Source organism: Anguilla anguilla, chromosome 9, assembly GCF_013347855.1.
Source record: "Anguilla anguilla isolate fAngAng1 chromosome 9, fAngAng1.pri, whole genome shotgun sequence".
Classification (NCBI taxonomy): Eukaryota; Metazoa; Chordata; class Actinopteri; order Anguilliformes; family Anguillidae; genus Anguilla; species Anguilla anguilla.
This window is the reverse complement of record NC_049209.1, coordinates 2,516,874-2,660,762: the sequence shown is the minus strand read 5'-3', so window position 1 is coordinate 2,660,762 and position 143,889 is coordinate 2,516,874. Positions and strand designations below refer to the sequence as shown.

The following is a 143,889-nucleotide window of genomic DNA, read 5'->3' as shown; positions in this document are numbered from 1 at the left end:
ACATCCGGATGCCGCAGGAGACGTGCTCGGCCCGTGTGATTTTCCGTTAGACGCTCGACAGGCCCCACACCCTGCCCCGTGTCTCAGCCTCCGTTAGCGCCAACGCGCCAAGGCCCCCGTCCCAGGAGACGGGTAAACAGGCTGATTGGGGTGATGACATCACAGCGCACAGCCCACGGGAGAGATGTAAAGGGAAACCCTCGCACCTCCTTCAAACACCTGCGCGTGAACTACTGTCGGAAGATAGCTAACGATCGCATTGTGTCTTCGGCGTTGGCGCTTACTGTCGGCGTCCATCTGTTTAATGCGGCAGACACAGCACAGGGACATGATTAAAAACCAGAGCTGTGTCATACAGCGCTTCCACAACCAACTTCCAGACCTACTACCGCCCATAAACTGGACCAGCATGACAAAGTGCTGTGACTCACCGCCTCGACTCTACCCCAGTCACGTAACCACACGCATCTCCCAGTGTGTTCAAATTCTCACATTATGCAGACATCCCCTTCATATCCACGGAGACGGGGAAAAAGCATAAAAATGAATGTTAGAATTTGGTCAGCAATCCTTCACATCATTATTAAATCATCAAAATTTCATCTGGGAATTTTTTTTTCCAGAAATGATGTGTGAATATTCAGCCCTTGTAGATCGTGAGTAGGCATGGGCATCAAAATTACTTTTCAAAAAGTTAAATCATCGCCACTTTGATTTTATGGTCTGCCATACAAAGCTGTTTTGTCAGGACGACTCTGACAGTGCACTTCTTATAATTCAGAGGCTATATTTCTATATTTTAGATCTTTCACAGGATTTATGAATAAAGAAGCAAGCTAGCTGTGCACCTTCTTCTGAACAGGAAAGTGCCAAAGCTGTCATACATACAACAGTGCTGTGTGATTTTTAAGCCTTTGAAGAGCAGCATTTGGAATGTATTTTGCTTTTTTCAAAGTTCTAAGTGTTCTGGAACTTCATTGCATTTCAGTTACCAGCAGTGACTGTTACATCAGCATTGGAATGTTGAGTTACAGAAGAAACATTCAAATTACATATTTGTGACCTTACACCTTAACAGGTTAATGCCAGGCTTTCTTCCTGTGTTCATTGGTTAAACATCATTAAACCATGTAGGCTGTTAAAACAAATATATCATCACTCTCACCAATGAGAAGGAGGCATTGCACTGATATCTGGAGTTACATCATCACGTCTCTTTCTCTCTTTCACCACTACAGGGAACACCCATGGCTCATATTTACATTTAGTGATTTAAGCTATTACAGAGGTCATGTGGAAGAGAGAGATTAACTCCCAGCAATTAAAAAAGTTCAAAATACCCAGCGCTGTTTATAATTTGCCTACCATCTTGTCTCCGGGCCTTGTAAAATATGCATGTGCATTTAACATTTAATGCAAGAGAAGACTCTCACCTTTGTCTTGGGTGGGAAAGATGAGGAAAAAAATGCTCACCTTTCTAGTCCTGAGACTCAAAGTTCTTCATCATGAATCAAAGCACTGTAAACTCCCACTGTCACTTACCTTCTTTAATGGCTCAGATATCGTTGTAGCTCCAGAATTTGAGAGGGAATGCCCTGTGGCAGGTTGGCAGGTGGCAGTCTTTGGAGATAGTGATGGCCACCATAGAAGGACAGAAGAGGGGGGGGGGATACACCAACGGGTTTCCAGATTCATGGTTTTTAACCGTAATGTCTTAGTTTTCACAGGTGCAGTTTGTGGTCCTGGCCTTGGTCCTGTGTAGGTGAGGCACCAATTGGACACACTGAATGCAGGTCATCGCAACCATCCACCCATCCATTATCTACACACGTTTATCCTTGGACAGGGTTGCGGGGGGTGCTGGACCCTATCCCAGCATGCATTGGGTGAGAGGCAGGAATATACCCTGGACAGGTCATCAATTTATCACAGGGCATACACACCATTCACTCACCCTTCACTCACACATTCATAACTATGGACAATTTAGAGTCTCCAATCTGCCTACCTGCATGTCTTTGGACTGTGGGAGGACACCGGAGTACCTGGAGGAAACCCACGCGGACACGAGGAGAACATGCAAACTCCACACAGAAATGCCCAGGACCTTCTTGCAATGAGGCGACAGTGCTACCCACTGCACCACTGTGCCACTCCCTCAACGCAACCGATGACCTGTGATACAACACATTCTAAAAACTTGGCAAAACAATTATCCAGCGGGAAACTAATCTCATAAAGTACAACTTCCTTTTTAGACTAGTTAAGGGAAGACACAACATGCGTCCTTCTCCAGAAAAACCTTCTTTTACTGTTTTATGCAGTAAAATCATGTTTAATCATTTAACAAATGATGAGCATTAAGAGGAAGCTGCAGCACACTTTTATTCCAATAATACCTTAATTGATTAGGTTCGTTTATTAGGCACCTGCTATTGTCGTATAAACAAAACCAGCAAGTCATGGCAACAGTTTTCATATTCAGCCATACAGAACACATTTATATTCAGGCCGTGGAGAGGAAGGAAGCAGACAGTGCAAAAGGACTTTTCACAGACCTGGAGGTGCCAGGTAAGAATACAGAGAAGTGAGATATTTTTTTAAAAATTGCATCCACAACCTTGTCTCTGCTTGTTTGTTCTGTGCATTTCGATAATAAAAAGGAATCTTCAGGGAGCCACGTCACTGTGGTAGCAGGCAAATATTCTGACAAGCTCTTCAGGCCCCGGACAACACTGGAGAGATGCCAGACCTGGAACCAGAGAAGCAGGCCAAGAGAATTCCCACACACACTATACTCCTCGCCAAATTCATTCTTCTCAGTGTTTTTTTTTTTTTTAATGTTCTGATCACATATACTACTTGTAAACAGCTTCATCTGATCCTTCTGGGGATGTCCAGACAGCGCTACTCGAATTCAGGCTTGTGGAAACACGAGCAAACAATATATGGTTCCTTCCATTCATCTCAATGCTAAAGTTTTTTGCATTACTGTAGGCATGCTTTTTGTGCACGAGATTGCATGTGTCTGAGATAAATTTAAGAACAGGTTCAGCACCAGGTAACCCTCGGGGTACGCCCCAATGACACAGTCATGTAGCTGAAAAACTAGATTGTACAATTTTAATACTGTTTACTCAAAAACAATTTCCACACTGGTCTTAACCACACTGAGGATTAAACTAATCCTCAGTCACCATTTCTGTGGATATCTTTTCTACAGCTTATTCATACATTTTCTTTCTTGTTTTTTATATAAATATATATAACTTTGAACTTGGATTTGAACTTTGAAGAAAACAGGTCTCCAGCTCCTGTAAATATGTTGAGGGATACTGTATGGACGATGCTTATTTTGGCACCACCTCTTTGTCATCAGTGTCAACCTTTTATTGCGTTTCAACTTTCCAATCTCTTCATTTGCATTTCAATTCAAACATGCCTCTGGCTCCAACATGTATCGGTTTAGACCAGCGCTATAAGACAACCTGTTCACAAATATAATCTGTGCGCCTATATTGAGATTAATAGATTAATGGATAAAGGAGCTTCACAAGACTGAGAAATCCTTTCCCCTCCTGCCAAGTAAATGAATCCCTAGGATGCTAACAGGACACAAGAAATAGTCAGGGTTTTTTTTATTTTTTTTTATTCACCTCTATTTCTAAGTCATTCCACGGGAGTAAAATATGCAGCAGCAGAAACTCAGAACGTGAACACTAGACCGAATGATTAATGAGAGAGATAATCATCAACCAAAAAATATATTCTGTAGTAATTAACCGAACAATTAAACGTGACTTTAAAACTTGCATAATGGCACGATTTGTGAGTTGACATAACTGAGAGTTCTCTTCTCGGTGCTGATTGCGATTCAGCCCGTTTTGATGGCACGTGGTTTTCATTCTCGCTCAAATGTCACCATGACGCCAGAGTAAAAATCTGTTCGCTTCATCAGATTTAGACATCAGTGTTTGTGCAGTTAAACGCCACATGTAAAATCATCCACAGCAATACTCCACGCCGATGCCAGAATTTATGTAAATCGCTGTTTGAGAACAGCTGCAGTGCAGGAACGGGCCGATAAAGTGTGCCGCTGCATTCATAAGGTATTCATAAGTATTCATAAGGATGAGCTCCTCCTGCCTGGATCAAGTGTACTTTTCGGCAGCCTGTCCACTTTCTTGTGGTGTTTCTTTATTTCCCGTTTTCCTAGATAAAAAAACAACAACTGGCCCGCTTTCCGAAGACACCCATTTTTCAGATGGAGGACTGATTACACTTGCCTTAACTCCAAGGAAGTCTGAAATTGTCTGCAGATACAAAGAAGAGATGAAAATAAATTTAAAAAAATAAAATAAAAACCTGTGTCAGAGAGCGCGAACGGAAACGGCGCCGGCTCGTATCTCAGCGCGTCTGCCGATGACAAGCAGCAGCTGTTCCTCCGCGTTGTGAAGGCCTTTTTTTCCCCGGCGTCTTGTTAAGAGAGCATCATCACTCCGACGGAGCGGCTCGTCAGGCGGGGCTTCTCATTCCGGGGGCCCCGGGTTCCGGAACACGGGCCACGCGCCGTCGCCGACGGCGACGTCGCGGGATGACGTCACGCGATGACACAGCAGGCGGATATGGAAGGCCATTAGAGCGTCAAATGGCCTTCCGCAAGTGGAGTCATGGGGAGAGGCTGTCGCCGCTCCAACGCAAAGCAGACGCCTGCTGTCGATTAGCCGTCATAAGTCTCACCCTGTCTTTTTCCCGTAGTTTTTTTTTTTCTCCCCCTAGATCCCATCTCACCTCAAATAGACAGCTGCCCTGTGACAGCAGCCCTGTGACAGCAGCCTGCCCTCTTGTGGTGGTACGCGAGCACTACAGGCGCTCTGAGACAAAAGCGCGTTGGCCCTTTAAAGGTGCGGGGTCACAAATATGTGATTAGAATGTTCTTAACTGAACATTCTAGTGCTGATGTCACAATCACTGCTGGTAATTGAAAGCAACGGAGTTCAAGAACGCTGACTTGACTGGAAAAAATAATTCTTTCCAAAAAAACCTCCTCTTCAGTGAGCTGATGAGTCTGAAGGGGAGCAGTCCAGACAAATATGTGGGTGATATTATCCATATTAAGGCAGTCTGGTGCTCAGATACATAACAGTGCCAATATCGGCCAAATGGAAGGCTTGAGATGAAGCTTTGCGGAGAGCGTGAATTAAAAACCCTGACTTTTTCATTTGTTTGTTTTTTTTTAATGGTTCATTCGGTTAAAGCGCCACTTTGGAAAGCGTGAATAAAGCACTGCGGTCTCGGATCGAATCCGACCGGCGCCAGAGCCGACCGTGGCCCGTGATCGTCTACGCGTCAACTGAGGGATACACGGGAGGGACCGCACACGCATATGATTAGGTCTCCTCCGCCCCTGCTCTACACGCACAAGGCTTGTGGCTGCGGTGTGAAAAGGAACAGCTGGGGGGCGCTGTGTTCTTCACTTTCCTGAGCCAGCAGCCGGGGGCGTATACAAGCAGGCTTGACCACAATTCTCTAATTGGACACTCCAAATCCGGGTGGGTTTGGAGATGCCAAATTACACAAAATAAGTGAATAAAAATGAGATTGAACATGACATGTTTCTGTTCTACGTTGTAAGATACAGGTGTGACTGAGTAACTTTAAATAAAATGTATACCTTAGTCTTTGTTTAAGGTTTCGTAAAACAAGCTGCATTGTATTCCGTATCACTGTGCAAGTGCAGAATAATGATTCGTTGCCTGTCCATTTTCATTTAGACTTCAGGCTTCTGCGTGTGCGTATGTGCGTGCGTGAGCACGCTCTCGCCCATGTAAGCATGAATTTGGAGCGACATCAAACAAATAAACGGGCTTGCCTCACTGTTTACGCAGAGCACAGCTTTCCCATATCTGCGAGTGTAACATGATATACGAAGGCAGGTTGTAACTAATAATAAAAAGTATTGATTAGAGATTAAGCAGGTCTCTGACCGCGTTTTCCCCCCACAGGGTTAGAAAAAGGTCCAGGGCTCGTTTTTTATTTACATTTATTCTCTCACACATCTCATATCGCGCGTTTCTCTCCGCGCGTATCTCTGCAGGATCGTGGTGTTTTATTCGTTTGTTCCGCCGCTGCTGCCGTGGTTTCTCCTCCGCGGCACCGGCGCGCACGCGGACGCAGGTCTCCACGGGCAACACCTGTTCCCGCCGCCCCGCCTGAGCATCTGCTACAAAGCCGCCGGAGGAAAAGGAGCACTTTCTGTCTAAGGGGGGGGGGGGGCAGGACAACAAAAGGAGACATTCAGGTAGGTGGCAGAGGGGGGGCGGTGAGGGGTGGGGGGGTCTCTCCTCCTGCACGGATTCCATTAGCACTTCCCCTAATAACATATTTCATCAGCTGGCCTGCAGACCCAAGTGCCGTGAAGAGGAACTCGAAAGGCACCGGTCTCCACTGCCGTTGGTGTTTGATAACGTGAAAATGAACATGAGAGAGTGTGTGTGTGTGTGTGTGAGTGTGCATGGAGTGTGTGTGTGTGAGTGTGAGTGTGCGTGTGTGTGTGAGTGTGCATGGAGTGTGTGTGTGTGTGTGCGAGTGTGCATGGAGTGTGTGTGTGTGTGTGTGTGAGTGTGCATGGAGTGTGTGTGTGTGTGTGTGTGTTTGTTCGCGCGTACGTGTGTGCGCATGTGTGTTGTGCTGTGTGGGAGCGGGGGTGTGGGGGGGAGGAAAGGTCACCAAAGGTCACAGCTATGCAGAGGCATGCCTGTCCGATTTTATGATGCTCTATGCCAAAAGGGCGACAATTACTGCAAATAAGACAAGGGGCCCATAAAAGCAGAGAACGGCTGAGGGAGGACTCACATCGCCCCGCGAGGGCACGCATTCCATTTCCCTTTTCTGCGCTGTGAAACACAGCCTCCCGCTAGCAAAACGGCAGAGCCAGGCGCAAGACACAGGGAACCACAAAGGAAACAGCCATTTTAACGCAGTGCGAAGGTATTAGAAGAATTACCGGTATTGCTTTTCCAACGAGATGTTGAACCGAAGCCTTTTTTCGGGTGATTAAAGATTTTCATTTTAACCGTTCCATTTGAGTGCGCGCGGAAGGCTGCAGTTAGATGCACGCGCGCGTTCCACTCCGGCTTTTTTAACGGCGAACGCATTAAACCAGAAAGCGTCGCGCGCATTATCATCGATGGTCAAGGCCGGTAGCAAAAGCGAGGTCTCTAATAAAGGGCAGAAGTGTTAAAGGACGGAAGCTGCGTTTGCTTTTACCCTCCGCCTTTACATCCTGTTCCTGTCACGTTATTGATTTGACTGACAGAGGCAACGAGTCAGAGTGCCTGGCTGCCACTCAACATGCTGTAATTTAAAACAGCTGGAGTCCCGCTTCAACCAATCAGATTGAGCGACATGAGAACTGCCGGTCTTCGCTAATAAAAACAATATTTAAGAAAATAATTATGTGTTCGTGCCCAAATCATTGCTATGATGTTAGAACTGAGTCTTTATCAGCGGGTGGGAATGTAAAGTGCTTGGAAATGGAGGTGGTTGCTTTGCAGGTGTCATTATATTATGTTTTCATTTGATCAATATTTGACAGATATTTTTGATCTTTGTTTCTGCCAATTGTTTTATTAACTTGTGTTTTATGTCTGGTGAACCCTAGAAAAAGAGATCGGGATTTCAACAGGGTCTTCCTGGTAAAATGAAGATTAAATTAAAATGCAAAAAATACAAATAATTAACATTTTAATTTTGAGTAGACTGGTACAACAAATTCACTTTAGTAAAAAAAATAAATAAAACCATTATGAATACTACTGTGATGTGTTCATAACATAAGAACATACAAACCATAGTTTTGTTGACAAAATGACAACTATAGATCATACAAAGCCAGAAACTGTGTATCGTGTGTACCGTGACAGAAATCGCTGTTGTTTAGGATAAATGTTTAATCCTCTCCTCTCTCAGTGTTAATTTTGCAAAGTAATTTTCATCTGCAAAGCAGAGCTAGAGGGTGAAAGGGCTTTACAAGGCTGCTCCGAAATAAGTGTTTATATGAGCAAACATTCTGAAGTAAATGTTTATTCATGTATTCATTAAAGGCCATTTCAGAGGTAGCAAAAAAAAAAATTAATTGCAGTTCTTGAACACAGTAATTTGGCATATTAGTATTGCACAAATAAACGTCGTGAGTTGAAACAAAAGTTGGCTTAAATACAATTTGTGTTGTTTAGTTTTTGCGTGCGTTTTTTTTATCATTACTTTTCTTTTCAATGCTGCTTTCTTGGTGGAGTGTAATCAACAGACCCATCAGCTACCGGACCTCTTTCAGAAACCAATTTCCTCGATCCCCAGAGTTAGAGTACACCATGAATAGACTCATTATTTTAAGCAATGCAAAAGGACCATGAAAGGCTTGCCGTTCTTCTTTACGCAGATGAAAGGCAGGGGTGTGGGGTTGGGGGGGGGGGGGGTTGATTCCGTTCTCCTGGGGTCTCTCTCCGTGAACCTTTATCAGCGATGGAACACAATCAAATCGATGGCCTTTAATGTTCAGTCTGGGTCCGGACTCCGTCTCCTGCGGGCTCCTGATGCTCCAGCCTTGTACCCAAAAGCACTTTTCCGGGGGAACAGGAACAGCCCCTTCCCTGTGCCATCAGAGACCAATAAACCGTGAAGGCTACCGAAGGAGGAAGAGCAGAGTCTTGAGTACGAGCACTCAAGGTCTTTGCTTTAATCTGGCTGGTGCAATTTGTCTCTGTGATAACATTTGCTATCGCACCATTGCTACATGGCTATCACCACCCCCCCCCCCCCCCCCCACCCCCCCACCCCCCTCCCAATTCTGTTTAATGCATGCTTTATCACAATTATGTTTTCTATTTTTCATGCATTTAAAGGGTGCCCTCTCTCAAAAATATTTGTCGGCTTTCATTTTGGTTATCACAAAAATGTCTACTTATGGGTTGATAGCAATATTAATTATTGATTAATATTAAAAAGTAATTGCTCATGTTATGTGATAAACTCATTACCTCATTAAAGTCCTACCTATTCAAATGCACAAATACATTTCTTTCCCAAGTAACATCTCACTTGATTTAATCCTAGCTGGACCTCTAATTATACGATCGGTCAGTTCACAGAATGGGATTTTTGAAAAAAGGAAATTACTCTCAATTGCTTTCATTAAATAATTATGGCAACGGCAAATCTGTGACAGAACATTATGAAAAATGCAATAATTTCACAGGGGGAGAGTGCGACTGCGAGCCACCTGGGCGTGCCTCATGCAAGGCAAACCGATTTTCTGCTGAGAAAGAGGGCGCCAGGCACAAATCCACCTGAAATTTTTTGAAAAAATCTTACACAAAAAAAACGAACAAAAAAGAGCTCAGCATACCTCAGGGTTTGGAAGTCGCCCTGTGCTGAACACTACGGCTCTTTGTGTTCGCCCTGGCATGGGTGAACGTTCGCTCGCTCAGAGAGAGCCACTGAAAGCAGGCTCTTGAAAGGTCACCAACCTGGCAGCACAATTCAGAAATACCGATTCATAAAAATAAATACATAATGAGGCAGGGGCTTACTACATACGCTTTTGTGTGTGTTGAAAAGGCACACGATCAGTCAAGGAGCGGCAGAAACTCTCGATTTGCATTTTATTACTTTTTTTCCATTAAAGCGTTTCGGGGTACAGCGGGTGACCCTTCATTCACAGTCCCGCACCGTTCTCCATTATTCCAATTCTGCAGCATTAACTGGACCGAACAGTACTTTAATCCGAAAAAACACTGGAGCACAAAAAATAAAGGAAAATAAGGAAAACGTGTTCACAGACTGAAACCAGGCATAATGGAGAATGACTCTGGCAGAGAAGACAAGTGTCATCAACGGCGTATAAACAATCAGCAACACTCTGCTTGTACTTAATGAACAATGTTAGGAATATACTGTGTGTACAAGCAATGTGCATAAACTATCAACAACACTCTGCTTGTAGTTAATGAACAACATTCGGAATATACTCTGTGTACAAGCTGCTGGAGCACACGGTCAGGACCCCTGTGATGGCTAATGCATGAAATTAAATGCAATTTAAACTGTATCTCTGGATGATCTGCTGTGCCGTGCTGTGGTGCTGTGGTGTCCTAGCAGTGCTTTGGTGTGCTAGACTGTGCTAGCTATGCTATTCTGTGCTGCGCTAGCTATGCTATGCTATTCTGTACAGTTTGTCTTTCAGGTTTATGATGACTGCCCAACTGCCAAACAGCACAGCATAGCTATGCTATGCTAGCTATGCTATTCTGTGGTGCGCTAGCTATGCTATGCTAGCTATGCTATTCTGTGCTGCGCTAGCTATGCTATGCTATTCTGTACAGTTTGTCTTTCAGGTTTATGATGACTGCCCAACTGCCAAACAGCACAGCATAGCTATGCTATGCTAGCTATGCTATTCTGTGGTGCGCTAGCTATGCTATGCTAGCTATGCTATTCTGTGCTGGTTATGCTGTGCTAGCAACACTATTCTGTGCTGTGCTAGCTACGCTATTCTGTGCTGGCTATGCTGTGCTGGGCTAGCTATTCAATGCTGTACTGCACTGTGCTATGCTGTGCTGTTTGGCAGTTGGGCAGTCATCATAAACCTGACAAAGACAAACTGTTTGCACATTCAACTCTGCTAACCCTGCTTTCTGCTAACTCCAGCAAAAAAAACTCTCTTTGTACAAACTACAGTCTATGACTGGAAGAAAAAACTGATTCACGAGAAGGAAACTCCGAAGGAAGCAGTGATGTGGGGTCTTTAGGAACAGGGATGAAGATGGTGAGGTGAATAGAGGAGAAAGCAGGTGTTGCCCGATTTCAGGTAACTGTCTGCATATTCATTCTCTAGAATCTCCACTTTGAGAACTTCAGTTGCAAAGACAGAGAGAGAACTCAAACACAGGGGCTGTAGTACTTGAGAATATAGGCAGGACCTTTCGATCTCGAGCAGAGAAATTACATCTGTTGCAGTTTTGGCGCATTGATCCAGAACACGCAAATAAATAATAGAACAAATGTTTTTAGGCACCACGTCATACACCAGTAGTCAGGGAACAGAACAGTGGCAAGAAACACATTGACATTACAGCAATAACAAGACACTCAAGACCTCAATAAAGCACAACAAGAAATAGCTTGGAACAGATTAATATTGATCACGTACCAGTGTTTTCAACCATAAGTTAGACTGATGAAAGTTGAGTCAGAATGAAACAAAGTTGAGCGAAGATTCGATCAACCTGACACAAAAACAAAGGGATAAAAAGAAGACAGAGAGAGAAACAGAGAGAGAGAGGGAAGGAAATGGATTCAGCATGCTTTAAGATGGTGGCACCGATATCATTGGCAAAGAAAAAAGATTTAAGCAGGCGAGAGAGAAGCAACTGACAACCACATTAAAAGGAGGAAAGTAGGGAGTGAAATTCTGGTGACAGCCCAGAATCGAGCCCTAATGGGGTAAGTAATGAGATCACAGCCACGATGCCGAATCTAAACTGACAAATAAAATACAGCGTGGAGCAGCAAAGTGAGTATGGCTAAACAGCCAATCGGAAGAGAGGAAGGATGTGGGAAGCAGATGATGTATGATATCAGCAAAGGGGTTGACAGCAAAAGGAGAAAAAAGCACTATAGAGATGTTGTTTTACAACAAAGGAAGGAAAAAGGTACTGGAAATGGTGAGAGAGAGAGAGCGAGAGAGCAAGAGAGTGTGTGTGAGTGTTTGTTTGTTTGTGTGTGTGTGAGTGTGTGTATGTGTATGTATGCGTTTGTGTGTGTGTGTGTCCCCGAGCATGTGTGTGTGTGAGTGTGTGTGTGTGTGTGTGTATGTGTGTGTGTGTGGGATTGATTGGAGGGTAACCCTAAGTGGTACAGCTATTACATTAAAATAGATATAAAAACAAGCAGAGTTCCATTTAACTCAAAGCCCAAACCCATTTGACTCAACGGATTAATGTAACTGGGTAGGTGGGATCAAGCAGATGGGAAAACCCTTGATTTTCCTCTCTTGTTTACAACAATCCTTCTCCCGCTCGGCAAGGCTTGCCTGGGGAGCCCTCCCATTGGCCCGTTTTCAGCCTCAGGTCAGCTGACCCAGCGTAAGTGCAGACGCATGTTTGTTTGTTTGTTTGTTTTGGGTTTTTTTTTTTGGGGGGGGGGGGGGGGGGGTTGTTTTCCTAAGCATCCATGCCAAGGCGCAGCATGACTCAGTTCAGTGAGAAGGGAGGCGCTTTAGTCCGTAAGAATGAATGAATGTTTAAAAAAAAATGACAAGGACGCCAAGAGACCGTTTTCACTGAAGTGCCAGTTTTGTGTGAAGAGGAGCGGAGCCTCATGAATATGCAGATGTGGCGTTTATGGCGAAGGAGGAGGCCATTTGCACGCCCGGAGCCTCCCAATCGTCTCATTAGGGCTCGGGTTTAAACACCGGGGGCCAATTCCAGTTTGCAGCTAAATAGCCCAATCCTCCACCCTACATTAAGGATGACTGAGCTGTACAGTCCCCCCACCCCCACCCCCACCCCCCGACTCCCCCACTCTTCCAAAAAAAGAATAAATAATGCTCTCACAATATTTCTTTTTTTTTGTCCGAAGGTAGGTTTCCCACATTAACAGAAAAAACAGCCACAGACTCTCTCTCCTCACAAACATACAGCTCCCACACCTGAACACACCTAAAACCCTCTGAACACATGCAAACTCTCTGAACACATGTAAACTTTCTGAACACATGTAAACCTGCTGAACACATGTAAACTTTCTGAACACATGCAAACTCTCTGAACACATGTAAACTTTCTGAACACAGGTAAACCTGCTGAACACATGTAAACTTTCTGAACACATGTAAACTCTCTGAACACATGCAAACTCTCTGAACACATGTAAACCCTCTGAACACATGTAAACTTTCTGAACACATGCAAACTCTGAACACATGTAAACCTCCTGAACACACGTAAACTCTGAACACATGTAAACCTGCTGAACACACGTAAACTCTGAACACATGTAAACCTGCTGAACACATGTAAACCTACTGAACACACGTAAACCTGCTGAACACATGTAAACCTACTGAACACACTTAAACTCTGAACACATGTAAACCTGCTGAACATGTGAACACACAGTATTTTGAACACACAGAATATACAACTTTACACAGGACCAAGTCATTGAATGAATCAAGAAACCATGAATAACACTGTTTGGCAAAAGTGTTTGTTTTTCATCTGAGAAAAAAAAATTGGCAAATGTGTACTTGGCATTGCTTGCCTTATTTTGATATCGCTAATTGCTACACAGATTTTAAGAAATGTGTTTTTTCCCCCTCCGATTTAAAGAAGCATATGCTTTGTGAATGTGCGTAGCTTTTGCATGGTGAAAACATTTTTGTTGAGATTAGAGTAATTATTCACCTCCTGATGGCTGGTATTTGTTTCAAAGTCTCATATTAACATGCGCAGCAAGACACAAAATTGATCTGGTTTCCAGAAGCAAACAATCATGCTATTCCGTTTCGTGCTTTCGCCGAATTGCCCTGTGGGTAATTTCAGTATTCCACTGGGATCCTACCGATAGCCATAAATCATCTCTTATCAAATGGCCTTATTGACGTTCAGTCATTTCGCTGCTTGACGGAGTGGCAGAACGCGACGTTATTTCACGGGAGCGCTACCTCTGCGATAAGGGCGCGACCTCTACGAAACTGCGGGCAATTTGCGATAATTGCATGTGCTCGACCATGATATTACACACTTAATGCAAGCGGAATATGCACACTAAAACCGGTAAGTAAAGTCAGAGGGATTAAAAACCAAATAGGCCCACTGTGTGGCATGCTTCACGTACAGTGACTGTATTGTAATGCCGGAAGCTCAGAAATGTGAACCACGGAGTGTAGAGTCTAACTGGTTTGCCAAATGAGCATGAAAGTTAAAGTAGGCCTGCTAATGGTAAATGTTTTATTTATTATTATCAAGCCCTTCACTATCACTTATGACAAAAAGATGAGCTTTCAACCAAAAGAAGTCACACGTTCCAGTGGTCAAAAAACCCAATCACGGACGGACGGACAACTTCGTGAGGGTACAAAATGCGAAGTAAATGTGACATCAAAACGAGGAAGCACAAGCCCCAGCAGCAGTAGAACCGTTGGCATACGCAGAGATGTTGTCGGACACCGCGATTTTGTTTGTAGCGTCACATTTATCGGCCTCGCTGAATTTGTCAGGTTTGGGGAAACAGTAGCTACGTCTTCCCGGAAACGCGTTTAAAATTCCCAGCGCGTTGCATCTTAAAGGGCGGTTTATGAGTTTACCCAACGCATCCTTGTTATCAAGCCCAATTTTGTGTCGCCTCTGAACACAAAAGAGGTGCTTCGCTTTTACACATTCTACGAGATAAAGCGGAAGAAGCCCCCTGAGGCCTCCCCCGTTTGCTTTGTAGCAGATATCACTCGTTTATGCCACATTTCCATTAGCCTAGCATAGCCACATCCCAGTCATACCAGACAGGCCACGCACTGACAAACACTGTTTTAGGGTTAATGTTATTATAGCTACCGTTGTATACGGCCGTTCATACATTCGCAATTCAAAGTCATTTACAGAGATGAGAAGAACTGGACTCGTAACAGAAACAAATGTATTATAAAACTATAGCATAGTATGGTATGGCGTATGGTCCTATGGCTTAACAATTACAGGAATGGACCACACATAAAACAAATGAGAAAAATGAAGGCATGATAATTGTTTATAAACTTCTACTAGATTTTCATTTTTGCCTTATTAATGTATTGAACGATTTGTAAGTATGGTCTTTCAGTCGTCCTCATTAATATGGATGTAAAGTACGCCAATACAATTACTAGTCCTACTGCTAATACTTATGGCACTAAGCAAGAGAATAATAATGCGGTAACGAACTAAAATAAAGGAAACACCTGACCAGCCACAGTTTCCACTACAGTTTTTGAATAGGACTGTTCATGATGAAACTACCTGCTCAGGTCCCCATATACGTACTTCCAGTCCACTGAGTTGCACATTTGTTTCGCCTTGCATCTTGGACCAATGCACGGACGTCACGGTCGAGGAGAATGCGCTTTCGCTTCACTGCTGTTCGATTTTATGTGCATAGCATTTTTTAAAAGAGAAACACTGCCACAAAGATACTTCACAGTGGGAATACAAAAGAAAAAAAACTGGGCAAAAAAGTAAATAACCCGGGCCTGGACCTCCAAACAGCGAGTAATTGGGGTAATAAATAGATAAATAAATAAATAAAACTCCCAAGTTGCTGATGCCGTTCTCGCAGACTTAGCTGCGGTTCCTAGTGGAACATTGGCAGGTTCAGCAGAAGCCTTACTTAGTCACTGCGACTCCTGCCAAATGTGGAAACACAACATCCCAGCACGAGCCGCTGAGGAGTTACTTCACGTGTACTTCGTTTTAGACCACAAACCCCCGAGTGGCCTGCACCAGCCAGTGTAACGCCAGCAGGTCATTAGACGCTTCTGTAAAGTCGTAAAAGTCGCCCATCGTCTCACCCAAAAACGGTGCCAAGTTAAAAATACGCATTAGAACAGAAATAACGCATTTCTAAGAACCTCAGAAAGTGAACTATCCCTTCAACGGAAAGGAAAGGATGAGAGAAGAGGAGGGATAGAGGAACTGCAACAGCTCCGTGGATATGCCATCACAAAGTTTCAGATGAAAGGTTCATTTTAATATATATACATATCAGATGTCCTCCAACTTGAACGCACATTGTTGATGTGTTTGTCTGATTTCAAGCCCCAGAACACATTTATTGTGTGTTACTTCCTGTAACAGCAACGCTACAACAACAAAGTCCAACAAAAGTCACTCTTAAAGCTATCAGAGCCTCTCTCTATTTCTCAGGTGTCTTGTATTGTCACAGTGAGATTGGGTTTTAGACTTTACTGATGTCATACAACCAAATAAATAAAAAAACACCAGCTTACCAGAGACAGCTGCACAGAGATACAACAGTGTTTGTTAAATTGAAAAGGGGACTTTAGTTTCTTTAGCTGGTGCTTGGGGAAAAAAATATCACCCCATCAGGAGCCGGACGACTCTTGCAGTCGGGGAATTCGGCTTCTTTTCAAGTTTATGCATCTTTGCTTCCCTCCAGTGGTTACCTGACACATTGCACCTGTACTGAAAAAAAGAAGAGTTTCAATTCCCGGAATCAAAATAATACCTATCTTCGCTAAAAAGAAACTAATATCACACACGCGCGCAAACACACATTACATTCATACATACACGGACATTAATAAGTAACAACGCATCGTAAAGACAATGAGGATAGGTAAAGATACTACCGTCCATCTCCCGCAGTGAGAGTTCTGAAACTGAATGAATGCATGAATTACATTACATTACAGGCATTTAGCAGACGCTCTTATCCAGAGCGAGTTACACAACTTTTACATAGCATTTTACATTGTATCCATTTATACTGGATATATGGATATATACTGAAACAATTCCGGTTAAGTACCTTGCTCAAGGGTACAACGACAGTGTCCTTACCCGGGAATCGAACCTGCGACCTTTCGGTTACAAGCCCAGTTCCTTACCCACTGTGCTACACTCACATTACCTTCGGAAGTGTTCAGTAGATTCAGTGGAGTTTTGACTCTCCCACAGCCGGTCCAGAGGCTGTAGTACTGTTAAATCACATGGTTTTGCACTGCTTGGCCATTCCCTTTCTGTAGATTACAGTCATTAGTCATTTATTAAGCAGCCAGATACCCTTACACACATGATCCTATATGGTCTTATGTTTTTAGCGTCTACTCATACAGCTGTATATATAGTGGGCTGTGCCTGTCTCAATGATGTGAAACAGCAGCGACTCACATGGGATTCAAACCTGCAGAACTGTGCTGGCAGGCCAACCTTCCCCACAATGCTGTGCCACAACACAACCGCCATCACGCCACAAAAAACCCCACCGGAGGGCCGGCGGACCTTCGGGGAGTCACCGGCTTTGTTTCCGTTCCAGACGTCCTTGGTTATGAAAATTGTGACTCTCATTTTCACCCACAGGAGGTTCTTTATCGATTCATAAACTGGGAACTTTAACTGCTGTGCAACGGGGCTGAAATAAATTAGCCAGGCTGCCAATCTCAAGGGGCCGAACCATGGTGGTGAGGCCCTGTCCGTTCTGTGGGAAAAAATCTTCCCCTGGATCCTGTTTGCTTGAGTGTTGAATATGAAACAGAGTTTGTTGTTTTGCTCGGCTCCTCCCCTTGTGCTGGCAGGGGGCCACATAGGGGCACAGTGCTTACAGGAACAGGACTGGCATCAATGTCCGCAGGGGAACTTAAAGAGTTTACGTTTGAAATTTGACGCCCTGAATCCTGCTTAAATTGTAAATGAAACCGCAAGTCCTAGACAGCCTGGGTTTCTTGGGGGAGGGGAGTTACTGTACTGTACAATGTACCGTATCGGACGCAGGAACCTTTGATAAAAGGTACATAACCTGAAAAACATACCTAGCCTTATAAACGTGTGAAAGGTAGGCCATGTTAGTTACGCGGAGTACGAAGATCATCCACACAAAGCAATTATTGCAATTCCCCAAATAGTCTATCAGAAAAAAACTGTGATGTCACAGCTAATTTTGAAGCCAGCAAGGAGACAGCAGGTGCTTTCTCAAGTGCTACTGAACGGACCTTTGTCTGATGATTGGCTCTCTGTCCAGTAATAGTTCCAATATACACCCATCAAGACACTTCAGCAACCTCATATGGTTTTAACAGCTTTTTACCAGCGGTGAGGTTTGTTACACATATCGCCATTTCAGATACACGTGCAGTTCTCTCGCCTGTGACACGTTCTCCTCGGACGAGAGCTGGGAAAGAGAAAAAGCATCACGACACGGACGCAAGGACACATCACACAGAACATATTTAACATACATTTATTAAAAATAAAGAGTATTTGTGAGTGACAGACATGTAAGGGCCCAATGTACAGTTGTGCTTTATCTTCGAAAGAGTGAACACTTCTCTACTGGCGAACGTCCAAAGGCTAATGGATTTTTAGAAAGCTACACTATATTACATATTCATGCATGACAAGACCTTCTTCCCATGCGAACACACTGTATGACCATTCACTTAAACTGAGAAAACTCATCATATTCATGGTATTTTTACACTGCAAATCTGTATTTACAATTGCTCTGCCAGATTATTTTTTTTTTTAAAAAGAAACAAAAAAACCTACTTTTTTTTCTTTTTTTGTTAAAAGGTCCAGAAAGTGTCAATTTTGAACTGAGGAATGTTGCCATGGAGATGACATTACAACGCTTCGGGGGCCAACTGAAACGGGGCGGAATAAAACGACTGTTTAGTCGCTTCTTCCAGCTAGGAGACTCACTGCTGAAGAGCGTTTGTCTGCGTACGCTACAGCTAACCGTTCACCTGGGAACAAGTCTGGCCACCCACCTCGATACGGAGTGGCAGGCAAACTTTACTGGATGACTGGGAGTACAAGTACAAGTCTCTCCAAAACTGTTAAGAGGGTCTCCATCTCCAAAAAAAAAATGTCACAGTGGCAATGCTCTGACTTCATCGAAGCCATAAAACCAAATTTAAAAAGGGCCAGCCTTCAAATCGCCGTTACTGCACAGTATCCGTGAGCAAGGTATCGTGGACCGGAAATCAGCCGACGCTGGCACGATCCACCTAGTGTACTGCAAACTGCCGTGAAACAAGGAGAAACTGACGAGCACGTAAGTCTGTTCACATCCAACAGCAACAATGTATATGTGAGCCCTACAGCCGGAATTTATCCCGCCCCCATGATTAAATAGGAAATAAATCGACTCCTCCGCGACCTTTAATGCCAACTATACACCGGTAATGCTTCAGAGATGCAAGGGTGTCAGTGAATTTCAAAGGCTTTGATTCAGGATCTGAGTAAGTGTACTGCAGAACATACTTCTCTATCAGTGAGTGGATCGATAAGGCCAGTGTCTGTGCCTCTTGGCCAATTCAAGCGTCACTGATTTCAACTACATATTTACAAAGATATGGCAAAGAAACGTCTATAAACATTTCCCCATTACACATACACAAAATAAAAGAATATCTGCAATAAAGTGACCTACATCTGAACAGAATTGTAAGGCTGTAAGGAGTAATTTTTCCCACAGAAGGCCAAACGACTATCCATTATTAATATGCGCTTGTTAGGAAATTCAGAAAACGAACATGACACCAGAGGGAAACAGAACAGTACAACCCAGGCTGTGATTGGACACCACAGAGACCCCACAGATCGCACAGGGCAGGGCCACAGCACCACCCGCGCACCTCCAACCAGACCGTTTGTCCGGGGTGGGGGGGGGGGGTGGGTGGGGGGAGTTTCACAAAGCAGGATTACAGAGTTAGCTGGATACCTACGGCAAGTAAAAAACCCAGAACAGCTCTTTTTACTTCAGTCCATGTTCCAGGTAGGGATTGCAGAGGGTTCTGGGTTTTACTCGGTGCAGTATATCGGCAAGCTCAGTGAATCCTGCTCTGTAAAACAGGGCCTTGGACTACACGTGTGGGGTTAAGATCGCAGAGATTGAACCGCACATTTTTTTTTTTGATAGGCTTTTTTTTTTTATACAGAGAATTTGAAAAGTTTCTTTTTTTTGCTGCGGCCCAGGCTCAGAAGATGTAGTCGTTGGTCATCTTGAGGGAGGGCATGGCGTCGCTGACGTTCTGGTCCAGCCGGTGGTACTCCACGCTCCGGGAGCAAAGCCCCTCCTTCCAGCGCCGGCTCTGTGCCAGGAGGAAGATCTGGGGGGGCGGGGGGGGAGAGACACAGGTCACTCAAAAACCTTCCCCTACACACCTCTCACCCACCTAACAGGCTTTCACAAAAAATGTGACGCTCCGTTAGAAAAAAAAAGATTAAATATTAATTTTGCACAACTCCTCCCTGTCCCTCAAACCCCCCCTGGGTGTGATTACCTAACGGAGTGAGATTACCACCACACAGGCAGAGGATTTCCACTATTTCAGTGTCAGTCATCACATCAGCAGCCAGGCACTTTCATCCAGAGCCACTTAAACAGCTCTGGATAAGAGTGAAAGGCGCTATATTAATAATCACTCATAATAAAAAAAGGAAAAGGGTGTAATTCAAAATAAATATTAGTAATAACAATTATTATTATTGCTGTTATTCTTATGATAATTACTGTTATTAAGAATTATTTATTCTGAATTAATCCCTTTTTTTCTCGAACAGATCATTAATATAGCGCCTCTCCTCACCGGCAGGCTAACGGGGCTACCCTACCTTTCTCTTGTTGTGGTAGGTGATGTACACGATGGCCACCAGGAAGGCGATGATGACCAGGTGGAAGAAGAAATGCGAGTCCTCGTCCTGAACCGTGTAGAGGGTGTCGACCTTCATGCGCCCGCCCACCTTCCCAGCATCCTCTGCCGGGCGAGGCACCATTAGGCCTTTGTCAGCCTGGATGAAGTCATCTTCGTCGCCATCGTCGTTCCCCACCCGGTCCAGGGCCCAGTCCTGCTCCGGCGACTTGCTCCGGGGGTCCGCCAGGGCGTTCGGGTAGTCCAGGTCTTCGTCGTCATCTTCCTCTTCATCCTCGTACAGGTCCTGGCCGATCCCCGGAGAGGTGGGGGACGTGTCCTCGTAGGACTGGGGGAGCGGGGGCGGCCCCCCTCCCGGGGAGCTGGCTCCGGCGGTGGGCTTGGCTGGGGGGGAGGCCGCTTTCGCGGGGGAAGCGGGTGCGTCAGCGGGGGAGGCGGCAGCTTCAGCGGGGGAGGTGGCGGTTTTGGCGGGAGAGACGGGTGTGTCAGCAGGGGAGGCAGCAGTTTTGGCTGGAGAGGCGGGTGTGTCAGCAGGGGAGGCGGCAGTTTTGGCGGGAGAGACGGGTGTGTCAGCAGGGGAGTCGGCGGCTTTCACGGGGGTGGGGTCGGGGTTAGGGGCAGGGGTGGCGTCCGCTTTGGTGGGTGGAGCTTCGGTGGCGGAAGCTTTAGAGGAGGTGGCGGCGGCGGCGGCGGCGGCGTTGGTTGCAGCGGCGGTGCCGTTTGTGGGGCGATCGTTTTGGGCAGTCACTCCCCCGGGCCCGTCCTCAGTCCTTCCCGCCGTGGGGCCGTTCGGCTGTGCCGGCGTCCCGGTGTCCTGGGGCGTGGTCCTGGTGTCGTGGGGCGTGGTCCCGGTGTCGTTGGGCGTGGTCCCGGTGTCGTGGGGCGTGGTCTGCAGCGAGCTGTTCACGGGAGGGCCGGGGATTTCAGGAGAGGACTGTTCCGGTGAGACCCCTGAACGTAAAGCAAAACGATTATAAAGGAGAAAAATACATCCTCTCCCCATTCTGCCGAGAAGTTACCTTTCCTTTTCTGTATTTATTCATAGATAATAAATATATCAGCAATTATAGAGGGGAAATTAATGCTAAAAGCATTTTTAAGAGCTGTGAGATGCACAAATACCTTTTAAAGCAGATCAAAATAGTCCACATTTTAACAACTCTTTAACAGCAGCCGTTTAGAGGAAACAATTTCACCTCTCTCACCGTTTAAAACGATACACATCTGTATTAATAACTGTCATTGTGAAGGGAACCAGTGTGTGTATCATCTGCTGTTCAGTTCAGTGGCCAGAATTTCAATACGTCTGCTGAGTGTTCCTTCTAATAATGACATTAAAAAGGTGACAATAAGAGGAATAACTAGAATTAAAGGACATTTTCCATTGTAGGTCTATATCCATTTGACCACCAAATAAATTGCTACTTTCAAAATCATTGCTACTTTCAAAATCGCTTGCTGAATTTATCCTATATTAAATGCTAGAATGGGACACATATTCTGCGTACCCAGTCGGGAAAAGTGACTTGGAGGAACAGATGCCTTATTATGGTGCACTCCACGTCATGGATAAAGAACAACAGGCTATTGAACCGCAGGCTTAAAAAGACAAGTCATCTTGTGTTAATATAAAATTTTTCAGCAAAATGCATGCTAATTCCCCAATAACACAGCTACCCTGTTAGACCAAATAAAAACATTTAGCATTTCTTCCTCTGCAGCCATGGCAACACAGGAACCTTGTTTTACTACATAAGAGTCTAATCTTTATTTCCCCCCCAAAGCGTCCACACAGCACAGGAGCCCACTGAGGAACGTAATAAAGAGGGCATTGCCTTTCATTTACAGCCCTGCTTCGGCCCGTCCGCTAAGCCAATGACGCGATTCCGCTCGAGCGGCTCGCGGGCCCGCTCCCCAACGGCTTCGCTCAACACAACAGCGGCCGTCGCTCGTGCCGGTGAAGAAAACCGCGAATTATTATACGCCAGAGCGAGAGGCCCGACCAGTCAAACGCAGCGATTCGTTCTTTAAGATTTATGCCAACAAAAACACTGAATGGTCTTTTCAGGTTGGTTTTCACCAACAAAAACCTTCACTGTTTCATCAAGAAAAACTGGAATGTTCATTTTGTTAATTTTCACTTGGTTTTTCTTCATCAGTGTTAAAGGTTGCGTGTTTTTTCTTTTTGGTCGGAAATGCTTAGCCCGTCTCACCGCTGTCCATCGCACTTCCTCTTTCTAGAACCAGTGAAGGACCCACTACCCGTAGACATGTACATATGTCTATGCCACTACCAGCAGAACAGAGGTCGTCAGCAGCAGCAGATCTCTACAGGATATCATCCGGCAAAATGCAACCGCACGCCCAGCAAATGTCAAGCATGTGATCCACCCAGCAGCCGGGAAGAAGTCAACAGACATTAACGCTGAGCTGCGCAAATATTGGGCAGGGAGACATTAAACAAGGACACGTCTCACCAAGGCTCGATTTCCATTCTCCCTCCTCACCAAAACACCGAACGGCTCATCTTCTCACCAGTTATCCAAGGATACTGGCTGTGGCAAATAGTCTCACCAACAATCTACCTATTCATACAGCCGGATATTGTTACTTACTGAAGCTACTCGGGTTTGAGGCTTTGTTCGAAAGTACAATGCAATGAGCACCACCCAGGATTCTAACCTGAATACCTTTCACGTGTCTCTAAAGGCTGTTCAGTGCGCATTGGGACTTCAACTGAACCGTTTAAACAGGACGGATGGGTGTAATGTGAACAATCCCACAGGGCCCCTGGCACGCTAAATGGGTTAGTGAAAGGGCAACGTATCTCACAAACTCTTTAATATGGAAAATGGCAACTGCAGTAAATATAACAAATTACACCACAAAGTCAGCCTTTTCTATAAAAAAATGTTCCCCCCAGCCTTACGTTCTCCTAAACTACCGATTACTGAATATGGTCCTTGTAACATGCACTAGTGCTGATCATAACTGCTTGCCTGTTCAAACACTGAAGCCATTGTACCTGAATGTGCCCTGAATGTCCCCCTCCCCTCCCCCCCCCCCCCCCCCACCCCCCCTCCTCCCCTCCTCCCCTCCCCTCCCCTCCCAAATGCTAATCCTAGCAGGCTAGTGGCACCGTGGGATGCATACATTTTAATTTAGTACGGGAATGTTAAAACAAGCAAGCAAATAATAATAAATATGGTGGTTGTTAAAAAAATGTACTTGAATATACTGGTCATATTGTTGTCATTTCTTCATATATACAATTATAGCCTTGGAAGAACTATCAAGGACTGATAATACTGCCAGGAATACTTTTACTCCAGTATATTATGTTTATGATTTAGGAGAGAATTCCCTCTGAGTACTTTACACTGTAAACGCTGATAGATATGGTGATTTTAATTTCACAGAATCAAAGAAATGCTGTTAAGACAATGCTATTGAGCCTGGTTGGAATAAAAAACTCACTGAGACGTTCAGTTTTTTAAAAAAAACAGCCCATATTAGTTTACATCACTATGACAGTTACAAAAGAAGCCATATTCCTAAAATGTTTATAATCAGTAGAAAAGCTGCTTATTTATTGGATTGTTCTTTATTTCGTTATGCCGATCAGTAAGGTCACTTTTAAACTGTGGAAGAGGCCAGTTGATATTAGAAATGGTCGCTCCCCGTCCGGTTTGACAGATAGGTCACTACGTGTCAGACGGGTCCGGTGGCCAGTAATCTAACAATTTGAAGCTAGCTGTAGCAACTCTTCTCTTTTAGCTATTATTGGACATTAATTACATAATAACCAAGCGTTAAGTCACACCCATGGTAAATTCAGTCGGGTTTTCTAATTAGCACACCAACGCAATAAAGTTTCGCTATCTTATATCAACAACGAAGCAAACAACAAGGAAGTTTGACTTTACGTCAGCGTCACAGCTAACTTAGCTAGTTGTCGCAGTTGGGTGTCGCGATAAATAAAAGCTACGTTTTAAGTCGAACTACGTTTTAAGTCATGTTAAACATGGTACAGTTTCGGCAATAAGGCAGACACCTGGCTTCACGTCCGTAAACTGGCTGTGATTTAGGTTAGCTAAAAGGCGATAACACTGATCACCAGCAACCCAGTTAATATTTGCTATTACTAGCTAGAATGGCTAGCAGAACCTCGTCCTAAATATCCTAACTAGCTAGTATTCCGAGCGATAAATGTTTTACATACCAGCGTTTACTGCCGGTGCCGACTGGCAGCGTGGAGAAAAGAGTAATGCCAAGGTAAATATAGAGAATATACAGTAGTTATTCAAGCTCTGTCCCATCTTCCTGCATGGCGCCATCTTGAAAGAATCACTGCGTGTCAGAGACCCTCCCCCTACGAACGCAGTTCAAGCAAATCGAAAAACCAGGAAGTCCTTGAATTTGTACATTCTGCGCAAGCGCGGAGAGCCTGCCTCTAGGGGCCGCTGCAGAAAGATTTTCCGACTAATTCAAACTCATTAGAAAATATACACGTTTAATAAACAATTAAAAAAAAAAAAACCATATCACATTTTGCGTGTGTTATGGCTTAAGTGTTATTTCAAATATATGAATGTAGTCCAATAGTTCATTAGATTTTTTAAAGCCATCAGAGAAACAAGTTTGGCCTCTCCATATTCAAATACCTAGCTGAGCTACATTTTTCTTTTTTCTTATGTGCAGAGAAGCAGGACCTTGGCAACAGATCGTCCAAGAAGAGAATCAGGGCAGAGTGAGACTCAAACTCACGAAGAGATGCTGAATTTGGTTCAGCGGTTCACTGATTACTAACCTACCTTTGCCAGTTACGAGCAAAACAACTCAAATCTCTGCAATCGGTGGTGTACTGATAATTGAATCATGCCGTGTTACTTGAATAATCTAAATTAGGTGATGAGCAGGTTGAAAAGCTAGTCTTTAGCTTTCTGGACATACAGGAAGAATATATTTCGGGTGACGAGCATCTAAATGAACTAGAAACCGTAAGTGGCGTTCATAAGTGCATGTTAGAAACACGTTTATCCGGTTGTGGATTTTGGTCGTGAGCAGCTGATCTGTCACAAAAGTATGTTGTGAAGCACGTTTTTGCCGATTTCCCTTGATCAATTGGGCGTCGCCCGGTATCCAGTTACATTATTATGGTTACGCATAACAGAAATCAGGCTTTAGCCATCTGGTAACCAGGTTCTTTACCCCTGATAAACAACATCTATGCAATCCAAGCCAGTGCGGTTCAACTCCAGGTCCTGCGGGCCATAGTGAATGCAGGCATTTGCAACAACCATGCACTACACCACCAGATTTCACTAATTATTTTTACCTCCTTGGTTCAGGAAGTGAGCTCATAAGTGAAATATGGTGGTGCAGTGCATGGTTGGTGCAAATAACTGCAAACACTTCAGCCTGCGGTTGAGTAGCCTTGACTGACATGTTTGAATCCTGTAAAGCAGGGGTGTTAAACTGAATCTGCAGCATCTGCAAGTTTTTGCGTTTTCCTTTCAATCAGCTCCAAATCAAGGCCTTGAGAACGAGGCGTGTGGATTCCTAAGCCAATCAAAGACGTAACCTGAAACACTTGTGCCAAGACGAAACCCAAAAACCAGCAGACGCCGCAGCCCTCCAGGACTGGAGTTTGACACCTGTGGTGTTAAAGAGCACAGAGGCAGTTTGCGCATAAATGACTCACAAATCCACACACTGAGCCTGAGGGCTCTAGAGAAAAAAGATAATAGGGACCAGAAGTTAAGATAAAGTTATTTATTTTCAGGGAAAACAAAACTGTCAAGCACACCCTGTTCTGTTCCTATTTTAACATCAAAGACGGAAGACAACATGTCGGATACAAGTTCACGCATTTCTTTTAAGAGGTGCCGTGTGAGGGTAACAAAGAAGTCTTCCCTTCCAAATGTCTGGTCCTGGTGTACTTGACAGAACTTAACTGCCACTTGTCAGGCAGTGGGAAAGAAGACAAAGACACTGCGCTAAAATAATGTTTTACATTTGTAATGAAAGACGAGATCCACATAAACTGCACGCACGCACGCCCGAGCACACACACAAATACAAATACAAGTGAAACAAATGCATTATACCTGTACACCAATGCTGGTGCCGTGGACAGCAGCTGTTGTTTACGTGAAAGACAACTACTCTGCCCAAAAACGCTATTACTGTAACAGACATCTCCATGCCTGCTGGGAGGTTCTGGCTTGGAATGTCACAACAGTGTGGGAATAGTTCACAGTTGCCAGGGAACACAATTAGGTAGAACCAAGGTACAACACTGGTGACACGTGTGAGACACATGCAGCATCCCCTAGTGGACACTGAGCAGAATGCATTCCCAAATGAATGGACTGCTTTCCAAGTGCTTTTTGACCAAGTGTATGCTCATCAGACAGACATCTCCATCCAGGCATTTTCCCTTAATCGTACCAAAAAAATATATAAAATAAAAAATGACATTACAAATAAATAAAAGGTGGAATGAGAGTGTATCTTCATAACATTTCAGAACACTATCTAAGAACTACATTTCTCTTACATATGCTTATTAGATTATATACCAGCAAGCTACCAGCTAGTTCTCGCCCATTCCTTAACTCCAAACTGGGGTACGGCGTTCCAATATATTTTACCTTTCAGCTGTCCCTTAAAAAATAACGGATCATGTGTCATTTAGTGTAATGCACCCCACCCCAACACTGCTCAGGGAAAGACAAGTTGTGAAGGAACCTAATTCAGTAAAATATCTGGAAGTTGAGGATTTGACAGCTAGATCTCCCTAGGCTTCAAATTCCAGTCCTAAACCCAGCTTGTGTCCGCCGGCATTGATGTTCTTCCCGTCCAGGAGAGCAGAGAGGGTCAGCTTAATGCCTGGAAGAAGAGAAGAAGAAATCGGGGAATATAATTAAACAGAGGCCCAATAATTAGATAATGAAAATACTGTTCGGAGAAGCTTTGGAGAATGAACACTTGTAGCTCTTTGTACTTGTATGCTGTGGCCACTCACCTGGCTTGAGTGTTTGGGTGTAGCCCAGGCCCACAAGGCTGGAGTTGTTCACTTTGGCCTGAAAAGGACAGAAGGAAATATAACGTGTCAGACCTCCAGGATCCAAATTCATGGATTCTAAGACCATGGCTTAAAAATATCGACAGCCCCTGTTTCTGGCCATAACATCATCATGCAGACATTCTCACTGTCCTCTTGGGAAAAGAAATGCAAACATACATACGGTGCTTTGTGGGGATTGGGGCTGTTCTCTAAAACACAGAATCAGCCAACTGACTTAAAACCAGTTTCATCTAAATGCGCGCATCAATGAAGCGAATACTGTGGTTTTGAATGGCAGTGAGGCTTTCTATTACAACCTACAGTTTTAATATAAAAAATATTTAAAAAACATTAAATTTAATATAAAATGAACCTAAGCTGTGTCTGGAGTGAGTTTTACAGTCAGCAGCATATTATCTGCCTCAACACTCAACAGCCACTCCTGTGGTCAAACCAGGAGCCTGTTATTCTTCTCATAGAGCTACTGTAGGGTCCCCTTAACCCCACCCCCCCCCCCCATCCCCACCCCCCCACACTGAGGCTCACTGCACTCCACACAGATCACAGCGAGCCCACACTGAGGCTCACTGCGCTCCACACAGATCGCGACGAGCCCCCCATCCCCACCCCCCCCACACTGAGGCTCACTGCGCTCCACACAGATCACGGCGAGCCCCCCCCCCCCCCCCCCCCCCCCCCCCCCCCCCCCCCCCCCCGCCTCACACACACCGAAAAGGCGGCGTCGGCGTCGATCTGGTACTTGGCGGCGATGCCGAAGCGAGTGTTGCTGTTCCCGGCGGTCCAGGCCAGGTTGACCGCCGTCTCCAGGTTCTCGTTCACCTTCTGGTAGATGGAGCCGCCAAACTCTGTGCCGTCGTTCCTGTAATAGAAAGAGAACAACAACAAAAAAACTCAACGTCATCTCGGGCTGACAGCCTTTCGGACCCCTCCACACACCCCTTCCCCCAAAGTAAATGGTTTTTTTATTTATTTCCAAGTAATCCTACTTACTCACTTTTTATGACAACTCACATCATAAATGATAAATAAATTAGTAACAAAGAGGCACCTCATGTCTATTTTTCTGCATTCTACAAATTAAAAACCAAATGTTGTACAAGATAATGAATACATATTTCACTGCCAATACTGGACACCTTCCCATTAATTCTTTTACCCTTTAACTAGTCACTACACTCCAGTGTTTTCGGGGACTCCGATGCTGGGCAGGGGGAGTATTTCTCTCACTCTGGCACCTTTCCTGCCGTTTGAGTGATGAAGCTTCCATTCAGCTCCACCATTTTAGAGCTTGCTCAGCATGACCTCAGCAGCGAGCCTGCCAATCACACAAAGCGCTCGGTGGTCGAAGGACTGATCGTCACCACAGGTGCGACACTTTGAGAGCAGACCTGAGAACTACAGAGCCAGTGGAATGTTCTTTCCATCATTTCAGAATTAACTGAGGTACAACAACTCAGAATTCCGAGCGGAAAAAAAAAACAAAATCTCCTTGTTCTGAAAATCCAATCCAAATTAAATAAACAGGCGTTGCCATGGCACCAAGAGGCCTGTTTTCGGCTCGGACGTGTCAAATTCGATCACAGAGGGAAACGAGCGGCGCGCCAAGCAGGAGACTGAACGCATTAGCTTGCTTTCTTCACTTAGCAACGTCCCTGGAAAATCCCATAATCCCGGTGTGTGAGTGTGAAAACACACACGAGTGTGAGCCAGAGAGTTTGAGACAGGCAGCGAGATGGGGTGGCCTCCAGCGTCCGGCCGCATCACTTATTATTATTTGCTGCAATTATAATAGCACTTATATACGGCAGCCATTTTGCATGAGAACGCTCACCATACATCAGCTGAGGTGGAGAGGGAGAGACTAATTTTTTTAGCCAATTAACTCAGGGGATGATTAAGTGGCAGGTTGAGAGAGCCAGGTTGGGAATTTAACCAAAACACCAGGGAGCCCCCAACACTTTGCAACGAGTGTCATGGGATCTTTAAAAGACCACACTGAGTCAGGACATCGGTTTAACGTCTCATCCGAAAGACCGCCTCTCCTACAGCGCAGCATCCCCATCGCTGCACAGGGACACTGGGTTTTATTTGACCAGAGAGAAGACCGCCCCCTACAGGCCCCCCAACCCCACTTCCAGCGGCAACTGTGAGTTTCCCCCGGAGGTCCGCCAACCAAGTACTAACCACGCCCACGCCGGCTCAGCCCCTCAGCCAATCGGGCGGAGCGGGGCGCAGCCCAGCGGTTACGAGCCGCGGTAACGGAACGGCGCACTCACACGTTGGTGTGCAGCTGGAACTCGTCCGTCTTGTAGCCCACGGCGAAGTTGCTCTGGGTGACGCGGTTCTTGCCGGCCTCGAAGGTGGCCTGGTAGCCGGCCAGCCAGCCCTCGTAGCCCACCACCGCGGCGCCGTGCACGGCCGTGCCGTTGATGTCGTAGTGCACGTCGCAGCCCAGGTTCACGTGCTCGCGCTTGTAGGCCGTCTTCACTTTCCCGCTCTTTTTGCTGGGGGGGGGGGAAAAAAACGTGACGAACCGGCTCAAGGTCAAGTTTCATCAGCCGTGAGTGACATCAGCATTTTACCTCAAATATTCACTGATCTCAGACTGCACAGACTACTGAACCCAAAAGCAACAGAGCACAGACTACTGCACCCCAAAGCAACAGTGCAGAGACTACTGCTTCTGGAAACTGTTGTTATCGACACAAATACAAGTGCCTTGGAGTTTTTTGTATTTGCTTCACAAATGTTGGCTCAGCTTTTGAAACCAATTCAATAAAATTGCAGAATAAAATTTTTTTTTGTTTTTAAATCAAAGAAGTTACCAGCCTGATTTGAACATTTACAAATCTTTATTTCCTCCAAAGAATTTTCTGGGAGGTGAGCGTGTTTTCTAAAGCAGAAGCAAACACTTATCTGCTACAGACATTACGTTATCTGACTGACATTATCTCCAACCTTACCCAGTATTTGGCGAGAAGGAAGAATCAAAGGTCAGTTTGAGTCCTTTGGCCAGCTGGACAGAGAGAAAACAAACATGTTACGCTTCAGCGTATCAATACTTCTAAAACACTTTCTTTACCAGAAAGGAAACAAGCATGTTACTTTGAGCATATTAATACTTCTAATACATTTTTTTTATCTGAAGGAAATCTCATTGCTCAAATTCTTATTTTTCAACACTATCATTCCACACAGTAACTGAAGCAATCTGGCTGACATATTGCTTCATGTGTTCATATTCACCAGCTAAGCAGCGCCCCCACCCCCCACCCCCCCACCATCCCCTCTCCACATGATTCAGGGCCAGAGACTTCCAGTTCAAGTTATACTTTATCGAACCTTGCAGGGTAATCTGTCCTCTGCATTTGACCCATCCTAGCTACTCAGGAGCAGTGGACAGCCGCAGTGCAGCGCCCGGGGACCAACTCCAGTTCTGAGGCCAGTGCCTTGGTCAAGGGCAACGGTAGGAGTCACCTAACCTGACATGCATGTCTTTGGTTATTAGCTCAATTCAGTAACCAATGAACTATGCGGCTGCAGGAAGTGGGCAGGTGGGGGGTGGGGCAGGTGAGCAGGTGGGCAGGTGGGTTAGGTGGGGCAGGTGAGGGGGTGGGCAGGTGGGTTAGGTGGGGCAGGTGAGGGGGTGGGCAGGTGGGTTAGGTGGGGCAGGTGATCAGGTGGGTGGGTGGATTAGGTGCCTGGGTGGGTGAGCGGGTGGGCAGGGCAGCGGGACGTACCTGGTCCTCCAGCGTGATCTCGGTCCCCAGGGTGTTGTCGGTGTTCCACTTCTCGGTGAAGGTGAGGCCGTGCTCCGCCCACTTGTACTTGGTCTCCAGCGTTCCCGACACCTTGCTGGTCTCCGTGTTGGCGGATCCCGAGCTGGTGAACTCCTGGGAACGAGCGGAAAGGGGAGGACGGCCGTCACACGGGTGAGACAAACGCAGGAGGGGCGCGTGTGCGTTAGCTACGCGGTGACCCCCACCTGAACCGAACAGGTGATTCTTTCTGCGTTATTCAGGGCGGCAGAGTAGTGTGACAGGTAAGGAACTGGCCTTTGAACCTAAAGCTCGCAGGTTCGATTTTGTACCCTTGAGCAAGGTGCTTTCAATGGCTTCAGTGCACATAGGTGTGTGTAAGTCGCTCTGGATAAGAGCGTCTGCTAAATGCCTGTAATGTTATTGCTCCAGAACGCAAAACCAGCTTTCATTTTCACACTTGACATCAGGATGCACAAAACTGCCTCCAAACTGCATGGGGTAAACCCTGCTCTGACAAACACGTCATTATAAACTCTGATTGCTGAGATTTCAGGTGGAGGCAATCAGCAGCTCCATCAGTTTCTCTCAGGAACACACTGCTTCCATTTCAAATTTCATCTTACCAGTCCATTTTCTGACTTTGTCTTCAGATCCAACTTGATCAGACCAAAGCCTGCAAGACAGATTAAAAGCAGTTAGACCAGCCACCCAAACAACTTCAACTGACACTGCATTGCTTACAATGAGATGAACTTCTAAAAATGAAAAAAAATAAATAGAATATCTAAAAATGATCAGGAAATGAGAACAAGAATTTAAAATATAAACTTGGTAGTTCCACAGAAAAGAAAATCCTAAATCGAATTTAATAATAATAAGATCTAGTGATAACAGACAAACTGCAATTACTGTTTTTCGTAGAGTATTCACGCACTGGAGCAAATTTTCCAAAACAAGACCTACCAGCACGCACACACAAACACACACACACACCCATCATTCAGGCAATTGACTTAATGACCCGAGTCTGGACTTCATTACAGAAAAGTAGATTAAATGCACACAGTGAAAACCAGGCCTTCAGGATACAAATCAAATCAATCACCAAATCAGGCAGTCCACATAAATATGCAGCCAAGTAAAGCCCTTTGCAGAGCACTCAAAACCTCCCTTATCACTGCCATTCCACACTAAAAATGACATTTCCAATACTGACGGCCATTTGATGAGATTTTCAGAAATGCAAAGGGCAGAGAGAAACAGCCTCCACTACTTGGCAAATGTCCAGCTTCCCATAATCCTCTGGGGCACCACGCCACCCTCTCCAGAGACGAGGCCTAGGCCGACCCCCCCCCCGCCCCCAAGCTGTACTGCTCACGTGATATTGATGTGAACCCCCAGCCGCCCCCCCCAGCACAAGGCCGGGCCCCCGGTGAAGGGATATCCACTCCGCTCGGCAGGAACAGGCCCCCACCTCAGCAGAATCCCAGCCAGAGAGCAGCACACAGCAGGGCACTGCACCGCTTCAGTTAATAATTACGGTAATAACGAGAGACTGCGAGAGACGGGTCTCTCCCCTCGCCTCTCCTCCGACTGCCACAAGCTCTCCTGAAACAGAAGCGCTTCCAGACCTGGAGGGGAAAAAATCCCTCGGTGCTAACCCAAGGGGCACGTGCTCCTAAGCTGAAAAACCTAAGGAGCGCAGTAATGTTTTCCAATTAGTAGGTGTGCTCCTAAATAATGTTTCCAGTTGATAGACATCGGTTTCCAAAAATCATGTTCCTAAATTGGGAGCACTGTAGAGACTTGACATAAATTAACAGTAATAAAATAGGGAGGGCGTCTTCCTTACCGTATCCCTTAGTGAAGACGTCCTTGGCAGGCTTGCCCAGGTCGACATAAGTAGGTGGCACTGCCATGATCTGAAAAGAAGAGAAGAACCCGTTTAACCAGGAAACCGAAAACACACACAAGAAAAAAAAAAACATGCACTACGCAGGCCAGCTATTGTGCAACAGACCCCTATTGATTCAGGAAGGCTAGCAGGAGAGAACCCTGGAAAGAGGGGGGAGGGGGGTCTGATTTGGTGGGGGTCACACAATTGTACTCTTCACTCATGAATACTGCCCTTTACTCAACCTGGGTCACCAACTCAACTCCCATTTTCAAGCAAAAACCGGTAAAGAAGCTGAACGGCGGGGTTAAGCAATGGCGTACGATCCAGGAAGGAGAAAAATAACCAGAAACAGGAAACAGTCCTGTCCCATGGGGAGAGCGGGGGCACAGGAAACAGTCCTGTCCCGTGGGGGAGAGCAGGGGAACAGGAAACAGTCCTGTCCCATGGGGGAGAGCGGGGGCACAGGAAACAGTCCTGTCCCATGTGGGAGAGCAGGGGAACAGGAAACCGTCCTGTCCCGTGGGGGAGAGCGGGGGCACAGGAAACAGTCCTGTCCCGTGGGGGAGAGCGGGGGCTCAGGCTCTAGATGGAGGGGAGAAGTCACCTTCGGCACACTCTGCTCAGCAGCAGTTTCACCAGGCCTTACGCAACGCCGTCCCAAGCGCCAGGGCGGGGGCGGGGGGGGGTCGGGGGGGGTTGTAGGAGTCGGACATCTAAAAGATCACAGCTGAGCTCAAAGGACAGTCACCGTCCTGCCAGGACTGCAGGAGAGAGCTACGCAGTCATACTAATGTCAGGCACAGAAGCGAAACAAAAACAGAGCTGGGAGCTGTGGGCAAAACACTTGGAAGGGCAAAAATGTCAACGACACCCCCCTCTCTCTCTGGTTGTTCCCTGCTTCAAGGGCATAACTTTAGTTTGAATATGTGTGCGGGGGGGGGGGGGGGGGGGGGTCACAGGACATGCCCCCAGGAAGAATTGTTTTTAAAAAAACAGCTGTCAAATAGTAATTTTCGGTAAACTCCAAGAGGAAAATAATTAACTACTGATCAGTACACAACATGAAATCTCCATCTTTATTACATGAAATTACTTACTCTCATCATCATGCTATATGGACCTGGGTGTGTGGGCATGCTGCACCTTAGTATGTGTGCGCACGTCACAAACTGGGGACTGGGACATTTACTGAAAGCACAGTGATTTAGGCCTAACCATGGCAGGGTTAATTAGCCAAGTGCAATGAAACAGTAGCTGGACATTTTACAATTCAGCCACTTAAAAAGAACTAAATGCAAAAAAAAAAAAATCTATAAAATAAGCCTGGAGAAAATTTCTGGGTCAGTTCCCTCAGTCTAGCCTATATATGCACTGCACGTTTGCGCAATTATTTTGGAATAACTGGTTAATATTAATATCCATAATTGATGTTATAATACCCAAACACACAACGTAAAACAATCATAGACGGCTTCAATACCTTTCTCCCTCAGATAACATTTTAATCCAGCGAGACAATAGCTAGTTAAACTATAACAGCTACACGTCAAAATGACCTCATCAGCGTTAGCATCACATTAAGAAACGTGTTTAAACATGTTTACTGACAGGGCAACATACACCTTCCACGTGTTTGGGCGAATCGGTAATCAGGACACCATTTTTTTCGCTGATTTTTAATGGTCGAGTGAAGGTGCATCCCGTCGGCGTGTGGCACAACCTTTTCCAAGACGGCTAGAGGTCACCTGCCAGAAGGGACACTGGCGCACTGGTGGCGTTTTCGTGAACGATTTAACGTTCGCTAACTAACAGCTACGGCACTGCAAACGACTGTAACACGTCTGACAAAGTCAAGCACCCGAACCCCAAAAACCGATTAGCAAGCTCGTTAGCTTGTTGGGACACCAGCTGGACGGCTGTACCACGCAAGCCCTTTTTGTTTATTCAGTCCGCCTGCGCCATCTGTCCAGTTTGCGTTAGCCATTTGTTCACAAGCAAAAGTGTGACTGAGACAGGCCACTGACGACAAAAAAACATAATTGACTAGCAAGCTAGCTAACGTTGGTTATTACGGTGGCCACGTTTGTTCGCTTTTAAAATAAATGCAACACTACGAACGACCGAACTAGCTAGAACGTCATCGACAAACAACCCCCGCTGGCCACACAAAGCTAGACAGCGAATGCAATAAAGCGTCATTCTTTCCAGTGAATAGAAACGGCCATGGCTAGCTCGCTACCCGTCCAGCTAGCACGTAGTCAGTTCGGCAACTCACTTTTTATGGCATCTGCTAAAGTTAAATTTGTGGACAATTACATGCATATTTTGGAGCGCATCCAGGAGTTTTTATCGACTAGCTAAGAACGTAGCTTGGAAGTTTGTTAACACAGTAGAATACTCTATAAATTACAGGACGTTCAATACGCAAAGGCCTTGCGCACAAAAGCGTTCCGCGCGCTGCAGTGCATCAGCATCTCGTGGTCGAGCTGCATCCACACACTGCGCGTGGACGCACCGACTTCCAATCGCAGTTCTATCAAGGTCAAAATCCAACAGCCAGCCACAGTATCGAAACTGCAGCCCACAATTGTTTAACGGATTGAATTTCAACGTACCTTTATAGTGTTGCAAGTTCTTGCCAGGAAAGCACTCTGTCAACTAGATAAAGGGAGGCGTTTCAGCCTTGCGTAAGCAAGAGGAACGTAAGACGTGCAGAGCGGCCACTCCCCCTAGTTTTAACTGCGAGTAATGAAGGGTTCCCTTCATTGTTACCATAGACACACCCAGATAAAAGCATGTAAAAATGGGTTTGAGCTTGCATTACCAGAATCATATCAGCCAACATCAAGCTAATATATTTGTAGCTTTGCATCACGCCTACTTGAATATGATCTCATATTCTAAAATGAATGGCAAAAAGGCATATCACCTACACGTAGCTGGGATTTACCATATTATTAGTTAGCCAATGAGCAAGCAATTGGGCAGATGTTTCCTTTTTAAATAAAAATGTACGTACTCACATTCCCTCTTATCATAGCGGAAAACAAGCTGGAAGACGGTCACAGCAAGAAGGTTGTGGGTTCGAATCTCGGCTTGGGGCCTTTCTGTGCGGAGTTTGCATGTTCTCCCCGTGTTTGCGTGGGTTTTACATTACATTACATTCATTTGGCAGACGCTTTTATCCAAAGCGACGTACAAGAAGTGCATTTTCATGATCGTAGACAACTGCTGAACACGGGTTCAGTAAGGTACAATTACTTATTTTGTACAGCTATTTCTAGCCGAGAACAATGAACACTATCCTGGTCTAACATCTGCAAAGCCAAACTAGGCAGAAGAATAAGCTACAGTATTAGGACAAATACAATTTACCAAGAAGTGCAGGGATGGGGCAACATGTAACAAATGACAGGAAAAAGGGTTTTTTTTTTTTTTTTTTTTTAAATATATATATATACACAGCATGGTGGTGGTTATTCTAGATATAGTCTGAAGAGATGAGTCTTCAGGCCACGGCGGAAGATGGATAGTGAGGGGGAGGTTCGGAGAGGGACGTTTACTCCGGGTACTCCGGTTTCCTCCCACACTCAAAGACATGCATGTTAGGTGCGCTCCTGCACGTGCCCTTGATCAAGGCACTTGCCTCAGAACTGGAATTGGTCCCCTGGCGCTGCACTGTGGCTGCCCACTGCTCCTAGGTAACTAAGGATGGGTCAAATGCAGAGGACAAATTACCCCACGGGGTTCAATAAAGTATATAAAGCATATCTATCTAAAATAAACATATGTATTTCTGCAAAGATGGAAATTTGGACATTTTAATTGATAAGGAAAAATACAACCAATGAATGTTATGTTTGTCATTCTGCAGTAAAACAGTCTTTCAGAAGAATAATCTATTCTGAATTTATTTTAAATAATTCTGTTTTCTGCAGTGTGGATGGGTTCTAGTATAATGGTGTAAAATGAGTTCCCATGTTGTACACATCATCTTCTTACTTATGAAAATAAACTAGGATTGCATCCTATGTACATGGTTTTGTGTAATATTTGTATCCTACTCTATAATTTTTATTGTAGAATATTTCATATGATATAGTGTATGCATGAATGAGTGTACAACAGTCTTATAATATATGTGTTTAGTATCCTATAGTAATTTATTACTGGTGAAAATAAACATCACATTCTTATAGGATCTTATAATAGATTTTACAATATAATAAAGTAGAATATTATACATTGTGTAACGTGTAACCTTTCATAATCATAAATTGACTGAACTGTAATTCTAAATGTTATTTAAGCGAACATTAATTAAATGATCCACCCGATTCCCAATGGACACAGTTGCTATTATCACAAGCTTTTTAAGCAGATAAACTTGTACACCTTTGTAGCTTCGGGCAAAACTTTGCAGGGTAGCTACAGTTGCTGTGAGTGTCAGAAACTTGCACAAGAAATATAAATGCTCTCATTTGTTTATTTTCTTCACAGTGAAAACTGAAGATAGCTTGTAAAATAAGCAGACATTTTGGTTCTTTGCAGGACACAATTCAATTAAATATCGAAGCCCATACTATAGTTCTATAGTGTTCCACGGGGTGTCTTAAGACACTCTTTGCATTCCTGTACTTTTTTGTCTTTCAATAAAAAAAACCCTCTCAATCTTGTTGCATCCTGTAGTTTCTCCTCTAATTAATTTTATGTACCGGTGTCTGTCCCCCTGCCTCCCTTTAAGATTTGTGGTTTCAGATCTCCCACAATGCACCTTCAGATAATTTATTTTTATTTTATTTTTATTTTTTTGTTCTCACTTGTTCAGTTTGATTTAACCTTTTTCCACATCTGGGTTCTCTCTGGGTTTCCTGTGATGGATTGGCAACCTGTTCAGGGTTCATTCCTGCCTCTCGCCCAATAGGTGCTGGGATAGACTCCACCCACCACCCACCACCCACCCACCCCCCGATAATGGATGTATGGATGGGTGGGTTCTCACTGGGTTCTTACTGGGTTCTAACCCCTTCAGTCCCCATCAGCTGGCTGTAGCTGGCCCTTCCCTCGCGCACAGGAGAACCCCGGGTTCTTCTTCTCTTCCTCCTTCTTATCATGCTCCTTTTCAGTCTCTGCCATTTTGATTCTGATTCTGATTCACAGCTCCTTGTACATCCTTTATCACCTCTGTGGGACAAATTCTCAGTATTGTTCATTTCCATTTCCGTCGTATCATTTCTGAAGGTCGCAGAAAATAGCCAATTTCAAAGAGTGGGGGTGCATCTGTTGATATGGAAAGCATTGCTAAGTTACCACACAAAGTCACCAATTTGATGCACGTCATGCAGTTTTCCATGCAGCTATGCAATTGTGACTGTCTAGAGGATTTTGTGACTCCTCGATGAATTGAGATTTTTGATTTGTCTGTATCTTTTGTTACTGACCGTAAAATAATTTTGTATTGGGTGCACTTGTTTGCATATTTACGTTCACTCTTTCAATATTTTTTCATCTAGGACAGAAGCAAATTTAGCATTTTGTATTAAAAGGAATTTTATTTCAACCAAATGCATTCTTGATACTTGAGGTCAGTAGCATAATCATGCAATTTTTAATCAATATTTAATGGTTTAAATGAATTTATTTAGGGTATTTATCAAGAAATTTAAAGTTTTGCATTGACTATTTTGCATTAAAGTTTATGGCAAGGGTTAACATTCTTTTTCTTGACAAGTGTGACATGTTTTGAGAGAAGAGTAGGGATGTGGTTGCGTGGAAGCCAGCCAAACCCCTCCGGCTTCCTTTTGTAGAAGTGCACGTGCAGCTGTCAACAGATTGCAACGAATCCTCTTGCAACTGTCGAGTATTGTTAGTTTGTTCATAGTTCATTTATGTGCAGCTGCAAAAGAAATGGGATCGTATACATTTGACCGTCAGACGCATACAGTGGACGAAGGACGAAAAAAAGCAGGACAAAAATGAACTCGGGAGGTAAGACAAGACGCTTTCTGTAACTTTACCTTTGGAACTTCGGACCTTCGGAGGGGTTCTGCATTTAATAGCAAAAACCAGTAGATGGCAGTGTCGTCAACGGAAACAGCCTAGCTCAGTTAAACGGCTTATTCCTGCAATGATGTAATACTTAGTTAACAAATATATTTGCTTTATGTGTGCCTTTACAATAATATTTACTTGGTTTTACTTGGTTACAAGCTGATATTAAAGAGCAGCCTTCAAGGGTTAAAAAAAAAAAAAAAAAAATAGTAATCTCTATGCCTTTGCATAAGGTTGAGTTTCAGCACTTCACTTTGCGTTGGATAAAATTAACATGAAGATGTAGCAAAATGTCTTTTTATATGCTTTGTTGTTGTTGTTGTTGTTGTTGTTGTTATTATTATTATTATTATTATAAAAAGTTAAAGTCAATACACACAGGATAAGCAAATAACAAATGTACAAATAACAACTGGACAGGAAACCATGCATATATAGTCATACAGTTCATGTTAATGTAGGGGTTAAAATATGTCATATTTTGATATGATTATATAGTTATAGTCTGTAATAGCACCATAGAAGTTATTAATATATTATAGCATAAGTATACTGCATTATATATATCATAATTATTATGATATTGCACAGTGTAATAATCATGCATATATTATTGTATTTAATAATTTATATATTTATTATAAATAATTACATACATTATATATCTCACCAATAATCTAGTTTAGTCATTTTAATATGCATGATCACAGAACTGTAGAAAAGTATGCAGCTATAAAATAATAAAGCTGGACTATACCTATTATGACATTCAAAGTAAACTATATTAATTATCACATATTTTACTTTTCATATTTTTATTCTTTGGGTGACATAAAAGTTTAATTACAGGAAAAGAATACATTTAATTTTACAAAAGAAAAAAAGTAAAATATCTGTAATGAGCAAAAGCAAGAATTCTCATTTTTATTTTGGTAGTCCATTATTTTCCTAGCCACCTGGGAAGCTGTATTTATTAATTCCATTAGTAGGCTAGAGCTTTGAAACACAATATAACTTATACTTTTGTTTCAGACTGAAAGCATTTTGAAATGACTCCTGAAAATAACACTTTGTAAAAAAAACTACTTCATGTTTGTTGCTCGTCATCCTCACTGAAAACGCTTTTGGTGTTCATTCTCAGACCGTCTTCAAGTAATATCTGAACGCTGCTCTCATCCTCAGAGATCAAAGCAGACCATTTCTTACTTCAAACGGCTATCACCAAATGCCAATCATGTTCCCAAAGACGAGCGCAACGAGACAAAATGCTAATCAACCGAAGGCAGAGTTCATAAAGTAAATAAATAAATTGTAAACAGATGCAATAATTCCAAACATATGGACAAATAAAGCATTGTGTCATCATTTCAAAACCAGTTCAAACGAGGTCTAAAAGCCACCCATTGTCTCAGCCAATGACACCATGACGGCTTGCTACATTGGCTATTGACAGTTGGCTGAATATGGTCCAAATGTGGCTTTTGGTTTATTTTATTTATTTTTTAATGTAGGTGCTGTTTATTTTAACAGAGAATGCGCAATACAGCCGGAATGGTTTCAACTTTGTGTGTTTCTCTGAACAACTCACAGCTGATATATTTTAATTTTCACGACAATAGAAAAAGACCAGAATAAAACAAGATTGTGGGCAGTTATTAAACATGGGACTGAAGGAAGTGAGCAGCGACAGAGCATATAGCATGGTGGAACACCATGGAAACCCATTTCTAGTGATGGTGGAATGGATAGTCAGGGACAGCCATTTTGAATAGCCATATTGGACAGCCATATTGAAATAGCCATATTGGACGGCCATGCTGAAATTGCATACTGGACAGCCATATTGAAATTTACACAATAACAAGATGCTTATCATATGTATCTACACAACAGCACAGTGACAGAACTGTGACAGATCTGATGAACTGGAAATTCAAATTAATTAAAAATACAAGCATAATATTTACTGTCATTTTTTAAGTAATTTGAGAATTTTTAATTCATTTGGTTTGTGTTTAAATTACTAGTGAATAATTAATACTCAATTGATTGTTTTATATTTATTTTTTATATCAGAGTGTGTATTGCAATCTATAATTTTAATAAACATTTTGATTTGCTCAATGCTACTGGTAAAATAGTCATCCAAATTGAAAATACATACTGACTAGCAAATCTGGAATGAAATTTGAGAATACAGACACATGTCCATCATCCAGATGATTCTGTCATGAATGCCTTTAAATAACATCACCAGCTACCATTAGTTTTTGCTTCAATATCAAAACAGTTCTGCGTTAAAACATGTAGTAGTAATATGTAATTATAGTCATCAGTTACGGTGACTGTGCAGCATGATAATGTAACTATATGATGGTAAAGTTGGTCATTTGCTTTGTTATACTTTTTTTTTTTAATTGTTTTCAGATAGGAAGCTGTGCAGCTGTACTTTTAGAATTTTTGTTCTGGTTCATTTAAACAAGTTCACAAATTACAGGTCCAGTTCAAATTTTATTCCAGTGATTCTAGAATGTTGCTCCTTCCAGGTTCCAGAGTCTACTTTTGGCACAGTTTTTGATAGCAACTAAACAGAATGATGCAGACAAATATTTACAGATGCAAATTTACAATAAATAAGAAATAAGAATTGCTTATGAATGGTACCGGGTTTGATTTACCTCACCGGTAACCTAGTGTCTTCTGAAATGAACCGAATTCAGATAAATTGATGCAGCGACAACTTGCTTGAATGAGAAATTCAGTTCATTGACTTTAAGGAGGAAGAGTGATAAGCAAACTTTGCATTGCCCTTGAGGTTATGATAATTAAATGGACAGGGGCATCAAGGCTCTATTGTTTGCTTGTTTAGCTCAGCGTTTGACATTTCATGACTTTGTCAATACAGAACCAAAATTCATTCATTTTGTAGTGACCATCAAAAGGCCACAGATGAGAAAGCGATACCTGCACACTTCTGAGGGTTCAAAAGAATATCGTATGGATGCTTTTGCGAGCTGACGTGTCAGCAGAAAGAACAAAAAAAAGTACTCCAATTCAGCCTTGAAAGCTTTCCCTCTCATTTCTCCACGCTTTTAACAACAACAAAAAATGAAACAACCCCTCCACTTTCTGTCCCGGCATATCGGAACTGACGTCACATACGAGAGAAATGTCTCTAAATGTGTTTTTGAAGGGTTTTGGTTTCCTTTCTGTTCATTTCACCCTGAAACCTCTGAGGAGCTGTTAAACACTGTGGAAAAAAAGAAGCCTACTTCCTGTTTGAACTTTGGTAAATACTGGAAGGTTTGAGAAGGCTTGAGGCTCAGCTGCCTCTGTGTGGCCTTAGGTTCAAGGCCAGCATCACATCGATTGTGCACTTTAGCTTTTAATAATTTTTCATGTTCAAAAATTTTATAAAAATGTATTTTTTTTTTTTTTACAGAGAGAGAAAGCTATCATTTTCAGATACTGGTACAGTTTTATATCTATGATTATGAGCAGGGGTAAAGAGAAAAAACATTAGGGGGGCAGGGGAGAATGCAGATCAGGGGAAGATGTGAGCGCATTTATGATGTTGCCACCTGCATGTGCCACACATGTGGTGGAGGGCAGGAAGACAGGTCTACTTCTGATTACTTGCGTAATGTTTCCTACAAACACAAGCTTTTTCACAATAATAATAATGATAATAATAATCACTATAACACTGTAAATCTTTATACATATGCGGAAAAAAGTTAATCACTTTTCATTTCAACAGATGTACTGTGTTCTGATATATGCTATATAAAAAAAAGACTGAGAACAAATTGTTCAGAGGAATATTGAAATGGAGCATATGTTTTCCACTTGCTCACTGACACGCTCCGCAGCGCTTGGTCACAAGTTGTGTGTTTTAGACACATGTGGATGTGAAATGAGATGCTTTATAACTTTATAACGATATCAAAGCCAGAACTCACAGTTTATCTGGTGTGAATCAAAAACAGAGATTAGCAAGCCTACTTGCACATGCTTAGAAAACCGTATCACTTGCTTTAGGAATTCTTACTCCAAAAGACAAACAGGGTTGCTTTGTTCAATCTCAGTATGAGGTACTGTACAATGAAGAGTAGGGCTTCTTTATCCTTTATTGTCCTTCATGCATAATGATACCATGTCATTAGAATTAACTGATGGCTCGCCAGGTTGAACATACCGTCTCGTATAAAAAAGAAACACCGGCAAAGACAAATAATTTTCCATTTGGAAAAAAAAAATACAAATCATCAGATTTAGGTTTCTATAATGCCAGTGTTTTAGTGTGAAAAGTACATCTTATGTCTTCTTTATTACCCTTCATGCATAGTGAGAACATGCAGTAGTTACCATTAACAGGCAGCTCACCAGGATGAACATTCTGTCCGCTTGGGGAAAGGAACACTGGCTAGGAAAAATCATCATACAATCACTCTGTGTGTGTGTGCGTGCACGCGTGTCTTTGTACTGTAGACATTTTTTAATGAAGAGATCCAGATTTGTATATTTGTTGTATATTTAGTTATGTCAATAGTCCAGTCTAGGACCCCATTGAAAATGGGCCAGCTATTGCTGGCTTAATGGGTAATCTTTGGACTCAATACTTTACCAATTGTTCCTCATTTTAACACCTTACTTTTTACAACAGTCCTCTTTGTATTGTTTTAAGTAAGTCTATTTGTTCTATTTTGTCATTTTTATATGATGAGTGCAAATAAATCAAATCAAATCAAATAATCAAAAGATTTTGGTTTCTGCAACGTTTAAGTTTTAGCACGAATATAAAAATGAATTATGTCCATAAGCATTACATGTTTCGCTGGCCTGTCAATCACGACCGGGCAGAGAACAAAGCACAGAAGAAGAGCGGAAACTACCCGAGCTGACATCACTGGCACAGAAGACCCTCGTCACATCCAAGGCCCAATCCTCACAGCTCCCCCCCCCACCCCCCCACCCCCCGACCCCCCCAACCCCCCCGACACTTGTGTACTGAATATGTAATCATGCAATCATGTAATCAACAAATTCCCCATGCCCCCTCCCGGGCCGGCTGCACTTCAAAGGGCTGGAGAGCGCACTGCGTCTCCGAGAGGCTTCGCTGGCTAGCAGGGCCCGACTCCAGCCCTCGAGACATCACCACAGAGCAGAGGGGAGAATTTCATTTATTTATTTATTATTTTAAAAAAGCACCTTTCATTTCACACGGTTGCTATGGCCACGGGGCAAGTCCCCCCCCCCCCCCCCCCCCCCCCCCCCCCCCCCCCCCCCCCCCCCCCTCTGTTACTGTGTCGTCATTTGGGTTACTTGAAAATCTCTCACTTTTAAAAAAAATGTTTTATCTGCAGCTTTACAGCTGTGAATAGGTGCTATCGGGGGGGGGGGGACGCACATGCATTTAGGAACCCCACATGCACCTAGGGGCAACACCTTTGATCATCCTGCACGTCAGTAAATAAAAAAAAGCCTAGCAACAGGTCACCATCAGCAGCTCCAGATCTGAAACGAAATCAGATTTTACTCAATGCTACTCATACATGGCGTTAGGCATCACATGGCTATTAAACCATAAAGCAACACTGTTCTTATAATGAATTATTCTGTATTACTCTAATAAATAATTCTACCTGATTATTAATTACTCTAAGTGCATGTTAGTATTACATAGGTACATTTTCCATGAGGGTAAGGGTAAAGGTACTGGTCAAACACTGCGTGTGCTACAACAATGGTGATCATAGTTTCAACAGTGCTCATATTTAGTGCTTTACTGAAAACATGGGACTCCTTTGTCTGTACTGTGTTACTGAATATTGTGGATCTACAGCATGTTCTCATTGTTTTGCTCCTGTTGTATACATTTATTGTATATTATCATAATGATCTTGTAGGTCTTTGACTAAAATTATTATTAATACCAAGTAGATATGATGGCCTTCAGAAGAACACTAGCCTTCAAAAATCTGAAGCTACTACCGATATAGTTTTCATTTCAAAGGAAGTCACATTTTTCAGATCACCATAGAATCCCAGAGAAAAACATGAATACTCTTCTACTGACCATGCGCAGGACGATGGCCGCCTGGAAATCACTGGTCATCGTCAACAGTCGTAGTGGAGTCATCCAGTACGTTTAAGATTGAGTTAGTAACTATACTGCGAGGCCCTATTTAAGAGCCATATAAGTGTACATCCGCACCCTGCTTCATTACTGAATCAGCTGTCACTGTCAAATAAACTTTACGGTAAAAGTCTGTAATAAAGCGAAGGTATAAAACTGTAATACAGCTGAAAAGTAAATAAAAGTATAATTTATGGTGAAACACAGTAATGCAATTTGTTAGATAAACAGCCAGCTACCCTTATGCTAAACATACTGTTACCGTTATTTATCCAGTAAACTTTCCAGCAGTTTACTGTAAAATTCTCTCGGATCAAAGGGAGACAATAAAGTAAACCTTAACCTTAACTTGTTTTTTTACAGTGCTATGACCATGGCTAAACTAATGAAGGGGTCACACACGTCATTGTGGACGTAGTAAGATTTGTGGTTCCATATCACGGTAGCGATCCAGAAGAGTAGGAAATCTTACCCTGTGTGCTCTCTAGTTCGCCAAGAGGATGATTTTCTTCTCTGCCAGGGGTCTACAATCTGCTTCCTCTTGAGCGGAAGACCCATCCCAAGGCGATGTAGAAAACACGTTGCAATATTTCACAAGAGCGTTTCCCATTTCTAGACTCATCATCCACGTAGTTTTTTTTCTCACAGTGCATTGCAGACGAGGACAGTGAGCCCGTGTTTACTTTGGAACGCCAAGGACTCCCGTACCCAGTTCCAAGCGCGATTTGCTCGTTTTCTAATCTCCTCCATCTGTCGGGGAGCATGAATAAAATTCAGGCCCGGGCCCACTGCATCGCTCTCGCCGTATTTTATTTGAGCCTTCGCGGATTAGGCCGCTTTAGAAGCGGACAAGAGCGCCAACGGTCAATTTACCGAAGCTGATGCCCACAGACATTTTAAGGACAGAATGTCACAGTATATGTACAGTTAAGTCCAAAATAATTGGACATGGCATTTTTTATAAAAATGTTTTTTTTTAATTTTTTTTTTTAAACATAGAAATAGGTAACATTTTTAATTAATATCTCTAACACAATGTTTTTACCGTCTTTTGTCACCTTCTTATGTCATTTCCAGCCAGAAGAAACCTATTCGTCAAATAAAAATTCACTCAAAACTCAAAATTTGGCATGGGTATGGATAATTTCGGGCTTAACTGTATATTGGTTTCTCTAAATTAAAATTCAAACGTAACCCGTCCAGAGGCCCAAACAACACCACATGACCACATGACTGCCTGTATCTTTGGATGTACCATGAGAACATTTTTCATCACAACGGAGATGTAGCAGATAAAAGCTTTATACGATTCATAACAGGGCGTCAGTTCATCACCCGACAGTCACCTCTCTTCTCGGCTCAGTTCCTGTCATTATAATTTCCCTGACTGAGTATTTTAGAGACGTGCTATTCATCCATTGATGTGTGCATCCTTACACACATGTACGTATTATGCGTGTGTATTAATCACAGCAGAGGGAAACCGTTATGCAGTTTGTTCCGCTACATGTCAGAGACATTTTCGTCTGTGTTGTTTACGTCGCTGAAAAATGACGTAAACATCAAGAAAAATGTGTAGTCCAACAATAACTAGAGGCTGTTTAATACTGTAAACTACACCCAGTACAACAATTTGTACTGTGCTATTTCCATAGAAATGTCCATTCATACACAGTAAAATGTGCAGAGTTAATTTAGCTCCAAAAGTGTTAATTCAATTTTTAACTGATAACATTTGGTCCCACTCGTGAATGTAGGAAAAAAATGTTGTCTGTTAAAGAGTTGAATTAACACTGGATACTCGTGTGATTTGAATAGGATAATCAATAACTAAGCAACAGGGTAATCCCATGGTCTTTTAATTTAGATATTATGCCCTTTGTAAAAAGTGCTATACAAATAAAAAATGAATCGAACTGAAGGTTTATTTTTGTTCATTACAATTCAGAGAAATTTATCAGTAAGCAAATCTAATACCCTATTTGCTTCCTTTGAAGTTTGTAATGTAACAGTATGATAGGGTATCTCTAAAATGTTATTTTATATGGTCAATAGTTTAGACATAAGCCTGTCAGATTCTTGAGAGCATTTGCACATATTTTTTCAAGTATTAAAAGTACACAAACACAAACTCTCTCTCTCTCTCTCTCTCTAAGTGTATCTGAGATATGTAGATACGTACCAACATGTATCCATGGCCTTTGATGTCTGTGCTTTCTAACCAGTGGTGCAGTGCTTATATCAACCGATTTCCTGTTTCACATGTTTATTTATGTATTTTCCCCACACAAGACCGATATTTACAGTGTCCTGGATTCAATAAACATTTTCCTTTCCCCATTAATGTACAAACAGTGTAACATGTTTCAATGCAACCAAGAATTGTGCAAATTCAGAAGTCAGCAAACTGTTTTGGAAGAAGAAAAAAGAACGTGTTTATTGGCATGTAAGTTTAAGGTCAAATGAAGACTGGATCCAGGGCACTGTGCACCCATAGCATCAGTTAAGAGACTGGGAATGCTCACACCGTTTCTCTCTGCAATTAAAAACCATAAATGCTATGAACCTAATATGTAAATACAGGTTATCACACATTTTTCCTCATTTTCAAAGAACAACAAACGAATATGATCATGTTTTATATAGGTTACATACAGACAACGTGTGTGTGTGTTGATTTTGATTTCTTTTGTCAGGTGACTTGGTTGATTAACTTGAACAAAGGAGGACAAATTCAGAAGTGTGTAGAATGGACTGAAACACCAGTAAAATATTAATGGCATCTTTTAACAGATCCAGTTCGAGATAGCGAGGTGGTAACTATCGCCCTTTATGCAATGGGAAATACTGTACCTGCAAAAAATATTCTTAATGGTACCTTAGCTTTGTCACCAAAGCTACATGAAGTGATTTCTTATTATTACAAAGTTTAAATTGTGGGGGAAATAATCTGGTGTGCTGTTGTAGTAAAAATGATAAACTTCAGAATATTATCATAAGCATTATTGAGTATGTTAAACAGCCATTTTTAGTTCTGAACAGAATAGAATCAATGAAACATGTTCCGCTTATAGTCTTACAAAACGCACAGTTGTAATACTTTGACCTTCAATGGAAAGTGTAAAAAGAAACGTCTGAAATGAGCTTTGTGTCTCTTGCCACATGAAAATATGCGATTGCTCAAGGTAGCTGCTGTTGACTGGAAACATTCAAATGCCAAGTTGACAGACATTGCAGCTTGTAGCTCTTTAATTACCCAGAATTGCACAGCCGTAGACGACGGCGAGTCTTTGAAGAGACGACGCACACATAGCCAGGCAGCTACTGGGGGGGGGGGGGGGGGCGGCATGTTTATTCCTCTTGCACCAGCTCTCGTATGACCTTTTCTGTTTCTGCTGTTTTTTCCGTAACGCGTAGCACCAGGCCTTATCAGTTGTGAAGATAAAGACAAGTCTTTCGCACCGCCACAAACAGTTTCCATTAAAAAAAATAATAAATAAATTATGAAATCGCGACAAATATAATTACTTGATAAATGTGCGGTCAGCTCTTGCCCTGTAATCTGTGAAAATTTGGCAGTGCGGAGTTTTTCATGGTGCCACTGCAAATTAGGGGATTCTATAATCAAGCATGGGAGAGGAACGATGCTTCCCAAGAGTAATAAACGTACTGTACCAGCGAACAATCTACCGTGAGAAGCAACCAATTCAGAACACCCCTACACGCCCATGCCAACATAAATATGTATATGGTTCCGCGCTAATCCCTTTATTTTAGTTATTCAGCTCTCCAAGATTTATGGCTCGTAATGTTCTGCACTCAAGAGCTTTTTAATCATTACAGCAAAGAAATATTGTTTGATGGCGGAAAGAAGCTATTATCCCTTACGCGGCATCGGGCTGCGCTAAAGAAAGATCCAACGTGCGGCAGCCTCCCAGACAACGAGAAGAGCAGTGTGTCGCCGTGGAGACCAGGAGTTCCGGGAGAAAAGAACTGGAGGGTTTTTTGTTGTGGTTTCTGGCATTCATCAAGCAACGAGCGGCTTGTCACAGTGACGCTTCACCTGTAGGTCTCAACAGGATTTTGTACAGAACTAACCCGTCTAAGTGAAGGGTTTTGTTCCGCCCGAAGGCCAAGGTCTACACGCAGTTTGCAGTTTGTTCCAACATTGAATTTCAGGCTCCATTTTTTTTGTTTAATGTTTGAACATAGTAGTCTTTCCCCTGGCTTCATTTTAATTGCCGACAGTAACATGTCTCTATAAAAGGACTGAAATGGGGTGCAATGGATTTCCAATAGATTGGTGAACCTCTGGGGTATCCACTGATGATCATCATGTGATGTAACAAAGGCTGCACAACCCTGTTCCTGGAGATCTACCGCCCTGTAGGTTTTCGTTTCAACCCTAATTTCACACACCTAATTCTACTAATTGGCAGCTCAGTGCAGATCTCTATCTGTTGAATGAGGTGAGCATTTTTAGGTTTCGTCTGAAAACCTACAGGACAGAAGACCTCCAAGAACAGGATGGGCAGCCTTGATGTAAACCAACTGAAATAATTGTGATACAGCACTATATACTTAAATCTTAAATCAAACCTTATACAAGCACTTCCCTCAAGTGCACTCATGGAGTTAGTGGATATCTGGCTATAATATCAACTACTATGCAGTGAGGATGCAGACAGAGCCAACGCACTTAAAAATGCTGAATTATCACAACCAGGGGTCTTAGACTCCAGTCCTGGAAAGACTCAGTCTCTGCTGGTGCTTCTGATTTCCTTTCAGGCTGCAGCCAATTCAGGCCTTGGGAATAAGGTGCGCAGAGCCAGGGTCTTTAGCCAATCAGTGACTTAAGATTAAGGGCTTAAGTGTGGAAACGTCAGAAAAACCCACAGACGCAGCAGCCCTGCAGGATCTGTGTATGAGATCTCTGATCTAGAGAATCCTGCCGGGGGTTTGGGGATAAATGGTCCGTCAGACTGTAGCATGTGGACAGGAATAGAGATCGCATGAACACGCGGGATTACATGAGCCTGGCGTGAACCAGGTTTTCTGCTTAAACCCCCTCTAACCCTTTAAGGTGCGAGATCACAAATATGTGATTAGAATGTTCTCAACTGAACGTTCTAACGCTGATGTCACAATCACTACTGGTGATTGAAAGCGATGTTCTAGAACACTGACTTCTAGAATTTTGAAAAAAACTTTTTTTTTTAAACCTGCTCTTCAAAGGCATAATTTGCCACCATTGTTAATTTTGCTATCAAATGCAAATGCTCAGCATGTTAAATTGTCAGGCTATCAGGAGCAGATTTGGGCTTCCTGACAGTCTGAAAGCCACAATCACAAATCACAAATCACAGCATTAAAAAATAAGAAAGAAGCATTTTCACATTTAAACCCTGATTTTTAGATTTTAATTTTCCAAGATGGTAATTCAGCATGTTTGAGCTTGCATTTCTATAAAGGAAATCATGGCGCATTGAAATTGGCAGAGGGTGTAATTATGGAAAATGGCTTGATGGTTTCTCCTTCAGCAGGGGAAATTGTGCAGTAGTTGCAGAAGACTGGAACACCTGCATGTGTTGCACTGATAGATTAATAAACATGGTGACCTCCGCACAAATGCACCTTCTTCTGATACAGGAGAATGCAGCAGCTTAGCAGCAACACTAACCTAGAACTGTATGTCGTTGCTACAGTGATACATACCACAATTCTTAACAAAAAGAAAAGAAAGCAACAGAAAGCATTTCAGCATGTACAGTACACATTCTTCCATATAAGCAAAAATAACCCTGGCACAATTGAAACAATTGATCCAGGCATATCCATCAGTAATATACGTTTTTAATTCGGTTTATTGACCCTCGTAGGTCAACGCATATTACGGCTTTTGTCCTTGGCCTGACGGAAACGGCAGTTAAACTTGAGAATGGCCCCGTTCCTCTCCCCTCAGCCGAAGAAACCCTTCGGATGTAAGCTACCCCGTCCCGTCGCCATCCAAAGTCAAGGCCGCCCGATTAGCGCTAAACCATCAAAGCCTGAGGCAAAGACTCCGCGAGCAGTTAAATCTCTAACCATTTCCCACAGCCTTTCATGGAACGCCAGATGTTTATTTGTTTTGGATTAGCTTAATTATCCCTTTTCTTTTCAAACAGTCAGACAGCAAGGCAGAGACTCAACAAACAGATTTATTGTGGCGTTAAAACTCCGACAAAGAAACTGTCCTGTGACAATTCTCATAAACACAAATCCACCACACCCTGTGTTTCTTAATGTTGAGGCTATGTCACCAAGATTTGCTAAAAGTTTTATGGGGATCAGATACATTTTGCTATAATTAAGAAATAAGGAAATATAGAGAGCATTTTAATCAAACTATCAATGGCCAGAAAAAAAATATCTCAACTATCAAGCAATAAAACGGCACTGCAATGTTTCACAATATTGTTATAAGATTCTGGTTTTGTTATAACTGACATCTTATTCTGTGGAAATGTTCAGGCCATACCTAGACATTGTGGAGATAAAAAATATGTGGGATTTTTATTTAATAATCACACTGAGAAATTGAAAAATTACGGAGTTTTAACCTTTTCATTGTTGTCACTAAGCCTTAAACGATGATCATGTTCAAGCACCATGTACTGTTTCATAACTTAATAAACTATGAAAATATGACATGTAGATTTACACATTAAATTGCAAATATAATGTACACCTAAGTATGTATGTTTTTTACACCTTAACATCTAAATACTACATAAAGAGTAGCAACGCTGTGGAGCTTCAAGATACTATTATGAAAGTTCTCGAGTACTTTTTCAATTATAAAACAGATAGAAGATCAAAATGGCACCAGTAAATCAAGCCCGAAGCCATAATTAAACTAGACCAAGGAATATGCGCTGGGGTACATCCCAATAAAAACACTTTCTAATCACATTGCAGATTTCTTTAATTAGTGGACTAAGCACCAATTGCTTGGCAATGCTGTTGTTTTTGTGATTGGGGTTTATATTATGGTTAGAATGTGGTTTGAATGTAACTGAACTACATTCAAGAACACTGATAGAAAGTGGGTAGAATGTGGTTGTGGTTAGAATGCGATTAGAACATTGATGATGTCACATTGGAATGGTGATGATGTCACAATCAAAAGTGGATGGGTAATGATAGCACATGTACAAGCAGAACTGGAGGAATAACTATCATAAGAATGCTTGTAGGGAAGCTATACGCCTAAGACTCCATCACCAAAAAAAACAACAGCCTCTGGAATATGGGGAGGGAGGCTAGACTAACTCAGTAGCGCTAAGAGACCACCTAGTAAAATATCATGTTGTTTAATCAAGGTGTTTAAGGCTTTTGGGGTTGAGATGAAGAGTTTGGAAATGTAGTTAACTTGTGGAACATAATGTATTTTTTTTTTTTTTTTTTAAAAGACCTAAAATATCTGAGAGCTGTTTATACATTTTAATGTCATGTTTAATAATTAAACTGCTGTAGTTTAAAATAGCATGTGATTTTCATGACAACTGTATTTTTTCCACAGTTATGTTTAATAAGGTTATTATTTGACCATACATTAAATCTAAAAGTTGTGTGAGTCTGGAAAATATTATCCATAGTAATCTTGTTCAGCCGCATAATGACAAAGATTAGGAAACCACAACTGTCCAGGCTCTTTTAAGCATCAAAGTGTAACACAGCCAGAACATAAACATAACTAGGCTGCGTCAAAGCTGCAATTCAGTCATTCCATGACATTGCTATAGCTTGTTGTGCCAACAGATAAACACACTCACCACATTCACATTGCTTGTGACGTATCGTTTGCATGCCATGACTAATACATAGCTTTGACGTGATGCAGAGACAATGACATTTTAAAAGGAGACCAAATGAATGTACATTTGACTTATTTCTTGTCGGTGAAGGGGGCATGATTTCATCACAAAATTGTCATGTGGGAAGAAGCGTTTTCATAAGGAAAGCTCGGGTTCAGGTATGAGCAAGACCCCGTGCAATGTTCCTTTATCTTCTCTTAAGACACCATGACACCACGTGGGTGCCAACAATGTTATTATTAACATAGGGATCAAATCCATATGCATCATATCCATATGCAATAAAAGGATTTTCAGAGACTGCTCAGAATGGACCATTCTCATGGCTCCTGATTTTTTACATTCACATTTTAATCCTGTTTAAATTAATTTTGTGTGAAATTGAGGAAAGTAGTCAGAGAAACACAAGATGTAAATATATTTATATGCGTGTCATATGCATGGTATCACGCAGCATTCACAGAAAATGTTCATTTAAAATAACCTTTTGCTGTTTGTTGTATTCCTAGAAAGATGTTCGCCCTGCCGAGGGTGTATGCTGCTAAAATCTTGAGACGTGCTTGACTTTCACGACGGGGTTGCTTACAAAAAAAAAAATCACGTGAAATTTGCCTTTTCACATGTCCCATCCATTATCTATACCCGCTTATCCTGAGCAGGGCCGCGGGGGGTGCTGGAGCCTATCTGAGAGGGCGAGAGGCAGGAATACACCCTGGACAGGCCGCCAATCTATCGCTGGGCACACACACACACACCATTCACTCACACACTCATACCTATGGGCAATTTAGGGTCTCCAATCTGCCTGCGTGCATGTCTGTGGACTGTGGGAGGAAACCGGAGTACCCGGAGGAAACCCACGCGGACACGGGGAGAACATGCAAACTCCACACAGAAAGGCCCCGAGCCGAGATTCGAACCCACGACCTTCTTGCTGTGAGGCGACAGCGCTACCCACTGCACCACCGTGCCGCCCCTTTTCACGTGAAAATCACAATTCTTCCGACCCCTGGACTTTCTGGCTCTGGCTATGAAAGCAGACAGTTTTTGCAGTAGATAATATGTAGAAAGCCAAGGGAACTACTTTATTCAACACTGTAAATAAACTAAATTAAAGATGTGTTGTTATTGTTTTCGCTTCCTAGGGGCTAACTGGTTCTAACTGGTTCTAATTGGTTTGGGGAGGATTTACCCAAGAAAAAGCCTAATGTCTGAAGTTAGGTTATTTCTACAAATTAATCCCTTCTCTTGTTCCTTAGACTGATAATGATGTACATCATTTCTATTCTATTCTTAGCTTTCCAAACTAAGGAGAAATCTGAAACAATAGTGTTTTTGACCTCCACAACCACTTACAGTCATTTTCATTTATTTGACAGCCTCATTGAAGATATAACCCCTAAAATGCAAGTGGTTGTCTTGAAGGCTTTTAAGAGTAAGTGTAAATACTTAGTAAGTCATTGAAATCACTTAAATAGCTTCATAACAATACGCTGAATTATAATCCCATTACATTCCTCAAGGGGTCAGCCTAAGTCTCTATTTTTTATCAGGTATTTTCATCTTACCAGAAATATTGTATCTATTACTCAAGTATCCTGTATCCTGTATACCTTTGAAAAGTATATTTCTGTCCTAATTCAAAAAAAATTATACCAGAAAAAACTTAACTGAAAAACTTAAGTCGACTATATATATATATATATATATATATATATCCTTCTTCTCAGTAAGCAATATGTTTAATTATATTGTACTATTTTGTATGCATTGTACCAAAATTTTGAGGAACGAAAATATCTATCCTAATTAAAGGGCCAAAACAAACACCCTCTATTCTATATATTTTTATATCGTGAAGGGTGTGACCTGCCAGCTCAGCTTAGAATGCCACCCCAAAGTAATGACAGCTCATTTTATTGAGTGGGTAATTAATCCATGTAATTACATGTTTACAACCGTGTAATGACTGTTTATACACATACATTTTGGTAAACAGATTCATTCCTGAACACGAGTCAGTGGATTCTGCGATTACTTACATTATTGAAACGAAGGGATTTTTTTTTTTTTTTAAATCCAAGTGAGAAAGGAGAGTCAGCGAGAATAGTAGTAGTATAGATACAATCATTTTTTTCCACTGTTTGGATGTTGCTGAGTATGAATGTTTTTTTAAAGGGCTTAACGTTGTTTTCTGTTTCTCAAAGCATCAAAATAAAAAACATCTTTTGCGCATTTTCACTTCAGTTTTCCTGGGACATGTCCATTACACATTTTGTGGACCACAGAAGAGCTAAAAAGGAAAACAACATGAGTAAATATTTGACAATCAAATAGAACAAACAACTTCAGACTGGGCTTACATGAACACAACTGTGTGGAAAATCGACCAAAACGATACGGAACACGTTATGCAGTATATATAGTGTAATAGCATCTTAATTCATAATTTTTTCTGTGAAAAGACCATATCTCATCCCCTCCCCCAATAGGGTCGATGCATGATATGAAAATTAGACACATCCAAACATGGTGGGATATTCAGATTAAAGTGAATTACCCAAAATTGTTTTGAAATACACCTTCATTGTAAGGGTCTATTTTACTGTGTTACCGTTTTACAACAAAAATACTCTACATGTGCAAAAAAAACAAAAACAAACAAAACCAAAAAACACTAAACCCAGTTCAGTCTAAACATTTCAGTTTAAAGTTGTTCCAAGGTAATGCATGCTGGAACATTTCTGATGTGACTGCTACAACATTGGAGGCTATGTTGTCTCACACACATCAAAATTAATCTTTCTGTCAGCTTTTTGCTAGTGTTTAAAGACCATTTTGACAGACAATGCTCACTCCTATTTTTTAAAACATCTTTTAACAGTGTACAGTTAAAGATTTACAATCATTGCTAACATCATATTCATATTTATCAGAACTGGTTGAGATGGCTAACTAAGCTGATTTCATAAACTGGTGATTAGGTATTCATCTTCAACTCAACTCTGTCATAGTTATTCATTCCATCAATACATCAATGTCCAGTGTCAGTAGGGACTACATGTGCCCTGTTTTAATTAATTTTACTGTGTAAAAGATGGGCCAACATAAATGTATTTATTCAGTTTTTACCACAACATGGGCAGCCAATTGGCAATAGTGGCTGAACATGTTCCTGTGACAATTTTCAGGACTATTTTTGGCAGCTTGTTTTTTTTTTTCTTCTTCATTTTTAGAAAATCCTATGACCGGCAAGCCCCTCTTTCCACCTCTGCTGCAGATTGATTTGTGATGTTTTATAATAATCATTTGCCTAATTACTTGAATTTGAGCAAGATCACAAGTCATTAATTTGGTTATTAATCATTGGGCTTCTTGTTGGAATTTATCTGTTATGAATCATTTTGTGTGCACACTCATTTGTTACTATACATTTCATTTTCATTACAAATTAAATAAATGAAGTACCTTTGCTTTCCTGTGAATGGCTTATTTCCTTCTTGCTATAAAAAAGAAAAAAAATATTCCTTTACAAAAAAGTTACAAGCCACACATTTCCTGTTTTTGCACAATTTTTGAATATTATTTTTTTTATGATGAAATGAACTGAGATGTTGAAAAAAATCGAACTGCACCAAATCCACAGACTGAGCCACTGGATTAAAAATACACTGTTAAATGTGTGACTTCATGTCTTTGAACTTTGAACTATGGTTGAAAAAAAAACAGCCCCTCAAAAGTGAACACATCGAAGAGAGAGAGAGAGAGAAGGAGAAAAATAATTTATGTCCTTGAATCAATAGCACTTGTAAAATGGTTCGTTTTATAAATGTGCTTTCCACGTGTTCTGTTCCTTGTTCTTACTCCTTAGCCTAGAGCCAAAATCTGAGTTTTAACACACGTTTTAAGATAAAAAAATATAAATAAATAAATAAATAAATAACATTTTTTTAAACTCCCTCAGGAGACCGGCGTGGTATTGAGAATGGACCTAACTTTGGGACGCGAACAATCTTCACCCGTAGAAAATTAATCTTTGCGAAAATAAAAGACACATTTTTATACAAAAGTGCTTTTAAAAAACACATTCTCGTACCGACTCGAGATCTTTACATGGCTTCGCTATTCGAGATCATTACGTGTCGTGGGTTATTCCCCAAACGGTTCTGTCTTCAGTGGAACATATTTTATTACTTAAGGCACCTTCGCGTCTCTGTAGGCTGGCTTTAAGCGGGAACCGTGGGCTTATGCCGCACGCGCCGCACACTCTGCTCCGATTACCCCAGGCGCTCAGCAGGGGTCCCGCGTCGGTTTTTAACTTTGACGCCGAATCCAAACAATGATCCATCGGGAGAATCCACATCCTCTCCTCCACTGCCACATCACTCCGCAGTGGAAAAACTGATCCTGGAATCCGCCGCTAACCGTCAACTCAAAACCCCACCCACCCACTTACCACTAGAAAGGGACCATGCTGAATGCACGATTTTAATAGCAGTTTCATAAGACTAAAAAGGGTTCTGGTTAGATCACTCTTTTAAAAAAAGAACCATCCCCCCCCCCTTCCTTTCAAACCAGAAGTAAGAAATATATTTTTCTATAAATCTCATTGATATACCAGTGATCTCATCTTGATCTCATCCTGTTCATTTTACCATTTGTCCTTCATTAAAATTTGGACTTGATTTACACCACATTACAACAAACAGCAATATAGTAAATATCCGTTTAAATAAAATATTTGGTCACGTCACCATTTAACAACTATTTGGTTTGTGAATGGTGCTTCTTTATACAGACATCATGAATAACACAACATAACATGAGTGTGTGTGCATTATGTGCGTGTGTGTGCATGCTTGTGTGCAGGTGTGTCTGTGCATGCGTTGTGTACGTGCGTGCATGTGGGTGGGTGTGCGTGCATGTGTGTGCTTGTGTGCATGCATGTGTGTGTTGTGTGCGTGTACATGCTTGCATGTGTGTGTGTGTGTGTGTGTGTTTGTATGTATTTTTATGTTTGTGCATATGTGTGTTTGTGTGTGTGTATATGTTTATGTATGTGCATATCTTTGTGCGTGTGTGTATGTGTGTGTGTGTGAGTGTGTGAGGGTATGTGTGAGCGTATGTGTGTGTGCAGGGTGTGTGAGAGCGTGTGTGTGAGTGTGTGTAGGGTGTGTATGTGTGTGTGCGTGTGTGTATGGTGTGTGTGAGCGTCTGTGCGTGTGTAGGGTGTGTATGTGTGTGTGTGAGTGTGTGTAGGGTGTGTATGTGAGTGTGTGTAGGGTGTGTACGTGTGAGTGTGTAGGGTGTGTGTGAGCGTGTATGTGTGTGTTTCTCCTTCAGCCCTCACTGTAGTGGCACATGCTGGAGTGAACTCATTCCTCTCGGATTTCCTGTCACATGACCCTACATCACTCCCATTTCTGGCTTCAGCAAGGGAGGGATGCAGGAATCAGCGCTGAGCTCCAGGCTCTGCGTCACTGCTGTTCTCACGCCACCGTCTGATCCCAGACACACAGAGTCCAGCTCCCCTGACACACAGCGTCTGACACAGAGTCCAGCTCCCCTGACACACAGCGTCTGACACAGAGTCCAGCTCCCCTGACACACAGCGTCTGACACAGAGTCCAGCTCCCCTGACACACAGCGTCTGACACAGAGTCCAGCTCCCCTGACACACAGTATCTGACACAGAGTCCAGCTCCCCTGACACACAGTATCTGACACAGAGTCCAGCTTCCCTGACACACAGTATCTGACACAGAGTCCAGCTCCCCTGACACACAGTATCTGACACAGAGTCCAGCTTCCCTGACACACAGCGTCTGACACAGAGTCCAGCTCCCCTGACACACAGTATCTGACACAGAGTCCAGCTCCCCTGACACACAGTGTCTGACACAGAGTCCAGCTCTCCTGACAGACCCAGCGTCTGACACAGAGTCCAGCTCTCCTGACAGACTCAGCGTCTGACACAGAGTCCAGCTCCCCGATAGACCCAGAGTCTCTAACACAGAGTCCAGCTCCCCTGACACAGTGTCTGACACAGAGTCCAGCCCTCCAGATAGACCCAGCGTCTGACACAGAGTCCAGCCCTCCAGATAGACCCAGTGTCTGACACAGAGTCCAGCCCTCCAGATAGACCCAGCGTCTGACAGAGTCCAGATCTCCAGATAGACCCAGCGTCTCTGACACAGAGTCCAGCTCCCCGATAGAGCCAGAGTCTCTAACACAGAGTCCAGCTCCCCTGACACACAGTGTCTGACACAGAGTCCAGCTCCCCTGACACACAGTGTCTGACACAGAGTCCAGCTCCCCGATAGACCCAGAGTCTCTAACACAGAGTCCAGCTCCCCTGACACACAGTGTCTGACACAGAGTCCAGCTCCCCTGACACACAGTGTCTGACACAGAGTCCAGCTCTCCAGATAGACCCAGTGTCTGACACTGAGTTCAGCTCCCCTGATAATCACTGTTGTCCACTGCATTACAAACGGCTTCAGCAACAGCAACTACACATACATTTATACTATACATATACTATACATACATTTTTATACTATACTATACATATATTTATACTATACATAAATTCTTCACACAAATCACTGCAGTCTCACACTCACACTCAAAAAATTATTTTTTTAATTCATTTTTAAAAAATATTTGTTTTGCCATTTCCAATAGTAATATAACCTGGAGGCAAAGACAGACTTTACAGTATCACAGAAGTGAGGGAGTTTGAACTGGGTTCTCTTTTAAGTCAAGTGGAATCTGCACCCATAAACGACCGTTCATAATAATTAATACATTGAATACAGTAATAGATCATGATTAAAAAAACACAAAGAATTGAAAACAGACTTCATAAGCAACTGAGCCAACAGAGCTTTTGAGTGTAAAACGCAATCTAAAGGCATTAACTAAAGACAGTGAAATAATTCAAACTAAATCGCATTTGTGAAAATTTTATAGTATTTTAATAATACACATTCAGCTCGATTTAGTGTTCGTTTGAAGCCCCTTTCATAAGAACTTTTCATTTATTGTTTCGCTTTATAAAAAAAAAAAATACATTTGCACTTGCTGTGCAAGTGAAATGTGCTCCTCATACTAAAATATGTATTAATAACATTTTATATGAAACGTTACACAATCCATTTTGAAATACCTTCATATATTGTGATGGAAACTGAATTAAAAATACAAAGATACGGGCTCAAGTGGTAAAATATTCATGGTCATTCAGAAATTAAATCCGTAAGGAAATTCAGTGAGACACCACTGCAAAAGCTACAGAACTGGGGTATCAGATGTAAGTGATATTATTGATCCATAATTGATTATGAATGGTGTGCACATGCGTAAACAGGAATATACACCATCTCCTTTTTGAATTTCTCCACTGGCAAAAGGCATTGATCCAATATGCCAATATGTCTGAACATGCAGTATTCTCATCAATTTAAACAAATCAATCACACATTAGAAAATGAGAACATTGCGTCTAAACTGCCCCGCACCTGACTCAGACTCAGAAGAGGAAACAGCAAACAGCCATTCAGGGAGCAGTTACAGTGACACTTAGAAACGCTGGACCCAAACCCTGGTGCTGTTGTCTCTATCGTGTCTCTAACGTGTCTCCTGGTGCATGCTGGGTAACGGGATGAGCCTGGAAAGCTCGGGCGCACTCAGGAATGCGCGCTGAGCCAGAGGAGACAGACACCAGGGAGGAGCAATGGTGCCAGGCGTTACCTGGCAACATCAGAGCCGATTACAGGGCACCTCAACCTTCACCTGCACCAGCGAACCAGGAAGACACCGGAGCCAGCTACCAGAGAGCACGATGTACGCAAGAGAGACGCAGAGCACGGGAGGGCCCCAGCAGTGACAGGTCGAGGCTCGGCGATCGTGAAGGCAGGTAATCGCTCGCCATACCGGTCAGCGATGTCTCTCTTTACGCAGACTCTGCGGCGTCCTGCATCGGCCTTCTCCTGCGCGCGAGCGCAGCGACTACGCTTTCAGCGTTAACATTAGCGTCTGCTCGTGAAATCTCAAGAGCGGCGGCCTAATTGGGTAAACGCTTTTTCGTTTTTTATCCCCCCCACCCCCACCCCCCCAGCATCCCTCTTCCATATCAGCACTGCCCACCTCTCACTGCACTCTCAGACACTCTTCAGAATACGAGACATGGCCTACGTCAAGGTTTGCTTCCAGCAATCATCCTATTTCTGCGATATAATAAATGAAAACCTACCGAAGTACGGAGAAGTAGCTCATCACTAAAAATGTTGAAATGTGAAATCACAGCTCTTGGCACATCCAAGCACACGCAGTTATATGACTCCTCACAGGAGTGACGTCCAGAGAGAACAGACCCTCACAGACGTCAGATCGGACCACTGTGGTGCTTTGTGTTGTGCATGTTTTCAGTTTATCAATTCAGTGCTCAAATGGAATTTTTCATTAAGGCGGCTGTCGACTTCTTGATATGAAAGTTTGGGGGGAGGGGGGGATGTTCGGGGGGGGGGGGGGGGGGGGAGTGTAAGGCTTGCTTTGTTTCCTGAAGCTCTGGACAATGCCCGACCCCCCCCCCCCCCCCACACACACACCCTGAGAAAATTTTCCAGAGTGGTTAACACTGTGGCAGGACGATGCAGCGATTGGGGGGGGCTCTTGCCAACCGCACCGTTGTGAAAAAATAGAAAATAGCTATCTCTCCCACCGTGTAAACAGCAAAACACCCTAGCAGGTTACCAGGGCGAAAAAAAGAAAGTTCAAACACGCACACAGAATTTACTCTGTTTTTTTTTTGGTTTTTTTGCAAAAAAAAAAAAAAAAACGGAGAAAAACCGGCAATGGAATAAACAGCGCGTGGTGAAAGAGCGCGGCAGATAAACTGTACTTTCCACTCTGCGACCTGCAGGCGCGCACCGCACCTTTTCAAACGCGCGGCGCTGATTCGATCTCGAGCGTCGTCTTTAAATAGCAAGCACTGCCTAACCACAGAGGCTGGAGGCAGAGGAAGGAGAGATGATGTTTTTATGAATGTTTTCTCTCTCTCTCTCTCTCTCTCTCTCTCTTTGTGCATGTATGTGTGGAAGGAGCAAGGAGTGAACGGCCTGGCGAAACTTCAAAGGCCCGCACAGGTCTCCACATTAATGAGCCTCTTTGTTTCTCTCCTAGCAGATTACAACAGGTTTCTCTCTCCCTCTATGCCAAGGTTTAATCTTCATTTGTGAGGGAGCGATGAGGGTGCACTGGGAGGGGGGGGGGGGGGGGGGGGAAATTGGGTGGCGTGTGTGGTGTATGTGAGTGTGTCTGTGTGCGTGTGAGTGTATACAGTACATAGCCAATACTATGTGGACACCTAACATCCAACATCTCATCCAAAATTATGAGTGTTAATATGGAGTTGGTCCACCATTTGCTGCTACAACAACCTCCACTCTTCTGGGAAGGCTTTATACTAGATGTTGGAGCATTGCTGCAGGGATTTGCTTCCATTCAGACAGAAGAGCGTTAGTGAAGTCGGGCAGTGATTGGGCGATTAGACCTGGGTCGCAGTTTGCTTTCCAATTTATCTCAAATGTGTTGAATGGGGTTGAGGTCAGGGCTCTGTGCAGGCCAGTCAAGAACTTTCACACCGTTCTCCACAAAACCTTCCTATTTGGACCTCATTGTGTGCCTGGGGGCACTGTCATGCTGAAACAGGAAAGGGCCTTCCCCAAACTGTTGGGGGAGTACAGAATCGTGTAGGATTTGATTGAATGCTGTAGCATTAATATTTGCCTTCACTAGAACTAAGGGGCCTAGCCCAAACCATGAAAAATAGCCTCAGACCAAGGGGTGCCTAGATACTTTTGGTCATATTGTATATATATATTGTGCAGTCCATAATTACAGTGACACAAATGTTGTTGTTTTGGCTCTGTACTTCCGTACATTGGGTTTGAACTGAAAACAATGGGGCGGCACGGTGGTGCAGTGGGTAGCGCTGTTTCCGCACAGCAAGAAGGTCAATCCCTTGGTTTGAAACCCAACTGCAGCCTTGCTGCATGGAGTTTGAATGATCTCCCCGTGTTCATGTGGGTTTCCTCCAGGGCACTCCCGTTTCCTTCCACGATCCAAAGACCCCTGGGTATGAGCGTGTGAGCGAGTGGTGCGTGTGCCCTGCGACTGTCCAGGGTGTATTCCTGCCTCTCGCCTAATGCATGCTGGGATAGGCTCCAGCACCTCCCGCAACCCTGACCAGGAATAAGCGGGTTAGATAATGGATGGATGGATGGTTGAGTGAAAACAATGAACGTGAGGTTAAAGTCCAGACCGTCGGCTTTAATTTGCGAGTATTCACACCCATATCGGATGAACCCTGTAGGAATTTCAGTCCTTTGTGTACATAGTCCCGCTATCTCGGGGGACCTAAAGTTACTGTACAATTTCTGCTCAGCTGTTTCTTAGCCAACTGTGCATTATACATCAGTAGTTCATGCATGAGAAAGCTAACAAAAGGCCTAGAGTAGATTTCTGGTGAGGAATTAGCATTTGGAGTCTGTTCTCTCTCAATATGAGGGCCAAAGAAGTGTCAATGCCAGTAAAGCAGGCCATCATTGGGTGGAAAAATTTTGAATAAATCGATCCGAGACAGAACCAAAACATTGGGTTGTCAAAATCAATTGTTTGGTATATGCACTGGTGAGCTCAACAATAGTAGATGGTTGACCAAAGGATACTTTGATTGTGAAGAAAACTCCTTTTCAACTGTCGAGCAGATCAATAACACTCTCCAGGATGTAGGCATAGATGTGTCAAAGAGTAAAACAAAGAGAAGTCTACACCAGCATAACCTCAGAGGGTTCACTGCAAGATGCAAGCCACTGGTAAGCCTCAAAATCAGACCAGCCAGGTTAGAGTTTTCTAAAAAAGCACATTTACAAAACTGTAGGTTTCTGGAACTAACTCTTATGGACAGATGAAATGAGTATTAACTTGTACCAAAGTGATGGAAAGAGGAACGTATAGAGAAAAGAAAGGAACCGCTTATGATTCAAACAAACCCCCCACCCCCCCACCCCCCGCAAGGGGCGATATAGCTCAGGAGGTAAGACCGATTGTCTGGCAGTCGGAGGGTTGCCGGTTCAAACCCCGCCCTGGGCATGTCGAAGTGTCCTTGAGCAAGACACCTCACCCCTAACCTCTAACTGCTCTGGCGAATGAGAGGCATCAATTGTAAAGCGCTTTGGATAAAAGCGCTATATAAATGCAGTCCATTTACCATTTACCCCACACCATTGAGAACCAGGCAAAGGAGTTACCAACTGCTGTATAAAAAAAACACACTCAAACAGCCACCAACAGCCATCACTCCAATAGGCACTCACAGCCACAGATCTGTTTCCCATTGGACGGTTGGGTTTCCTACACGGTTGCCTCTGCATAAGGGAATCATGGGAGAGCTGGAAAGGCAACCAAACTTCTCCTGTCACAACGCAGGCTGGAAACGTCCTTAAGGACCCGCCAGCACGGCACATACAGCCTTGTAGGGTCCGTCAGGCCATATACAGTTTGTAAGGTCTCTAAAGGCCACTTCAGATCAATGATTCGCAACGAGACGAAACGGTTTTAGAATGTTGCACAGAAAATTGCAGCGGTGTGAACTGGTTAGTTGCTGAGCGTCTGAAGCCGTTGCCTGGGGTCTCAAAAGACCCACCTTGTCAAATCGCCAAGTGCAGTTTTAGAACGTTTACAATCAGACGTCTTGGAATTTTGCAAGTTGCATCCAGTCTTGTGGCAAATCATTGATCTGAACTGGCCTTTAGGGTTTCACTGCTTAAGAATACTTCGTTCTCCTTTTCAGATCTCCTTCGAATAAACCATCCACTTCTGGCCCGATTTTCAGGTGCAAAATCCGCTCACGCAAACAAACCAGTGCTGTGTTACAAGAGCTTCCCATTTCAAGCCTGCGATGAGTAAAATTATGAAAATATGAAAGAATCCCAACACAGATCGTTCCCCATGATGAGTAGTGAACGCACAGATCTGCCATTGCTATGAATATTTACTTATTATAAATTTAATTATCGGCGGACTGAAATTAATCTTGACATTGCTGTCTTAGAGCACAACAATATTTTTCAATACTGTATATCTTGGAGCTTTGTGTTTTCAAGGAACCTTCAGAAATAACACTTTGCAATTCAGATTTAAACAGTCACGATGATCCAGGTCATGTGACCAGGAGGAAACGGCACAGCCATGACAACGCAGAATGAGATTTGAAAAATTGCCCTGATAAGAGCCCTCACGCATTTTCAACAATTACTCTGCGCCTGTACGCTTCCACTATTTATCATTTTTAAAATACAGGTTGTGCAATGAACTCTGACGCCTCAGCATTAAGAGAGATTTCATTAAACTCTGGAAAAGTTTTTTGACACTTGGGCTGGCTCAAGGATGAACATGACCTTACCCATATTGCTTCAGGAACTGAACAGTATGATGTGTTAATACAAGCACCGAAAAGAGGCCCAATTCAATTTCTACAAAGCCATAAATGTTTTGCATGCAATCATAATTCATGTTTCAAGCTTGTGACTCAAAAAAAGAGGCATACGGCCATTTTTCCTGCCTGGGTCAATTGCCTTAAATGTTTGTTTTTTCTTTTACGCAAGTGTCCAGCGTGAAATCCCAGTTTTGGAATGTGATCATATTTTGAATCAGCCAAACCCTGTGGGAAAGAGCGTGGGCTCTACAGAACAAGAACAAGTTTGTGAGGTTTTCCATGACAAACTGGATGGAGCTTTAGAGAACATACTATCTGTAAGGAAACTGCACTGAAACACGCACAAATGGCTCGAGTTACGAACCGCTTGCTTCGATGTGGGCTGACCTCAATGAAAGGATATGATTTAATTTGTTTTCTACTTTAATGTGCCTGAAGTTTGTTTAGAAAAGAGAGTATCCATTAAAAAAAAAAAAAAAAAAGATCTGTCATGTATCCCATGTGCAGAACAGAAAGGTTTATCTCTAATAATTAAAAAAGGAGATTTTTGAAATAAGGGTCATAGTTCCCGTCATTTCACTAGAAAGAACTGAATAAAATAAGTCTGGTGTTCCCTACACTCACTTTTAATTTTCTAAAAAAAAAAAGAGTCTGATAATAATTTTGCTTCTCTATTAAGTTACAGCCACAGAAACTGAGGATGGATTTAAAAGATCAAAACAGAAGGACATTCTTTCAAATGTATGTCACAATAAATGGTGACACACAGCTCAGTGCGACTAGTGTAGACTCATCTCAATCAGAAGAATTTCACAAAAACAATGTCCTGCCAAGTCTATTAAGACTACTGTTTTTATGACTTTTTCTTCCTAAGAGAATAAGGACTTCATTCAGACCCTGCAGTCAGCCGCATTTGCAATGGTAAGATGTGCAGCAAAATGTAAATGTCTTCCACAGGAAAATGAAGACAGAAGATATTTGCAGAAAAACCTTATTTCCAAACATTCAATGCATTTGCCCTTTTCAGTGTATTTGGCTTCTTTTGAGCCTTCCAGATGTTTGAAAACACGCACAACATCTAAGCTACTATAAATAAGGACTTCAATACTATATAATTTGGATTTCTTCAAATTATAACCACTAGCATGTGGTTAATATCAACTACAGCTGGCATGGAAGTGTTTAAAAGCATATATTAAAGGAAAAGCTCATCCCTTTAAAATGACTGAAGCTTCAAAAATGGGCTATTTTTCTACAAAACAAAATTCTGAATACTAAAGTGAGACCATAGGTAATAAATGGCAAAGCAGTGTTTTTTCCCCCCAAGAGTTTCTAAATATTCTTTTCTTTTCTTTTTTGGCTTGCTGTGGAGTTATATGAAATAGGATATTTTTTAAAATAACATGAAATGAATCTCAATATACTAAACACTGAATCTCACACAGTGGATGTATGCGTAGTTTAATCACACTCCTTAGATTTATACCTGCTGTAGGTGTGTAGCGGTTGCCGTCAGGGCAACGATTCTACAGTATTTGGATTCTGCTGTCAAACCATTGCCTGCGGGGACGCTACAAACGTTATACTTTTCTCTCTACAAGAATTGCCGCTGTTTGGCGGCGGCTGCTGATCTTTTCTCTCTCTCTCTCTCTCCTTTCTTTCTTTTTTTTGTGTTTCCTGTTCCTAAGGCAAAGTATAATTTACTGAAACGTGACGTCGTGACTGTAATTACCGAAAGAGATAAGAGACGGAGTCAGGAGTAGCGGCGAAGAATGAGTCATGCAGAGTCAAAACAGATAGGACTGCTGGGGGGGTCAGAAACGAGAGCAACAATTCAATCCAGCGCAGGACGACTCAAAAGCACAATCAAATTAACAATGAACATTTCAGGTACACTGACCACCAGACAGGAGACTAACGGCGAAGACATAGTGGGCTACGGAAGAAGCGAATTAACTAAAGTAACGCTCAAGTGATGATCAGTATACGAAGCTTCCCCTGAGAAAAAACATCTGTCTATATTTAATCAAGGCGAATAAACAAGGAGTTTAAACAACTCATTTATAATTTAGATTTGCATATATTAAACTGCTCGTTTTAATCTTTTTATTAATATGCACGGATGATATTGCATAAATATGCAGCTTTATGCAAATACCAGACACATTTTCTGTTTGTATTTAATTTTGTTTCTCAGCTGTGGCTCATGGTCTTCATTCAAGGCAGTAGATTAAACCAAACATGAAGTCACAGCATGAAGGAATAGAACTATTTCTCAATTAAATCTCAAAAGACCAGGCTACTGCACTTTAATTAAAAATGCATAAATGTACTAAAGAATAGATACAACAGCTTTACTTGTTAGACAAGCAACAGTCTTTCGAAAGTCTTTGATCCACAGTGTTAAATGTATGTAATTTTGCAAAGCAGCTGGTTTGTACACAACTATTTTTGTGTGTGTGAATCTATTGCAGTTTTTCTCCAAAATGATGGTAATCATTGATACTCTTTTCAGATTTCTACAAAATTCCCATACTGACAGACCAGAACATTTATTTTTATCGCACCCCCTTTGCCACAGGGGTTTAATTGAAAATGACCATCATAATGAACATACTGTGGAGCTAAAGAGATTTGAAGGAGACCATGCTCTATGAATTGCCTCGCAAATTCTGAAAAAGATACATATACACTTTTAAAATCTTTCACTTTCCATTGACACAAAACTGTTGTCATTAGCAAGTTTCCTCTGTGAAAACATACACAGCTTTATGCTGATATATAAAGTGCTCTCATTGCACGTGATAGTTGTGCCCCGTGTATCTGGATGTGCAAGAGTTTCTGCATTTGAGAGCAAGCAAATTTCTATTCTCTTCTTCCTTGGTTAAGCTAAAAGCTGAGTTTAAAATCGAGACAGACAGAGCACATGTGAGTGTATTGTTTTTGGGTCCACTTGAGCGTATGTTGATTTTGATAATTTGTTAATTGAATATGGATCCAGATCCTTAACAAAATGTGTGTTTTTGGATATTTGTGCGCTAAACTGATTAAAGTAAAGATTTTTATTTGACCTGTATTCATGTGGGTCCCTTGCACATATTAGTAACACGCATCAGTATTCAAGCCAAATAGGCTATGGATAACTTGGTGAGATTTTACCTGTTCTAGAACCTCTTAGAATTCAGTGAATGTTCAAGGAGTGAACCTCGCCAATCAGCTAATGGTCCTACTACATAAAGTAGTTTATGTAATGCTTATAACATGATCTTAATTAATGACGAAATAGTTTTACAGTGGTAAGGTCTACCACAAAAGGTCAAGGTCCTCTTGCTGTTTGACAAGGAGCAACAGCAAATACTGGCCTCAAATGGCACGTTTATTGCGCAGAAATTCGTATTCAGAAATGCTATATAGGATACATTTTACCACACTAAACATCCTATGTGTCGAGACGTACATACAGAATATTCTGCAGTTTAAGAGCAAAAACTTCGTTCAGAGGGGAAATTTTTTAATTGAATAACATTCACAACGGGTTTTTTTGTGTTTGTTTGTTTTTGCAAGACGCCAGGCGGCCGCAAACGCACAAACGACAGTAAATCTTATCGGTACTAATAATTATAAATGCGAAAATACATTTGTCGTAACATAAATATATAATTACTGTTCAATTTCACTTAATTAGCAAAAAGTGCAGTTATCTTAAAACGAGTGGCTGAATTAAAACAGCTATCCTACAGCGATAACTCATGAATATTGCAAGCATTCTCCCAAGAAGCGGTGTCTCTTTAAGAGCGGAAACCTTTGCTGAAACAATTGTACAACCCCCAACAAGTCATTGAATCTGTCAATCACCAGGCGGTGCTCTTTGATGTTAGAAGCTCTCGCCTTGTCTTGAGCTCAAATGCCCTATTTGTTGCTGCCGGGGTGCATTACGTTCAACGTGCGGGGGGTACTTCATAGCATAACAACTTTTGTTTAGTTTCATACATTCGCCCTGTCTTAGAGTATCAATCGGGCAGAACAATACGAAAAGTTTTGAACCTTTCTGTCTTTCGAAAGGAGAAAAAAAACAGCGTTTACTTCTTGTTTGTTGTTCTTAGCAAAATGCCTCAACTAAATAGTGGTGGCGGGGATGATCTTGGAGCCAACGACGAAATGATTTCTTTCAAGGATGAAGGCGAGCAAGATGAAAAAATACAAGAAAATGCGTTCACTGAAAGGGATTTAGCTGACCTGAAATCGTCCTTGGTGAATGAATCGGAGATTAATCAAAATCCAAACACCGTTGCAGGTCCCGGGGTGAGAGACTGCCTTCCTCGCCGAAATTGTCTTCTCGAGAGGGTCTTGTTAAAGTTTGTTTGTCGTTATGCATGGATGGGTTGTTGCTATAACTTAAACCATGTTTTTGTCATTTCTCACGGATCTTTACAGGCGGTCCGACGCGGTCAGCAGGACGAACAGAGAGTTTACTCAGACAAACACAGAGATCACCTCGACGACGGTGAGCGAACGATGCGCTTGTCTGCAGATGTTTTTGCGAGTAATCTAATCTTAAACTAATGAAACGTTACATACCACAGCAGAGGCAAGATAAAAACTGCGGGCAGCGATGTTTGGGTGTTGTTGCCCCCCTGTTCAAGCAACGATTCAGGGCATTCCAGAATCTAATGGGGTTTTTTCTAACTCAAACTCACGTAAACTTGAAATAACGAATTGCGTCGTCAGGTGTGTTAGCAAACCACACGAAAGGCGGTTCCGTAATTCGCCAATTTAAAGTTTCAGTAAAAAGTTTTGGAGTAGTTTGCCCGTTTTAAGATTATCCATGCGTGACACGATCGATGACTAATGCTGCAGTAATTGTGACCCTATTCGGTGCCCTGGGATTGCATATCACGTCATGCTTTCGTCCTCTTGAATTTAGTTGAGAAACAAAATCGTTTCTGGCGAGCATATTTAAAATAAAATCCCAGTCAAGTGTGCGTAAATTGGCATTGGAAGCCGAGGCCGCTTTGTGTTGCTGCGTCGCTCGTCCTCTTATTTTGAAAACATTCACCCAAGCACGCGGATGCTGCTCATTTATTGTTGCAGAATACAGAGGGGGAAAATTGTGTTTTGTTAGTGTTAAAATGAACAACAATAAACGTGATGCGCTGGGCTGTCGGGTTGGTGGCTAACCTGTGTGAAGTTAAGACAACACAGTTGTTTCATTTCGTGCTGACAAAGTTCCTGGCATATCAGAAATCGGCGAGAAAGATCTTTACTTTCTGCCTAGAGGACACCAATATGTTGAATTTCTGCTTAATTTCGACGTGTCACCTTCATTGTTTGCACAAGCAAAAACAAACAAACAAAAACAACGCTCATCATCACTTCTGATTTCCTGTTTCTCAGTGTCAAAACACCAAGATGGGGGAATGTACAAGACTGCAGCCTATTCGGGATACCCGTTTCTGATGTTGCCTGATCCATACCTGCCGAACGGATCTGTGTCACCATCCGTAAGTGAATCACTGCTAAACTTGTGTACGCTGTCCTTGCTTTTGTTAAACACGCGACTACATTTTACTGAATATCTCCTTTCTCGATATTTAAAGGTGCACATTAGGCCTACTTTTTAGTGTCATGGACGGACGTAAGATGTATGTAGTAATTGTTCTTAGAATTACTCGCTTGTAAAACCATTATAGCAAAACAAGTTCCGCCATTCTGTTAAGCTCTGCATAGGCTATTAGGATATACTACTATACTTCTGCGGGGGAAAAAAAGAAAAAAATGGCAGTGTGTGTATTGTCCCAGCCTTTGCATGCATACTGCAAGTGTTTCTTTCGTCTTATCACAAACACTTGTCATGGACCTCACACTGGACTGCTGTGAGGTAAACACACACCTCCAGAGAGGCCATGAGATTCCCCTCCGTTCCAAGTCAAAAGCTGGAAAAGGTGCAAGGCCCCGTGTTAATTAATGTAACGTGCCTCTTTTCACCTTTCCAACCTAGTTTCCATTTTTATAACGTGTCACTCAAAAAAAAAACTCCCTCAGCAGCGACTGTTGTGAAGTCTTTTTGTGTTGATGCCACGAAGGGAAGTGCCACGATCGATGTGACCAAAAAGTTTAAAAAACAATTCTTCATCATTTTGTTCATCGCCGTTTCCGTAAGTACATGATGTACATTACTTCGGAACATTTTTGTCGTCGCGTGACAGCAGAGATTCACTCCACGGGTTGTGCTGAGAGGAAATGTTCACCGTTTGTTTTGTCCTGTGCAAATTGTGTATTAGGAAGGTACGGTTGTAAAAATAACAGCAGGACTGGCTGGAGGTTCAGGTACACCAAATAGATGTGAGGGCCCCTTCAATGCCCTAGTGTATAGGACTAGGTTCTGTCACTTTAAAATCCTGGATAAATCCGAATGGCGTGTATCTAGGAATTTATATCGGTGTACTTAAAACCGATATAGAATTTAGAATTATTCATATTTTACTGGGTTCATTTTAGTAGTTTGTGGATATACCTCATTTTTTTAAAACTGTACTGAAAGGTTGGTTACAATGAAGTGAAATATTTTTAGTTACATGACGCAACACCCAGTAGCTGTGTTTACTTACACATTTATTTTCATTCTTTCATTTGCTTTGTGTAGACAAGTGCACTACATTTAGGTTTGGTTTCATTAACAAACTGAGGAACATGGAAGCAAATAAAAAAAATAGACTTAAGTTAAAGTTGATCAAACATTTTACACGTAGGTATTGTAACCTGCATGTAGGTATCGTAGCCCGTATGTATTTGTAATGCTGAACCGAGGAGAGTTTGTCCCGGATGAAGCATTTTGACAGAAAGTGTTGTCCCCCTCACGTGAAGTCCTCAGCAGTTTTTCAGCTGCCTTTTTTACCTGTAAGATTTTTAGAAAGGGGCATTTATTTGCCTTCTTACCTGTATGATTTTTTAGAAAGGGACATATATTTATCTCTGCTTTCCCCGTAGTGCAGAACGCAGGGGCTCAGATGTTCTGTGAGGAGTAAAGAGAACTTTCCTTGCAGCGCGTCCCCGCGGCTTTACTCTGTACTCACTGTCGGCTTCCTTGTAATTAAGCAACAAGGCCACAGGAATAAGAGGGGATTGAGAGGAAGATGGTGATTATAGCATAAGAGCGGGGTGTTGGGGGAAACAGAGTTGTGGATTGAGAACTCATCCTTGGTCTTATGGTGATGTTTACCTTGGAGAAGGTGAGCCTTTTTTTCTCCCTCTCCCTGCCTTAAGGAATTCTTTAAATGTTTTTTTTTTTTTTGTCTGAAGCCACATATCTTTCAAAGTTCTCAACAGAGACTAATTATATCTTTCATTACTTGGAATTTATACCCTCAATTGAAGTGTATTTATTGTGTATTTTCTTTGTTCTTTTTCTCCGCGTAAAATAACTTGCTTGTTACTTTTTGTAAATGAAAAGCAATTTTTTGCTGTCTTTGCACAAAAAACATGTAGCTTAAAATTCTTTTTACCACTTTACAATGCTTAATATTGCAATGAATCTGGATTGGATTTTGATGTTTGGGAATTAGAAGTTTGCTTTGGTTGCTTTTGTGAAAATTATAATACTTGGCCATTGGATAAGCAGATTTGCAGAAAATGTTAGATGGCAATACTTTAGGGGGGGTGGTGGGGGGGGGACTCTAAAACAGTATTGTCTTTAAAAGATTAAAATGTTTTTGATTTGTTTCGATCAATAAATCCATAGAAACTTATCCAAGCAGAGTGTATTGCCAAGGCATTCAACCCCCCCCCCCCCCCGACAATTAAATTACATTTATTATTTCAGATTTGCTGCCAACATCTTCACCGTGAAATTACAAGCGTTTCTGTTAACATTTGCAGTGCAGTTCAATAGTCTTAATCTGCAACAGAAGTACTTAAACATCTCAAAGCTATAAGCAGGCTCTTCATCTAAGGATGCAGCCCTATTCTCCACACTATAGTCTGTCCGTCTGGGGGGATATGGAAGAGAACTGTCCTTTTCCTCCGTCGTTCATATAGGCTCGCTGTCTGTTCTTCTCATGCCAGTGTTTCAAAAGAGGGGGGGAGAGGATTTGTGAAAATTCGAGATAGACTTTAAAAAATCATTTTATTTGGATGAACAATTGCACTTGTGTAGTGGCAGCTCTTTGACGGGTGGTTGTAATTCCGCGGATTACGAGAAAGACGTTTGTTTAATTTGGGGGATCAGGGCGAGACGCTGGATTTGTCTGTGGAAGTGCGAGCGAATGGGGGACGGCGGCGGCGGGTGTCGAACGGGAGGGCGGTGGTGAATGCTGAGTGGGACGGGGGGACTGGATGTGGGATTTGGCCTTGGGAACGCCGCGCCGGTCGCCTCCCGGTCTCCTCCACGCTTCCGCCCGACGTCCTCCTGGTCCCGTCTCTCTGCCTCCCGGGGGAGATCAGAGGGATGTTTGCGGCTGGTTCTGTGCAAGGAGAGCTAACCTCTCGGGCTAATCAGAGGAGAACAAAGACGCTGTGATGTGGAGTATGTGGTCCTTCAAGAGGAAGATGGGCATTAACTCGTCTGCCAGAGAGCGAGGGAACACGAGAGACAGACAGAGAGGGAGGGAGGGAGGGTAGAAGAAAAGCCTTCAAAACCTTGCTTTCTCTTGTGCTCATTTTTATAGAACATTTGCCATTCTTGAAATGACCTTTTTTCACATTCAATCAACAACAAAAAAACATTGCAAATAATTTCATGACTCTTCTTTAATTGTTATTAGATCATGTATGCATGGCCGTATTATAATTATTATGTAAGTTTTGGGTTGTGGTCGACTCTTTTGTAATCTGGAGTTATGCTCCTAGCATCCCCATATAACTTCCCAAGAATAAAGAAAATAAATGAATATAGGATTGGGCCCCCACCAGTATCTTTCCGCTTACTCTATGGTTTAGTCACTGTATAGCTGCAGGGCATATATAACTGATCAAAGTTTGTTGCTGCTTTAGCTGTCAGGAAAACTGTTTGCGTACTTTTGTTCTCTTGAAGTGCAGTATCAACTTTGACGGAGTAATGCAGAAGCTGAATTCTTTCTTTTGATTGTATAATCATGCTATCATGCTTTAAAGTGTGAATCAGGAAGCAGAGGGCAAATTCAAGAGACGTATTCCACAGTTGCCAGATCGAGGCCTGCTGCAAAAGTCCACCCGGCTTCCTTTGTTGGCGTCAAAGTTCAGGGGCTTTCCCGGAAAACATGACATCTTATGTGAACCTGCGAGGTCCTTTCTTCTCAAAAAATGTGCGTTTATCAGCAGATCTCCGTATTAACGCACAGCGCCACTCAGAATCGCACAAGAGGAAGCTGCCCACACATTTGTGGCCAGGTTTGTATGGCACATGCGCTCTTCGGTCGGGTTCCCATGGTTTCTGCCACCTTCTAAAGTATCTGTGCAAATCTGTGAATTCTGTGTGATTTATCATTACATTCTAAAGGCTTGAAGGCAGAAAGTCAGGGTCAAAGTTTGGACTCCAAAACCTAAGAGTCCAAATGGTGGGTTCCGATTATATTAATTTTTGTGATTAACTGAATTACATCTATTACTATGTAATTATAATGTACTATGCATTACAAAAATAATTTTGGCAGTTATGTATTTTCAATCACCAATCAGAAATTGGGTTATATTGAGTGCTGTCTTCGCTGTCGTTATCGTACTCAGAATTCACAATAAGAACAGAAAGACACCCTAATAGTGATTGATTTCCCCTGCACAGTAAAATGTCCAGTGTTAATTCAACTCTAACAGAGTGCATATGGTCCTTCCAGAGGTGGACCCATATGTATGCTGTAAGAATCGTTTTAGCACTGGACATTTTACCGTGTGTTTCTAAGAGTGATGCTTATCTCCCATACTGTTAGCAGACTTTCTCACTTCCCTTTTTTTTGAAAATCTAGTGGAAATCCTGGAGTAACAGTCTGTGATCTCTAATATGAACTGACCTGTGTTCTGTAGGAACGAGTGCACGTCCGACGTCAGACTTTTACGCATTTGGCTTTCGCTTGGATCCTTTTCTGTCAAAGGCGATGTGTAAACAATGTGTGGCTGGGATTTTTTTTTTGTGTGGATTTGTGTGGACCCTGTGTTTGTTTGTGTGTGTTCAGGGGGTGGTTCGTCATCCTTTATTGAGGTTTGGAGCCCAAATGTTTACTGAAGCCACTCCCAGAGTTCCAAAGGAAAAAAAAAAAAAAAAAAAAAAGTTAGCCTGAACCCAAAGGCTCATGGCGTGGATTGCTCGAAGAGCTGTTGTTTTGCTAAGAGTGAGAAGCTAAACGTCCGGGATTAAGGAACCGGTAAACAAATGCAAGCTTGCCGTTGGCACTTCTCAAGTTCAGTTTCAACTATGATGCAGGTCGTCCACGTGAAGAAATCTAGCAAAATGTGATATTTTCTTTCACACATTTTCATTTTGTCAAGAATTTATTTCCCTGCGCCTCTCAGCTTCCCAGTTTCCTCAGAATTTGCCCCTTTTTCCCTCGATAAAGGACATTATTACATCTGTGGCCATGGATTGCATGTTCCCAGATCCCACTTCCTTGTCACACATTGTGTAGCGGTGTTGATTCTGGCTTGTTAAACCAGCCTTAGTCTCGGCGCAAACAATAGGAGAAACAGTAGCTTAATCGCAGTAATCCTTTCGCACAAGCCGAGGGTAAGAGAATCCAGCTCCACGCCTCTGACGGGCGGTGATAAGGCACTGCCCCAGGAACGCTCTTCAGGAGGGCAAAGAGGCTTTGTGCGCTGGTCACGTCAAGCCGCTCGTGCCTGTGCGGATTTGAATGCTGCTCGGCCTGTTGAGCGCTGCACGAGGAGCAGGATAAAGTTAATTTGATGATCGTGAGCATGCGGAAAGGTTTTTGGGACGTCTGCTGGTTGACAGAGGCCCTTAAAGTGTTGAGGGATTAGTGTCGTGGTTCAGCTGGTACCTCTGTGTCAGGGCTAAGATGCATCAATATAGTTCACTAGGGGATGTGTGCGTGTCTGTGTGGAATACACACTGGAATACGAATCTAAAAACTCTTTTTTTTTGGTACATTTACTATCCAGCAATGTGGCCAAATACCTCCTAAGGGATCCTGTTTGTTGTCCTGTGATCCAGGTAGAACTCTCCCGCTGTTCATAAGTGCTGTACCTGTGATCCAGGTAGAACTCTCCCGCTGTTCATAAGTGCAGTACCTGTGATCCAGGTAGAACTCTCCCGCTGTTCATAAGTGCTGTACCTGTGATCCAGGTAGAACTCTCCTGCTGTTCATAAGTGCTGTACCTGTGATCCAGGTAGAACTCTCCTGCTGTTCATAAGTGCTGTACCTGTGATCCAGGTAGAACTCTCCTGCTGTTCATAAGTGCTGTACCTGTGATCCAGGTAGAACTCTCCTGCTGTTCATAAGTGCAGTACCTGTGATCCAGGTAGAACTCTCCTGCTGTTCATGAGTGCGGTACCTGTGATCCAGGTAGAACTCTCCTGCTGTTCATAAGTGCTGTACCTGTGATCCAGGTAGAACTCTCCTGCTGTTCATAAGTGCTGTACTTGTGATCCAGGTAGAACTCTCCTGCTGTTCATAAGTGCTGTACTTGTGATCCAGGTAGAACTCTCCTGCTGTTCATAAGTGCTGTACCTGTGATCCAGGTAGAACTCTCCTGCTGTTCATAAGTGCTGTACCTGTGATCCAGGTAGAACTCTCCTGCTGTTCATAAGTGCTGTACCTGTGATCCAGGTAGAACTCGGCAGGGGCTGATATCTGGCCGGGTCTCAGGGAGGCGGCAGTCGCGCTCAGGTCTCAGCCGGGGTGCTTGAAAGCGGGACAGCAGGAAGTGACAGAGTGTGAATTTGAATACAGATGATAATGGTCCCTCATCTTCAGCCCTTTGAAGAGGGCGGCTTTAAAGAACCCTCGAGATAAATTATAAATCGAGACCCATTTTAGACGGAAGTGGAAACGTTTAAAAAAAAAATAAATATACGAACACGTGCACATGCACACACACGCATGTGCACACACACACACACACACAAAACCTTTTGAATCTCCCATCCTGCAGTGGTAACTATTCGTCCGTTATATGTTTTTCGGGTTGGCGGGGGAACGAAAGGCGTGTGTTGAACAGGAAGCGTGCGGTGATGGTCATCCCACACATCATACACAGTTGGAGACGAGCCTTTTTTTTTTCTTTTCTTGATCTTCTGATCTACATCCTTTTAAAAAGGAGAACAAATGGCGGCATCTGCTCCGGTGTTTACTGGCTCTTAAAATCCTGGAAGCGGCAGTGAACATGTTTTTTTTACAGCAGCGCTACTTTTACAGGGCCGCCGCGCGTGGATTTCGGGCCGGGCCGAGCGGACCGCTCCTCTGATGCGCTTTCTTAATTACCAGCGCCCTCCTCCAGGAACCACCACACCGCTCCTGGAGGTTTGGATTTGGGACCTTTCGTAGGGGTGGGGGGGACACCCGTGTGACTTACTGACTTTTTACACGGGCCAAACCAAAAGCTCTACAGCCCTGTTCCTCCGTCCTGAGGCTGTGTTTTTCTGCAGGCTCAGGATGTTCCAGTTCAGCCCCTAGATGCTTGCTTCTCGTAGCCCAGTTAATGAACTACACGAAGGTGCTTCGCGAGATCAGAAAAAAGACTATTTCCTTCAAAATGCTGCTATGCAAATAAGTCTTAAAATAGCACAGGATGGTAACACACAGCCATTAAGTGGACCTAGCCCGGGTGTGTTATCTCGGTGCTTGTTAACATCTTTAAAGATGTATGTTGAGGCATACCTTCCATCTGTTTCTGAAATGACTCAAAGTGAGCGGGGGGAGGGTGGGGGATAGGGGGCTACTTTGGGTGATAAATGTAGCCCCGTTTTGTTTCGGTTCTGTACTCAAGTACTGTACTTCCTGTCTTGCCCTCAAACGCAGTCTTGTATTCAGATGATACTTTCACGTGGTCCCGGCTCTTTAAATGAATCACTGCACGCGAAGAGCAGGTAGCGTACAACCCGGGTTTTTATGGGAGAACAGAAAAAGTCCCATCCCCTGTTGACAAATGTGCCTTCTCGAAAAAGGAAAAAAAAAACTGTAGATGAGGTGTGTGGGGGGTGGGGGAAATGGTGTTGTTTTTAAAGGGGAGCTTTTGATTAAATGTCTTTAATTGAACTGAAGGAAAATGGTGGATATGCAGGATGGATTGTTCTCCACCAGTGAGTCCCTTTACAGTGGGTGAGTTTTTTCACACCCCCCTCCCTCCCCCCCCCCCCAAAAAGAGGGCGCCTGCAGCGCAGATGTGACAGGCGCTGGGGCTGCTGGGTAAAGTAACGGCTGGGCGCACAGCTGTCGCGTTCTCACGCGCCTCCGTCTGACTTGTCCTCCATTTGGTGAACGGTGGCGCAAGACCACAGCAGCCCGACCCCCCTGGGGGGGGCCTGGAGAGGTTAGGGGGAGGAGGGGGTCACCCGAGGTGTGACTTTCACCCTGGTGTGAGGGTGATTCTGTTTGCGGTCGCCCTGGTTCCAGAATGACAAAAACAAGCCTCTTTCGTGGAAGATTTGAGGAGTGTGTTTGGTGAAGGTGAGCATGTGGTTCGACCCTGAAGCCGTTGCAGATCTGGGATTTAAATTAGTGTTATTTTCTGAGCCGAGCGTTTTCAGGGATCTACGCTGAATTATTTATTCATTTTTTTCCCAAGGAGCACATGCGCTCATAATTAGAAAAATGTACTTATCCTACATGTTTTTTTTTTTTTTTTTCCAGTTAGAGCACGTCGAATTTCAGGAGCAAATGCTCCTAAAAATGGGAGCACCGTGGAGCCTTCCATTTGTAAGCGCCAGCCTCGCTCTGGAAGGTGTGGTGTGCTGTAACGTGTGTTGCCAGCGTTTACTGGGAACGTAGAATGTTGTGCGAATGACTCCCTCTCCTCCATCAGAGACGAACATCTCTCCTTTTATCTCAAGGATTTTTTATGACCTGTTTGCTCTTGTGTGCATCTGGGATCTCTGGTACACGTTTACCATGTGTGCTCAGAGCAGTGACACTTCCATCTTTTTGGTCTCTGGTTTGGGCAGGCCTGCTAGGTAGAACTTTTCTGTTTTGCGTGGATGGAGCCTCATTTTTTCTGCTTAAGTAATTACCGTCATTTTAGAGTTACCCTTCAGCGCTCAGCATCACACTTTTAGCACTGGTCACCTTTGATTTATTATCCCCCCCCCTTCTCTAACTGATTTTAAATGCCCCCGTGAGTCCTCGGCAGACTTCAAAGACTTGCATATCTAAAATATATCTGTCAGTTTTTTTTTTTTTTTTGGTCATCTGTGAAAGCAAAACGTGCGGATAAATGCGTCTGTCCCGCTGGTGGTCTGAGGGAACCTGCCTGGCAGGCGGATCATTTTAACCGCTAAAAATCGCTGGAGAGTGATCTGACGAAGTCTGCCACGTGCGGACATGCAACACGCGCCGGTCCGGTTCCAGTGATGTACCGCTCGCTACGATGCGGCGCCGGTCCGGTTCCAGTGATGTATCGCTCGCTACGATACCGCGCCGGTCCGGTTCCAGTGATGTATCGCTCGCTACGATACGGCGCCGGTCCGGTTCCAGTGATGTATCGCTCGCTACGATACCGCGCCGGTCCGGTTCCAGGGATGTACCGCTCGCTACGATACCGCGCCGGTCCGGTTCCAGTGATGTATCGCTCGCTACGATACGGCGCCGGTCCGGTTCCAGTGATGTACCGCTCGCTACAATACGGCGCCGGTCCGGTTCCAGTGATGTACCGCTCGCTACGATACGGCGCCGGTCCGGTTCCAGTGATGTACCGCTCGCTACGATACCGCGCCGGTCCGGTTCCAGTGATGTACCGCTCGCTATGATACCGCACCGGTCCGGTTCCAGTGATGTACCGCTCGCTACGATGCGGCGCCGGTCCGGTTCCAGTGATGTATCGCTCGCTACGATACGGCGCCGGTCCGGTTCCAGTGATGTATCGCTCGCTACGATACCGCGCCGGTCCGGTTCCAGGGATGTACCGCTCGCTACGATACCGCGCCGGTCCGGTTCCAGTGATGTATCGCTCGCTACGATACGGCGCCGGTCCGGTTCCAGTGATGTACCGCTCGCTACAATACGGCGCCGGTCCGGTTCCAGTGATGTACCGCTCGCTACGATACGGCGCCGGTCCGGTTCCAGTGATGTACCGCTCGCTACGATACCGCGCCGGTCCGGTTCCAGTGATGTACCGCTCGCTATGATACCGCACCGGTCCGGTTCCAGTGATGTACCGCTCGCTACGATGCGGCGCCGGTCCGGTTCCAGTGATGTACCGCTCGCTACGATACCGCGCCGGTCCTAGCTGCCTTTTGCGCGCCTTCGCCGTTTTACGCGGTCACGGTGAACAGTGTAAGCTCGGGATTCGGTTGGCGGTACGGTTGCAGATTTACAGCACTGCCCGATCTCAGTCCCTGGGGTGCGATGTGAGAGATCTGCTACAGGGGTGTGTAATCTGATAAAGCAGTAGCGTTTTAGCACCGCGCACCATCTGTCGTTAGATAGAGATCATATCCTTTTTTTTTTTTTTTTTAAGTCATAGATAAACAACCCCCTTGGTTGAATACTGTCCAAGGTATATCTGTAAAATAAATGCCACAACTCAGTCTAATAAGTGTGTGATAATTATGTTGATGTCACTGTAGCGAAACTGTCTATTTTGATCCCGTGAGAATATGTGCTTCTATTTCCTGTCCGCTTGAATATAAATAGCATTATTGGAGTTTCTACACACTCTCGTTTGTTCATCTGAGCCCAACTTCTGCTCCTGAGTTAGAGATGGGCCTGACTGTACGTACTAAACCCACAGAGGTGGGCCTGGCTGTATGTACTAAACCCACAGAGCTAGGCCTGGCTGTGGGTACTAAACCCACAGAGCTAGGCCTGGCTGTAGGTACTAAACCCAAAGAGCTGGGCCTGGCTGTACGTACTAAACCCACAGAGCTAGGCCTGGCTGTACGTACTAAACCCACAGAGCTAGGCCTGGCTGTACGTACTAAACCCACAGAGCTGGGCCTGGCTGTACGTACTAAACCCACAGAGCTAGGCCTGGCTGTAGATACTAAACCCACAGAGCTAGGCCTGGCTGTAGATACTAAACCCACAGAGCAGGGCCTGGCTGTATGTACTAAACCCACAGAGCTAGGCCTGGCTGTAGGTACTAAACCCACAGAGCTGGGCCTGGCTGTACGTACTAAACCCAAAGAGCTGGGCCTGGCTGTATGTACTAAACCCACAGAGCTGGGCCTGGGTGTAGGTACTAAACCTACAGAGCTAGGCCTGGGTGTAGGTACTAAACCTACAGAGCTGGGCCTGGCTGTATGTACTAAACCCACAGAGCTAGGCCTGGCTGTATGTACTAAACCCACAGAGCTAGGCCTGGGTGTAGGTACTAAACCTACAGAGCAGCATTAGGGGCTGTCCCAGCTGCGATGGAGCTCTCGGTGGGTAGGCTGACGTTACAGGCCCTGCTGTTAGATGGGTATCAGATGCGGGGGGATTAGGCTGTTGTGATCACACCCACGTGTTCCTGCCCTATGTGGCCAGGCTTGGCTCCACCAGGTCTGGGCTCTCCCTAATTCCGGGGGGGGGGGGGGGGCGGCAGTGGGGGGGGGGGGGGGGGGCTGACCCCAGTGGAAAGGAAGTTCAGCCCAGAGCTCTGCGCGACAAGCCTTCGCATGTCCCAGGTCCGCCCCACAACCCAGAACCCCGTGGGGCGAATGCGCTCAGTGCGTTTAATGGAGACCCCCCCCCCCCCCCCTTCATAAGGGAGTAAGGGAGACGGAACATTCAAGGCCGTGTCGATCCTGCAAGTGTTTTTATTTGAGAGTTTATTTTTTTGACGCGGTAGCCTGCATGTCGGACGGGGAATGGCGAAGCAGCATGTCTGGCATCACGGTGCGTCTTGTCAAAATGTGTTTAGCGCGCGCGCTGCGACCGATCTTCATCTGGTGTGCGAGCGCACGTGCGCTGCGTTAGGTGGGGAGTACGTGTTCCTCTGAGAGAACAGAAGTGGAACACAAAGCCAAGGACGGTCCGTATTTCCCTTTTTCGGTCCGTGCGACCCGTGGGATCGCAAAAATTTTACTTTTCAAAGGATATCTTTTTGTTGTGTTTTTTTTTTTTTTCTCGAGGTGGGTTTTAGTTCTGAAATGGGAGAAAACCTTTCTATTTCTTTTTTTTTTTAACCGCAGTTCAGAGAAGTGGACATTGAACGTTTTGAGAAGTAGCCCGGCTAGTCTTGAGGGAAATGATGGAGGCAGTGACGTGCTCGACATTCCCACATCAAGCAAACATGTCTGCTGTTTTCTGACTTTAAATATGTTGAGTCTGATTCCCCCCCCAATCAGATATAAATTTAGATATAAATTCATTTGTTTATTTTTCCATCTTTCCATCCTTGGCTCCAAAGGGGAATTCAGTCCATTTTTGTAGACCCATTTAAATTAGTCTTCATATTTTTATAAAATAAAATGCAACTACATTTTTCCATTTCATAAACTGATATTAAGAAATATGTTAAAGACCTTTTAAAGATTTCGTTATCCCAGTGGCACATCCAGTTATTTCCTGGTCAATTACAGTTTCCTATAAAATATGTATTAACAGAAGCCAGCCATCTTTCTGATGTTCAGTAAACAGTGCTGCACATCATTGTTTTGTCTTTCTTTCTTTTTGGGCCCTGAAGCTTTGTTCTTGGACTTCGTAAAAGCAGAACCTTATGTAATGTTTCCTCTTTCCTTAAACTTTCTCTCATCCTTGAACTTGCTAATGATGCGTTTCCTGTAATGAAAATGGAAAAGCAAATAAAATAATAGAAGCAGGTGAGAGTGGGGGCAGAAGGCATAAAAGTAGAGCTTGTTAATGAGCTTCCTCTCAGGGAAACGAGCCGAGCCCAGATGAATCATTTTCCCAGATGTAGCTTTTATGGAGGACGTTCTCTGGGCTCTCTCCTGATAAGCCCTGCTTTCATCCTTCCTGTTGGAGTTGGCGCAGCAGGTGTGGTGGTCTCTTCAGTTCTTAAGGGCGACAGGGATAGTTAGCTGTCATAGTTCTAGAGCTCGTTTGCCTTCAAGAAGATGGTAAAGCACTTTGCCTCTGTGGATATGTAAAAAAAAGAAATCCACTGGTTTTAAATGAGGCATCCCAGTTTTTTTTTTTTTTTTTCTTTTTTACCAAACCGCTCGTACTCTTTTAAATGTTATGGAATGCGGTTTCCAGTGAGGTTTTGTTCCCCTATGATCGTCCGGAGCCAACTGGAAGCCATTTCAGTGCTAAAAATAGAGCTTCACTTATGGGATTGAGAACAAGGTCTTTGTAGATATCAAACGATCAAGGGGAGGAAAGCTGGGCACAGAAAGAAAACTTCAAAAATGACATTAGGGTTGTAAACCGTTCGCATGAAAGTCGTGCGCGTTCTACCATTTCATCTGAATCAGATGGGACGGTCGGTTTTGAATGGCTGAGTTAGAACAAAGGGTTTTGGCAAAGTGTGGGGAGGGGGGGGGGGGGGGGGGGGGGGGCGGCGGAGGATGGCGACCGTACACCCACGCCCACCCCCTTCACCCCCCCCCCCCCGTTTTATGTCGGGGCTTGTTTGGTGTTGTTCTTGTGACTCGTTGCTCTTTAGTCAGGCGAGTGCGATGGCGTGTGCTGCTGTGCTAGTCACGTTTCCAAGAAGCATCGCTTTAAAAGCCAGTTGGGTCCACAGACTTAAGGCCTTGTCCTCAAATTGGTTTCAGCCACTCCTGGTATGTTATTATATGTAGTACTTTAGTACTTCATGCTGGTCGTTACCATAATAACCCACTGCAGCCTTTTGAAGTGAAACGGATTCCTCCACTAATCTTTGCACATATGTAGAAAATGGCCAAGCACAACACTGACGTTCTTCAGGTTGTTGAACGGGGTTTTTTAACACTGAGCAGAAGAACACATTTACACGCTTTTCTAGGTCCCTTACGTCTTCCATCTAAATGCGCTTTTCTATCTTATGTTAACACAAGAAGGCAAAGCAGATTGCTCTGCAACCAGAAGCTGGACTCTGTAGCATTCTCTAGTATTTCTGTTAAGGTGAATGGCTTGTATGTGTTTGGTGAATTATCACTGCTGTAAGGTGTGCATTAATGGACACATACATACACATGCACACACAGATTCAACCACACACGTACTCACATACTGATGCACACACACTCACACACACAAACGCTCACACACATACACACACTCTCTCATACACACACACACTGATGTGCATGCACGCACACACACATATTAAGGCTGCCAGTTTTTCGTTCGATCATCGAAACTTAAATTAAAAGATTTTGAGTATGCAATTAAGGGTTTGAATCCTGTTGCCGGGGAGAAATAAGGAGCCCAGTTGTGTTCTGCTGCCACAGTAGCGCTCAGTATCAGAGACACCGATTAACAACATTAGCCATGTTATTGTTTTGTCTGGGGGGAATACCGCTAGGTAGCCTAAATAAAGTTCACCTGTGGCTCATGCTATCCGCGTAGCCTGCAGGCTGTACACACCAAGGGGAGGAGCCTAGAAACACTGCACCTCAGGAGTGCCACTTGGAAATATTACAGGTTCTATGCCATGGGTGACAAAATAATAATAACCACGGAGAAAGTCACCTGCTAGGTATGCAAGTGGCTACTCCCCTTATGACCCTCCTAAGGCGGATAGAGTTTTCCCCTCCAAAGGAGATTGGCCAGTTCAGTTTAAGTAAACCTCGCCAGTGTTGTGAATTAATGATGGACTCGTGCAGTTTTTTTTCTTTCGTTTGAAAAAAAATTAATCCATGCGCGCGCAAACAAACATAAATGCACACAACACACACACAGACACACACATATGCATGTGTGCCCATGTGCACACGCACAGGCATACACACAAACACACACACACACACAAGCACACATAAACAAACAGACAGGCATTTCGGAGGCTCGCAGATCTCTTGCTGTAGACAACAGGAGGGAGAGAGCCCAGCGACTCGTACCTCTGTCACGCCTTATCTGATTTGTGGAGAGTGAAGTAAACAAACTGAGCGGCTCGCGGTGCTAGCGGAAGAGAGCCTGCAGTAAACAATCAAGCCAGTAACCGCGCGCGCACCTGGTAACCACCACCAACTTCAAACAGCCAGAAGCACCCTGCGCTGCACCCTTTGGCTTAACCATTCCGGTGCTGTTCAGCCAGGACGCCTTCACGACCCCGCTTGCACCGTTTCAACACCCTTCAGAAACACCTTAACCGCACACCTTACGCGCTGCACAATCTTTAAAAAAAAAAAAAAAAAAAAAAAAAAAAAACTACAACTACATAACACTACTTTTATCTTAGGAACAGATCATCACATTTCACAACCCTCCAAACAACCAAACAAAAAAAAAAAAAAAAAAAAAAAAAAAACGCCTTAACAGCAAATCTTAACCATCAAACAATCATTGAAACCGCCAAAAAAAAAAAAAAAAAAACTTTCCCATCCTGACACTTACATGGCCCTCTAAACAGCCACCAGCTTCCCAACAGATCTTAACCTTTCTCCAGCCGTATATCCTGCTAGAAAACACCAGCCGAGGTGTTCACTGTTCTATTGATTTTAAACAATGTCAGAGTGGACAGCTCTTCTAAGTATCTCTCACAGATGTCAGATGTCACAGACTTTCCTTCTGAAACCAATGTGTGAAGAAAGGACACAACCTGGTCTCCATGAAAAGTAAAACTGCAATCGAGATTAGATCTTGTCCCTTGTCATTAATCGATTAAACAGTCCCATTTCAGGGGATGCACGTCATGGTATGTTCACTAAGGCTGCTAAAACCAGGACTAGGAAGTATCTAGTGAGGACAGCAAGTGACGCGGTGGATCAGCGGCGGCGTCCCGTTGTGAATGTAATATGCACCAGTTGTTGTCGTCGCTCCCCATACTGTTTTGTTTTTGTTATGTTATGTTTCGTTGGCTGACGAAACGGATGAGGATTCTGTGTATTTTGGTCTGTTTTTGGTTATTCTTTTTAGTGTATCCTCCACTGACCATCGCTGTTGCATGCATTCAAAAAACTAACTAACGCTTACATTACAGTGTGAAATATCCACATTATATAATACCACTAAACTATTTAAAGACTCTCAATCCAAAAATAACGTGTATAACCGAAATATTTTGAGCAGTAATGCTTACATAGCAATGATGAAATTTTATCTGTGTTCAGACAGAGACAGTAAATCAACAAGTTCAATCCGCTTCTGTTTTGCTCCAGAAAACGATGTCAGATGGGTCTATCAGCAAATATACGGCTTAGCTATGCCCAGAAGTCCTCGATAATAATAGTATTTTCCAAGAAATTACGAAAAATCGTTAACAACTTTTCGTTAGGTGCAGAGTCTTAATGCGTAAGTGAATGTGATGATAAGAAAATTTTCGGTTACGCTGACCTATAAAACGCTATTCCAAAAGCAAAATTAGACATGTTATTCATCGTTAGAAAGCTTATACTCTCACCTACTGAATAAATGAATTGTCAATCAAGCCAGACAGTACTAAAAACGGCAACAACGCCGTAAATGATATGTGTGGTATTATGCACAGCTATTTTGAATGTACCCAGGCATCAAACATGCGCGAAATATATTTCATAAACGGATTGTCCAAGACAATATATGACTACTCGGTCTCAAAAGGGACATCTCTACGCTTAAAACCAATGGTAAGGTTATGTAGCCTATTTATTCAATATTTAGTCCCAGATAGACTGTAGAATGACATGGCAGCCTATCATTTTTTAAAACTTTGTCCCGTTTATTTCGTTTTTCAGTTAGCAGCGTTTTCACTGCTGTATATCTTATGGCTATTGTCGGGTTTATCTTGTTGCTATAACGGAATACGATTTTTGATTGGCATTTTTATTTATATTGGCTTCTCCACTGACCTAGCTTATGGAAGAGGACGTGAAGAGACCGTATGCGGAGTCACAAACCTGACGTCATGTGAAACCAATCAGTGAATACGTCATTAAGCCTGCCCACCCGAACGGTTCTGCTGCACTGAGCATGGTTGTCTAACCGTGCTGAAAATATCATGCTGGGCATGGTTTGTAATCGTTCCGCGCCAAACCGTTTCCAGGTGAAAACACCATTGGAACCGTTCCTCTCCGTGCTCAGAACCGTTCGGCCCTGCAGTGGAAAAAAGGGCTAATGTAGTCTTGCCTATAATCTTTGTAATGTAGTCTTGCCTATAATCTTTGTAATGCAGAGTCTTGGAGCATCACAGAGATCCTGAGAGAATCAAAAGCATGGTGTGAGTACATCTTTCTCCGATCAGCATTGTCAACGCATTCGTGGTCATCGCTGTTGGATGTCAGATATCCCAGTTTTGTTTTTTTTTTTTTGCATGAAAGGGAGATTCGCTTCCAAAGCAGCAAAGCTGATCAAAACCGTCCAGTCAAAATTGCCACATTTCAAAACCGGTTTAGGCCTTCTGGGTTTGAAAAGGCTTTTGTTTTCCCGTGGCCCTCTCTCTATAAGCTGTGCAGCATTTGGTCTGGTTAGAGGGTGCTGCTGCTCAGGGTGTTTGTTTGTGACCACAGAGAGCACAGTGACGAAGCGTGGCGGTGAAGCTTTTCTCCTCTACCTGTGTCACTAAACGCTCCAGTGTCATTTTGGTGGAAACTCTTGCCTTTGATACCCTCTACCTCTACCTGCCAGAGGGGACCTGGCAGACGTTATGTATTAACGTCGTTGCTTTTAAAATAAAATGGAGCTTGGAGCAGGGGAAGATGGGTAGATAAGCAGGGTGTGTGTGTGTAGGGGGGGGTGTGTTTCAGTGTTTGGCGGGGTGGGGGTGGGGGTGGGGGGGTTTGGGGCGTCTCTGCAGCTCGCAGTAGACTGTTTGCTCTCTGAGTACAGTTGTGAGGTTAAACCCCCTGCGGTTTACCGTGGAAAAACGAAGAGCCAGCCAACACCTGAGCTGCAGAGGTCTCTGAACACAGCAGAGGTGCAGCAGCAACAGCGGCGGCCGCCACCATCGCCACAGCCGCATGGAAACTCTCCAGCTCTCGAGTTAAAAGCAACTTCCCTCTTTTTTCACACACAACAATAACAGCAGCCCCAACTGACCTGCATTCAATGCACAGGGGCCAGCGTGTACAGTACTTTCGGAGGGAACGGTGTGAAATCTTTATCTTTTTTTTTTCTTTTTAATTTTTTTACTTGTCTTCTGAATGCATATGGATTGCAGTCTTCTGTCAGCAGTTTGGCTTTGGGTTAAAAAAAAAAAAAAAACGCTGGAGAGAAAACTACGGTAATAAAGAATTGAGTCCGTGCTTCTCGGGGAAGACGAGAGTAAAAAGGCGCCATAAACGCTACGACATGTGGCCTTCATCAGTGCCATACCGCCATTTTGCTCTTTGTATCTCCAACCTCATCTTAACCGACAATCTTCAAGTGCAAATCGTTGAATGTAGCCCTCCCCCTCCCGCCTCACATTTCTGTTGGTAGGACTAGTGCTATTTTGGCGGGACGGCAGCCCGTGCGCCATGTTTAGGTGTCCATGGCCAGGCCTGCTCCAGCGAGGGGTTGCCCACGGCAACACGAAAGGCCGCGTAAAAGGAGTAGCTCCGTGGTAGAACGGGGTTTTTCTTTCTTTTTTTTTTTTTTTTTTCCCCCCACCTGGCGTAGGAATTGGAAGAGGGGCTTATCAGCGGCATCTGAAGTAGCGCTGTGGTCGCGGGGTCCGGGGGCCTGCTCTTCGTTAGCGTCTGGGCTCCAGGGAGCAGGTCTCTGGCAGGCGGGGAGGCCGGGGAAACTGTCATAACGGATCCAGCAGGAACCCCCCAGTCCTCCAGGACTGCAGCTGAGGGCCCGCAGGAGGTGGAGCTCGCACCAGCGCCCGCATATTTACATTACAAATAACCCAAAACAACTCCCCACACCGCAAGACAAATACGGGCCTATTGTTTTTCGGGGGTTGGGGGGTGGCGTGAGCGGCAGGGTCACATCCAGCTGCAATCTGGTGTCGTGGCGGAGCCCCGGTCTGTCTCACGGGGCTATTTTAGGTGGAGGGGGGAGATTTTTATATTCTTTTCCCCCTGGCACTTTTTATGTTTGAGGTGGAAATTCTATGGTAAAAAGGGCTTGAAGATCTTGTTTGTACAGATGATCGATTGCTCAACGCCTCCCTATGTCTGAGAACTTGGCGTCATCTCCAAACCACTGACAGCCTCTCTCTCTCTCTCTCTCTCTCTGAGACATTAAGGGAAGGAAGCGCTCTTTTCTCCGAACGGGGGAAGTTCTCGTGGCACTTGTCGCGGCTCTCGTAGCCTGGTCTCCTCATGGCCGGGCGTCCGGGTCTCGGAGGGACCTGTGTGGGTCTGTGGTCGGGCCTGCGTCGCTGGCTCGCTCTGCGCTAAGGTGTAGAGAGGCCCCATAGACAATGAGTCCACCCCTCCCACCCCTAAACCCAACCCCCACCCACCCCAACCCCACGAGAGACTGAACCGGGCACGCTCAGAGAAACACAGGATGTGACCTCACCAACTGCAGCCCTGCCTCACCAAACTACCTGCTCTCTCTCTCTCTCTCACACACACACACACACACTTTCGCTTTCTGTCCCTTTCTCTTTTTCCTTCTCTCTCTCTCTCCCCTTCCCTCCCCATCTTTGTGTCGCACATCTTCCTTTATTAGCTGCAACTGTGTCTGAGACCCTTCTGAAAAATCAGAAGAAAATTTTGGTCATTAAGCTGCAGGATGTGCCTCATATCAGTGATCCCAGAGATTGCATTCATTTCTGTTCATTTGTATTATTCAATATAAAGATTGCACTGCTTCTTAGGAATTCACCAGCTCTAAAATGAAGTTTCTTCTGTTGCGGCGTGACTATCTGGCCTGTTGGTTCTGCACGTTGAGTAACGCGCCCTATGCCATGATGGCACAGGTAGTTGGCACCCCGTCTGCTTGGCTCGCTGATGGACTTGTTTGTCTTCAGAGGAGCGCATTGATCACAAAAGCTGAGATGCCAGTACAAGCTCACACCAGGCGGCGAGATCTTACATGGCACTGTCTGCTCAACAACTCAAAAAAAGAGAGTGAGACACAGAGAGGGAGAGGGAAAGGGAAAGAGAGAGAGAGAGGGAGAGCTGTGCTTTATAGTGCTTTGAGTTCCAGGAGATGAAAGGGGGGAAAACTGGACATCAAATCAATACTCCCGTCAATAGAAACATCTACGGGAGATTAAAGAGCGGAGAATCGGGGAGCCCTTCATTAGCAGCCAGCGCGGCGAGCAAACGGACGGCTTTAATTGATGTGAAGAGGACGACGGGCATAATGGCCGGCCGGAGGTGCGTGGGCGAAGGTGTCATAATGGCGCTCCAAATCCCGCCGCGCTATTCAGCCCCGTGCCCTTGGCGTGGGCGGGGCCAGCGCATCGATCGCGAACGCTCGGGTCGGGGCAGTCGGGGGACGCTCCGGAAACTACACTGCAACCAACTTCCCCGTGCCAAAAATCACCCCCCCCCCCCTCCTTGTGGTGAGAGTGCCCAACCAGGACACAAACCGTAGTTTTGATGCATGCTGTGTGGGTTTGACTGCCACACTGTAGTTTTGATGCACACTGTGTGGATTTGGCTGCCACACTGTAGTTTTGATGCACACTGTGTGGATTTGGCTGCCACACACTGTAGTTTTGATGCACACTGTGTGGATTTGGCTGCCGCACTGTAGTTTTGATGCACACTGTGTGGATTTGGCTGCCACACACTGTAGTTTTGATGCACACTGTGGATTTTGCATATGGAGGCCAAGGTGATAATGGATCACACCGTCTGGTTCAGTTGACCACTGGGATTAAAAAGGTCTTCTCTTTCTGTTTTGATATGGGCTTCATCCGTGACTTGTGGAGGTGCTTGTTGTAGATCCTTTTAACTGTATACAGTTAATATACTGTATTCTCATATGTCTGAGGAAGAAACACTGCTGATTGGCTCTTTCAGATATATTTATTTATTTACATTGCACTCAACTACTTGGGAAATGTATTCTAAAGGATAGTAAAAAATTTTTTTGCGGTCCTATTGGTCAAGAACTGATATAATGGACAAATTTGTAATTGGCAGTAACATCTTGTAGTGGCACCACTCAGCAGAGCAGAAATGATGCTCTTTGCTGTATTCATCTGGACTGAGAAAAAGAAACTTCTTAAGTCAGGAAAGAAAAATGTTCACAGGCTTCTGGTTCCTGCAGCAAGGACTTGATTTCCAGTCCTTAACTCCAAATATAATTTTCTCACAGTCTGAACGTGGAGCTGGTCCAGCAACTTTTCCAGTGGGCGGATACTCGTCTTCTTTTGATTCAAGCTAAAAGTTTAGTTTTCTGTGGCGTAAGGATGAGGGCACTTTCTCAGCTGGGATTCGTTTGATGGCCTTTCACCTGTCTTGTGTCGCACCTGGTTGCAGAACGAGGTGTGAGAACTTTGTTTGATTTCACATTGGCTTGAGCTGTCCTGCCTCAGGGATGCAGAATGTAGTCTCCGCAGAATCCTAACACAAAATCCAGTTTAAAAAAAAAAGAAGTTAATTCAAATTTGGCCAAGTGTTTATTTAGCAACATGAGCAGGTACGAAACTGTGACCTCATTTACATTTTTTATTTTTTTTATTTTTTTTGCTTCCCATGTTTTCTGCAGGAGGAGGAAAAGGGTCTAAAGCTTCATTCTGACTTTGCTTTGTTTGCTTGTTCTAACTGGAGCTAGTATGACATCACACCTTAGGGAGTCTCACCTGTTTCTCAAGAGGAAAGAGAGACTATGCTATGTAACTAGGAGTGAGCATCAGTAAATATATTTCTGACGCGGGTATCTTACCCTGGACAAACATGGCTTCTTTCGCTCGACTCTCTAAGGCTCCGGGTAAATAACCTTTGACCTCAATGGCCCAGGTACATCTGGTAAAGCTGACCTGTGAAGAGAAATCTGGCGGGTGGAGATGTGGCTTTAAATACTGTGGTGTGAAGGCAGATCAGATTTTTCTGCTGCAGGACATTGTGGGGGCTGGCTTCACGCCCAGTTAAAGTTTTTACATTTACATGTGTGAGGTCACATCCTGTCGGGTGCCTTCCGTCGATGGTGCACGTTGTGAAGGTGACAGAGACCTGACACACGGGGCTGCTGTTTTTCAGAGGTTGGCGCGAGCAACAGGGTTCCTCACACCTACCGTAATCTGGGGTTGTGGCGGGCCCTGGTCTGCTTTGGGGGGGCTATTTTAGGTAAAAAAGGAGCGGTTAATGCTGGAGCTCACAGGTTCCCATTGGCCACTGGCTGTCACCGCCAGGATCATGTCCAGGAAGTGATCCTTTCAGCTGTGATGTCATTTCCCGTGCCCCTCCTTCCACAGAAATAAGCAGATTTTTCACTGGGTTTATTATTATCATTTTTTTTAAGTGCCAGTATGAGCAGTGTTGCATATGTCTCTGCTACAGCTTGATGTGGTTTTGGACGTTCCGTCTGTCCTTCGAGGGGAGTGATCAATCACTCGTGTTAGTGGTCAGCTTGTGTGTCCTCACTAAAATCTTCCGTACTACCGTGTGCTGCCATGGAAACACAATATGCCTATCAGAGCCGCCATAAACGGATTGTCACTGGTGAAGTTGGGTTTGGGAGGTGGCTAAGTTTTGCAAGACCCCATCTAACGCTTGAGCTTCCTTCTGCCGCGGTTGAGATATTTTTGAACGTGTGTTGCAGTAAGTGTTTGCGAAGGCGGTAAGCATAGATATTAAAGGGACCCCAGCGCAGGCGAGAGCTGCGGCCAAGAAATTAAAAAATCCCGAACATGGCGGCGAATGGCGCGTCAGAACCGCTCCGCGAACGCATCGCTCACTTCAGAGCTTCAGCTGCTTTCCTTTAGAGGAACGAGTGACTGAGCGAATGAGAACAGCATGGAGCGCTCGGCTTCGCTGGCGTACGGTTCACAAACACACCCGGCATTTCAAAATATTCTCCTCGAACGGAGAAACCCACAGCGCAAACCTCCTCGAGGCGGCTTCTCTCTCCATTTGATTCCAATGATATCGGTTCCCCACATCTTAGCTTTTGGTGCTGTGATATTTGAGCCGGGCGGGGTGGTGGTGTGGGGGTGGGGGTGGGGGTTTGGGGGGGTAAATTGGAATGGCTGGTGGCTTTTAAAGCCTTCCGTGAGGTCTGTTTCTGGGATACTCGTTTGTGATGTCACGCTTATTCGACAGCGAATGATTCCCCCTTATGGCAGACCCCTCCCTCTCTCATGACATTCCTGCAGCTCCACAAAGGCGTCTCCCCTCACAATGAGCCTAAACTCCTAACCCCAAACCCTGCCTGCATCCGTGTGTTAGCGAGTACAGGGCAGAGCTGTTCACTTCTGCATGCTTCTTAACTGCGCGAGTAAGTCGCCTGCTGCAGTTAATACACACCCAACGCCAACTGCTGGCTTTGAATTTGTTCCATCTGAGTTATTTCAAACTTTTCTCATTTTAGTGTTGGATCCTATTAAATAATTTACTGTTTTTGTGTAGTTTCATTTGGTTGCGTCTTAAAAGTACTGCAGATGGCTCGGATGATTTCCACTGCGATTTCTGTTACAAACGTGACCCAGCGGCCAATCCGCTGGCTAGAAAATGTCCGCTGTGCTACTTTGAGGGATTTAAGTGAGCTTAGGGTAGGCCTCATTTGACTTCATTTTATGGCTGGTAGCTTTATTGTTTTTTCTTGTTTGAAAGACTTTGTCGTTCACTGTGTACTCGTCAGGCCAGGGGGTGGGGGTGGGGGTGGGGTGGGGGGGCTCGGATGTACCAACCGCTCGCGTGCGTTTGGCGGTGTCCCGCCACAGAACGGTTTGCGGCGCTGCACAAACGTGTTGGGCGTTGCCATAGATACGTTTCCCCTCTTGGTGCGGATTCCAGAGCAGGCCCCACACCCCGGCGACCCCGCGCGGCGGCAGTTACCATGGGAACAGCGCGGCCGGCCCCTGTTTGGCGGGGGCCCAAGAGGAGAGGGGAGAGGGGAGTGGGCGGGGGGCACAGCAGGTGGGCAGAACCCAGCTGTAGGGGGCATCTCTGCTGCGATCGCCCCAGCCAGAGGGGTGAAGCGAATTAATCAAAGGGAATAAATTATTACATGAAAGTAGCGTGGTTTTCCCTCTGCGTGCACATGCATGCGTGAAGACTGCGTGATGTTCATACTTCACTTTCATCACACAGGCCTATTCTCTCCTCAATAAATATTTATATTACATACACACACACACGCGCGCGCCCACACACACGTTTGTGTGTGTTTGTGTTTACATTAATGGAAATTGCTGTCAACAGTGTTGTTTTTATGACTTTATAACAGCGCTGTTGACAGCATGTTCTGACTGATTTAACCGTTACAGGGCCGTAATAAAATCGGGTGGATTCTCGAAGCCCAGACGGCATTTTCCGTGTCTACTCCACAGCATTCGTAGCTTTTTAGGGGGGAGTGCGGACCATCGGTTTCCTCATTTTTCCTCGGGAGCGGGGGGGCACCTGATACCGGAATACCTGACTAGGTAAAGGTGTGGCTGTGGTTGACAGGTGTCTAGCCTGCTGTGAGGTCACTATCACATACACCTACTGCAGCATAGCGGGGGGGGGGGGGGGGGGGGGGGTGGAGGATGGAGGATGGGGGGCACACATTTACAGCATCATTACCATCAGACGAGTGAACGGCAGAAAAATGAAAAAACACAGAGGGCCTGGAAACCTTACAGCCGCTGTTGAAGAGCTTCAGGATTCTCAAAACATCTCAAATTAAGCAGAAAACTGAAGCTCTTCTCAGGTGTCTCGCCAATCAGCCACTTTTCTCAGGTTTCTTTGCTGCTTGAAGAAGATTAATTTTAATTTAAATGCATCGTTCCCCTTGAGCTTTAAGCAGGTGACAAAAAAAGCAGCGATTTCTGCGAGTGCAAGCGTGTGTGCACTGCATTTTAAAAAACGCGCCCCAGACTATGTTTAGCAATAATAGCACGTTCTATGGACTTGGATCAATGCTTGCCTGATATAAAATAATGAAGGGAAGTGTCATGCACTCAACATATTTATGTCTCGTCTCTCTGAGAGAATTGAAATGTAATTTATGAAAAGAATGTTCACAGTTGAAATGTCTGATTGTGGAAATCAAGGGAAGTCTGCTTGGGTAAGAATATTTCACCCTTTCACTTTTTTTTGGAATGTTTTTTCAAAATTCCAGTAGTGATTGTGACATCAGCATTAGAATGTTCAGTTAAGGACATTCTAATCATATATTTGTGATCTCACACCTTAAAGGGTTAAATGCCATTTTATACTCCCATTGCTAACTGAGGACAGGTCAGAATAGCTGTGGTGATATTCGGGGTTAAGTGTGGCTTGATGGGGTTGATGTTCTGGCTGAAGTGTGTTTGAGTTATACGCAGTGGAATACGCAGTCTTGTCTTTCACCACTGAAACCGGATCCAGGCAGAACTGTCTTCCTGTTCGGCCAATGAGAGCAGCTCATGTCCCTATGAGAAGCTGACGTCAGCGAATCGCCACCATAATCTTAGGCAGGATCGTCATGGTCTTCTGCCAGGTGACAGCCAATCAGTCGATTAATTTTTTTAAGTAGTCCGACAGCCTACTGGTAAAAATTGGGAATGAATAGCTGGTTTTGGTGAAATATCTTCCCTTGGCTGATCTTTATTGAGTATTCCTTTTTTTGTTGTTGTTTCTCTGACCATTTTCTCATTAGTCAGCTCAACTACGTGCTCATGAATTGCTAGAATCATAAAAATCATAAAATTGCATTTTGAATTGACATTCCCTGCTGTAGATGGCCCACTGCATGCCCTGCTCCACCTCCCTGCCCCAACCCTCAGTGAAATACTGTCTCCCCTTGTCTTGAGGTGACTAAGACCTGCGGAAGTTTCTGGAAAAAATTGGTGAACAGAGACGGACTAAACATTCACAGTGGGGACTAGACAGAGGGCGGCCTTTTTCTGACGTCTGTAGTAAACAATGATGATATCAAACGTCTGTTTCCCTGTTCCAGAAAATGTTGAGCCTATATTTTAGCAGGTTAACCTCAGGACAAATGAGACACATTCGTCATACTCCTCACAATACAAGAACAGCCATTTCTTCAACACACCTCCGCTCGGCTCGTATAAAAGGTTCTTCTGTACATAGTGTGCTTTCGGAGACTGAATAAGCATCCAGTAAGTAAATAAAGGTTGTTAGAATACACGAGCGGTGTCTAGTAATAATACTTACTGTTTACTAGAGATCTAGTAACGGTGACCCGTCGTTTTTCTGCTTCCTGTATAGTTAGATTGTGTAATCACCAATGTTTTTTTCAAAATTCTAAGTCAGTGTTCTAGAGCTCCATTGCTTACAGTCACCAGTAGAATATTCAGTTAAAAACATCCTAATCACATATTTGTGATCTTAAATGTTAAAGGGTTAGTTTACTGAGTAAAAAAAAAAAGAACTCAGAAAAAGCACAAAACCGAACCAAGTTTTTTTTTTAAATGGTTTTCATGGTTAGTAGCCAGTTGCTCTAGTTCTGTCTGGAGCTAGATCTGGTTTTGGTTCCAGCGAGTAGCTCTAGTTGTACCCAAGTCTGGATCTGGTTTTGGTTCTCGTTCCGAAGGAGTTGAAAAGGAACTAGTCACAGGAGCTATCTTTGTGGCGGTCCATTTTGGTCACACGTTACTAAGGATAAATAAGGAGGTCAGATGTTAAGAATCCCTGTTTTAATCGCTAGGCATGTGGTGGCCCACCAACATGCATTGGTCCAAATCAGTTTTCATTAAAATAAGGTTCTTTTTTTTGAATTACTTGTTGGAATGAACCTCTTTGCAGCAAAGGTCAATGACAGGTTCTTGTAAATGTCAAAACAAGGCCCTTCATCCTACGAAGATGGAGATGGTCTGAAAGACATTTACAGGGAAAGGTCAGTGAATGGCGTAACATTCAAAACATTCATTATATATTGGCAGTGATAACATATGCCCTGCCAATAGACTTGTTGTTCTTGAACATGTCTTGCTTGGTTAGTTTTGTAGGTACTTTGATGTGAAAAGGTACAGGCATGTATGTATTGATGACATTAGTTCATTCACGTCATAACTTTCCCTAGGACTACGGATGAAATTTACCTCATCAAGTACTGGATCCATGATATACTGAGTGCTGGATCCATGATATACTCAGTAATGAAGCCATGATATACTTAGTACTGGAGCCATGATATACTTAGTGATGAAGCCATGATATACTTAGTAATGAAGCCATGGTATACTCAGTACTGGAGTCATGATATACTGAGTAATGGATCCATGATATACTGAGTAATGGATCTATGATATACTGAGTAATGGATCTATGATATACCATTCTGCAGCCATGATATATTCAGTACTGGCCTCAGTCCTGTGCTTCATGCATTTCTACGATAGATGATGCCTAGTTATTCATACACCAGGGTTAGTGAAGATGTGGGAGGTGTGACTGGAGACCACGAGAGGTGAGCTGCCATTGGTCAGCTGAATGCAAAAGATGAGCTGCTATTGGTCAGCTGAATGTGACCTGCATAGCTGAGTTCAAATATTCACTGCTTCCACAGGGAAGTGAGTACTACTCTACTGTTATTCATCAGATCTGTCCTAGGGAAACGTTGTTCACAGGGGTTTTTGTGCGTGTATATGTGTGTGTGCATGCATGTGCGCGCCTGTGTGAGTGTTCATGTATGTATGCGTATGTGTGTGTGTGTGTGTGTGTGCCTGCCTGTATGTGTGCACGTGTGTGCGTGCCTGTTTGTGTGTGTGTATGCCTGTGTGCATGTACATGTGTGTGCCTATGTGTGTTGGTGTGTTTGTGTGTACGTGTGTGTGTGTGTGTGTGGTAAAGCTGCACTTCGCCTTCAGAACCATGTCTCTCTCTCTCTCCAAGTCCTTTGATGTTGCTGCCATTTAATAAAGAGTCTTCCGAGTGGCTGGGAGAGACGACGCTTTGGGTTCACCGCACCCCTTCCCGCCCTGAGACACCCTCGCCCCTCACCCCACCCCCCCATCTCCTGGCACCTCCGACCTGCCGCGCCTCCCTCCCTCCCTCCTCCTTCGCCTTTCATCTGCCGTCCCGTCGCTGGCGGGGGGCCATAATTACCCTCGCCGCCGGCCCCCGGCGTTCTGGAAGTGGCGGGAAAGGTGCTCCAGATAAGCGGCCCGTCACGCGGACGGACGGACGGACGGCCGGCGCTCCTCCACCGTCATCAAAAGACCCTTCCCCAAAACCGCAATTATTTTACTTCATTACAGATAACGCTCTCCGGTCTCCTGGCCTCTTTAGCGCCCCACAGCCTGCTGCTTCGCTGCCTTCGCGGGTTGGAAAAATCCAGCCCCAGAAACGTAGTCCTCGCCCCACCCCTAGCTGTACGATCCATCCAGTTGTGCCCCATTTTACCTTGTCTCAATACGAAAATTAACTGGACACCCGATTGTCTTAGGTGGAGAATCTACTTGAATATCCTTCATAGACTGATTTTTCTACTGTAGTTTTTTTTTTTTTTCCCTTTTGTTTTTTTTTTGTGGCTTTTGATACGAGAAACCAAGAGTTGATTTGCATCAGTTCATTATGAATAACGAAACTCAGAAATGTGGTGCCTATGCTCTTTTAACAAGGTGAGGTATTTTTCATTTTGGCCAAAATGTAGGTTTCTGAAATAATCTGTGAACGGAAACCTAAAGCCATAGAGCAAGAGTTTCAATATGATTAGCCTAATGCCATTTTAAATGTTTACTTGGCGTCGACTGGAAATTTATCTCCGAGTCAAGGGACGATTTAAATTTGAGGGGATCTTTCAGAAATTTTTATGGTGTTTTTTTTCCCCTTCGTTTTCAGCAAGGGGAAGAACAGGGTGCACATTTTGTTCTTGCACGAGGCAAACTCAAGTGTCAGGCATTCCCTGTGGTGATCTGAAAGGCAGGTTCATAAAGGAGGTCAATATGAGCGACTAGAGGCATGACCTTTTTCAAGCAGAAGATGCCAACGTGTCCGTGAAAGATTAGGTGCATTTAAAAGATCATTACGCCTCTATGAACAGTTAGGTGCCTTTCAGTTTTCTCTTTTATGATGTATAATGTTTTTTTTTCTCCATTGTGTGAGTTTATGTTGATGATTATGTTGTTTAATCCATGGAGCCAGTTTTTTTTTTTTGGTTTTGTTTTTGTTTCATTACTGCATTGTTCTGATGGCCACAAAGAATGGGAAGTGTTTTCTTCTGTGGTATTTATGACAGTTGTGGCAGACACGCTTCTCAAAATTATTTGTCAATATTTTCAACTTATATTTTCTGGAGAGTATAAACAAGACCATTCATCACAATTTAAGCACCGTTTGTGGGTGTGTATATCTGTGATTGTCTTGGTGGGGAAGTGCCCTGGTTCAGGCTATTCATTTGTGGCATGGCCGTATATTAATTTTGGGCGCTCTAAAGATGACATTCAACAAGTTATTTCAAACTGTGCTTTCGCCGTAATGTTTTAGAATGGAATTCCCCCAAGGGGGAACTTCAGGTGAAGACGAGAAATAAAATAAAACATTTTGAATAATCTTTATTAAGAAATAGAATTAGAGAAACAATTAATACTTGAATGTTAATTGTGAAAGTAAAGTTAATGCACGTCGAAGAGCTTGTAAACACGTCCAGCTGGCTTCGGCACAGCCACCACCGCAAATGCATTTCCCATTCGGGGGGGGGGGGGGGGGCGGGGCAGGGTTTCGGGCCGTCACCATGGCTAGCGTGATTCACAGTCCAATCTCAGTGACTCCAGGGTTCTGACCTCTGGCAGGGCTTAGGAGCGGGCTGTCCATCACCGCTGTCTGCGGATGAGTGACACGCCGGCCTGTCTCGCTGTGATTAAGACAGGATAAGAGTGGGAGCCTGGGGCTCCGCCCCCCTCTGTCTGCCGGCTGATGGCTCCGCCCACACTCTGTGGCCACACCCACTTTTTGTGCTGTTGGTGTGGGGTAAGGCTGAGATGGGGGGTTCAAAGCATTTTTTTTCTCCTTTTTTATTTTTTTTTTATAAACATGCCTGCATTGTTATGTCTGCTTGCACTTTGATGTTCCCCTAACCTCCAACTAAGCGCAGCTCATTTTCGTAGCCTTGGAGAAGCGGAATCATTTCCAGATTGCGCTCCCCGTTTCGGTCTGTTGCGGTGTTGTGACAGGGGCGTCGCCGGGCGGGGGACGAGGGCGCTGAGTGGGTCTGTCGTTTCGGGACGGCGGGTTGGGGGGCAGAGGGGGGCTGGGGGGGTTCGCCACGTGTGTTCAGGACAGGGGGAACTGACATCGCCGTCCGAACAGGCAGTGGAAATTTGGCACTTTTCGGTTTCACTCAAGCAGGAAGCAGGCCTTATTCTCAGTTACGGTAATCTTCAACACAGTCATTCAGAGCACGCTGAAAATGGCTTTCACCCCATTTTTTTTTCTTCTTACAACCAAAAAGTGCCTGATCAAAGGAAACGTGAAAGCAATCAGGTAATTTTGAAAGTGATTGTGACACACCCCCCACCCCACCCCCCCCACCTTAAGCAGCCAGGAATTGGTAAGCTTAAATTTTTGGTTTGCCCCCCCCTCCTGTTGTCTACCTCACGGAGGAGTGTGGGCAGCATTGAAAGTTCTGTGACTCATGCAGCCTATCCCACAGATTGACAGATGCCAAAACCACACCAGAGAGGGCCAGGCAGCCATGAGGGGGGGGATGTTCTGACTCCACTGGTCTTACAGTACATGATTAGTGACAGTGACGACCCAGCTTCCTCTCCCCACCTCCCGCCCACCTACTCATCGGTCTACAAATGAGTCTGTACCCCACTATCGGGGAAATGCAGGATGCCATTTTGGGGGAATGACCTTTGATCTACCATTCTCTGGGACAGGGTTGCAGGACGGGACCATACGTTGTTCGCTTGTGGACGTTTATGTTGGGAAGGTGTTTTGGATTAAGTAAACAGTGCAAAACAGTTTCTTCTTTTCTTAGTGTGTTTGTGTGTGTGTGTTTGTTTGTTTGTTTGCGTGTGTTTGTGTGTGTGTGGGCATGTGTGCGTGAGTGTGTGTATGTGTGTGTGTGGGTTTGCATATGTGTGAGTGTTTGTGTGTGTGTTTTCCCCCCCAAAGTGAATCTGAAAGGATTTTTTTTTTGTCTTTTGAGTAAAAAAGCATCTTTACCATCAAAACTAAAAGCAGGTTTTGAAGGCTTGTCCCTTCCATTGCTGGCTTTTATGTCGCTATCAAGATCATTATTCTGCTGCTTTAATTTATGACGGAATGAGATAATCAACTAAATATGCCCGATATGACCGTGATGAAATGGGAGATTAAAGACCATATACTCAAAGCTCTCGTACGTTCTAAAGAGGACGCCTAATTTCCGCTACAGAAACTCTACTTGCAATTTGAAAACCAAAGAATACATTAGAAGTAAAGTGATTCATCTGCATACTAAATTAACCACGGGGGTAAGTGGTCAAGGTCTACTCCATTGGCCAGTGCGGTAGGGCCGCCGTTAATTTCCCCTGCTCTTTCAAATAACCGTTAACTCTTTTATCTGACGCTACATTCTTGTTCAAACAGACACGGGGATAAAAGCGAATAACAATATGCTAATACATTTCCTTTTAAATCGAATTAGATTTAAGGCACCGAGGAGAGCGAGTGTTTTCCGTACCTTAAAAGCTCTAATATCTAATTGGAATTTTTCTTTGATCCCCCCCCCCCATACCTATTAAAAATTCTGCCCAAGTTGGAAGAAAGTGCAAGACCTACACACACCTGCTGCCTGTGTGTGTCTTGCAAAATTACACAAACATAATTACCCAAACTTTGGAGTGGGGGGGGGGTGGGGGGGTGGGGTAATTAAAGGGAGGCTGATAATTATACCTTAAGCAAGTGTCCTCTTTCAGCGTATGGAAGTCTGTAAAGAAACATACACTTGCTGAACCACTTCAAGGGCTGTTGATTGCTTTTAGGAAGGGAAAGACGTCAACGAACATTATATAGAATTGTGCGGCTGTAATTTTGGAAGGAAATGGCAAATAAACCTCACCGCTTGAAGCAGAAGTTATCGTCCCGGAGGGTCTCTTTCTTTTAGTTTTTTTTTTTTGTTTTTTTTTCGTTCTTTCCATTGTGGTGAAATGTTCTGCTTCTTGAGGCTCTGCTTTATGTGATTGTATGTAGAAGAAGTGCCATCGCTCTGCTCTAATCCTGTCTGCACCCCACACCAAACTAGTGTTTGGGTTGCGGGGAGGTGGCCTGTCTGCATTGGGGGGGGGCTTCGGCTTTAGTTTTTGTCAAGGTCCAGCGACTACCTAAAAGAATTCATTGTTTCCCTTAGCAACAGGATGCATTATGGAGTCCCTGATCTTGCTTGAAGGTGGCAGAAATGTTCTGGACGGTTGTGTTTGTGCTTGTTAAAAGTTGGAAACGTTACGCGTTAGTTCAAAAAAGGAAAAATCAGCGCAGCTGCCAAACACCAATCAGAGTGCACGACAAGAATGTCGGTGAAAGTGTGTGCGGTCGGAACTACGTCCAGAACCGCCCTAAACAATGACCACCCGGACATGTCACATATCAAACAGGGCGCTGTTACTATGGGAAATAACTGTATTCCACGTACGTTACTGAAACCCATTTGTAAACAGAGACATGAAAGCGAACAGGCTCTCTCGAAGACTCCCTTGATCATCAAAGGCTTATCGATCAAATGCGTTCTCCCCAATTCTGCGGTGGGTAGAGTGTGAGCCCGCCTGCTTCTGCCCGGCCGGGACCGGCTGACCCCCCCCGTCTCTCCCTCTCTCTCTCTCGCAGTCCAACAAAGTGTCGGTCGTCCAGCAGCCCCACGGAATGCACCCGCTGACGTCCCTCTTGCCCTACAGCAACGACCACTTCAACACCAGCTCTCCACATCTACCCACAGACATGAGCCAGAAACCAGGTAAGCCACACACCTACCTGACCCAGCAAACGGGCCCACTCACAGACCCCACTCTTGACCCAGCGAATGAGCTCACGCACAGACCTCACTCCTGACCCAGCAAATGAGCTCACTCACAGACCTCACTCCTGACCCAGCAAATGAGCTCACTCACAGACCTCACTCCTGACCCAGCGAATGACCTCACTCACAGACCCCACTCCTGACCCAGCGAATGACCTCACTCACAGACCCCACTCCTGACCCAGCGAACGAGCTCACTCACAGACCTCACTCCTGACCCAGCGAATGACCTCACTCACAGACCCCACTCCTGACCCAGCAAATGAGCTCTCACAGACCTCACTCCTGACCCAGCGAATGAGCTCACTCACAGACCCCACTCCTGACCCAGCAAATGAGCTCTCACAGACCTCACTCCTGACCCAGCGAATGAGCTCACTTACAGACCTCACTCCTGACCCAGCGAATGAGCTCACTCACACATCCATAACCGTCACACCTTCCACAGACCCCAATCCCCCCTCTTCATTGGCTAGGCTCTTTGGAACACTAGGCCAAGAGCAGTCCATTCATTAGGATCTATTACATGTTTCTTGTCATTATTGAGGTTTGATGTCAGTGTTTCACTGATATACTGTCGTTATTGGGGGGGGGAAGGCAGAGCCTGAGGGGGGGGGGGGCAGAGGCTGATGGGGGGGTGTGTTCCTGGGGGGGGGACAGAGGCTGAGGAGGGGTGTGTTCCTGGGGGGGAGGGGGGGACAGAGGCTGATAGGGGGGTGTGTTCCTGGGGGGGGGAGACAGAGGCTGAGGCTGTGTTCCTGGGGTTTTTCCCGTATGCTGCTTCCCACGCGGCCCCACGTGGGTGTCGCTGTTTACATCTCCTGATGGCGTGCAGGCCGCGGTGGGCCCCTCCTCGGGAGTGGGTCCTCCTCGGGAGTCCTCCTCATTCCCACAAACCCCAGGAGGGGCTGCCCTGCAAGCCAGCCCCCACAGCGAACTGGAAGCAATTAGAGTGACAATCGCACAAGGCCATCTCTGCAACGCATGAGGTTCCGCTTAGTGCGGTCTCTCTCAGACTCACATCCACGCATACACACACACACACACATTCACACACGTGTGCACACGCACATACACACACACTACCCCAAAGGGAGTTGGGCCTGGAAGCGCGCTTAATCGTTTAGGGGGGTAGTTTATTTTACGCTGCACCTAGTTAACATCCGAAGGATTTTTTTTGTAAAATCTTACAGAAGAGCAACAGTTCTGCAAAATGTATTGTTTAATTTACTGAATTTGGTCTTTGCTGAGCAACGTGAAATAATTTTGGATGGACGTGAAAATGAAGTTCAGAGTTTAAAAGAGTGACAACAATGGATGGCGCACTCCTTCACTAACAGTGCAGGACTGCGTCTGAGCGCCGCCAGTGTGCTAGCGGCCGGTAGCCAGTCCCCGCGTGGCGCACGCACGCGGTGTTCTCTTCCTCTGCCGTTGTTGTCATGTGACCCGTGCGTGAGTCACCGGCGAAGGGAGAAACACAGGCCCCTCTCTCTCTGGCTCACCTCCGTGGCTGCTGGAGGAGAGATCCACAGCTGGAATTCCCCCTGCTCAGACACTCCTAGTCTAGACTCTGCCGGTATGACCGTGTTCACATGTGACGCAACCGTGCCTGACTCAAGCATAATGACACACTTCGGTCACGCAGCGCTGCCCGGCCCGGTCTGCCACATTCACAAAGGACTGTGTGTGTGTGTGTGTGTGTGTGTGGATGTTTAAGAGTGTGTGTGTATGTGTGTGTGTGTGTGGGTGGATGTTTAAGATTGTGTGGGTGTGTGTGTGTGGGTGGATGTTTAAGAGTATGTGTGTGTGTGTGTGTGTGAGTGGGTGTCAGTGTGTGCGTGCGTGCGTGGGTGGGTGGGTGGGCGTCGGTGTGTGCGTGCGTGCATGGGTTGGTGTGAAAGTGTGTGTGTAAAATGTGTGTGTGGGTGGGTGGATGTGTAAGTGTGTGTGCGTGCGGGTGTGTGTATGTGTGTGTGGGTGGGTGTCGTTGTGTGTGCGTGCGTGGGCGGGTGGGTGGGAGTCGGTGTGTGTGTGCGTGCGTGGGTGGGTGTCAGTGTGTGTGTAAAATGTGTGTGTGGGTGGGTGGGTGTGTGTGTAAGTGTGTGCATGCAGGTGTGTGCATGTGTGCATGCATACGTGTGCATGTGTCCATATGCACATGCACACGTGCTTGTTCATATGACCTCCCTCTTCCCCTCAAATAATCTACCCGAAATGGTAGGCGGGGGGATCAGCCGGTGTAGTCATCTCTGCGGAGGGTGTGTTCAGCAGACAGGGCCCGTTCTCGAGGGTGAAGTACAGAGCGATGCATGAAACAGAACCAGAAGAGAGCAAGCGGGGACGCTACTGTACACGGGCGGCTCTTATGACTTTACCGTCAGACCCAGCAGCAGCTGTCGGTACAGTAGCGCTGCTGTCCAGTCATACAGAGCCTCTCCCCTTTTCACTTTCTACACGTCTGACGAAAAGAGAAAACGAGGCAGATATCAGAGGCTGTTAATTTCCCTTTCCAGCCCTCCGCGCCTGACGAGGAGCTCGCACGTTCTCATACTGAAAGCTGCCTCGCTATTTCAGTAAATCAATTTATATTTAGAACTGCGTTTTCGCAAGTGCTCAGTTAAGCTTAAAATAGCATAAAGCATCCAATCGTTAAATTTGTTTTGTTATCTTTGTCAAACTGCTTGCTAGGTGATGCACAGCAATGCAGGGCAGGTTGAGGACTGTTCTTGTTCACAAGAATCTGTTTAAAATCTCAGAACACTCATCAGTTGTTTTTAAACACATTTTCATTGTTTAAAGGGGAAAACAAGCTTCTTTAATCAAGGCAAATATTTTATTCTTCTGTGAACTAGGCATTCATATGATTAGAATTTTTACATAAATGTATGTATAATTAAGACGTATTTATATTTTTAATAAATATACAAACTTAGTACGTACTTGAAAAATTCCTTTTTCTCTGCAAGTGTATGAATGTTATTGGGATTGTTTTACAGCTGTTGATTTTTATTTTAAGTCAGTTTGATAGATTCAACTTAACTCCCTGACATAATCCAATCTTGTTAGCTTTTAAAAATGAATTAATTTTTAAAAACCTAAAATAAATATTTTTACTGTTTGACCAAAGAGTGAGAAGGATGTGTTTACAGTAGTTCTTTCTTAGAAGACAATTGCGGTGCCAGGTCCAGAACTGTGGAACGAAGGGAAATGCTTCTTCCAGTATGATGGAAGAAGCTTTTAGGGAGGGGGTGAGGGGAGGGTGTGGGTGTGCAGTGGTGGTGTTTTTTGGGGAAGAGGAGGGGGGGTCGAAACAAGGTGACTCAGTCGCATTCCAGTTAAACAGCCCTGTAGATGGAAGGGTCCAAAAACAAGCCTCCAGCTACGGTAAATTACAGTGATCCACCACATTCTTTCACCAAAATATACCTTACCTGGGCTTGCTGTTAAGTGCTGGGTGCTCACTGCTGACAAATGACTTCCTTTTAAAAACACTGAAAAAAAGGCTTCTTTTTTTCTAGGGAGTCCTTTTATTTGTAGGTGGGCTATGGTTTCATCAGAAAATGTCTTGTTTGCTCTAAATGTTTTTTTTAAAACCTGGCAGTCTGCTGAATTTGCTCGATCAAGCACCAGCCAGTGGGTGAGAGAAAATGTAAGGTTGATTGGTGGAGAACATTCAGGTCACCGATGATTGGTGGAGAACATTCAGGTCACCCTGAATTAAGTCCTGGCTCACTGCTGAGAAACTGTATTTTCTTAACAGTTGTGCTTTGTTTCGGGTCTAATAATGCTCCAAAATTCATAAACCGCCACGTTCGTTTATTTTCATTTCAGTTCTGCTTAATGTTAGCACATGGAAATTTCTACTGGTTCATTCAGGAACCAGCTATTCTGAATTTGTTTGAACATTGTTCAACCTTTAATCGTGTGCAGTTTTTAGCACTCGTCGTTCAGTTTATGCACTTAATTAAAACATCCCAGCTGCTCACAGAGTGTTTTGTTTGGTTTTGCTAAGCTTTGTTGCGTCAGTGGGGAACGTCCTTAATGTATGAATCTAGTATGGAGTCATGGACTGTGAATATCATGGCTCTTTTGTGAATAGGCTTTTAAATGAGAATAGTTTGATTTTGCACTAAGGGGACTGGTCAAGAGTGGCAATATGTGTTTTAAGAGTCAAGTTTTGCAGATGAGAAATGGACGTTCAGCAGTCAGTGATAACAAATTGAACTTGGATCGCGTTATTGTCATACATACACACACAGACGCGTGCGCACGCACGCACACACACACACACAGCTGTGGGTACCTTTCTTGGCCTGTGAATACCTGACCTCTCTCATGAGTAATTGGCCTCAGGATTGCCTCTTTCATAATGGTAGGTTCCCAGCCAGGTAATGACGCCCTTGCCAATCCAGGGGTCCTCTTTTAACCTCTCCGATCCCTCCCCTACAGGCGTTCACAGGCACCAGTCCCAGGACCTCTCCAGCTTCTACCCCCTCCCTCCAGGCGGGGTGGGACAGATCACCCCCTCCGTGGGCTGGTAAGTGACTTGCGCCTTCCTAAATTCAGGGATGCGGCTCGTGACCGTCCCGAAAACAGGTGGCCTGGGTCTCAGCCTACAGTTGGCAGGAAACTAACCGATCTACACTCCGCCTTGTTTTACAAACAGGCTTTTCAGCACTGGGGGGTGGGTGGGGTTCATTCTCACCGTAAGGATGCACAGATAGCGCTAACGGTTCACCCCTAACGAACGGAGGAAACCTGCCCGGAATCTGGCGGTTTGTGTGGTGCTCTGTCGTGCTGGGTGAACAACGTGGTGGCTCGCCCCCTAATGGCCGAGTCTGAGAACGGCGCTTTGGGAGGGGGTCCGAGAGCGAGGTCGGCTCCAAATTGATTTTTCTGTGATGTTGACAGGACAGTACTGCTGTGGTCAAAATTTGTTAGGGGAAAAGTGTGAAAGGCAGGCATGTGCGGGCTTCTTCTCTAGAATAAGACCTTTAAATGCTTACCATCAACCCAGCCCCGATAAAATAAAAAAAAAACATACCTGCCTGCTAGTGGGTGCTTCTCTGACTCGACCCCGTTGTGTTGAAGAATCATCACCCACCAGCACTCACCTTTACAGGAAAAAGAGGCATGATGGCTACTGTCTTGATTTTCGCGGCTTTGTTTGTCATAATCTTCTTGGGTAAGATTGGACACAACACTTTCTGTGGTGACTTTAGCTTTTTAGTTTTTTTGCAGAAGAGAAAGTTGAGATGAGAAGTTTAGCGAGGTGTCCCATTGTTCATGGCGACCTCGCCGCCCAAATCAACTTGTGACCGCTGTCGAGAGAACGTGAACTTTTCGACACCCCCCCCTCCACCCACACACACACTCCCCAACAGCCTGAGGACAAAGACAATCCAGTACACCCATCCGTTTTTCTAAAAACCAACTCTCTGTTCCGCATTGGTGTGAGAAACAGTCTACGTGGAATTGCTGAAGTGCAGTCGGGGCTATAATGTCAAACTTTCAAATAAACCCAGGCTCAAACCCAAGGATGCACTCGCTTGCTGAGTTTAAACGAGTGCAAATGAAAGGGGCTCGTTCCCCATCCCCCAGCCCCTCCAGTCCGCTCCCCTGAGCTGTGGGGGAGGTGTGGAGGGCTGACAGTGTGGAAGTCTGTAAGGGCTGATAAGTGTGGAAGTGTGTAAGGGTGATAGTGTAGAAGGGTAGAAGGCTGATAGTGTGGAAGGGTGATGGTGTGGAAGTGTGTAAAGGTGATGGTATAGAAGTGTTTAAGGGTGATAGTGTGGAAGTGTGGGAGACTGATAGTGTGGACGTATATAAGGGTGATAGTGTGGAAGTATGGGAGACTGATAGTGAGGAAGGCCTTGGGTGCTAATTGGCCTGTTGACTCTGATTAACAGATGAATGGCCTCTCTGTTTGGGTCTGATGTTGACCTTGATCTGTGACCCCAGGGGCACTGTCATCCCTCCACATCAAACACCCCCCTCCCCACATCCCTGCTGTGTGGTTCCTGTTGGCCCTCCTCCGGTTTCCCTGTGTTTACAATGGCACTTCCTGCTTAGGGTTGATCCTAGCAACCCCCTGTTCAGAGACACAGTCCTGTATAGGCCAGTGTCACTCAGTGTCAGACATCCCACAACATAGCTGTCCGGCAGGCGTGTTTTAGAGGCCCGGAATCATCCAGGAGTCAAACGCTAATGAAGCTAGCTGTAATGATCGCTGGGAAGTGCGCCCACTAGAGGCAAATCGGAGTATGATGCCAGACTGGGGCCTCCCTGTGTTACGAGATGTTGCAGCCAGTTGGTGCCTGGCGGGGGTGGGGGTGGGGCTTGTGGGCCGGGCCCGTTTGGGAGGGGCTCAGCTGAACAGTGTCGCCCATATCTCTCACCCCGCCCTCAGGCAGAGTCAGCCAGTCTATCCCATCTCCTCCTGTGGCTACAGACAGTCCTACCCCTCCAGTCTTCCCAGCAACCCTTCCTACTCCAGGTACAGTATGAGCTGAGCCAGGCTGGGGAGCACCCCCCCTCCTCCCTCCCCCGTCCGCTCCTGCTGAAGCTTGCTCTGCCCCCTCCCCCGCCACGCCTTGTCCAGGTGTCCCAGCGTCCGTGTGCGCGTATGTGTCCGCTTTGCGTTTGTGGCAGCAGCAGATTTGATTTTATAATTATTCATTTGTTAGCCCCAACGTTTGGGGTGTGTGGGAACCAGACACCCCCTCAAACCATTCCCAAAGAACATGGCGGAATTTTCCGCCAGGCTGTGCAGCTCGTTGTCGTCGCTCCCATAATTAACCCCCCGGCCCCGTCGACATATTGTGCCTTTGCACCTCGAGTCAGTGCTGGTAAGAACTGAACACGCTTGTGTGCTTACTATCAGCACTCAGTGTCAGCTGTGGGGGGAAGTTTTTCATGTCTGAGTGTCAGCGAATCTGTTTCTCTCGCATGTATTTCTAGTTGCTATCATTCAGGTGTAGGAGTGGTGCAGATATGAACTTATCAGAGCAAATGGATCCTGCTGTATTTTGTGACTAGCAGAGTAAATGAGTCGGCAGGAAATGAAAGGTTGTAAAATGCAACTGCGTTTGTTTGGAAAAGACTATGCGTAAGGTATTTTATTTGCTTGTTTAAATTTATGGATCAGTAAAGATGCCCGACTAGGTGAAGCGAGTCGGTCAATCCTGTGTGTTTGTCTTTGAGCTCACTGTAAAAAGCTTGTTCAGATTTTAATAGGGCAGGCATGAGATGAGCCTGAGATCAGATTGTAAAGAGTGGTCTAGTGATCCTGCGCCTGTCTTCAAACAGCATTTGTCATGCAGTGAAAATATGGCGCCACCTGGTGGTGGCAGAAGAATGTGTTTGTGAATCACAGCTTGAGGCAGGGCACTGCAGTGCCTCCATAGTGAGTGGCTGGTTGCGGAGGGTAATTTGGGGCTCCTCTGTGTCCCCCAGGTTTCCTCCCTCTCTCGTTCTGGGGCACTCTGGCATGCACCCAACAGGGATCCCTCATCCTGCCATAGTGCCACCTACAGGCAAACAGGAGCATGACCAATACGACAGGAACATGTATGCGTGAGTATCCCCCACCAACTCTGCTGAAAGCATTAACGATTCAATTGCCATGTGCGCTGTTTTTGTTTTAGCGTGTGTGCGTGCACCCACACTTTTGTGTGGGTGGGTGTGTGTTTCTGTGTCTGTGACTGATTTAGAGAGATTAAGTTTTTGTGGTTGCCTGTGTGTGTGAACGTGTGTGTATGAGTTTGTGTGCGTCTGTGAGTTTGTGCTTGTCTGCGTGCATGTGTTTTTGCGAGAGGAAATCTGTGTGTGCGCCTGTGTGTGAGAGAGTGTGCATGCATTTGTGTGTGTCTGTGAGAGTGGGTGAGAGAGAGTGTGTCTATGTATGTGCTGGTCTGCCTTGCGTGTGACACACAGGGCATTTGTGTGTGTCTGTGAGAGTGAGTGAGAGAGAGTGTGCGTGCATGTGCGTGTGTGTGCGCTGGTCTGCCTTGTGTGTGACACATGGTGCATGTGCGTGTGTGTGTGCTGGTCTGCCTTGCGTGTGACACACGGAGCATGTGCGTGTGTACGCTGGTCTGCCTTGCGTGTGACACATGGTGCATGTGCGTGTGGCGTGCGCATCTGTGTTGAGTCACGCTGTAATCCCAGTTTTCCGTGCGTGTGCCACAGCAAGCCCCACCCTGAGCCCAAGCGGGACAAGGAGCCAAAGAAGCCTGTGATCAAGAAGCCGCTCAACGCCTTCATGCTCTACATGAAGGAGATGAGGGCCAAGGTGATCGCAGAGTGCACGCTGAAGGAGAGCGCCGCCATCAACCAGATCCTGGGGAGGAGGGTGAGCATGCACGCACACACCCCACACACACAAGCACACATACACGTGCGCCCACACACCCACACACAAGCACACATGCACGCACACGTGCGCCCACACACCCACTGCGCGCACACACACACACTTTCACTCACTCACACACACACACACACACACACGTGCGCCCACACACGCACACATTCTCTCACACACGAACCCACACACACGTATATACACGCGCACCCACAGGCACGCACATACACACGTGCGCACTCTTTCACTCTCTCACACACGTGCGCACACTCTTACACTCACACACACCCACACACATGCACACACACTCTCTCACTCACACACCCATGCACACATTCATACACACACACACTCTTGGTAAAAGCAGGGTGCACGGTACAAGGGGTAATATCTGTGGAGCATGCAGGCCTGAGCTGTGTGGTTTGCTGTGACTCTGCAGTGGCACGCCCTGACCAGAGAGGAGCAGGCCAAGTACTACGAGTTGGCAAGGAAAGAGCGACAGCTCCACATGCAGCTGTACCCGAGCTGGTCCGCCCGCGACAACTACGTGAGTACCCCACAGACGCACGCACACACTCGTACACACGCCCACACACACATACGCACATACACGTGCGCGCACCACACACACGCACACACATACACATGCATGCACGCATACACGCACGCACACACCCCTCAACCACGCTGCGCGTGTGCATGCGTGCTGCTCGGTGTGTTCCTTGGCTGCGAGTGCGGAACTTTTTTGGACCAGGGTTCTAGAACGGCCATTGTTTGACTGTGTCAGTTGTTTCAGCTTTTGAGTAATGGAGTGAAAATAAACCCGTGGATAAAGTTTTATTTTCACGCGCTGTATAATCATGCGTGCGGCCTTTGCGGGCCGAGGGGAGGGCGACTCGTTGTGGGAATGGGCGTGGGTTATTTTTGTAGCCCGTCCTAGCTGAACTGCATGATGCTTCTCATCGTTCAGAAGTCAGAACAAGGTCTGCTTTTGTTTTATTTCTGCACACAAGACATTCCCCAATTTTGTGTGTATTGCATCAAGTTTGAGTGCGAAAGGTCCTGGGTGAACTGTGATGGGAAGCAAAACCATCTGTTGCCACATTTTTCACACCAAGCGACTTCTGCTGTGTGACTCCAGCCTGACCGGAACAATAGAAAAGTGGCCAAACAGTCTGCAGTAGGAAAGCGGGTGTGATGTAGAGGATGTGAATGTGCAGGTGTGACTGTAACGTAGCGGGGTTGATTGTAACGTAACATGCGTGACTGTGCTGTTTCTGTGCGATTGTAACGTAACATGTGACTATGCTCTGTTGCCTGTACGATTTTAACATTATGTGTGTGATTGTAACATAGCAGGTGTGATTGTAACAACGTGTGTGACTGCTCTGTTGCTGTGCGATTGTAACGTGTGATTGTAACATAGCAGGTGTGATTGTAACGTGTGACTGCTCTGTTGCTGTGCGATTGTAACATAACATGTGACTGCTCTGTTGTTGTGTGATTGTAACGTAACGTGTGACTGCTGTTGCTATGCGATTGTAACATAACGTGTGTGATTGTTACATGCATGACTGCTCTGCGATTGTAATGGGTGTGACTGTGCTGTTTCTGTGATTGTAACGTAATGTGCGTGATTGCTCTGTTGCGGGGCGATTGTAATGTAATGTCTGCTTGTTACGTGCGTGACTGTGCTCTGTTGCTGGGTGACTGTAACGTAACTTGTGTGATTGTAATGTGCATGACTGTGCTCCGTTTCTGTGTGATTGTAAGGTAATGCGCATTACTGTGCTCTGTTGCTGTGTGATTGTAATGTAACGTGTGCTTGTTACGTGCATGACTGCGTTCTGTTGCTGTGCGATTGTAACGGATGTGACTGCTCTGTTTCTGTGATTGTAACGTAATGTGTGTGACTGTGCTGTTGCTGGGCGATTGTAATGTAAGGTGTGTGGTTGTTATGTGCATGACTGTGCTCTGTTGCTGGGTGACTGTAACGTAACTTGTGTGATTGTAATGTGCATGACTGTGCTCCGTTTCTGTGTGATTGTAACGTAATGCGCATTACTGTGCTCTGTGATTGTAATGTAAGGTGTGTGGTTGTTATGTGCATGACTGTGCTCTGTTGCTGTGCTATTGTAACGTGTGTGACTGCTCTGTTGCTGTGCAGAATTGTGACGCTGCTCTTGCACTCTTTCAGGAAACAGGCCTTAGAGGGGGAGCAGACTGGGTAGGGCAAACCTCTTCCACCCCTCGCTATACTAACAGCCGGCCTGCTTGCTCTTGCACATCTGCGGTGGGTGGGCTGTGAGGTAGAGAGGGCCTGGTGCATTCTGGGAAGGCTTCAGTTACAATGCAGGGCATTGAACGCTTCGTTCCTTCTGGTGCAGTCACTAGTGAGGGTCATCGAAGAATGTCAGTCTGTCCTCTGTAGCAGAAGGCTGCCTACATTCCGTCAGTGTCTTTACCCATTAAGGGTGATTCTGAAGAGGCTGTTTCTTTCCTTTAACTATAGCATACGCCATTTTGGGTGTTGTAATAATCTTTTGTATTTCCGCTGTCTAATTCTTCCTCTTCTTTGGCTGTTGACATGCTTTCCGCTGGTGTATGTAGAAAGTCTTCAGCTGAATTTGTTTTAAGGGTCATGCATGGATCAATTCAGCTCTTATGTTCAACACAAACAAACACAATGTAAAAGTCTTCATCTTTATCTTTTAAATCTTTTTACTAAATTGTGGTGGAAATTGGCTTGTGTATGAATGAGTGTGTGTGTGTGTGTGTGTGTAGTGCGGGGGGGGATTCTCATGTATATGATGTAAAGTGCCATTTTTTAATTACACAGGGAGGTGTGTAATGCATCTTGGTGTGTATATCATCATGGACAGAGACACCAAATTAGTTTCAGGGATGATGGCCACATCATACTCATGTATAATCCATATATCTGATACAGACAAGTGGTGGCAAAGACGCATCTGCTGGTAGAAGACTGGTAGAGTTTTTCGATTCGGACGGCTCGTGTTTGGAGACCTTCGTCTCAGCCTTAGTGTGAGTGGCAGAGGAGAAATCTAGGTCAGGTATCCAGAGTCATGTGACCTGCAGGCAGACAGGAAGTACAGTCCCACCCACGGGCTGGTATCGCCGCGCTGTGGTCGGGATCTCTCCACCTTCACTCAAACCACAGCGGCGCACTTGAGATGAGAGAGGGGAGAGGAGCCCAGAGCACAGACACCCCCCCCCCCCCCCCCCCCCGCACGTCCCCCCCTCGATAATGAGTCACACTTCCTCAGGGACCGACTCCATTGGACGGTTTTTCTCCCCGGGCGCTCATCCTTCCTGTACCGTACTGAGCATAGCGGCGGTGGCGGTGGCGGCGGTGGAGCTCCGGGAGGGGTGACTGAAGTTCGGTTACCATGGAAATCCCCCAACCACACGCAGATATCCACCTCGCCGTGGCGCTTTCTCCCCGAGCGTTACGCGCTCGTCTCGATTGACGTCTCCAGTGACGCAGGCCCGCGATAAGATTTCGCGCCGGCCGCCATGTTTGAGGTCTGGAGCCATCAGGACTGTCAGAGAAATGCACAGCCCTTACATTAGAGTACACGGGGGGGGAGGGGGCCACAGGGTATACATGTGCGTGTCTGTGTTTGACTGGAGACCCCTCCCTGTTTGGACACGAACAAATGACTGACAGAAGGTTAACGAGGTACAGAAATGAAGCAGTTTCACGTGTGAGGCAGGTCTGGTGCTCGACTGGACTGCTTCCCTGTGTTTCTATGGCGATGTGAAGCAGCTGCCTCGGCCACTGACTGTTATCTCTCTGGTTGTTTTTTTTTTTCCCGAAACAGGGCAAGAAGAAACGACGAAAGAGAGAGAAGCACCAGGACTCCAACTCAGGTACCTTCACCCCTCCGTCAGCCCTGACCTTTGACCCCTGACCTGTAGAGTCCAGAGCAAGCCTGACCTCTGACCTTTAGAGTGCAGAGTTAGCTCATAAACCCTAGCAAGCACTGAGTATCAAAGACAGTCTCCACATTGACCCTGACCACGGTTAGACAGTTAAACCAGCCGTTAATGGTTCCCCTTCAGTACCTCAGTATATGCACCTGAAGTGTAGGGCGGTGTGCGCCGTTTTATCTGCAAGCGCACTGCTGTTTTGACGCGCTGAAATAGCATGGCATTCTGTCCTCCCTCCTCCCCTCTTCTCTGAACCTCCTCTGCTCCACGCCTGTTGAAAAAGGGCCCTACTCTACCCTCTCTGTGTTCACAGCTGTGTTGGTTTGTGCTTAACTCGGCAACGGGCACTAACAGTTTGGTATTTTTGCTCTCCGATTCAAACATCTCTGTCAATGCTTCACCTCTCCTTTCATCCCTCCCTCCCTGCCCCCCCCTCGCCCCCCCCCCCCCCCCCCCCCCCCCTCCTGCGCATGTGTGGCTTTTGCTCAGACCCCGGCTCTCCTAAGAAATGCCGGGCTCGCTTCGGCCTCAACCAACAAACGGACTGGTGCGGTCCCTGCAGGTGTGTACTTCGACCTCCTGTGCTACTGCCCCGCCCCTTCCCACTATGCCCCGCCCCCTCCTCTTTTCTGCATGCCCACAACCCGACTAACACGCTCTGCAGCTTCCCCTGCTGGTGCCTTTCACTGGGAGCGGGGGACGGGGAAGGTAATGAAAGATTTCTCACACATGTTTACTTTCGGTACTTACGATACACCATTGGCAGTGGTATTCAGATTGTACATCTCACAGGTTCATAGTTCTTCATAGATCATACACTATTGAATGGGGTAGGTTATTCAATCTAGTACAAGTAGCCTACAAACTTGGCCTGATCAAGTGTAATGGTGTCGCAGGGCTTTTGAGAGGAACATTTTAATCCGACCGGGATTAAATGCAAATAATAAAATTCCCCTCAAATGCAAATAATAAAATTATTTGAAACATTAATTCATACTGGAATATCTTTCAGAGCAACAGGTTTGGCTCCATTAACATTCTGCAACGTTTTGCATTTTATGGTAAATGGTAAATGGACTGCATTTATATAGCGCTTTTATCCAAAGCGCTTTACAATTGATGCCTCACATTCACCAGAGCAATTAGGGGTTAGGGGTTAGGTGTCTTGCTCAAGGACACTTCGACACGCCCAGGGCGGGGTTTGAACCGGCAACCCTCCGACTGCCAGACAATCGGTCTTACCTCCTGAGCTATGTCGCCCCTTTTATATATTTTATACACCCCTCTCAAATTTAGTGCCTCTGAAGTGTAAAGTGTGCACAGTACCTGGTATAAAAGGTGCTGTTTAAACAAGCAGAGGGGAAAAAAAAAAACGTTTGTGTATATTGCTTTGACACTGAAGCCAGTGTAGAATGCTGAAGTTGTCAGTGTAGAATGAGACCAGCTGAAGCTTAGTGTAGAATGGGGCCAGCTGAAGCTCAGTGTAGAATGGGGCCAGCTGAAGCTCAGTGTAGAATGGGACCAGCTGAAGCTCAGTGTAGAATGAAACCAACTGAAGCTCAGTGTAGAATGAGACCAGCTGAAGCTCAGTGTAGAATGAGACCAACTGAAGCTCAGTGTAGAATGAGACCAGCTGAAGCTCAGTGTAGAATGAGACCAACTGAAGCTCAGTGTAGAATGAGACCAGCTGAAGCTCAGTGTAGAATGAGACCAATTGAAGCTCAGTGAAGAATGGGACCAGCTGAAGCTGTATAGAATGGGACCAGCTGAAACTCAGTATAGATAGGGACCAGCTGAAGCTCAGTGTAGAATGAGACCAGCTGAAGCTCAGTGTAGAATGGGACCAGCCGAAGCTGCATAGAATGGGACCAGCTGAAGCTGTGTAGAATGGAATCAGCAGAAATTCAGTGTAGAATGAGACCATCTGAAGCTCAGTGTGGAAAGGGACCAGCTGAAGCTGTGTAGAATGGGACCAGCTGAGGGTTCTTGTTCATCTGCCTCAGTTGTCAGTGCATTCAGTTTTTTAAATTAAGAGCAGTTATTATGAATGAATTAATATAGTGAATAGTCTGTAACTCCTAGAATGTAAAAGCTTTGGTGACCATCTTGATGCCCTGGCATATTCATACACTGTAGCCAGACCTGTCCCGTTTGAGCCCAGTGCTCTGATTGGCCCAGCTGAAGCTCTGAAATCATCTCTGCCTCGACACTGCAGCTCTGCTGTGGCTAGCCTTACCTGTACACGTGCCTAACCCCCACCCCTCACCCCTGCCCCCCTCCCCCGCAGTGGAAACCTCCCGCAGTACCTGCGCGTGCAGACACTGCAGGGGAGCTGCGGTTTCCGCCATCCCCGCTGCTGCAGCGAGCTGCGCCCAGCCACCCGGGCGCTTCTGATGTCATTTCCCCTCGCACGAGTCTGCTCCTCGTGTCATCCCCACACCGCCGCCCCACCCACGCGGTCAGGCGCTGCTGAACTCTGACATTTCGCACCCCCCCCCCTCCCCCCCCGCCCCCACTCTCTGGCAGTTGCATCAGATTTTGTGTCAGTCTCAGCAAAAATAAGGGAGCTTTGCCGTGAGAGACCGCCAGAATCCATACCACTTCTGTAAAATTAGAGGCCATGCAGCATGGCTGGTGAGGCTTTTTCTTGCAAACAGACAAGAAATGTGAATATTTATGATTACCAAGAAGTCCCCGCCCTCCCTCCACAGAGTGTATACCTCCCAGCAGGGAAGCCCTGCCCCTGTTTCCCCACACATTACATTGAATATTCATGAGTATCAGGAAGACCCCGCCCGCCCTCCACACAGTGTACGCCTCACAGCTGAGAAGCCCCGCCCCTGTTTCCACACAACACGAAGAGAAAAACTCATCACACATCTGGGGCATCATTTTCATCACAAGCCACACAGGTCTGAACTACACTGGGCTGGCTTAATGAAGAAATAATGAACTCAGGGGTCCTCATTGTTGTCCAGAAAGGGCACCTGACTCTACTAATCAACCACTAGAGTCTTTGCTAAGGGCTCTGATTAGTAGAGTCAGGTGTGTAACTGCTTGGTTAGAACAAAAACCTAAACCCACACCGGCCCTTTCTGGACAAAATTGAGGACCCCACAATTAACAAGTTAAACAAAAAGACAAAACAAATCTTTAGGCATACTCATGTTTTATTTATCAATTTAAGATGGATATAAGCCTTTCACTGTGCCACTTTAGTTTATTTCTTTTATTTGTTTATATTTCTGGATTGTATGGTAGTAATTGTGAAACCATGGTTAATGCAGTTTGACTCCACACTGGTGACACTTTGCATCCACGCTTTATTCACAGATAACTCTCTTGACTGTTCCTAGGAGGAAAAAGAAGTGCATTCGCTACCTTCAAGGAGGACGGTGTGCAAGTCCCCATTCTTCCGATGGAAGTGCTATAGACTCACCCCCGTCCCCGGTCCCTGCCCCTCCCTCCCCACCCTGCGCCCCCCGGCCAGCCTCTCCCAAAGCCACCGACCTGACCCGTGCCTCCGATGCCCCACCCTCGCTTTCCACAACAACCGCCAAATCCGCCAGACTGACTGTAAAAGCTTTAACGGAGTCCCAGCAGCACCATCATCATCACCAGCGTCGACGGCCGTTGCCACAGTCGCACTAGATGTAGCCGCCCGCCCCCCCCCCCCCCCCCCCCCCACCCCTCCACACAGACATTGCTGTACTCTTCGACCCAAAAAACAAAACGAGGACCTGACTCTAAAAGTGACCCACAGGAGCGACTGCTGCCCCGGGACAGAACTCCCGCTGCCCAAATTGACAGAATGACAGACGTCAATCATGCTCCACGGAACCCAGGCCTCAACAGAGAAGCACCTGACAGCTGTCCATCATCTCCAATACAAACCCCAGCCAAACCACCTGAAAACAGCCGCATGTCCACATCTCCCCAACTCTCCTCAAAAAGTGCTGAGTGTGCATATCTTATGAGAAAAGGGGGCCGCTACACTGTGGAAAAAAAATTGTGTTGGCCTCTTATCTTCATGACTGCCATTTTATATATTTTTTTAAATAGCATAGGATCAGTAAAACGTTTTGTAAATATCAAGAGGTCATTGTGTTCAATTTTTTATTTTTTTTGCCTGGGAAAGTTTCTGTTTTTCTTTATGAGTAGCGAAGAAGACTTTTATATATCAGTATGTTTTCCTGCCACACCGATTTGGGGTTGTAATCAGATATTCTTTCTACGTGCGGGAAAAAGTTCCATTTCTGTGGGCAGCCATGCCTTTGAAACGATTCCTGTTCACAATCACGTTTTAATAATTATGTTGCAAAAGAGCACCAAAAGCCACAAACCACGAAACACTGCATTCTGCGCAAAAGTATTTTTAAAAGCCTTTTTTCAGGGAGGTATTTTTAACATGGTATACTTAGCGCTCAAGACAAGAAGGTTTGATCTGTCGAAAATGAAAGCAGATAGATGACCCATATGTAAAACTGTCAGCAGTTACACATCTGTCCCATCTGGTTTCTGTATAGTCAAGACTTTTTTGTGCCAAAAGTCCTTATTGACAAAAAATTTTTTTAATGTGGAGGCAGCAATAATGCCGTGTGATGTTTATTTTCTCAAAGCTCGAAATAACGGAAAAAGCCATCCATAATATTTTCAATCAATTTGCAACTGCTTATAAAACAGGATTGCATGTCATATTTGGCAGTTAGTTCCCTATCTCTGGAAAATCCAGTTATTTTTTTTTGTTTGTAATTTTTTTTTTTTTTTAAGTGGATGGTTTCAGAAAAGCTCTGTGTTACGCAGCATTTTGGTGCCCCCTGTTGGGCACAGGGGGAGTGGGCTAGTCTGTGTGGTGTTCATGTTGGCACTTCCTTTGGGGTTAAACTGCCACCCTTCAGCCTGAAGACTTCAGATTTAAAAATGTTTTAAGAGTTTTATAAAGTCAATTTAACGCTTCTGGCTAAGGAGACACAAGCAGTTTTTAACACGCCTGTTGGTTTCCATTCATTAATTGTATTTGACTAGTGAATTTATTTTTGCTGGTGTTAAAAAAAATATAAAAAACCTCCATTAAAATAACATCTGCAGCTTCCTGCATTATTTCACTTAGACTGAATTTTAAGCAATTCTGTATAAAAAAATAAAATAAAATAAAAATAAACGACCAGTAGGTACTGTATTTCATGACTTGTAAATCACAATTTTTTAATAAATGTGGAACACATATATAATAAGAATCAAACTTTTATATGTTGTTTTGTAAAAAAAAAACAAAAAACAAATTCTTCAAAAAAAAAAGCTTTGCTTTCTTTAGTCTAGTTTTCTTTATTTCCAAAAGCAATACATTTTATAGCTTTTTCTTTCTTCCAAAAAACAAAGGATTGTGTGCTTATTTTCGTGTATTATCGAATTTGTTCATGAAACAAATGTGTACATGTTCTGCCTTAGTGTACCAAAAATACATAAGCAATAGCTTTACACTGTTGTTCATGTTTGTAGCATCAATTCCACCTCCTGACCCACCTGAAATTCAGGGCCATGTGGCGCTGTGAATTCAGCGTCCAGCAGAGAGCGCTGTGACACCAAAATTTTACTGGAGTTTCCACACCAGTAAAACTCAACAAAAATGTGCTCACAACAAATGCCAAATACGCTTTTGTAGAACCTGTTCGGGCCTTACGGCCTCAGTTTATGTATTTTGAATTTTGCCTCTGTGATTTACATTTTTGTTATTGTCCTTCATTTCCATGGTATTTCCACAGTAAGTTCTACACATCTGTCAAACGCAGTACGATCAAACTTGTTAAGCTGAAACCATGTTATACATTGCAAATGTTTCAGTGTTGTCTATTAAAGTTTACATTTAAATTACCTGCGTCTGGTGTCTCCCTGTTAATGTTAATCCTCTACATGTTCTAGACTAGTCGTTCCCAAACTTGGTCCTGTGTGGTGTTTGCATGTTATCTCCTTGTCCGCGTGGGTTTTCTCCGGGTACTTCAGTTTCTCCCACAGTCCAAAGACATGCAGGTAGGCAGATTGGAGACACTAAATTGCCCATACGTATGAGTGTGTGAGAAAATGGTGAGTGAATGGTGTGTGTGCCCTGAAATAAATTGGTGGCCTGTCCAGGGTGTATTCCTGCCTCTCGCCCAATGCACGCTGGGATAGGCTCCAGCACTCCCCGTGACCCTGCCCAGGATAAGTGGGTATAGATAATGGATGGATGGATGGATATAACTATTGGCAAAGACATAGTGAATTCATACATTTAAAAAAGTATTTCAGCTATTTAGAAGTGTACACGGATGCATCCAAAAGTATCCACAGCAGATTAGGAGTAGCTTTTGTAGTGCCTGAATTGGATGTTATAAATGCAAAACAGATGGATGATAACCTGTCTGTATACACAGGAGAAATAACAGCCATCTTACTGGCTTTGTGTTTGGTGGAGGAAGTGATTATGTGCTTTGATTACAGTTCAACTTCAATTAATATGAATATAACACTGGAAGCTGTGCTTACTGCCATCAGCAGGAAACCAAAGAATGTGTATTCACAGAGTGTGTACCAGCTGTACATTCAGTAAAACCATAGTACACTCAGGACAGACAAATACTAATTTCAGGTCTAGAGGAAAAAATAAACAGGTTATATGTCACAGATATTCTCCAAAGGAATTCAGGTGATTAGTGCTTCAGGAAAATCTTTCAATTTTTGTGTAGTACAGGAAAATTTAACTTAAAACTCACGACCCCCGCCAGTCCAGAAGGTGGCGGTAATGCACCACAAGTTGTTTTAAAACCGACATTTAACAGAAGGAGGAGGAGGCGGCTGCGGCCGAGGAGAAGTACTTCGAACCAGTGGCAATTTAAAAGTTTGACACTCGACACGTCCACTGAACTGTATAAGAACAGTTAATTTGTCACGTTCCTTTTTGGCGTCCGCATTTTCTCCTGCACTTTTGGACACGATTAAGTGTTGGTTTTTTTGATAGGAGCAGAGTGCGGTTGCCTAGCAACAGCAGAAAAGACGCCTCCAGCTGCTTCATAAAATCAAGATTGGTAGCCCACAAAGCGCGACCGGTGTAATCGCATTTAACTAACGTTGAGATAAAATTTCAAGCTACACACTACGCCATATGAACGATGGAAGCTTTCTCCATTAAAATTTTACCCAGTTAAAATTTTAATGATAATACTTGGGGTTGCGATATGATATACTGTCAGTTTTTACAAACTTTTATTAGGCTACTATCATTGGTTCACGGAACAACTCGTTGATGGGTCGCTCAACTGTACTGTGATGAGGGCGGGGCAAGAGCTCGCGTCTTTTAAGTCAGCTCGTACGGCCACACATTTTTGAAGTAAAAAAAAAAAAAACGACAATGGACCAGAGACTGTAAAAGCAATAGACTAGTATAACAAAGACGTACATTTACCATAGATTATTATTTAAGCATCTATAGTTATGTATAATAATTGTAATATATATATTACAATTATATATATATAAGTGTATATAAAAACAGATAATAATTATTTATTTATAATTTGTTCTCACTAGCTAGATAACCAAATGCCTCATTCACATGTAGAAAACACAAAACGTCATTATAATGAACATAGTCTAAATAATGAACATAGACTAGTTTTATTTACAGATATGGGCTAACGACAGTCAATAAATGCAAACACCAGCGTTTTTGCTTGAAAGAGACCCAAACGAGGTGAAATGTCGGTCAAATAAAGATTAGTCTACAGTACAACGTATCGGTGGTTAGCTAGTTTCAGATAAGCTGACACCGAATACAGTATACATATAGCTATAATGTAAACAGTGTGTTAAATACATCAGCTAAGTGACATTTTCTAGCTTCGCCAGCGGCTACACTTCTCGGAGTGATAACAAATCCCCACAGAAATAGACCAAGTGAGATGATTACCTGTCCAGCAGAGACGCTGCAAGCTCAGCTTCTCTTTTGAAGCCCCTTCAAGTCCTTGAGTTCCCGCCATCGCTGAAAAACCGAGCCGATGTTCACTCGAGTGTTGTCTCTCGCTCGGTTCAACCCCTTTTTGGTATAATCTTTTCTTCGAGTCTTTCTTTTATTGTTTCTTTTTATCTGTGTAAGCCGTCGCAGTCAAACCGAACTGGTTTATTTTTTCTAGGCAACTGGCTAGCTATATAGCCATATAGCACGAACTCTGTTTAGGTCTTGACTGGGTAGCCTGCTCTCGGAGTTGTAAAGTCTCAAGATGATTGACAGACAGAGAGCTGTCCTGATTGGTTGTTAAGATTCAGGCGCGGTAAAATTTAGAATAGCTGATTTCAGAGCTTTGGGCAGTCAGAGATAGGCCGGATTTCTTCTTAGAGTTTATAATTTATTGATTTCTGTCTGAATGTGAAGGACATTTAACCAAATATGAACAAGTGTTATAAAAAAAGACTTACATACTGCACCTGGCTTTAACCATACCTTATACATACTTAATAGGGTACCTAGCTAAACCTAGCTTTTATCAAGTTCATGTGATTGTCCCGTCAATGTTTTATTCACACAATAAAACAATTCAAAAACCTTACCGTCCATGCTAAGCGTTATCCCAACTGCCCTCCACACACCAGTTTTAAGCGCTTGTGCTTCTACTCTTTTTGAAAAACATTGTACAATACTGGGTTTGATTGTACCATAATTATAAGGGGTGTGTAGAAGTTAAATATGACCTAGATGCAGCATTTTCAAAACAGCAAAATGGTCTATGTCAAAAGCTGGTATGAAACACTATTTCTGGAAACAGTACTAATAATGAGGAACAGCGGTGTTGTAGTTAATACATAAATTTGATCATTTGTGCTCTTTAAACTTTTGTGGTTTTTAATTGAATGTTGTATTGTGCTAGTTAATCATCGATTGAAATAAGTCATGTAGCCTCAGTTTAAGAATTGAGGTGAAATTAGGTAAAATTATTTCTGGTTATATTCATTTAGCTAGCTAGCTAACGTTAGCTAGCTAGGTAGTTTGCTTTCATAAGGCAATGTTATCGATAACGTTAGCTAGCTAGTTTGCTTTTATGAGGACGTTATAGTTGTGCTTTCATCTTAACTTGGCTAGCTAGATAGCAAAAATGATAATTGGATATAAGTCAACGTCCTTACCTTAGCTATCTATCGATACTTGATATACTACTAAGCTAGCTAGCTTGTGAAAAGTCTCCCAAAAACAGCGCGTATCATGGGGGTAGCTATGGTAACGGGGCACGGTCTGTCAATCATAGCTAACTGACAGTTCTCCACGCCCAGACGGTTCGGGTGAACTTTTATAGTGGGAAATTTATGCTTAGAAAAATACGTTTTAAAGTACATTGAAATGACTCAATAATAAAAAAATTATGCACATTTGTTTTGTTGTTGCCTAAAGACAACTGGGAAGTGTCACGTTCAACCACCATGTTACTCCTTTAAAGAATTACACCCCCATTGAAAAATGTATTAAAGTATATTTTGTTTTATTTTATTTAACCTTTATGTAACCAGGAAAAAAACCCCATTGAGATCAAAATTTCTTTTGAAAGGAGGACCTATAAAGAAGTTATATTTATATTATGTTTATTTCAGACGGTGGTATATGAACTGTTGTGATGAAGTAAAACTGAAATCTGTGGTTATGATTATTTTGTGTGTTTTTCAAATGCCGCATAAAGGAGGTCACAGGCCCTGAAGAGGAGGTTCTTTTTTTTCCTGCAAAAATTTTTTTTTTCCTGCTAAATAAAAAAATGTAATGGGTAGACCTCCCCCTTGAGGCCGATGAGGGTACACCACCTCACACAAAAAGGTTCTCTTTCCAAGCTGTCAAAAATGCTGTCAAAAACTCAAAAGTTAACCTCAGATAACTGTGACACGGCACAGATTAACTGTTCAGAGCGAATGTGAAACTATTTGGCTTTGATAAGTACATAACTGATAGCCGTTACGCTAACAACATTAAAATGAGGGATACAAAAAGAACTGAAGCAATGAATAAAAGGGAAGACATAGTGTTATCTCACCAATACAGCACTACAGACCGTGCTGTATCGCAAACGCATTCGCAGCTACAGGGGAGTCGTATGGCATGGCGCAATGCAGAGTTGTCAGAACGGTCCCATAGTCCCTTTTTTTAGGTTAAACTGCATCTACCCTGCAGCTGACATAATGCCCCAATTAGCCTACATATTTAGGGTTGCTAAGCATTGTCTACATTGTTGTTTCAAAGCTAGCTGTCCTCATGGATGGCTAATATGTTTTGTATTCATTTTTTTTAACCTATTAGGCCAATAGAATTCAAATGCACTGAATTTACATTGCATTGTTAAAGCTAACTAGACAATACATTTGGGGGGGGGGGGGGGGGGGGGGTACATTACCTTTGAATGATAATGTACTGTAGCAGTTTTAACCATTTTGTCAGCGCAACATCCTATTACTCAAAGTCATCTTAAGTCTTACCCATCAGTCTAGATGCCACACATTAGTAACCCTTAACTATAGCCCAGTGATATTAATAGGGCAGGGGAAAAGATTCTGATGTACGTTCTCAGAAAATTTTAAAAGAATATACGAGTGTCCCTTAAAAATGCAAAATTATGCAGCAGATTCTTTTTCCGATGTTTTATTTCGGCCAATCCTAAAGGTCATCTTCAGAGCTCAATACAACAATTGTTTTCTTCCCTGTACAATAAAAGGTAACACTCGATCATGACAGCACATTTACTTTGCTGAAAAGTACCCCAAATCCAAAACTCTACAGGGACAACCAGACAGATATACTCAAAATCAAAAGTCCTTATACTTACTGAATTTATTTAGTTTGTTTTTTTGTTTGTTTTTTGTTGCATTTGTCTTGAAGAGGACAGCATATGTATGAATCTGCAGTCAGCATTTACAAAATTCAGCATGAGTCATTATGAAAATCAAACAAACAAACTATCATAAACGCAAAAGAAAAAAAAAAGTTCAGTAAAAAAAATACAACTAAAACAGTTTCAAAACAGGAGGGGGCTTAACTTCATTAAAATTAAAGTCCACTTTAAATGTGAAATGGAAATAAGCTTCTGTAAACCTGTAAAAACTGAAGGGAAAAAAACGGGAAAAAAAAAAAACCTTTAAATTATTTGCAACATACAAGCAATGGAAATGGTCATGCTAAGTACACGAGGGTCTGCCACTCTAGTTATCTGATGCAATATTAACAAGTATGGACAGCGCAGTGCAACCAGTGTTCGGAACGATCCTCGCAGCGCGTTATTGTCCGCAGGACCGGTCCTATTTTTCTTCACACCACTGGTTCTCCTTGCGTACCTGGGGAGAACATAAAGCACACGGTGAACACATGTAGAGCAGGTGGCCTCTGACCTTTGCATGGGACAGAGCCTTTTCATTTTTATTTATTCTTTTTTTTTTTTTTTTTAAACTAATGATTACCTGCGCTTCCTCTTCCTCTGTGAAATCATTCTTGATGTTGAACGTCTTCCTGATTTCCTCAGGAGTTTTTCCTTTGATCATGTTTGCTACCGTCTTACATGTGACATCCAGCAACCCCTTGATGTCCAAATAATTTGCAGCCTAAGAAGAAAGTTGTATAAAAAAATAACAATTATAAATGTGCAATCTATGCCACAAAATCTACCAGAGTTCTTAATTCTACTGGCTGAGGGTAGTATGCATGTAAACAGTCTCAGGCCTGCTGACACTAAGCCAATCAGATGGCAGCACTGGCACTGACGTGTGTTCCCGTGAAGAAGCTTGTGCTACCACACTGGATCAGTTACACACATTGCAAAATCCCCATGTGTATGAGCCAAGGCAATATTCACACTGCACGTCACCAGGCCCCACTCTACACTGACCTTTTAACACCAGAGGCCCAACATTGCTGAACTGGACTACTAGCCACAGCTGGCCATATTTCTGCAGCCTGTGGCAGTTTGTTATTGTACTAACGTTTATCTGCATTAAAAAAATAAATGTGTGCACTTTCCACTGGCGTCTACACCTTACACACCAGAATAAGCTCAAAGAGTGTTCCCTGGTCCACTTTGAGGAACTCCTGGTCCCACACGGGGATGTCGTCTGTCCTCTTCTCTTTGTTCTCGTCGTCCTCGGGGGGAGGGGGGTCATCTTTGTGGTGGGTGCACCATTGGATCACCTGCAGGACCACGGAGGAAAGAGCACAACAGCGACCATTACAAAAGAGTCACGCCTACGTTCCCATGATGCAAAGCGCTCTGTAACACAGGTTTGAACAGCCCAAGGAAAAACACAAGGGAGGCAGAGTCTGGAACACAGACCGAGTCTGTTCACTGAAACGTTTCCAGCTTATAGACACAATTCATCTGCAGAACTGAGCAAGTGTTAAACTCTGATAACTGCAATGTTACTTTAACCTGCAAAACCTTCTGTTAGACTTTAAATTCTTTTTATTCCAAATTTCACTCTCTCTGCTGTTATTCCATGCACTTCTGTGAATAGGGACTTGTGACAGTGTAATACAATGCGTAAGGGACTGGTCTTGTAACCTGAAGGTCTCAGGTTCGATTCCCAGTTAAGGTACACCGCCGTTGTACCCTACTTAGCCTGTTTATATCCAGCTGTATAAATGGATACAGTGTAAATGAAGGCAATTAAGATCAGGAGCTGAACAGTTACTCACATCACAATTTATCCACTTTTACAACACAAGACAAAGACACGAGCACGTCCTGCAAATGACTGCCTCTGAAAGTTACAGCTGTTCCAACTGCCAAACGCAAGCGTAGAGAACAGCACACCATTAAGCAAAATAAGCAGTGCTTTATCATGCTCCTTCTGCAACAGCAGGAATGATTGCACAAGTTTGCGTACCTTCTTCAGAATGGCTGCATTAACATTGGGCAGAGGTACAGGGTCATCATCTCCTTCATCATCCATTCCCAAATCTGTACAAAAATAACGTTGAGACCACGTGACCACAGAATACTGACACAAAAGCAACTTGTGTGGTGGAAATAATACGTTCACAGAAACTCAACAAATCACTTAAGGAAGTGATCCAACTGTAGTGATCCGTCTTCTGTATACTGTCCAAGTGTTGCACGAAGATGACCAAACATATAATAGGGGTTGCAATACTACCTGCGCACCGTGATATGAATTACCGCATTTTATTATTAGCAACTTACCTTCCAGCATAGTCTTTATGGTCACCGACTGTTTTGCAATTTCAACGTCCACTTCAAATATCTCTCCATCTGAGCTTTGCAGTTTGATAGTAGGCATCTACAACAAACAACGCGTTTAGAAAACTGAGTTGGTAAACATCTTGGATAACACCATACCTAGACGACGTAACATTAGCCTGGCATAAACAAATACAGTTACCTGATTGGGAATTGGCGTTTTCCCAAAATAAAACTATGACAATAGCGCAGGCAACTTAGTTCACTAACTACCGAGCAACGTCTGTTCATATGAACAATGAGCGTTAGCTTCAATCTGGGACTAGGTAGCTAGCAACCTAGTTTCACTTCTAACTAGCTAGCGTTAGTAGCTGTTATGTTAGAAAAGTCGCTGAGTACCTAGCTAGCTACAAACGTTCCATAAAGATCGAGCCAGCCATTTCACGCCACTAGCATCCTGGCAACGGGATACTTAACTACCTAGCTAGCCATCAATAGCGTCAGGAAACCGTATGTTGACTTGCTAGTAAACAAAATAACTGACAGTAACTTTACAGCTAGTTGTACATCAAGTATTGTTTTCCGTTTAAATTAGCAAATTATGTGACGTTAACAACACGAAAATACAAAAATTAATCTTGCTAGCCAGTACGTTGTACAAGTGAAGGCGCTCACGGCGAGGCCTAACGTTATCAGTAACGTTAGCGAAGAGACACCTTTTTCTAGCTAGCGAAACCATCCACATTCGATTAATCAAATCTAGCTTTAATTGTAATTCAGTGAATTAACCCCAAAACTGAATGGCAGAGGACACACAGAAACATCTTAACCACCCAATACTTACAATGAACGAAATATAGACGAATACACAAATCCGATTTCAAATATCAACAGGGCCCGACTGTGTTAGCAGACCAGCCTCTGAAAAATATCCGTCGCTTTTGTCAAGCCAGTAGAAACGCAGTTGTCCGGTAATAGTGCCTCGCCAAAAAAAAAAATAATTAGACAACTGAAAAGCAGCTTCGACATTTTTATGTACTTATATGATAGATGTTTCAAATTATGTATATATATTTTTTTAATTTAAGCGTACTGGCCCATAAATATTTTGTCAATTCAACTCAGGCTAATATGAAGAAAGCCCTGGTCAAAATGTCGAAGTTGATGCAACGGGCCGCCATCTTTTGAGGCGCAGAAGGCTCATTCAACCTGTTATGACTATTTACAAGTTATATTCGTTGTTATTTCAGGCATATGGCATTTACTTGTGCTCTTGGCGAAAGTTTGTACTGCAGAACCTGATTTTAATTCGACTGAATTTTTGATACAGTCAGACAACTATTGACACCTTCAAATAGGCCTAATTCTCACCTCTTCTCGTCCTTCTCACCTCCACTATTTTCCCATGTGAGTAGGTTATGCAAAAGTGTACTGGTATCCCAATTCCAAATATAATTACAAATTCGTTTAGCGCATGTGCAGTAAGCCTTACTATGGGGTCGGAGTTATGCATTATCCAGGTTATTAATAGCCTACAACAATTTATTAATTTCACACTATTGGTCAACTTACTCTTAGATTTTTAATATATTTTTTAATCCCGTAATAGTTTAGGCTATATATAATCTGGACGCGAAATCCTTAAGAAAAAGTGTTATTCTATTCTATTCCATATACATTAGCGCTTGTTTTCAAATTATGATTACAATTACCCATTCATAAGAAAACCGGATACAAATCGACCGATTGCCTATCGGTCGATTTGTAGCTATAAAGCTAGGAAACTAAGGCATGCTTTGCTGTACTTTCATTCAGTCTGAGAAAATATTTCAAGTGTCCTAGTCCATTAATTTTGCAGTAAATAATTACGTCTAACTACCACAAGGTGGCAGCCGTTCACAGAGAAAGCGAACGAAATGCATTTACAGCAATAATTGATATTTGTATAAATGTCCTATAGGTTTATTTTGACACTGGAATTTTTTAGGTTGTTATCTGCAGTTAAGTTTTACACTTAATGCAAATATATAGGTTTTCAAGTATACACATTTTAACATAAGTGTCTGGAGTGAATAAGAAAATAAAATGTTGGTCTGACAGTCTTTCACATATAGCTCACATAGATGTATGGTCAATAAGCAAATAAAAACACCTGCTTGCTTCTGGGCGTAATGAGACAGTGAGGGTTTTAAAAGCAACTATAATCTATACAATATTGGCATGTTCAATGTGTAATTGAATATGATCATTTGTGTTCATTTTAAAATAATATTGCAATCTTCAACAATTGATGTACACAGCACACAAGTTTGAAGGAGCAACTTCCATCTTTATTATTACACTTGCACCCTCATCCCAGGTATCTTACCATCACAATGTGTTAGTGTAAGCATTCACACAACGGCACTGAATTAACTGCACGCCTTCTGCAAACTGAACCCACCCTCTTTTACAGTCTTTGTACACAAGTTCATTCTTGAAAAAAAAAAAAAAATGAGCAGGGAATTTCAGCCATAGTACTTTCCTTTAAGAAAAGAAAGTGACCAAAAATGTACCTGTTACACACATCACTTAAGTATGAATGGCAAAAGATTTAACAAAAACAAAGTTTTTTTTTTTTTTTTATGTTGAGGACACTCCTGTAAATAAAAAAAAAATAAAAAAAACAAAAACATGCCCTGGTTTCTCACCCCCTGCTGAAAAGTTCTTAAAACTACAATGCTTATTTAAGCTGTTCTCAGAGTAACACTGGCGGAATGAAGCTTCTTTATTTAATTACAAGGCCCAGTTCTTCGCTTTCGTCAATTCATCAAGTACTGCTGGCAAATGCATCTGCTGTGGGTTCTTACGACACACATACACAATGCAAAGGTGTGCACCAACAGGGCTGACGGAAACTTACTGACCATGCAGATTAAAAAAAAGATGATTTTGAAAGCAGCGGTGTTGCACAGAGAGAAATCACCGCCTATTTGAACGGTCACAGTCTCAGACAGACACTTGTGCATTCCACACCCTTCCCCCATTTTTAAATACGGCAAACCTTTTGGTCCATGTACACGCTCTCTGAATGCTTAAATAGTTTTTTTTTTCTTTTCTGAACAGATATATCATTTACACGGTTGCCCTTCTCATCGCGGTCCGGTCTGGCTTTAAGCTGAGTGTACATTAAATCACAGCAATACTGTACACACGTAGGTGACATTTTTTTACAGGAAGTAGTCTGGCGTCCGGCGCGTCACATGGGGCTCTCCTCTGCGAGGGGCGGGGTCAAACTGCAAGCTGGAGAGGGAAGAACCAATTAGAGCCAAGCTGGAGAGGGAAGAACCAATTACAGCCACCCCCCTCCCCTGCACAGCTGAGAGACTAAAATCACAAGAATCTTACTTTGATGGTAAATAGACATCCTACATAAACCCTAAACTTTCATATTCATTACATTAATTTGCAGATGTTCTTTTCCAAAGGGACAAGCAAAGCAAAGCTCATAGGTTTACTCACATGTTTACTCAAGTTAAAAGCAGAAGTACTTAAACACAGGCTAATTAACACAGAGTAACGATTTAACAAGTGGGAGATAACTGGTTACTGAAATACTTACAAGGAGTACTTAAGGGTATCATCAAGCTCCATGATGGCCGCTTGGTTTCCACAGCGATAGCAGTAATTGGGTGCGCTGAAAATCGTCACCACGTTGCGATCATGGCACCAGTTGTATCCCTGAGAGACAAAATGGATTTCACAAGTTTTAAAAACAAGTAACTGGAATAAAAAATTTTAAAAAGGCAAATAAGATCAGGCTAGTGTGTGCCGTCTACAGTCAAACGTGAACAGACTTTAAGGGGGAATGGTACAGAGTTAACCCGGAAGACGTTTCCTTAAGTAGTGCTGCTTTTCACTAGGAAGCAGGGCCCAGAACCAACACTAAGTAAGGCAGCCATGTTAGTCCCGTAGCGGGGTTAGAACCCTCAGGTCTGCGCACGCTGAGCAGGGCGAGAGGTCGCACCTCCATCACCAGCTGGTGAGCTCTTGATACAAGAGTAAGGCCGTTGGCGTGGTTGAAGGTCTCGGAGATGTCCTGTCCGAAGGTGTAGCCCGCACCACGCGGGGAGATTCCCCAGCCACCGCGATCGTCCGGGTCCGACCACAGCAGGTCACACATGGGCCCCTGGCAGAGAGGGGAAACCGTTAGCACTGTGACATCATAGTGACCTCATAGTGACACTATAGTTGCATCATCGTGACCTCACAGTGACGCTATAGTAACACCATAGTGGCACATCACAGGGAACAGGGGAGCATGCATGCCTGAAGGGCCGTACCTCATGCGGCACCTCCTGTAGACGGTCCAGCGCCCGGATGTGATCTAATGTGTCTATCGACGGCGACAGTCCTCCGTGCAGACAGAATATCTGATTTTTAAAAAACAAAAGGCAAATCCACAAAACAACAGCCGTTAGATTCCTGAACACTAGAATTGTGCCGACTCAGTGAAAGATTTAGCGGGGTCAGTTTAACTCTGTGAAAACCGCCATGTGCAAAATGCCTCACCTGACCGTCTACCAGGGCTGTGAGCGGGAGGTAATCGAAGAGGTCTGTGAAGTACTTCCACACGTTGGCGTTGCCGTACTTCCGCAAGCACTCGTCGTAGAAGCCGTACACCTGCGTGATCTGCCTGCTCTCGTGGTTCCCTCGCAGAATTGTGATACGCTCCCGGTATCTGACCTGGACGACAGACAAAAACAATTCCATCAGAAACACGGCAATTTTATTTATTCAAGAATTCAAAAATTCACCCGGTGTCCACCGCAGTAAATAATTACAGCATAAACCACAAGCTTCTGCCCTCACAGATCACAGGACAGAGCGCGTGTGTGTGTCAGTGATGAAAGTCACACGGGGGGGGGTTCAGGTTACCTTTAGCGCTACCAGAAGCGTGACGGTCTCCACGGAGTAGTAGCCCCGGTCCACGTAGTCCCCCATGAAGAGGTAGTTTGTGTCCGGAGACTTGCCCCCGATTCTGAAGAGCTCCATCAGGTCGTGGAACTGCCCGTGGACGTCCCCGCACACCGTGACGGGGCATCGCACGTCCTGCACGTTGGACTCCTTGGTCAGGATCTCCTTCGCCTGGCGGAGGGGACGACAGGTCACGGGTCAGCGGAACGTATAAAAGCACGGGATGGGGGAGCCTCTGACCTGAGCTCACACTGATGGGGTATGTTCCACTTCCCCAAAATAGCAGCAATTGACTCACATTCTTGTCATACAGGACAAACTTAAAGTATACTTGCTGACTTATGCCACCTCAAAGAGTGAAAACTTCAGTGCAACTGAAAAATAGATGATTCTTGGAAAGAGAGGAGCCAGAACATCCAGCACTTCAGAGTTGAGGGGAGCCAATGGGATGTCTTTTACTGCACGTGACCATATGCAAAACTGCCCCTTTAATATCAGTCTGATACATCCCAGCGCAAGAATAACGACCACAATTGCCTCAGAGTATAATTAAAAATAAACCACTTCTGATGATGGCAACAAAAACCGCTCTGTCTGGGGCACTATGGCACATTTAAAGCCTGAGGCAAATGGCCCTCAAATAGGAACCAGCTCAAGCCCCGCCTCCACACCACAGCTCTCACTAAAGGAAACCAGCTCAAGCCCCGCCTCCACACCACAGCTCTCACTAAAGGAAACCAGCTCAAGCCCCGCCTCCACACCACAGCTCTCCTGCTGCACACAGACGGTCTGCGCGTTCACAATTACAGCCGGTTGCAGGTGGGCTGGCTGTATAAAATGATGGAAGCATTAAACTGGCTATTTGGCGGTAAGGAGCTTTAACGGCGTGATTCCCGCGTTGAGAGCGGCGGGAACGCGGGAGCGAATGGCGGGTCTGGGTCACAGAGCGAGATGTGTGCGCCAGTGGTGCCGGCGGGGCTGGGGGGGGGGGGGGGCGAGGGCGAGGGGGGGGGAGGTCGGGTGGGTTAGCAGATGGAGGGATGAGCGGACAGGAGAAAGGAAGAGCTTTCTGACAGGCGGCGGTAAAGAAGACTCCCGCCGGACTGACCTAAATACGGACAAAGCCCGTTCTGTTCGGCGCGCCGTCCGGAGCGCGCGGCGCGAGGCTTTCAAACGCTCGCGGCTCCACCGTACGGCCGTCCGAAAGCCGCCGGCCATCTTAGGCATCAATTACAAATAACACAAAAAAAGGACTCAGAGTAGCACACGCCCGGGAGCCCTTCAGATATGAAAGGAGAGCTGCTGAAGCTGCGGCTGGCTGCAGTTGCACAAGCGGCCTGTCGGCTTATGCAAGACGACATCGCTCTACTGCAATTCCTCCAGAAAAAACTGTTTGCACAACAGTGTGAGCTCACTTGGTTCACCAGCATTCACGTATACGTGGTGCTGACTAGCTGAGCTCATTCTCTGACCAACACGGTTTTTGTAAGATAAGCAAACGCACCCTCCCCATTGGCTACACCTAAATCTGCAATGTCATTAACTTGCGTGTAACAACCTTTGGCTGACAGTGAGTACATGGTAAACAAATGACTTCACGGTGGAGTCAACTCATCTCCTCCCTCTGATAACTGTTAACCCTAGAGGTCTGCCGGGGCTAACACCAGCTCCACTGAGCAGCTCTCCCCCACACAACCCAGCTGACCACACTGGCCCTTCCATTCACTTACAGTACTGTAAACTTACCCTTAAATAGAACATATTATTACAACAACACTTACACCAAAACAAGCCAACGTAACTTTCTTTAGCCATTACGTTACATTCATTTAGCAGACGCTCTTATGCAGAGCGGCACAACTTTTACACTGCATCTGTTTACACAGCTGGATATAGGCTATACTGAATGCAATGCAGGTTAAGCACCTTGCTCACAGGCACAACAGCAGGGTCCTACCCGAGAATCGAACCTGTGACCTTTAGGTTACAAGACCAGCTCCTCACCCATTACGCTACGCTGCCACCCCAGAAAGTGAAGTGAGCAGAAGTGAGTTTTTGTACATCTTTAAATGTACTCACTTTTCATCCAGGAGAGTCAAGCCAGCATTAATCTTGGCATCTCCAGCACAATCACATCAGGACTCTGGTCTCATGCGTATGTATAATACGGAACATTACAACAGTGTTACCACGGATACTCGAGATACTCCCCCACAGTTGGGCTAAATCTTACCCAATTAGTCATGAGAACGGTTGCCACAGGCTGCGCCAGCCTGCATTAGCATACCGTGCCCCAAGCGCACATCCCCGAATATAAATCATGTTCACAATGTGTTGCTTTTATGGAGCAATTATTCAATAATTTGTTTCGCACAGCGGTGCTGTACAAACAGTACAAGCTCGGTAGGGCCAGAGGTACTTTCTCATGGCTTTGTTTCAAAACACTGTCCTTGGTAAGTAGTGGTTATTTTCTCTGGGGATTTTTTTATTGAATTGTGTGATATAGGAGACAGGGACACAGGTGTACGTGCAGTTAAAAGCAGGAAAATGCATGTCGCACACAGGTAAAACTCACGTACATAAAGGTATGGAATCTGCCGACATTTATACAATAACGCACTGCCATTTAACAAAGGGCGACTGCATAGAAATGCACTGCTCTGCATGTACAAGCCAAATGTACTTCCTGTGTTTGTGTCCCATTTCAGCATCCACTGCTTTGACTGTCTGGGACACAGTGATGTGCCCGTGGCAACTAAACAACCTAACAAGTTAACCTAACCTGCCCCCCTTAAAGTGAAAAGATGCTCTACTGCTTTGTTTTAAATTTTAAAAAAAGATGTGCAGCACCAGGGTACAATGAACAGTGGGGAAATAAAAATAAAACGATTTTGAAAGATATTCTGGAAAGGCCCCGGGAGGTCTCTCAGCGAGTCCAGTGGTCCGGTTCATTTCCAGTTCTCCTGGGCCTTGTTACAGGGCTGGCAGGGTTCTCCTGGGCGCAGTTTTGGGAGGGAGGGGAGGATTGTTCCCCTGGGCCCTGTTGTTTTTATTTTTTTTTTTTGGGGGGGGGGGGGGGGGGTGGCTGCTGAAGAATGCGATCTAAAAACAGGGCTGCTCACCTCCCCCTCTCCCTGCACCCAGCCACAGGAGCTCCAGAACAGATCTGAGTCAGATGGTGGTGGGGGGGCATGCGATGATGCAATTCGGAATCAATCGCTTCCCAGGCTATTTTTACAGCAGCTCCACATTACTGAATACATGATGGAGGCCACTGCCTCTACTGCAGTATCCACACCATTAGGACACATCCCCCAACAACAGCTACATGTGTGGTCCTCTGTGTGTGTGTGTGTGTGTGTGTGTGTGTGTGTGTGTGTGCATATGAACACACCACATTACTGAATACATGATGGAGGCCACCGCCTCGACTGCAGTACCCACACCATTAGGACACATTCCCCCCTACAACTGAAGCCCCTCTGCCCTGTGTGTACATGACAGAGGGAACAATCCTACAGCACTTCTCTTTAGAGCAGATGGGAATCACAAATTTCAACCAAAACTCACTGTACATTTAAAGCACCATATGCACAGTAATCATTTCCCTGCCCTCAAAAGCTCAGTCACTGGCCCCAAAGGGCTGCATTGAAATGGCATGAGAAAACTAATGTAAAGTGGTCAAAGCAGGTCTGAAGGACAATCCAACAACAGCAGGGTTGAGTGCCCATTAGCTGAGAAACTCTCAGTATCAAGTAACTCTCACTATAAAATCAAGGATTTATTACATATTTAAAAAGTCTTGTGTAGTTGACGCAGGACTGTGTGATACCGTCTGACACCACTTCACATTCAGAAAATTCAGAGGGTTTCTAGTCACACTGAATCTTCACTCCCTCTCTTAAACATCAAACCTGCATATCTTGTTACAGCAACTCCCTCGAAATTCCTTGAGATTCCACACCCAGCTTTAAAACTGTGGCCAGTACAATGAATGAGTCTCAATCCCAGTGTATTTCACACAAACATGGAGGGGGGAAAAAAATTGTTTTTATGGGGTTTGTATAACGATCTCTGGCTACAGTCGAGCACAATTTGAATACAGCACTAATAACAGGAGCCAGAAGTCTTACTCAAGACCGCTTTTAGCATGACTACATTTCATAAGCTTTTTTATATCTCATAAACAGGACCCTCATATGCTCTCTCTCGTGCACGAACTGCACACATCTCAAAAACAACCAGCAATAATTCAAATGAATCACATTCTTGTCCTGTCAAAACCCATAAATCTTAGGAACTGAGGTCCAGCCACTACATAAATTCTACCAATATCTATAAAAATGTATAGAAATGTGCCTTTTATCTGCCAAGCTGCTCAAGATGAGATTTAAGAACCTGAGTAATGTGCAGTGACTTCCATATTTTATAGTGTAAAGCTTAAATGTATTTCTCAGCCTGTTATAAATGTAATCATCTTCACTCTTCAATGTGCAGGGTTATGCACCACGAATCTCCACCGCGTTCTTAGGCAACCCCCCAGATGAAAGTACATGATTTTCACAAGTGAAATCGCGGGTTTGCCTTGCATTACACACTGCCAATCACATCTTAATGACGAACGACTCGGTGTCCTGAATATGCATCTGGATTAAGCACAGGCAAACTCTATTTGAATTTATGCCCTCGTCCCCATCATCATCATGGCGATGAACAGGTCCAAGTTTGCATCGGATGAGTTAAAAGGCCAGCGGAGAAGATTAAGGTCAAATCCCTTCCCAGACCCTTGCTATCTAGTGAAGTCACGGGGAGGAAATTCACGTTCGACCTACTTCCAGGGGTCTGATCCCTAATCAAACGCCACTGCACGGGCACCACAAGAAGATATAAACCAGGTTAATCAACCAGATTAAACCATGTACGGACATTCAAAGAACAAAGCGAACCAACGATTTAATCCAACATTACAGCTGCAACATGCCAACTGTGGATTAACTGCTAGCTAATACTTTTAATTCACATAATATTGCAGTTACCCATATTTTCAGTGTGTTCGCGAATCACACCAAAAGTGTGTCAACAAGAACAGTTTTACTCCCCAATATTACAAACAACGAGGACGCGTTAGCAGGTAAATTTAGCATTAAGTTAGGCGAGTCCCTATAAATAGCTGCAATTTCCTGAAATTTACATCCAGTGCCTTTGCTTCAGCTATGCTTAGCTAGCTAGTCAGCAGTAGACACGCTGATAAATTCTTGTATCGCTGCACTCTCTCTCTCTGCAGTTCAGCAAAAATATTAATTGTTAGATTTAATTTACATTAAATTAGCTACATTATTTTAGCCACTGCTACTCGCTTTGTCGGTAGACTAGCAAGTGTTAGCACAATGCGGTGAGACTGAACTGACCAGGTAGGTAGTCTAGTAGTTATGATAGGCAGAACGTCTAATTGCTAGCGTTATTTGCTAGCTAACTAGCACCACGATGAGCAAGTAAACTTGTACGGTGGTGAATATATCGGCGCCATTTTAGAAAATGTGGAAAATGCTGAGGTCTAACGACGGTATGCGATTGAGCCGCTCTTCACCAAAACCAGAGAGCCGCTACAACATAATTTCTTAATATACAATCAAGTAATCAAGTGAACATTGGCGCTAATGCCATCCAATACTGCGCCAACGCTATCCAATGAATTGTGCTAACCTAATGCTATCCAAAAATAACCGGTTAGCATAGCACTATTAAGTTCTCTAGCTAGACTAGCTAAATTAGCAACCCAAGCTAGTATCTCACAGTACCATAGCAGCTATATTAGCCACGTCTGTTCAGATACAGTATTAGCAGGTCTCCAACAAACAGTTAACTAATGTGCCAGCTAGCCGAACGTTACAGCATCACAAGCTAAACTAGGTAAGTATCTTATTAGCTAGGCTAACTCAGCAACAAATATTCAACAAACTGGATTGCCAACTAGACTAGGTAGACGAGTAGGTTAGTCTAACGGCTAGGTAACCAAATGAACTGGCAAGCGAATTTCTCCAAGTACTCCATTAAACGTGAATGTGCAAAACGTTAACGTTGAATTTTAGTGTGTGGGGTAGCCTTAAATTTGTTTCATGGAAAATATGCCATTCATTGTAACCAGCGTTAGCTAGCTAGGCTAGCAATGTGCCAATAATACACCGCCATTTTAAAAGCCAGCCTATCGAATCCTACTATCACTCAGTAAATCTTCAATATGAACCTTCCCATTTGGTTAAGGTTAGCTTGAGCTAATTACCAACTGAAGAGCAAAATGTAAGAACGATAGACTAACTTATTAAAAAACGGACAATCTAAATTAGTTACCTTTTCACAGAGCGTTTTCACTTGGTTTTCCGATAACTGCTTGCACTCGTTGAGTTGCTCAATCCATTGATCAAGTTCCTTCGTAAACGCCTTTTCGTCCATTACTCTGAATGTTATTAGCTAGCGAGCTAGCTAAATAATTAAAACAATTAATTATCCGAAGTGTATTATTAACTCCGCGCCAACACTACCAAAACACCCGGTTTAAACAGATCACTGTAAAAGATAAGTGCGGTCCTGACCAGAAGAAATAATTTCTATGTATGAATGAGGGTGAAATAGGACCAGGTAGGTACATCAGCGACAGTAAGTCAGAAAAAGAAGACGTCACTCTCTGGCGTACCACCCAGCACCCAAGCCATCATCCAGTCCTCGTAAGGGGCTGTGCAACCAAGCCAGACTCGCAATTCGATTGGTTTCCTCATACGTCGCTATTGGTTTAATAAGGCGTGGCTTTGGTTTTCAATTTTCAGAAAACAATTCCTAACTAGTATTTTAACGAGTTCGGTACATAGAAACGGCATTATTGTTAAGCGAGGAATTAAACATGTAGTAGGAAAGCAAAACGTCCAGATGCTGAAAATGGCATTCAAGATAATCAAAAATCGAAAAGGATAACAGGTAATTTTCCATTTGCAAAGACGCATCAGTGTTCATTTTCTCTATCCTGTATTTAAGTTATGGTGTAGTTCTATATTAACTAACTGAGTAATGTACTTCCCTTACACACAAACGTATGTTTGTTGCAATTCAAAGGTTGCACTCCCTTTGTACATGTGATCTAATGTACATGTGATGTTCCCATGAACTCCTCTTAACCGCCAATGTTCTGGTGTTCTACAAAAGATCCTATAACCCAAGATCTTACCTAAGGCCTTGAATGTCTGAATCAGAAAAGAATCAACATGCAAGAATAACACAAAACATATGTGGCAGGCTCCACTGTAAAACTAGCTGCATATGAAAAATTGATGGATGTTTTCTCTTAGCTTTTCTTGTGCAAGGGCATAACTGCATTTCTAAATGGAATGCAGGTGACTTTGTTTTCGGACTAAGACAGTTTGTGTTATAATAAGTAACCAAAAGAAAAATAAAAACCTCTCCTGTTACAGTGAAGCTCAATTAATGTCTGCAGGCATTTACAAAGGCTGTGTCAGATATCCTAACCAGTATATTGCTTCTTTCTTTTTATGGTAATAAATAATAAATGGGTAATAAATTCCACCTGAGATCTCCACTGCAGCCTGACCAATTAATCATTAAGGTAAAACAAGACAAAAATGTTTCTTTGAACCACAGTCATGGAAACACTATTTCTTAGCTGTTAGAAGTTCACAATATGTTTATCGGTTTTCTTTTGAACTAATTGAAATTTTTAAATGCCATTTCCCAGATTAAAAAAAAAACATAAAAATGTTCTCTTTCAAACGAAGTGGTTTCACAGTAAAGCAACTTGTTTTTAGTTCAAGCCTGTAAATCACATTGTGATGCTGCAGAGAAACCCTAGTTTTTTATGTTACTCAGTAGAGCCATCTAGTGTGTAAACCAAAACCTGACAAATGTAAACAATGTCATTCGAAAGGCAAATAAACATTAGGAAAATCCCATGCTTATCTGGTTACCACAGCTATGCATTTATGTAAGAAGAGACACCATTTCAAGCTGAAATGGATTTTTATCAGGGCCCGTTAGAACAGAGCATGACATAGATATTGAAATACAATAATTTTCTAAATCATGTGGCTTCATAAACCAAGTGAACATAGACTGCATAGAGACTGCACACTTGTTGTGTCATTGTGTGTTTTTCATTAAACATTTTCATAGTTTTGACAAAGTAATCCCATATATAGACTGAAAGTTGTGTACTGAATAAAATATGATATATTTTGTAGATATAATATGTTCTATAGTTTCTATCATTCATCATTTTCCTTATGAGAGATATGATTGGCATTCAGTATTTTCCATTGGATGTGATATATTTAATAGTCTGCTGTCAATGACTCCATGTTGTACAGTTATTCTACGGTAAGCCCACACCAAACATCAGTTGTGATGTGAAACAGTGATACTTCGGGCTAACAAAGACATGTTCTGTCCACATTTCAGTATGCTTTTGACACAAAACGTCTTATTTTACTATGTTTAAAAACATAGCAGAAATAAGAGATTTTATGTCCAAACTGGACTTAGGTGATAAAAAGCTGATCTTGTAACAGTATTGATATGGCTGTTAAATCTAAAGTCAGCATCCACAATGGCGCCAAGATTCCTAGCTTGATCCTTACATCTACGGAGGCAAATTATGAACTTGAAGCTTTTTTCCCCCCTCTTAGCTATTCTACCAAAAATAATTACCTCTGTTTTATCTTTGTTTAGCTGTAGAAAATTATGGGACATCCAGTCATTTATGTTCTCACCACAGTGAGTCCACAGGACCAAGGTCATCAAGGGAGAAAGATAAATAGAGCGATGTATCGTCTTCATATTTATTCATTTATATAAAATTCACACAAAAAATATTTTTTCCCCTCTTGTCAACCCCAGAGATGGGGAGTTGTTGTTGAGACATTTTCGGTTCTGTTGCATGCAGCTACGAAGAAAGTTTACATGCTCATTTCACTTGCTTTGCATTAGTGAGTCAGATGAGTCATTATGGATTACAAACACAGTTCCTCTTGTCCTCCATGCTTAGAAATGATGCAATTCGAGGCATATCAGATGTGAATACCTGACTGAAAACCTCAAGAACTATCTTTTTCTCACATGATTAACTGAGATTACTCTGTACAGTCTAAGCATTTTATTATTAATTTTGATTGAAATATAAGAGCTTTATTTTTTTATCCCTTTATTATAGAGCACAATGAATTTGGCGGTCTCTGAAAAATGAACAATCCTGGCCTGAGAACAACAGGATTCTGTCCATACCAGCTCAGTTCTGAGATATAGTTCCTGTCAGTTCATTTGTTTCATTACTTAAAAACTGGAATTACACCCAAAGTTGAAACTTGTTACATTTTTAACGCCATACAGTTGTAAAGAATGATAAATGCAGCGCGTATTTGTATATAACTCATTTTCAACGAAAATGTCACGTAGGAACCTTGTAATTCTCACGTCAGAAAATATTGTATAAGTAATTTTTAAAAAACCTCTCTGCTTAAACACATTTGGGGCAAACCATGCTGTAGAAAAACATAAGTAGATTCTGTGC

At 44.0% G+C, this 143,889-nt stretch overlaps 5 protein-coding genes and 1 long non-coding RNA gene across 22 annotated transcripts; 1 reads left to right on the top strand and 5 right to left on the bottom strand.

Annotated features, from left to right (window-relative positions):
* Positions 1–15,592: 15,592 nt before the first annotated feature.
* Positions 15,593–17,273, bottom strand: LOC118235499. Its single transcript, XR_004766858.1, has 3 exons — positions 16,944–17,273; positions 16,684–16,792; positions 15,593–16,235 (listed from the first exon to the last, which is right to left on the bottom strand). It is a non-coding gene; the product is annotated as an uncharacterized LOC118235499 (long non-coding RNA).
* Positions 17,274–19,688: 2,415 nt separating this feature from the next.
* c9h5orf15 (chromosome 9 C5orf15 homolog) lies at positions 19,689–24,808 on the bottom strand. Its single transcript, XM_035434385.1, has 3 exons — positions 24,648–24,808; positions 20,388–21,376; positions 19,689–19,882 (listed from the first exon to the last, which is right to left on the bottom strand). Exons 1-3 carry the CDS (start codon positions 24,760–24,762, stop codon positions 19,751–19,753), a joined length of 1,236 nt encoding a protein of 411 aa, XP_035290276.1. The 5' UTR covers positions 24,763–24,808; the 3' UTR covers positions 19,689–19,750.
* A 1,377-nt stretch (positions 24,809–26,185) lies between these two features.
* Positions 26,186–35,943, bottom strand: vdac1 (voltage-dependent anion channel 1). 2 transcript variants are annotated; one of them, XM_035435049.1, is made up of 9 exons: positions 35,792–35,943; positions 33,132–33,201; positions 31,903–31,952; positions 31,259–31,411; positions 30,482–30,534; positions 29,795–30,022; positions 28,227–28,377; positions 27,456–27,513; positions 26,186–27,319 (listed from the first exon to the last, which is right to left on the bottom strand). In XM_035435049.1, exons 2-9 carry the CDS (start codon positions 33,196–33,198, stop codon positions 27,228–27,230), a joined length of 852 nt encoding a protein of 283 aa, XP_035290940.1. In that variant the 5' UTR covers positions 33,199–33,201; positions 35,792–35,943; the 3' UTR covers positions 26,186–27,227. The 2 variants fall into 2 exon arrangements, with proteins under 2 accessions (XP_035290940.1, XP_035290941.1); XM_035435050.1 differs by lacking the exon at positions 35,792–35,943 and adding an exon at positions 35,452–35,475.
* Positions 35,944–69,248: 33,305 nt separating this feature from the next.
* tcf7 (transcription factor 7) lies at positions 69,249–122,046 on the top strand. Of its 16 annotated transcripts, none has more exons than XM_035434527.1 (14): positions 69,250–70,026; positions 70,159–70,228; positions 71,119–71,225; positions 78,066–78,170; positions 103,667–103,793; positions 108,306–108,393; positions 110,266–110,352; positions 111,312–111,431; positions 112,047–112,209; positions 112,661–112,768; positions 114,419–114,448; positions 116,067–116,115; positions 116,665–116,737; positions 119,532–122,046. In XM_035434527.1, exons 1-14 carry the CDS (start codon positions 69,832–69,834, stop codon positions 119,824–119,826), a joined length of 1,617 nt encoding a protein of 538 aa, XP_035290418.1. In that variant the 5' UTR covers positions 69,250–69,831; the 3' UTR covers positions 119,827–122,046. The 16 variants fall into 16 exon arrangements, with proteins under 16 accessions (XP_035290420.1, XP_035290418.1, XP_035290422.1 ...); XM_035434536.1 differs by having other exon boundaries at positions 69,350–70,026; positions 119,509–119,594; XM_035434529.1 differs by lacking the exon at positions 110,266–110,352 and having other exon boundaries at positions 69,249–70,026.
* Positions 122,047–126,804: 4,758 nt separating this feature from the next.
* Positions 126,805–130,348, bottom strand: skp1 (S-phase kinase-associated protein 1). The gene is made up of 6 exons (XM_035431847.1): positions 130,210–130,348; positions 129,369–129,465; positions 129,052–129,125; positions 128,213–128,356; positions 127,633–127,773; positions 126,805–127,509 (listed from the first exon to the last, which is right to left on the bottom strand). Exons 2-6 carry the CDS (start codon positions 129,463–129,465, stop codon positions 127,474–127,476), a joined length of 492 nt encoding a protein of 163 aa, XP_035287738.1. The 5' UTR covers positions 130,210–130,348; the 3' UTR covers positions 126,805–127,473.
* Positions 130,349–131,673: 1,325 nt separating this feature from the next.
* On the bottom strand, positions 131,674–140,998 carry ppp2cab (protein phosphatase 2 catalytic subunit alpha b). The gene is made up of 7 exons (XM_035434754.1): positions 140,670–140,998; positions 134,283–134,492; positions 133,917–134,090; positions 133,688–133,777; positions 133,372–133,533; positions 132,967–133,085; positions 131,674–132,647 (listed from the first exon to the last, which is right to left on the bottom strand). Exons 1-7 carry the CDS (start codon positions 140,769–140,771, stop codon positions 132,575–132,577), a joined length of 930 nt encoding a protein of 309 aa, XP_035290645.1. The 5' UTR covers positions 140,772–140,998; the 3' UTR covers positions 131,674–132,574.
* Between the last annotated feature and the right edge of the window lie 2,891 nt (positions 140,999–143,889).

Excerpts from the sequence above, each read along its gene's own strand:
- c9h5orf15 (XM_035434385.1), bottom strand. The coding sequence starts at position 24,762 with ATGGCGCCATGCAGGAAGATGGGACAGAGCTTGAATAACTACTGTATA. Across the intron at positions 21,377-24,647 it reads GGCACCGGCAGTAAACGCTG|GGGTCTCACCGGAACAGTCC; the intron begins GTATGTAAAACA and ends CTTTACGTTCAG. Across the intron at positions 19,883-20,387 it reads CCTACCACAACAAGAGAAAG|ATCTTCCTCCTGGCACAGAG; the intron begins GTAGGGTAGCCC and ends CCGCCCCCCCAG.
- skp1 (XM_035431847.1), bottom strand. The coding sequence starts at position 129,465 with ATGCCTACTATCAAACTGCAAAGCTCAGATGGAGAGATATTTGAAGTG. Across the intron at positions 129,126-129,368 it reads CATAAAGACTATGCTGGAAG|ATTTGGGAATGGATGATGAA; the intron begins GTAAGTTGCTAA and ends ATTTTTGTACAG. Across the intron at positions 127,774-128,212 it reads CACTCTTTGAGCTTATTCTG|GCTGCAAATTATTTGGACAT; the intron begins GTGTGTAAGGTG and ends CTTTCTTCTTAG.
- tcf7 (XM_035434527.1), top strand. The coding sequence starts at position 69,832 with ATGCCTCAACTAAATAGTGGTGGCGGGGATGATCTTGGAGCCAACGAC. Across the intron at positions 110,353-111,311 it reads AGCAACCCTTCCTACTCCAG|GTTTCCTCCCTCTCTCGTTC; the intron begins GTACAGTATGAG and ends TGTGTCCCCCAG. Across the intron at positions 116,116-116,664 it reads GCACCAGGACTCCAACTCAG|ACCCCGGCTCTCCTAAGAAA; the intron begins GTACCTTCACCC and ends GCTTTTGCTCAG.
- vdac1 (XM_035435049.1), bottom strand. The coding sequence starts at position 33,198 with ATGGCAGTGCCACCTACTTATGTCGACCTGGGCAAGCCTGCCAAGGAC. Across the intron at positions 28,378-29,794 it reads TTCCAGCTGCACACCAACGT|GAACGACGGCACAGAGTTTG; the intron begins GTGAGTGCGCCG and ends TTTCTATTACAG. Across the intron at positions 27,320-27,455 it reads CACCCAAACACTCAAGCCAG|GCATTAAGCTGACCCTCTCT; the intron begins GTGAGTGGCCAC and ends CTCTTCTTCCAG.
- ppp2cab (XM_035434754.1), bottom strand. The coding sequence starts at position 140,771 with ATGGACGAAAAGGCGTTTACGAAGGAACTTGATCAATGGATTGAGCAA. Across the intron at positions 134,493-140,669 it reads TGAAAACGCTCTGTGAAAAG|GCGAAGGAGATCCTGACCAA; the intron begins GTAACTAATTTA and ends CCCCTCCGCCAG. Across the intron at positions 133,778-133,916 it reads CAGCCCTGGTAGACGGTCAG|ATATTCTGTCTGCACGGAGG; the intron begins GTGAGGCATTTT and ends TTTAAAAATCAG.